The 107,561-nt window shown below is 41.4% G+C and overlaps 1 protein-coding gene across 5 annotated transcripts; it reads right to left on the bottom strand.

Annotated features, from left to right (window-relative positions):
- Nucleotides 1-5,950: 5,950 nt before the first annotated feature.
- On the bottom strand, nt 5,951-79,481 carry LOC119807015 (ankyrin repeat domain-containing protein 26-like). 5 transcript variants are annotated; one of them, XM_038319151.1, is made up of 34 exons: nt 79,051-79,481; nt 74,029-74,143; nt 73,699-73,872; nt 70,591-70,697; nt 67,411-67,472; nt 65,547-65,580; nt 61,213-61,285; nt 57,916-57,976; nt 57,672-57,823; nt 56,980-57,181; nt 56,424-56,485; nt 54,261-54,354; nt 47,892-47,990; nt 47,293-47,321; nt 47,099-47,171; nt 43,597-43,652; nt 41,681-41,835; nt 39,373-39,540; nt 37,072-37,105; nt 36,652-36,793; nt 34,438-34,651; nt 32,875-33,058; nt 31,839-31,976; nt 29,744-30,700; nt 27,289-27,441; nt 22,804-22,874; nt 22,279-22,372; nt 19,905-20,017; nt 16,524-16,653; nt 14,196-14,486; nt 13,423-13,637; nt 11,822-12,050; nt 10,551-10,596; nt 5,951-7,629 (listed from the first exon to the last, which is right to left on the bottom strand). In XM_038319151.1, the coding sequence occupies exons 1-34, from the start codon at nt 79,293-79,295 to the stop codon at nt 7,496-7,498; spliced, it is 5,106 nt and encodes a 1,701-aa protein (XP_038175079.1). In that variant the 5' UTR covers nt 79,296-79,481; the 3' UTR covers nt 5,951-7,495. The 5 variants fall into 5 exon arrangements, with proteins under 5 accessions (XP_038175079.1, XP_038175080.1, XP_038175082.1 ...); XM_038319152.1 differs by having other exon boundaries at nt 67,411-67,466; XM_038319154.1 differs by having other exon boundaries at nt 79,177-79,481.
- Between the last annotated feature and the right edge of the window lie 28,080 nt (nt 79,482-107,561).

The raw sequence follows: 107,561 nt of genomic DNA, 5'->3' as shown, positions 1-107,561 counted from the left end.
CCTTTAATCTCAGAATTTAGGAGGCAGGGGTAGGTGAATCTCTGAGTTTGAGGCCAGCCTGGTCTACAGAGTGAGTTCCAGGACAGCCAAAACAGCCAAGGCTACACAGAAAAGCCCTGATTTGGGGATTTGGGGGGGGGGAAGAACATCAAAACACAAAATCCTAATGAATCTAAAGCCTGTGGGAAAATTATTCCTCAACATTAAACGTGAGAAAATTCTTACTAGAGAGAAAAGTGAAGTTTTAAAAATAAGGCTACAAGCAATGTTCATGAAACTCCCATTCAACATGAAAAGGTCTGGGCTACAGAACAGATGTTTTAATACAATGTATGTCTGGATGCCATTCTGGGGGAAAAAAAGATGAGTAAGTCACAAAATAGGGAGAGCACAGAGCACACGTGCTGTGAATCCAGTAAACACGAGAGACTGTACTGTGCCGACCCATCCCTTTTGTTCCTCAGACAGCTGTCCCTGAAGATAATCATTTGTGTATGAAGTCCACTGCTTCCAAATGCGATGATATGCATTTGAAACACTGTGACCCTAATAAAGTTGAAAAAAACTTTTAGGAGTAAATTTTCTCTCACAACTTCAGAAAACTTGTAAAAATGAAAAATACAAAACAAAATTGGTCATATCAATCCATGCTAAACAGGCATTTGATGATATTCCATACTCACACTTTGAAAAAAACCTCTCAGGCAACAGGTCTACAGCAAAGGAGCTTCAGTACAGTAAAGAATTGCTACACTACAGCTAGCATCATGCTTTCAAAAAGATATTCTCTCTCTCTCTCTCTCTCTCTCTCTCCTTCTATGTCTCTCTCTCTCTCTCTCTCCATCTCTGTCTCTCTCTGTCTCTCTCTCTTTCTCTCTCTGTATACATGCTACAAAGGTACATGCCGGTGCCTGCAGAAGGCAGATGAGGCAAATCTTCGGGATGCTATGACTCAGCATAGCCGTCAAGGCATGAAGGTCAACTTGTCCTGTAGCTGGACTTCCTATTCAAGTATCATCCCCCCTGAAGCTCGAGTTACAAGCAATTGTGAGCTGCCCAGTATAGGTGCTGAGAACCAAACTCCAGTCCTTTGAAAGAGCAGCAAGAACTCTTAACCGCTGAGCTGTCTCTCCAGCCCCTGACCACCATACTCACTGACTTACACAGAGATGCCTCCTCGCTCAAGTCAGGAAGGATGCAAGGATGCTCTCTCATCTCTGCTTCTCAGCAGCTTTCTCAAAGTCCCACTAAAGGGAATAAAACACAGAGCTCTAAAAGGCACATCCGTTTTGAAGGCTTGAAGGGTTCTTACCAGCCCATCCAGCTGCCAGTTGAGAGACAAAGTATTGAGGCAAGAAGGTAGAGAACTATTCTAAAACTTGGCTACAGGAGCTGAGGGCTCTCCTCATAAAGCTCTTCTTACCCAGAAGCTGATGGGAGTGGTCTGGTGGGAGTGGCCAGCGGTGATTGGCACAGCAGATATGACGGGTGATGCTCTTTTAATATATATTATGTAGGCCTGAGAGGTTTCTGATGACTTTTTGCAAGTTCTGGGAGGACGGATCGTCATTTGTTCAAGCAATGTCTGTCACCAGTTTGCATGTATTGTGCTACGGACAGGCCGGAGTAAAGCATGTGGCTGCCTGAGTGCCTCCTGCTGTTATGTAAGTGTGAACCATCACACTGCAGACACGCCCATTTTGTGGGGTGTGAAACTGTTTCACTTGGCCAGAGTCTCCCACTGTTAGAGGTCAAGGTTCTACAGTCTGAGGGGTTCCTGTCAGTCCTTCTGACCTGATTATTTACTACTCAATGGGGAACCCACAAGGGGAAAAGGGGACAATGGAGAGGGAGAAGCCGACCTGATGGGAGCTGAATATAGGCCTGTCTTCTAAAACTTATGTGATTTAGTAGTTAAAGAATTTAAAGGCAAAGTAAATGAGTACCCTCTAAATAATACTTCTTAATTAAGAAATAATTGGAATAAGCTGGAATTTTAGTTCCCAGTCCATACCCCATGCTTACTCAGGTCCAACACGGGGAATTAAAGCCCCATATGGTGAAACCAACTCATCTTAAACCACATCATATTCCAAACAATCTGAGAAGGCGTCAAGTCCAAAGACATTCCTGGGCCAACTTAGTACTGTCTGCTTCCAGACGAGGGTTGCTGATCAAATTGGGTGCCCAGATTAATCTACATACTGTTTCTGTTCTCAAGAATACCTTGTCTGATGTACTGAAGCGAATCCCTGCCTCCCGCAAACACTATTCTATGGAGGAGAATAACAGAACTAGGCTGGGGAAAAGAGATGCTGTAGGAACATGAGGACCTGATCCCGGACTCCAAGCACCCATGTAAACAGCCAGGCACAATGCACAACTACAACCTCAGAGCTTGCTCTTGATGTTTCTATTGCTCTGATAAAACACCCCAGCCAAAAGCATCGTTAGGAGGAAAGGGTTTGTTTTGTCTTCCGGTTTATAGTCTTTTATGAAGGGAAAAAGTCAGGGCAGGAACCCAAGGCGGGAACTTAGAGGCAAGAACTGAAGCAGTAGTCATGAAGAACCATGTTTACTGGTTTGCCTTTACTATACCTCGCAGGACCAGCTGCCCAGGGGTGGCATCACCCACAGTGGGCTGGGCCCTCTCATATTAATCATTGATAAAGAAAATGCTCTATATAGACTTGCTTACAGACCAATCTGATTTGCCCAATTGAGGTTCCCTCTTCTCAGGTGACTCTGGCTTGTGTCAAATTGGGGCGAGGGGGGACTAATTTACACAGCATTAGAGGCCAGAAAGAGTCCTCAGAACTCACTGGGGAGTGGGTCTAGCTAAAGCAGCTCCAGGTTTACTGTGTGGTCCTAGCTCAAAAAATAAAAGGGAGGAGGCAACTGAGGAAGACGACCCTGCATCAACCTCTGATCTTCATAGACAAATACACACATGTGAAAGAGGGACCAGCTCTCTCTAGTTACCAGGAAGAGCAATCATTTTCCCAATAGAAAAACAGTGTCCTGTACTTGAAAGGGTATTTGAGAATTTGAAATCCTCCTACATTGTTTGTGAGAATGTAAAATGGGAAGTTAGTTTATAGAACAATTTGGCAGTTGAATGTTGATTTGCCATTTAGCCCAGCAATTCTCCAGCAATATTCTCAATAAAATGTATTATCCAAACATAAACATTTGTACAGCAGTATTCCTAGTATTACTTGTACTGGCTGGATTGTGTGACAACTTGACACAAGATAGAGTCAGAGGAAGGAGCCTCAGTTGGGGAAATGGCCTCGGTGAGCTCCAGGTACAAGGCATTTTCTCAGTTAGTGATCAATAGGGGAGAGCCCGTGGTGGGTGGTGCCATCTCTGGGCTATTGGTCCAGGGTTCTATAAGAAGGTGGATTGAACAGGCTAAGTGAAGTAAGCCAGTAAGCAGCTCTCCTCCATGGCCTCTCCATCAGCTCCTGCCTCCATGATCCTGCTGTGTTTGAGTTCCTGCCCTGATTTCCTTCAGTAATGAACAGCAACACTCAAGTATAAGCAAAATAAATCCTTTCCTTCCCACCTCACCTTTCGGTCATGGTGTTTCATTGCAGCAATAGAAACCCTAAGACGTCATTCATAAAAAGTTCAAAGGAAACAGCCCAAATAGCTACCAAGAGATAAACAGGTGAAGTGTAGTATACATATACAATAAAGCATCATTGTGCCACAAAAAGGAATGAAGTACAACTATGTGTTACAGCATGGAACATTCTAGAAAACACACAAAGTGAAAGAGGCCAGGCAGAAGAGTACAGCTGTTTTGTTTTATTTTCAAGATAGGGTTTCTCAATAAATCTGTTGCAAAAAGGGCAGAACTCAAGAATGGTATGTATGTGATCAAGCATCACAATGGAAGATTATTAAAAATTATTAAAGCTGAGCACAGTGGCACTCAGAAGTAGAAGGGTCAAGAGTTCAAGGAGATCCTTGACTACACCAGGAATTTGATGCCAGTCTGTTACACACAATAGCCAGGAAATGGAAGCAGCATAGCTGTCCATCAATGGATAATGGAAATGTGGTAATTTACACAACAGAATGTTATGCAGCTGTCAAAATGGAATTATGAAGTTTGCAAGTTAAAGGATGAAGTTAGAAATAATCATTTCGAAAGAGGTAACTTAGACACAGGAAGACAAAATTCCATGCTTTGTCTCATTAGTGGATGTTAGTTTTGAATCTTCTGATACATGTGTCCCATTTGGAATACCCACAAAGGCTAAGAATTTAGTAAACAGTCAGTGATAGGTAGGGGCCTTCAAGGAATAAGAGTTAAAACAGTGTTAGAAATGGGAATAATGGAATAGGAAGTGTTAAATTAGGGCAGGGGTGTGTAGAACAGGGTAGAGGATGGAATATGGGAGGGGTAGCTAACCTCAAGTTCTTTTGAAAAAGTCGTGCTTAAGCCCACTATGTCAGAGCTACCTAAAATCATGCTAGTAAATAAGAGCTCCAGTACCAGTAAGGGTTACCTCTTTTTGAGCTGCTGACCAATGGGTCACATAGACCAACTGGGTAAGCATTACAGGCTTCTGCCAATACTCTTGGCTGTCCTCAAGAACTTGAAGATCGTAGGGCGGTGGTGGCGCACGCCTTTAATCCCAGCACTTGGGAGGCAGAGGCAGGCAGATCTCTGTGAGTTTTACAAGAGCTAGTTCTGGTCTACAAGAGCTAGTTCCAGGGCAGGCTCCAAAAAAACCCGGTCTCAAAAAACCAAACCCAAACCAAACCAAAACCAAAACCAAAACAAAAAACTTGATGATCTTGTTACTGAAGACAGCACATATTTGAAGCACTGGAAGCGAGGAAATCAAGTTGGTGCTTACCTGCAAGCTTCATCCTTGATGACTAGAAGCTGCTACATATTCTACTAGAGAAGCGTAACTACAAAGACTGGCCTGGCAAGACATGCTCACTGGTGCAATACTGGCACAAATGTTATGTGAGTAACCAACCACTTTCTGATGGGATCTAAGGCTGACTTCATGGGACAGAACCCCTACCTGGCACTGTTAGGGGGCAAAATCCCGCAACTAGGTAAGACATAGAGCTTAGAGGAGAGCCCAACCTTTCAGCCCTCACTAGAGAAGCTTCTCTGCAGTAGATAGTAATTAGCAGAGAAGCCCTCAGTTGGTCAAGGTGCAGACAATACTGGAGGTGGAGTAGGGCAGCAATCTTCATGGAAGAGGGGGCAGAAAGACTCTAAAAGTCAGAGATGGTGGCCAACACCAAAAAAAGGTGTTTTCTGGGCACAATAGGGCAGTTGAACATGTGAATTCATAGCCATTGCTCTAACCCACTACAAGACCTTTGTGAGTTCAAGCCAGACAAAATCCCGGCACAGAAAGAAGGTGGGCACAAAATTCCTTTTTGAATTTTCTGCCTATAAAACGTTATTGAGATAGTTGTTAAAATTGAAATAAATGCTGAAATTCCTGACTCTGATTATTCCACTACAGGTATGTAGGACAGCTCCTTGTTTCTAAAAGACACATACTTAGGAATAAATGTGTCATGTTTGCAACTCACAAGGGAAACATGCTCTTTTACACCCTTAAACTTCAAAATTTATTTTGAAGGAGGACGAGAAGGGGAAGCACAAAAACAATGCTTACATTTGGGAAACGAGTGGCAATAACCAAGATTTCTTTGTACTATTCTTTAAAAAATTTCTATGGTGCTCCAATTACCGAAACTGAACATTTACAAGCCCCCGAACACACATACAAAGGAATACTAACTAGACTCAATAGGGTGTGTGTGTGGTGCATTTCTATATGTGTATATGTATATAAAAACAACAAAGAGGCCATGAATTAGAGAGGGAGTTGGGAGGGACACAGGAGGAGCTGGAGGGAGAGAGGGAAGGGTGGAAATGATGGAAATATAGCACTCACGTTACGAAATTCTCAAAATTTTTATTTATCAAAATATAAAAATAATTAAAAATGTTATCAACCATTTATAACTCATTAAGTAAAATGAAGAACCATTAATCCACATGGATACTAGTAACTGAATATATTTTAAGTTTGATGAGAAACAGATATTTATAGTCACAAATTACCTCCCCACAAAACAATTATTACAAAAGTAAATATAGGGAAAAACACAGCAGATAATTGCTTTAGTGATCAAAATCAACATCATAATTATAGGGAAAGTCTAAATTAGAGATGACATAATAGGATAAAATGAGAAAAACTTCATCTGTAATACTCTTGCCAAGAAATGCATGACTTAATCATAATGAAACAGAAAATTCAATTCAAGGGCATTACATGAATTCTGCCATGAAGATTTACGGTCATGAAAAGCAAGGAAAGACTGGGCAATGTTCCAGACTGAAGGAGTCTAGGAAATGTGAGTAACTGGAATCCAGGAGTCTGAAGGGTGCTAGCAGTTTTTGTTAAAGGACACTGTAGTCAAGACGTCAAACTGGAAAAGAATCTGAGGTGTATTAAATGGCAGGTGTATTAGTGTCAGCAGGCTCATTACAAAAGTGACACCACAGTTATTCAGGTGCTGTTAATTACAAAAATACTAAAATAGTCAAGGCTCTTTCAAACGGTCGAGTGGGGTGGGCACAATTCTTTGAACTTTTGCCTAATTTTAAGACTGCTTAGGAGACCATCAAAGACGAGCAAGCAATGAACGAACAGAACAGGAGGGAAGGATCAAGAACTACAAATCAGGGCTTAAAATTGAAGCCAGGTTTGACGGTGATACCGCGGCTGTAAGACATTAAAACGTTAACAATGGTGACAGCAGCGGCAGACCGAAGTGGTAAAACCAGAAAAGTATCAACACAAAGACGGTATTTCATCCCACCAAAGTACTTAATGAGAAACAGGCTTTTAGGTGTTTTTGTATGTAAAACTTGGTAATACTGGTTTAATAATACTTGCAAAATCGGCTTAAACCACCAAAAAACCCCATGTAAACATATTAATTTTCTAATACACATGACAAAAAAGTTTTCTTCACTTCTGTTTTTAAGTCATACATTTAATAGGACAATTAAAATATATAAAGTCTAATAAATATATTATATTTTAGACCATATGTAATAATATATATTATTTGTACAAAATTGTAGGTTTCATTACGACTTTCTTTCTCTGTGTGAGACTTGTAGCCCTGGTGGCTCTTGAACTCGGGAGACCTGCCTGCCTCTGCTTCTCAAGTGCTGGGGTTGAAGCTGTGTGCCCTCACACCCACTTCACATTAACACACACACAGTGCATGCCCCTTTATCTTCTCCGGTCCTCTCTTCCTCTGCTTCTCAAGTGCTGGGGTTGAAGCTGTGTGCCCTCACACCCACTTCACATTTGAGATACACACAGTGCATGCCCCTTTATCTTCTCTGGTCCTCTCTTCCTCTGGTCCTTCTTTCAAACAGTCCCACTTCTATTGCCATACCTTTTCTTTCTTCTTTTTTTAAAATTCAGCAGATTGTGTATTTTTTCTTTAAAATGTCTATATATTCTTGCGATGCTTCTGAGAGTAGATCTTGACCTGGTTTAGTAGCAGATCCCAGGGGAGAAACTCTGCAGAACTCAGATTCAAGCTCGGCAGCAGCTGGAAAGAAAGGGTTATATATCTAAATGTCTAGCAGAGACTTCCCAGTTAGTCAAACCCATGCCTGCAGAAGAGTTGAAACTGAACTGGCAATGTGTATGTGGGACTACAGCGCACAATCATAACTAAATTTGACTGCTCACAGGTGCACACTTACTATTACTGTGAATATCGAAGTGTCTGGATGACTCATTTACTCAACAATCATGTGCAAAGCTACTGTAACAAGCATAGGAATGACAAGATGAAATGATACAGCCCACTCCCAACAACCACGTACAGATTATATCACAGAGACATAGTACTGAAAACAGCATGGCACAGCACAGTGCAGCAGAAGGCAAATGGAACCAAATCATAAGACCACATATTTATAGCTGCCTGGTATTTGACAAGATTCCAAAAATATACACTGGAGGAAAGAAAACATCTTTAACAAAAGGTGACGAGAAACTGATGTCCACAAATGGAAGGAGGAAACCAGACCTGTCTCTATCACCCTGCACAACAACTCCAAATGGGTAAAAGACTTCAACATAAAACCTGACAGCTGGAGGAAAACAGAGGTAGCACCGGACAAGATACACACGCACAGGAAAGGGCTTTCTGAATAGAATTCAGTTTGCTTAGTAACAACTGACAAACTGGGCCTCTTCCATACAGCACTGGAAACAATCAAGTAAGGAGGAAACCAGCATAGCAGGAGAGAATTTTAGTGTGTAGCTGAGAGAGGGTTACTATTCAGAATATACACATACTGGAGAGTCAAGAAAACCAATCTCATAAAAGTACTAAACCCAGGAAAGTATAAAGGAAGCACATGTTGGTGTGGGGAAGGTTGAGAGGAGAACACCAGGATACAGGGGAAATGGAATATTGGGGAGGGGCGCCAACTGGGGAGGAGGAAGAAGGTCAATACAGAAGGAGAGGGACAAACGCCAAGGTTGATTGATAAAGCCTCAAAATAGCATATTGTCTTATATTTACCAGTGTGTGTGTGTGTGTGTGTGTGTGTAAAATCTTAAAGGAAGTTATGTCACTAAGGCTGACAGTACTTCCCACAAGAACTCCAGTAACTGTCATGAGAAACTTCCTTTGGAATGGTTGGTCAGCCAATGGTTGGTTCGTCCAGGTGACTCTCAAAACAATACAGACCACTGATGTAGCCCTTGGTTACCTCTTGGGAGGTTGAAGTAAGCCCACATTGCTAAAGACACTGAAAACTGAGGACAAAGGACTAGATGAATGAAGCGGATCTGACCGGAAAGCTCCTACCTGAGGCCAGCTCTTAGTATCGGAAGGTAGTATGTAAGCTGCCAAGGGAGGAAAGTTGTCAACATCTCTACGTGGCTGGAAAACCCGAGAACCACAACAGTTGCACAGTTGGACAGGTCACAGACCTTAGAGAAGAACCCTTTAGTACCACATTATTAAAGAGATACAGTCTTTAAGGGCCTTGTAAACGTCTAACTCCTTATATCCATAGATACATGTAGCTCTCATCTGTCATCAAAGATGCCTCGTGCAGCACAAGGAGGTTATTATAGACCCACACCTGGTCAAAACGCAAACAATAAGTGACTATGTGGTACCTTATCCCCAGACAAAACATCCATCACAACTCTTACTCCCAGTGCTCAGGGAATCATGGAAGAGAAGGTGGAAGAAGGTAGAGCCTAGTGTCCTGACACCCGCTGTGACATGGCCTCTGGTCAAGAAAAGGATGCTGTGTTGGGAGCAGTGAAACCCCAGATCCTGAATTTCTTTTAATCCCCTGATCTGAGTGCCTACAGCTGCTCTGAGCATGAGACCTTCAGGAGTTCCTGATGGCAGGAGAATGGTTTCTGGTGGGTTTGGCTGGGGCGTGGCTATCTCTATATAATCTGCCCCTGAACACAATAAAGGGGCATTCTTGGGGAATTCAAGGATGACCCATGTTACTGTCTCTCTGTCTGTGTCTGTGTATTTTAACCTCCTGCCCCTTGCCCGAATCTCGCAAACTGGGTGCCAGCGCACCGAACGCAGACACGGGGGCGGTACGCGGCAATGCTGCATCCATAAACTCCCAACAACATGGTCACCTCCACAACATCTGCAAAGACTCCATCAGTTGGCATGCCTACAAGGATGAAGAAAAATCCACAAAGGCCCTGTCCTTGTTTTATTTTTTTTCCTGGTCAAATTGACACAATGTATCGGGGAAGAGGGAAGTACAATTGAGAAAATGCCCCATCATACTGCCCTATGCAAATCTATGGGGCATTTTCTTGATTATTGACTCACTGTGTGTGGTGCTACCATGGGCAAGTGGCTCTGAACTGTGTAAGAAAGAAGGACAGTCAGTAATCAGCCTTCCTCCATGGCTTCTGCTTCAGTTTCTGACTCCAGGTTCCTGACTTGCCTCATTAATGGAAGTGAAAGATGAAAAAAACCCCTTTCCTCCCCAAGCTGCCTTTGGTCATGGTCTTTACACAGCAGGAGAAACCCTCCCTAAGACAGTCCTACCCTGATGAAGAGCTAGGAACCAGTCTTTTTCAAGGACGAGAGCTCATTCTTAAGTGGTTAGTTCTAAACACAGGCAAATAAAGGCTACACTAATTGGGCCTCTAGGTTGCATATATCAGAAGAAGAGGCCATGAACTTGAGAGGCGGTGGGGAGCACGGGTGGAGTCAGAGTGCAGAGGGAGGTGGGAATGATGCCAGTACAGTGTACTTAATATGAAATTCTCAAAAATAAAAGAAACAGACATTTGCTGCATTAAACCATGAAAGGAATATCTTCACATCTTTAATTTTGTGTAAGACAATGATTAATCTAAAAAATCTATTCAATAAACAAGAAAAATGATGTAATTTAAATATTTATAATTTATTTCAGAAATTAGTCACTCTAAACTTAATTCATCAATTTCGGTACATACCTTCTTTAAGTTCTCTATTTATACTTTTTTCCAACTCCTGGTGCATCTGAAATGAGTTGAATATTTACAATGTTTAATAAAATGGAACATTTTTAACTTAGAAATTAATCTTATGGAATGCCACATTTATTTAATTAGTAAGTAGTATCTGCATCAGATTCCTTTAAATCATAAATATCCACATGTAGGTATTTGAATGTTACCCATTCTCTTGTCATTCGAATGGAAGGTTCAGGACACTGCAGAGAAACTGTCATTAGAAGGTGTATGGTCACATTTTAAGCTCTACCTGTAGTCACAGCCATATTTAATTTCCAAAACCTAATGTAAGCATTCCTTATAAGGAAATGGACTGCCTTAGCTGAAGAGTCCAAGAATAAGAATATAAAAATGTAGATTCCACAAATAAGAATGTAAAAATAAAAAAAAATATAAAGTTGTAAGCCTCGGAGAATGAGAGCAGGCTGTCAGCAGCTTTCTCAACAGCTTAAGGATTAACTGTTAACTGGGTTAACTCCGCTTTACAACCCATAGCTCTATTTACAAGGCTGAAGCAGCCTCTGAAAACTTAGGGTGGCTCTGCAAACTGAGGGTCAGCCTTTAGCTATCCCCGGCCACTCATGAGCAGCAACTGATGTGAGCGGAGTTAACTTTTAAATGACAGGACGGTCGTGACTTTTGACTTTTTGGATTGCATTTTCCCACACCCTTTCCTGCCAGGGAAAACAGTGGACTAAATACAAACACTAGTTTAACTGAAAAACTCTGTTAATGGAAGTTGCAAAGAAGGGCAATCTGTGTCTAAGTTTCACCTCAAGATTATAAAAATTCCTTTGTTATTGCCTAATGCTTGTTGCTTCTTCCTATGAAATGGGAGGGTTCGAAAACTGGCCTTTGCCGCAGCCTTACAAGTCCATCTCTGGCTGTGGTCTCAGTCAGCTGATAAGCTTTTTGTGCCCCGTGGAGATTTATTTTTTTAATTTTTTATTTTTTCCTGGAATAAAGTTTGCTTCTGGTTTATTAGATTTGGTTGTCTGTCCCCATCTTTGCGTGATCCCCGTGGGCCCAACATTAGCTGCATTCCCTGAACCAGGTAACAGTGAGCAGCTGAAATGAGAGCTCTAGGAACTTCAGTGACTTTTCTCCTTTAGCAAAGTTACGATGACTTTAGTGTGCACAGGCCAACAAAACAACTCAGGATCATGCATTAAATTAAAAGTGAGAATTTTATCAGAAACTTGAAACCAAAAGGAAAAACGAAATATACTAACCTTGGTCAGGTAGATTTCCATTCTTTTATTTGATGGCTGTAGGCTTGAGGTAGGAATCACTATGTTTTCTCTTGGAATAAGAGTTCTGTTGAATACCAAACTATTATGAAGACCTCCAACGCAAGGACACTCTACAACAGGCCTTGTACTAAGAGAGCTCAGCAGTGATCTGCTCTGCTGTTCCTCCAGGAGCAGTTTAGTGCTGGTCTCCTCCAGCCTCTCATTAGTCCTGTGAAGTCCACAAAAGGCCAGTGCTTAGTGTCTCAAGGTCCCAGATGAGTCCTGAGTAAGGGCCGTTTAAAAAGCTATCATGTGAATATATGCATTTGCACCTCAACAGGGACTTAGCATGGAAAACCTGTCAGAATATAAATACTGAGTATTACAAGTTTTAAATTATTCTAAAAAGTGCAGGTATTTCTAGAGGGACTCTTTTTTTTTTTTTTTTTTTTTTTTTTTTTGAGACAGATTTTCTCTGTAGTTTTGGCGCCTGCTCTGTAGACCAGGCTGGCCTTGAACTCACAGAATCCTCCTGCCTCTGTCTCCCGAGTGCTGAGATTAAAGGCGTGCGCCACCATCACTACCACCAGGCAAATATTTTTTTATTTTACATACCAATCCCTGTTCCCTCCCCCTTTCCTCCTTCATCACCTTTCCCCATCCACTTTTCAGAGAGGGTGAGGCCTCCCATGGGGAGTCAATAAAGTCTCCCACATCATTTGAGGCAGGACCAAGACCCTCCCCCCTGTATCTAGAGGGATATTTAACTAACAAGTAATTCCAACAAAGTAGGAGAGAGAGACACGGCTGTTGAGATGAAACCGGTACCAGCTGCCTTCTGGAAGGGCTCCGCTTCCTGGCATTCTGAGGGTCTCGTCAGAAACACCCTGTTAAGTGCTAACTGGGAGATGACTGGAGGATCGGCTTCCCTGTGTATAATTGAAACCTTTCACTCCCTGAAGAGATGAAGGGGAAACTTCCCTCACGAGACGCTAACGCATTTGCTCCCATTACCCAGGATAAACTGAGCACCTGACACCAAGGACTAACTCAGAGGAGCACCAGGAATGCGGCACTGGGCTGCTGCTTCTGTCCTGCGTTAACACTTCCCGGCATCCCGTGTAAACTCGACAGAGACTAGAAAATCTGTCAATCAGTTTGTTCACAGGAACCTCTAACAGAAACACTAAAGACAACAATCAAAGAAAACTAAAATATCAAATGCTGAAAGTGCCCAAAGGAGGAATATCAGCAGTATCCGATCCTTGGGACAAAGTTGTCTTCTTCCCAAAACAAAACACAACCAAGTCTGTGAACATTCCTATTTAAAAGAACGTGGATATGCAATTGTATAACAATATAACTGTCTTAACTATAAGGCTTCAAAAATGTCTATCTGGAAGCCCAACAGACCATATTAACTAAGACAAAAATGACAAAAAGAATATAAACTATGCCCAAGTAACATTTGAGGGCCACTGCCAACATTCCTTCTAGACATGTGTTGCTAGTTAGCCTTCCCAGTCTCCCAGTCTCACTGAAAATGTTGCTGCGAGACAGAGCAGTGAGCTGATTTCCTGAGTGCCGACGTCATGACTTACTTGTTCAGTTTACTTGACAACGATTTTCTAACTCGGAGTTCTTCTTGGTAGAGCTGCTTGTATTTTTCTAGTTCTATTTTATCGAAGTCTTCCTGACTTTTCATCCTGGAGAGCTGGGATTCTAGGTCTTTAATGCGGAGCTCCATCTGACTCCGCACTGAAGCGTTACTGCTCTCTCTCAACTGCTCCAGGTTTTCCTGAGATGCTGCCTGTGCCTGCAGCAAACCGGAAGAATATGCTTTAGGAGTGATTACAACCGGTCATCATCATTCACGTGAGAACGAGTGCTGACAGTCATCAACTGCATTCGGTGTGAACTTCAAAACACTCAATCTTCATCTTCTCTTGTTTATTTTAGTGCTGGGAGTCCAATCCAGGGCCTGGTGCGTGCTAACTGAGTATGGTACCTCTGCAGTGTATCCCCAGTTCTGTATGATAATACACAAGTAATCTGAGAATTCACGGAACAGTAGAATCAGCTCCCAAGTTTAAAGCAGGAACTAGATGACTTAACAACTCAAGAGTTGGTATCCTTTACGCATCAATTTGTTTTCCTTCTAGCAATCTGTTTTATACAAAATAGCTTTAAAAGTCAAACGATTCTCTAATGAGAGATCACGAGTTATAATAATGAAGAATACGAACACAGGACGCACATGTCCTCGTCTCTCTAGAACCCTGGGAAACAAAGCAGAGCAAACACACACCATGCGCACAGCCAGAGCGCATCTGCAGTGAGATGAACTGCGCCCGTCACAGAAACAGAAACTAACCTGCAAGAAGAGGTTGACCTGTTTTAACTTTTCCACCAAGTCCTGCCTCGCTTGCTCTTCGACCTCCCGCCTATACTGCTGCACCTGACTGCGCTCCACCATGTTCTTCTCCATATGACTTCTGAGGCTTTCTACTTCTTGCTCCAATTTCCTTTTGTTCTTCTCTAGTTTCAGACACTTCTTCTGTATAGTTTTCATCAATAGTAACTCCTGCTGAAGAACCTGATTTTTTTTACCCAGATGTAGACATTTTGAAGATGCGGTTTCCAGTTTTGATGTAAGATCATCAATCTGCAGGAATAAAGTGATACAGTTTGGTAATGAAGAAGGCTGAGAACACGGCAGCATAAAACCAGTCACAAATTTCACCTAAGCTCAGTTGTAATTAACCTGCAATGATTCTTATAATGACATTTCTTCTTTCTTTTTGGTCTCTCAAGACAGGATTTTTCTGTGTAGACCTGGCTCTCCTGGAACTCCCTCTGTAGACCAGGCTAGCTTCAAACTCAGACACCTGCCTGCCTCTGCCTCCCTAGTACTGCAATTAAAGGCATGTGGCACCATGCCCAGTTCATAACGGGGTTTCTAATACTCAGAAGATAAAGTCGGAAGGAGTAGCAGTCATAAAACACTCTTTGGGATCAGTATTTTGCTGCGCACCATAGCACTCAGGTTAGATTGTTTGCATGGGACTGTCTCCCATCTTTCCTTCTCCAAATGACTCTACTCCTTTTGGAAAATCTGCATGGTGGTCCAGTGTGGCTCTGAACTGCAATTCTCCTGCCTCGCCTTCCTTAAGCACTAGGACCAGAGGTAATAGCACAGTGCCAGGCTCCTGCATTCCGTACTGAGCCATGGAGTTTTAGTTTGTTTTCTGTGCCAAGAAAATGATGAGGTCTAGTGCTTTTCCTAAGAACCAGATACTAGGCTGAGAGAGGATTAGCTGGGACTGGTGGACTGCAGTCCCAGGGCTCAGGAGACTGAGGAGGGAGGACTTTGAGTTCAAGGCTAGCCTTGGCTACATGGCAAGCTCCTAAAAGGAAAGATGAAAGGAAGGAAAGAAACAGAAAGAATTCGAATCTGAACTCTAAAATCAGCCCCATTCCCAATGAGAAAAGCCAGAAGCTCATGCTTCTTTCTCGTTGGTAAAGGTCCTCAGGTGATCTTACAACTGCAGTAATAAAAGCCAGAGTAGTGAGTGTCAATGTGCTGAGCTGGCAGGTCCCGTGCCCGGGTTAGAGGCAGATGGAGAGAAGGGAGGCGCACTGGGAAAGAAGTCAAAAGCTTCAATTAAGAAAGAAAATGAACGAACCCCTTCTTTACAAGTCTACCTTCATTGTGTCATGGCATCGGCAAGGCAGAAAATGGGCACAGGCTTCTTCTAGACGTGAAGCAAAGTTTCCACGGGAGTGAAGCTAAAGCCCCTACTATGCTGCCGTTTGCTATTACCTAAGGTATGGAGCGATATGCAACCTGCCTGGGAAGTTCTCATTGAGAACCCACTTTGACTTGGCACTGGGCTAGGGAGACTCATGTAAAACAGCGGGGAACAAGTGCTACTAAGGCCACCCCAACAGTGCAGGTGACACAGTGCGGCCACTCGGGAAGTCTGCTGGCAGGGAAGCTGCCCAATTTAGCGGTGTCCACACGACGTCTCAGTTCGTGAGAACTCATGGAAAGTGAAAACAGATGCAGGCTACACTTGCCTCTGCGATGTTATTAGTACCGGACCAAAGTGGAAGCAAGAAATGAAAGGAGTTAAATCTAATGTGTATTCTATCATATGATAGGGCATGACTCAGCAACAAGAAGACATTATGTGCAGATGCTTGCTAGCACACAGATGGACTGTGTTAATTCAAAGGAGCCAGCACACACACTGTGATTCCATTGACACAGAACGCCAGAACAGGGAGCTACAGGATAAAGCAGACTTGGTGGATCCTTAAGGCTGGGCTGAGAAGGAGACACATGATACATAAAGGGCCTTATTTTAGGGTAGGTAGCAAGAAATGTTCTTAAGTGGTAGAGATTGCACAATTCTATGGATATAATATGGGTGGGATATGCTTACTATACCCCAATAAAGCTGCTACCAATCAATCTACCAATAAAAAAAGACTTGAGACTCATGATTTAGGATCACATAATGATGGATTGCAGCCTGGGTTAAAGATTTAAGATCAACAGTATAACTTTTTAATAGAAAATAATACAATTTTCATTAACTTCATGTTCATAAAACAAAACAATATAAAACTTCAATGTATCCAGAGATTTATATTACTTAAAATTACTTTTGGGCCCCAAAACTGATTAAAAAATTACCTTTTTTATTAGCATATTAACTGGGATATCCACTTCAAATTGACTGTTTTTTATATCTTGATGGAGATTAAGTTCTCTGTTTTCATGTTCACTTAATTCTCTTTTAGTCTTTTTTAAGAGTTCCTTAAATCTGCAAAAGTATATAGAATAAGTGAAGTCTGTAAGAGTATGTTCAACAGTTATTAAACACACACTAAGTTCTAGCATTCAACAGAGATACATTTGTAAACTGTGACCCTCTCATTTGTACAAAAGTTTATGCTATGTAGAGGAGACAGAGCTAATATAACTACAGAATACCTGTAATTATTATGTCCACTTTAGTATATTAGTATAAAGCACTCTTACATATTATTTGTAACCCAGGCATCAGTAACCAAGGAGAAGACATGAATACTCTTCGTTGCCTGTCGGCAGTCTTCTCCAAGGCAAAGCACACACAAGTCAGCACTGAGGATGTAGCAGAGAGTGAACGCTTAGCATCCAATCCCAACAAGAATCAAGGAGATTATTCAAAGTGGAGAAAGGGAGAAGGAAAAGCCAGTTTGCGCAGTTTGAGTCGAGGGGAAAACAAAAATAGAGTGTCAAAAGAAATGAAAGAGGAAAATAGCATATGAAGGCTCAGAGAGATGAGAAGAAATCTAGAAGTCTTGGTCAGGAATATCAACAAAATCCAAGAGATGCCAAACTACATACAGAGAGAGCACAGGGCTGCACACGACACTCAGTGATGGAACTCTAGTGCAGTGTATGCAAGGCCCTGGGGTCCCTCCCTAGCACCCCATCCTTCCATATAACTGAAGCACACAAGACAGTTAAATAAGAAAAAAGCACTGATTAGAATCAGAGAGAAAACTCAAAATCTAAGTAACGAACAGAAAAGCAGCCATGTTGGGGGCTGTGAAGACTGGGAAATACTCCACTGTAGAAGACTGGGAAATACTCCACTGTAGAAGACTGGGAAATACTCCACTGTAGAAGACTGGGAAATACTCCACTGTGGAAGACTGGGAAATACTCCACTGTGGAAGACTGGGAAATACTCCACTGTGGAAGACTGGGAAATACTCCACTGTGGAAGACTGGGAAATACTCCACTGTGGAAGACTGGGAAATACTCCACTGTGGAAGACTGGGAAATACTCCAATGTGGAAGACTAGTGACGTGAGAACCAAGCAGGAAGCCAGGGCCTGCATGGTCTGCACCAGGCCCTCCGAGTAAATACTACAGCTTTCAGTTTAATATTTTCATGGGACTCCTGAGTGTGTGAAAGACTGGGTCTCTGATTCTTGTGCCTTCTCTTGGGCTCTTTCCAACTTTGATGTGATGGTATTTGTTTTATCTTACTATATTTTATTTTGTTATGCACTGCTGTTATTTCTTAGAAGCCTGTTCTTTTCTAACGACAGACAAAAGGGAATGGATCGGATTGGGAGGGGAAGATGGGGAGGAATTGGGAGGAGTAAAGGGAGGGGAAACTGTAATCAGGATATAGGATATGAGAAAAGACTCTATTTTCAATAAAGGGGGTTGGTAACAGAAACACAAATGTTTTACTATATTTAAGTCATTTATATACGGCTGTAAGCATGAGACCTACAGTCAGCTCTCTGTACTTGTGGGTTCCACATCTAAATAACTTTGCCTTAAAAATACTGAAAAAGGAAAAACTACACTTACACCGAACACACACAAATCCTTTTCCTTTTCCTTATTCCCCAAACAACATAGTATAACAATTGTTTAATTAACACTTACACTTTATTTGGAATTTGAAGTGATTTAGAGAAGAAAACGGTATATTGGAGGTTGAGAATAGGTTACAGGCAAGTAGTACACTATTTAAGGGTCTGAGAATCCATGGGTTCTGCCATTTGAAGGGAGTCCTAGATTCAATCTCCTGCACTTACCATAGCAGAGACTTATTGGTTGTACTGAAAACGGTGGATGCCCAATGGGAAACTTAAAGCACATACAAGTGTGGCCTTTGTTCTTAATCCCCTTTTCAACCCCGAAATGTGTATCATATTCTTGTTCAAATCCGAGGACATGCTAGTCATTTAAGTAGAGTTTACCTACAGCTAGCTGGTAATCCTCCTTCTTTAAGACTAAAGACACAAAGACATGAGTAATAAGATATTTCTACGATGTTCAGGGACAAGACAATCAGCAGACTGTCAAATGTCAATGTTTATAGTGTCACATTCCAGGCCCCTGACGTGACACCTGAAATCATTTCTCTGAACCCCTGAATCCATCTTCCCTTGCAGACTTGATCTCTTCTCTGATTCACCTGTGACTTCTGATTCTCTGCAGTGACCCTGGATTCTAGGATAGCAGACATTATCTAGAAACACCTGAGGCAACAGTTAAAGCTTTTTCTAGACAGCATCCACTTTACTGATAAGATTCTGTAAGGACTCCTTAGAAGATGAGCAACTGGGCTCCACTCTGACGGGTGCACGTTCTTCTCACCCAACCCTTCTCTAAAACAATCCGGGCTGGTGCTCTTCTCAGTGCCCTGACTGCAGGGTACCCCAACTTTCCCCAGGATTAGTATTCCAAACAAACTCATGCCCTGTGGTCACTGATGTATTTTTAACCTTTTAGTCAACTGGAAAGAGGAGCTAATCTGGCCTCTTGGGGACCCTAAGTGTCAGGCCTGTCTGGATTCTGGTAGCAGTACCAAGGGATGACTATATAGTATGTACATATGTACATATGGATTTAAAGTTGCTTAAATAGAAGTTCAATAACATATTAGAGATGCCCATGGAACAACAATTTGTCTCCATGATAAATTTTTGTAATTAAAAAGAGAAAGAAAATGTTATATAAAGATAGTTTCTGATCTAGTTAAAGAAAAACACAAATAGGTTTTTAAAATATCAAAATGCCTAAATGGTTAAGGGAAGGACACTACAAAGGAAGGAAAAAGATCAAAAGCATATTCAAAAATGAAACTTCAGCTGGTCGGTGGTGGTACAGGCCTTTAATCCCATCACTCAGAAGGCAGAGGCATCTTGTGAGTTCAAGGCTAGCCTGGTCTACAGAGTGACATCCAGGACAGCCAGAGCTACACACAGAAAAACTCTGCCTCAGAATACTAAAAATAAAATAAATAAAAATAAAAAAAGAAAGAAACTTCAAGGTTGAAGAGTTCAGTTGACGTTATATGCCAAAGGTATTTACCATTGTCTTAAGAAACTTTAAAGAGTAATTGCAATATTTTAGCAATCAAAAAATTTTCATCTTTACCAATACGTTTCTGAAGTAAATTTTAAAGCAATAATGAAAATGCAGATAGGAAATGCATTTGTATTTAGGCTTTAGTTAAAGCCATAGAGAATGGCCGAGGAGACTGAAATATCAAACCTTACTCTCTCAGTTCTTCCTCTAATGCATAGTTTCTCTTCTGTTCCTGCTCCAAAGTACACTCCAGAGATTCCTTCACCTCAGCAAGTTTCTTCAGTTTTTCTTTGTCCTCTTCAGACTTTGAAAATAATTAGTAAAGGATTATTTCTTTTGTCTGTCTGTTGGGGGTGGTGTGTGTGTGTGTGTGTGTGTGTGTCCCACCATGTGGGTCCCAGGGAACCCCTCAGGTTGTCTGACTACCTGGACAAGTGCCTTTTTCTGATGAGCCATCTCACTGGTCCCAAGAAAATAATTTTAAAATCTAAAGCCCAATTCTTTAAAAAAGTATATTATCCTACAGGAGTTCATGCATATTGTGTTTATATAGATGTATAAACCTGATACCAATGTGTACTACATTGGTTAATTTTGACTGTCAACTTGACTGCATAAAGAACTAACCAGGGATTACTGAATCTGAGTGTATCTGTGATGACCTGCCAGAGACAATCAACTCAAACTATGACAGCTACATCAGGCGGTGATAAGAAGGGAGAAGAGGGTCAGGACAGGTATGTCTCGGAGGTCCTATCTCGCCATGACCTCTTCTTGTCTGCTCTTTGCTCTGTGTTCACTTGCTCTGACTGTCATGATGTTCTGCTTACAACTGGCCCAGAAACACGGGGTCAAATGGCCACAGGCTGCGCTCTCTGAAACGGAGTCAAGAGTCATTCCACTCTTTCAAGCTGTTTGTGCAAGCCAAGCATCTGGTCACGGAAGGCATAAAAGGAACCCAAGGACAGACATCTGAGGCAGCTCCAACCAAGTTATGCTTTCACCATTATCCTCTCTGGGATTTCAGCTGCCAACTATTGTAAATAAGTTTACACCTAAGTGTACCACGAGTAACTAGAGAAATTAGAAGCTCTGATTGAATTGGCTAAAAGTTGTCTCTCAGCAATTTTTGTTTATATTTATTTATTTGGTGTGTGTGTGTGTGTGTGTGTGTGTGTGTGTGTGTGTGTGTGTGTACAGCTTTCAGGAGATAGTTCTCTCCTTTTACCATACAGAGATTCCAGGGAGCAAACTCAGGCCAGACTTGGAGCCCAGGCTTTTACCTGCCGAGTTCATCATGCAATTCTTTGTTTGTTTGTTTGTTTGTTGTTGGTTTGCGTTATTTTGCTTTGTCTTAAAGTTTTTCAGAGAGATCAACAGTTATCCCAGGTTAGCTTGAAACTGACTAAGCAGCCCAAGCTGGCTTTAAACTTTTGGCAAACCTCCACCTTCAGTCTCCAAAATGCTGGGATTACATGTCTTTCCCTCCATCAAAGAAAATAAAGAAAACATAAACTAGGCATAATGGTGCACACCTTTAATCCCAGCACCTGAGAGACAGAGACAGGTAGAGCTCTGAGTTTAAGGCCAGCCTGGTCTACAGAAGTAGTCAGTTCCAAGAAAGCCAGGACTGTTACACAGAGAAAACCTGTCTCAAATCAATTAATCAATCAATCAATCAAAAACCAAAAAGAACCCCATAAAACATAAATTTAAATTTGTATTCTTAATACATTTCTTCACAGCTCCTCTATAGCAGGATTTCTTTCAACAGTTTCGTTTACAGTAGATTCCCCATCAACATACTATCATGTTAGGAAATATCAAATTAGGAAATAAAATTGTATAGTTTATATGAAATCTAGATAGAAACTACTCTTTGATGTTTCTTTGACCCCAGAAAAAAAGAATCAACATAAACAATCAAGACTACCTGGCCCACGGCCCTTGGGATGGACCGCAGTGTTGACGTCAGTAGTGAGAGCGACTCGGATTTGGTGTCCAATGCATCTACCTTGTGAGCTTTTCTAGCATTAACTCTGCTTTGTTTTGGTTTTGTTTCGTTTTAATTCAAAGTGGAAAATAGTGCAGTGGGGGCGGGGGACGGAACACTTGTTTCATGATTTAGTATCCATTTTTGATTAATACAAATTATAAGTGATTCATTTTCAAAATCTCAATGAAAGTCTTTGATTACTAAAAAAAAATTAGAAGCCTAGATCAAATCACTTAAATTTCTTAGAATTTAAAAATTACTGTAAAGTACTAGTGAGGCAACATTGTCCAGTGTCCACAGCAACATTACATCCATCAACGGATGGGTGCGTAAGCAAGATGTGGTATGCATAAAGCATTAGTACTGAAATCATTAACTCACGAACTCAAGAAGGACTTGTATGTGAGGGGCAAACAGTGTGCAGAGAACACAACATGGAGACTTTGTACACTGCCCACTGTGTTCAGTATCACTACAGAGGACAGCCCTCTATGTTCCCATGGGGCAACTACAGGGCAGACAGACCATCCCCTCTTAGTATTAGAGAATCCAGAAAGACGATCACTTACCAAATTCACACTTGACAGGTTTTCCTGAAGTTGCTCAATTTTCTCTGACTGGTTTTTTATTGTAATTTTAAAGTTGGAGTTTTCAAGTTCAAGCCTAAAATTGTATTTTAAAATAATTATATTTATGAAGCAATTTTTAAAAAATCACATATTTTTTGAAAATCAATTGAGTCACTATATAAATTCTTAACGGTCTGAAGCGCAAATGATTGGGTAACTATAACTTCTCTAGGTGTGGATCAGGAGTCAAACCCAGATCCTCATGCACGGGCTACACCCCTAACTGCATCCCTATTCAAAGGTGTGCACTCCAAGGAACCTAGAGGTGAGACTGGCCTGGTCAGAGACTGCTATCAGAACTGACACATCTGCCACAATGCACTGGAGTCACAGCTGCCACTCTGCATTGCTTATTTGTTATATAAACACTGAGTCACAGCTGCCACACTGCACTGGAGTCACAGCTGCCACACTGCACTGCTTATTTGCTGTATAAACACTGGAGTCATGCTGTTTAAACTGTACTTTTGTAGGTGGTCTTGCATCTTCTCAGCATGCTGTACAGCCTCTCTGTGTTGATCCTGTGCTTCTTGCAACTGGAATAAAGAATAAAACAAATCTTTACTAATAATCTATTATAAATCTGCACACCTCATTCCCTGATCTACAGTGTTCATGTGCACTTCTCTGCAGTGAAAGCAAATTTAACAGAGCTGCGGCAACAGGGATCTTAAGGCTTTCAAAAACTAAAGTATTACCTGGTCCTTTACAGAAAAGTTTACCAACATCTGCTCTGTGACTGACAGTCTGTTGTAAAACATATGCCTGGAGAGATTAGCCAGCAAAGTCTTCAACTGTATTCTACCGGATATGCAAACTGACCACATGGGTGAAAGCAAGAAGAGAGGGAATTTCTGGTAGTTCTTATGCATAGGTGTTATGTATCCACATATCTATAAACTGCCACAGCTCTGCCAGTTGTGATGGACAACTGACAGCTGATAGTCTTATGAAAGTTTCAGTGGAGGTATATCCAGAAAGCCAGAACACTGTTGCAGGACATTATTTACTAGAAAAACCTCTTTCTAGTTGTGCTGTGGCTCAGCCCTAGAACACACCTTTAATCCAAGAGTTTTCTGCTTGAATACTGTAAACAGGATTAAATCAAGTCAACCATAGGTCAAGAGGCAGAGCAAGCAACAGGAAGTGAAGATAGGAGTATGAAGAAAAACAATAGAGAGGAAGAGGGACCAGGAGGAGGAGGAGGAGGGGGAGGAGGAGGAGGAGAGAGAGAGAGAGAGAGGAGAGAGAGAGAGAGAGAGAGAGAGAGAGAGAGAGAGAGGGACACTGACATCAGAAGAGAAGTGGGTCTTCTTCGGGGATGCTGGCTGAGGAGGAAGGCCAACTGGATGCTTTCTCTGACTTTGAGCTTTCACCCCAGCATCTGGCTTTACTTTATTGATAAAACTGATTGATTGAGAATTTGATAAAAACAATGGAATGCTTGGGTCCAAAGCCCCTGCTCACCAGCTGCTAGATGTATAGATTCTGAGCAAGTGAACTTCCATATCAATGGACTACTGAAAAGATTAGTTAGGGAATATAAATGAAGCACTTGAACTGAACATGGCAGTGAGTCAGATTTTAGGCGGGTGCTATGGCAACCATGGAAGAGGTCATTTAGGCACACTGCACTGGCTCACTCCTTGTGTAACCGATTGTGGCAGGAAGTGGAGAGTGAGAACCATACTACATCTCTAGTACTTCCTGCAACTTCCAGAAATATCGCTCGCCACCAGCAACTGCGCATGTGGAATACTTTTTAGCTTCTTTTTATTCCACACTGCTCAGCTGGCAAGGATCATACAGTGCGGTGCAGACAGTGTTTCCTGGTGTAGGCAGTAATGGCCTGACAGTCAGGCTGAAAATATGGGGCTCTATTGGTAAACTGAGGTTCCTAAGTTCACTCCTCCCGAGCACGTTGGGCTGCTTTATCCAGTACTCTAATGACACATGAAGGTTTTGCGGTACAGAATACCAGAAAAGTTGTGGGCAGAGCTTTGCAGTTGGTTAGCTCCTACAGACTGTAGATCCTGACCCTGTCTACAGAATAAAAGAAGACAAATGCAGTTATTTTTCCTCAGAATGAGAATAAATGTTTGATAGAACATTTCACCTCTATTAAATTATGTGCTTTCTACTTCATATGCAATTCCTTAAAATATACTTACAATAAGAGCCTTATTATAGAGGCTAGGTATATAACTCAGTTGGTAAAGTGCCTGCCTGGTATGCATGAAGCCCGGGTTAGAGCCTCAGCAATACATAAACCAGGCATGGTGGCATTTGTCTATGTACAACTGTAGCACTTGAGAGGTGGAGGTAGGAGGATCCCAAGTTCAAAGCTATCCTCAGCTATGTAACAGTTTGAAGCCATGCCAGGATACCAGGCCACATCTAAAAAAAGGAAGAAAAAGAAAAGACTGGGTGGAGGTGGTGCACGCCTTTAATCCCAGCACTCGGGAGGCAGAGGCAGGCAGATCTCTGTGAGTTCGAGGCCAGCCTGGTCTACAAGAGCTAGTTGCTAGGACTGTTACACAAGGAAAGCCTGTCTTGAAAAACCAAAAAAAAAAAAAAAAAAGTCATCACCTTAATGCCTCAAAAGAAGTAATTACTGGAATGGTACGAAATACTTAATGACTACTAAGCAAAAATATTTTCAATTTATTCGATATATGCATATCAGCTCTCAACCCTTTAAGTTAATTTATATCCCAATAAGATGACAGCTCATACAAATAACAAAAATAAAGGAAACCAAGCAAAGAAGCCAAAGCCTGTGAAGAGTAATGGGAAATCAGGATGTCAGAGTGGAATGAATGGAGTCAGAGTCAGGGAACGCTTCATGAAGATGTCAATTGCGAGTCAGCTCTAAATTGAATGAGGCAAAAAGAATAAAAACTGAGAGGATTAAAAACGGCAGGCTGGGTGAGGATGTACAGCTGCTGCGGCCTCGTGAGCTAAGATGCTAACCCACGGCAACCCAATACACGGGAGGTGCCCTGCTAGTGCCAGTTCAGTACTCGACAGCAGGAGAATATGAAGGGCTGACAACATCATGCTGAGAAACAGAGCCATTCAAAAGGACTAAACACCACATGAAATGCTCAGAAAAAAAGAAATTATATCTAGACAGAGAGATAGACTGGTAGGTCTGGGGAAGATGGAAGGATCAGGGTGACAAGAAGCTCATGGTTTATTTAAGATGATGAAAACATTCTAATTGACTGTGATGACTATGTAAATCTGTCAATACCCAAAGAGATGCCAATTTTTTTTTTTTTACTTTAAGTAGTGAGCTATGCATTATATATTCATTATAGCTCAATAATGCTCTTCTGTTTGAAAAAATCCGATGGCATGTCAGGTGTACTGGGCCTGCTTATAACCTCAGCACTCAAGGGGAGGAGGCAGGGGAAGGCTATAAACTGAGAAGAGCCTGCTCTGTGCAGCTACTTCTAGACCAGCTGGAGCTGCAGGAAGATTCTAAAACAAACACACACACACAGACAGACAGCAGAATCTAGACACTGGTTTTCATTCTGTTTGGGAAAGGACTACTATATATGATCTGAGTATTTCCATGTGGTTTTATTTCTAAATGAAAGAAATGCCTAGCTTTGGGGACAGGTTTTAGAACACCCTCAGACATTTGCTTTCTTGTTTCCGGCACAGCGGATAGAGCATAAGGACTCGCACATTCGAGGCAAACACTCCGCCTCTGAGCATACTCCTCAGCCCTTTTTTTTTTTTAAAGCAATGTTTCCTTTTTTATTATTACCTTTTTTTTGATTCTTTGGAAATTTCACATCAAACAGCCCAATCCCTGCCATCTCCCAGTCCCTCTGTATCTGCCTTTGTCCCTTGAAGAAGCCTCCCCCCAGAAAACTTAAAGAGAAATAATAAAAATAAAATTACAATTAAAAATAAAAATAAGAATATTAACTAAAAAAAAGCAAAATAACAGAAGCAGATGAATAAATTAAAAGTGTTGGGGCAGCTGGCCAATCCCTGCTTTTCAGGGGCGTGGCTGCTCCAGGGGAGAAAGGTACCTTTAAAAAGAACCAGGTTGGGGATAGATGCTCCTGTATTCCCCCCCCCCCTTGACTCTCTGCTTCGCTGGAGCTTTGGCTTTGTAAATGTGTCCCACTTTCTCCTTTTATTAAAACTGATTTATTCTAAAAGGACTATTTTTGGTTATTTCCAAATTCCTCCGACCGCCGCTACATAAAAGTTTTCCAGGCTGGCCTCAAGTTCTTGCCTTGCTCTCCCAAGCAGCTTAGATTACAGGTGTATTATCACACCTGGCTAACATCTGCCTTTTGAGCAACATATATAACCTTTCTGTCCAAATTATCCTGATATCCATTAAATAACTATCAAAGATGCTGTATCCACTCACAAAAATGAGGATAAGAAAGAAGCCAATTTTCTGGAACTTTCCATAAACACCATCTCTGGTTTAACCTACTTTGCCTCATCTGCAATAGAATTATCTCTGAGGAAAGATATATAGTTCTCAATTTTTCCAAGAATAAAAATTTTTAAAGGTTTACAAAAATTGTAAGAAAAAAATGAGGCCAGTGAGATAGTTCTGGGAGTCTGAAGGCACTGGCAGTCAATCTGAGGATCTCAGCAGGGTCTCCAGGGGCCATGTGGAGGAAGGAGGGCAAATACCCTCCCTATCCACATGCAAACTGACCTCTGACCTTCACTGGGATGAGGCAGCATGTTTGGCCTGTTCCCCCACACGAAATAAGTATTTTTTTTTAAGTCAAAGAAAAAATAAATAGCAGAATAAAACCGGAGTTTAAGACAATAAGTTCATTATAAAGGTGACGGTGAATTACAGTGAAAACGTGAAGGGAAGCTATCTTCCGGAATTATCCCAAAACTCTATCATTTAATAGGCTGTACAGGAGCAGTTGACACATTAAATTTCATACGTACCTGACTTCTGAGCTGACCTAATTTCTTCTTTAAATCTCGTGCCTCGTCTTCTAAATTACTGCGGTAGCGTGAGGAGACCTCGAGGGAAGCCTCTGACATCGACTGCTTTTTGAGGGTATCAGCCAGTTCCTGCTGGAGCTGCCTCACCACCACCTGGTGAGATATTCGTTACAGATTTTATAAATCATTTTACAACATTTAGTAACACCATTTAGCTCTTCTCTATGATCTGAAGAAAATCTGCGTATTTGGTAGTGTGTGTATCAGTAAGGCTGGCAGGAATGAATTCCACATTGTGGAACTGTTTTACATATTTTATTTTAATTTACTCATATCTTAAATTTTCATTTTTTAACTGATATGTAAAAACATAAACTTGTACATGTTAGCAAGGTATTACATGATATTTTGATACATGTACCCTTAAAACAGGTTAGACACAATTATGGCTATTAACATTGATCGTTTCTTTATGCTGAAATCCTTTCTTCTAGTAGTCTGAAATATACAGCATATTATTGTTCAGTAGCTCCACACTTCCTGCTCTTAACTGTAACCCAGCACCCGCTGACCACAGCCTCCATCACTGTAACCCAGCACCCGCTGATGACTGGCTCACATTACTCCTCCCTCTTCTCAACCCAATCTCTGAGAACCACTATTGTATAGCGGAGCTTTGAAGAAATCACTTTTTAAGGTTCTATACTGTAAGTAAGATCATGAGCTCCCTGTGCTCCTGCGCTGGTCTTCAGTTATCAGCCTTTGGTCAAGCACTACAGGATTTTGATATGGATGGACTACTTCACTCCCCTGTAGCACCCGAGGTCACCAAAGTACTAAGGCCCACACAGATATGTGCTGTTGCTAATTCAAAGCTCAACAGTGACCTCAGTATGAGATAATGTTCATGAAGCTTGACCCTTGGCCACTTGGGCTGTGTGTGACACAGCCCCAAAGGCCCATGTCCCAGGGTGACCTAGGACCAAACAGGCATCCATCCCTACATACAAGTCTCTGCCTCTTGCCAGGGCAATATCCAAGCCCCGCCTTGCTAGGTATCAAGGTGTAAGTCTATGTAGCTTAAACAACCTCAAATTTGAAGTGTCCTGCTCCCGCCTCCTGACTGTAGGATTTACAGTTGTGCATCGCCATGCATGCACACAGAAGTTCAAGAAGCCAACTTTCTCCTAATTCACCCCCTTCTCAAACCCTTCCAACAGTCCTCCTTCAGAATAAAGGCAAGGCCCTTGGTAAGCTGACGCCAGCTCGCACAACCCTCTTCCCCTGACCACTGCATCTCTGCTGTACGTGAATCCCCACACTCTTTATTTTTCATTAGTTTGGACGTGCAGATTTAATGATAATTAATAAACCACCAGTAACTACATTTATTTTACTGAACAAAGCTGCATCCTCTAAGATCACGACCGAGCCCTAAGATGAAAACAGGTGCCTGCTACTCATTAAAATGGAAAACTACAAATGCTGACATGAGAGATTAACATATTTTTGACTTTGTTAAAGTTCACACATCTGTCCCAATTTAGGATTTAATGGAAAGCAGATGTTTTTGGAGTTATGGTCATAAGAATACATAATTTGGGACAAGCATTAAATTCAAGTAACATTAGACAATATTATACCAACAGGAATACATACAAAGCTACTGAAAGGAAAAGAAACACTACAAAATACAGCATCTCTGTTTTAGTTCCCTGATGAAATCCAGAATGAACAAGCAAAGCCTCCTGGCCTGTGGAATCATAACTGCAAACTCTGCATTTTAGTCAGGAAAGTTCCCATTTAACCTGCCTCATCATGGTCCTAAAACTTGGCAAGAAAAAAAAGCATTAAAATTATTTCAAGACTGGGCTGTGTAGGTACAGTGTATGTTCAGCATGCCAAGGCCTAGGGTTCAGTTCCCAGCACCAAAAATCACAATTTAAAAGCTCATGCCCTCCTAATTATTATTTCAGCAGCATGAAACCACATTATTAATACCAGTATATAACTACAATTTACCACATCAAATGTGGATTATCTTTGTTTTGGGAATAAGATCTAAATTGTATTTGCTGATGCAGATTTGTTTCTAAGGTAATATAACAAATACGATCAACAGGTTTTTATAGGCAACTAGATTCAACACTTAGTATTAATGAATAGTATTTTGAATATCCCCGTGGGATATTTTAAAAATGTTAATCTTTCTTGAAGTTAGAGAGATGGCTCAGCGGTTAAAAGCAATGACTGCTCTTCCAGAGGACCTGGAATTCCTAGCACCTACATGGTAGCTCACAACCATCTATAACCCCATTCCAGGGGATCTGATGCCCTCATCTGGCCTCTGTAAGCACTAGGCACGCATGTGGTGTGCAGACAGACATGCAGACACACCCACTCATGTAAGACAGAAACAGAAGTTGAGAATCTCCTCCTCTTCACTGATACTCACTTCCCTTTCCGCTTTCTCATTTTCATACTGGCACAGTCTCTCTTTGAAGTGACTGCACTCGCTGACTAACTCCTTGTTTCTGTCTTCCAGCATCAGCCTGTGCTTCTGGCCCTCCGCTTGGAGTCTGCCTAGCATATCATGGAACTGGTCTTGGATATTAACTATGGTCTTGTCTTTGCTGTCGGCTTTGTTGGAAGCATCGTCCAGCTGCTGTCGGAGCAGCATGTTCTCGCTCTGCAGCTGAGACAGCCGCTCCTCTATGGATTCTTGCTTTCCCATGTATTTGTTCACCTTCCCTTGCTCATCTTGATACAGATGCTCAACCTCCTTCATCTGGCACTGTGTCTGGTTGAGGTCTCTTTGTACATGCTTCAAAGCCAAAGTCTTTTCTCTAAGCGCATCTTTTGTATGATGAAACTCAATTTCTAGGCTATTCAGTTTTTTCTCAGTTTTAGAAAGCTGTTGGGAGAGAATCTCATTGTTATCTCTGAGGTTAGACAGATCAAAGTTCATCTTGTCTTGCAAACGAAGCCACTCATCTCTTGCCCTCTGGAAAGCAACTTCTAGGTCTCTTTTTGAGGCCTGAATTTCAGCGTGGTCGTGCATGGCAGAAGCCAGTCTAGAGCGGAATGATTCGACGTCCGTTTCCAGTCTTTCTTTATTTTGTTTTTCACTCTCCAGCTTAGAACTCAGCATTGTATTCTCAGCCGTAAGATTATTAAGTTGCCCGTTATACTGGAATATTGTTTTTGTGAATGTTTCTTCATTCAGCTTTATCGTTCTTTGAAGCTTATCACTCTTTTCATTTGCAGTCTTAATATCCTCAAGATACTTCTTTTCCTTTTCCTGGTTATGGCTTTTTACTGTGTCCATCTCCAGTCTTAGCATGGCAATTTCATCCTGCAACCTCTGGTTCTTATGCAACAGATCTTTTTCTTTTTCATGACTGACAGAAACCTAGGAAAGGAAACAAACATTTAGCTCTCACAATTCCTTATGGAATTCAGGAACAGCATGTGAAGTCTACAATCTAAGAACTGAAATACATACATGCAACTAAAAACATCTAATTTCTGAGCTTAGAGAAGCCTAAGTTCCCAAAAGTTCATAAATGTAACGGAAGACAATGACTTTATGAAATTAAGGGAGAAACGAGACTTTCTGAGAAACTCAGCACTGGGAAAGCCGTTCTCTGGAGGACAATAAGCTTAAGGCACAAAGCAAAGATTATTAGATTGGCTCACATTTCTCATTAGGAGATGGCTTAATGCAAGCGTGAGGATCAGAATATGGCTCCCCAGCACCCATGTCAATGCAGGGGTGTGTGGCAACCCACTGGCAGTCCCGACACCTGGGAAGCAGAGAGGGGAGGTCCCGGGGGCAAGCTGGACTAGCAAAGACGGTTCTGTGAGAGGGCCTACATCAACACCTGAAGTGAAGATGATCAAAAAGACACCTAGCATCAACCCCCGGCCTCTACATGCATGCACATACATGTGCTCCCAAACAGACATGAACATATGGTTACATTACGCACACACATACGCACACATACACACACACAGACACACACAGACATACACAGACATACACACACACACAAAATTAGGCTTACACTTTAATATCTAACATATACAGCTGGTCCAAAGTAAGAACCTTAGTTCTCTCATTTGGACAGAAAAAAATTCCCAAAGTTCTTTTAATTCCTTTTTTTTCCAGAAAGTTTTTCTAACCCCTTTTTAGTCTGTTGTGGCAACTACATTTGTTGATAAATGCTTAAAGTAAGCATTATACAAATAAGTATGCTTGCACAAGGGTGAACTAGTCACCACCATTCTGAAAAGGAAAGACTGAAAATGTAATAAGCTGCAGAATTCCCAGGTTCCCTTAGCAGGCTGCTAGCGCTCCTTCACCAAAGCACTTGCTCCATATGTTAGACAGTGGGGGAAAGCTTCTGCCATCTACCCCTAAGACAAATATTATGTATACATTCATATGGTTCAAAATCCTCTAGATTTCCCACGGTGCGTGAGGTTGGCTCTGAAAATATGTAAATACATAAATGCACACATATTTAGAAAACTAAAGAAAGCACCTCAGAAGTCATTCTCTTCTGCGCCATTTCGATCTCCTTTTGCTTGCAAAGGTGATTTGCAAGAATCCCATCTTGTAACATCCTGGCATTCTGTTCTTGGGAAAGCTGCCTCTGAATCTCATTCCGCTCCTCTAGAACCTAGAGACACATTCACGAAGTTTTCAGTCCCATACGATTGCGCTGCTGTGGACAGGGCATCTAAGAGCTCAGTTACGAATAGAACAATGAAAACAAACTGGACGCAGCCTATGAAAACAAGTGATTCTGCTCCATACAAAACACAGTAGAATATGTACTGCATATTATAGTTAAATTCTTAGAAAACAGAAACAGTTCTTACAGGCAGAAAGAGTATTGCAAACTAGTTTGTTACAAACAGCCAGTTTTAACACAGTTTCAAAGAGAGCCTGCATTTAAGAGGGCTAGACTAGCACTTATTCTCCATGGAAAACGTATCTTCCATTACCTCACTTAGAAAGGATGTCTGTAGTACCTATTAGTTTCCAAGAGTCATAACAAATAATTGTTATGACTATCTGTATTAAAATTTATTCTTAGCATGAGGCACCACCGGTCAACAATGGATTGAATATATCCTGGTGACCCCATACAATTACAACAACTAGGGATAAGGCTGATCTCCGACATGATCAGGAAGTTTGCACAATAATAATGAAACCAACAGATATTTTCATTAATGAGACATGGGATATATATATATATATAATGTGTGTGTGGTATGTGCATATATAAATATAATATGTAATTAAAGTGACATTAAAAGTACAACAAATAAAGGTAGGATTAAGAAATTTTTATCAGTCAGGAACACCTTACTCCTAGCACTTGGGAGACAGAGGCAGGCGGATTTCTGAACTCAAGGCCAGCCTGGTCTAGAGAGTAAGGCCAGGACAGCTAAGGTTATGCTGAGAAACCCTGTTTCAACCCTGCCCCGCTCAAACAAACAAACAAACACAAAAAAACCTAACCAAACAAAAAAAAACCCAAAAGAAATTTTTCTAGAGTATTAACGTACCTGGTTCAAATGACTTCTTACTGTCTTCAGCTCCATATCCAGTGTTCTGAGAGAGACTTCAAGCTGCTGCTTCCCTTCAACCTCGCTCTGATACTGCTCCTCTTTTCTCCTAAGCTGCTCCATAGTTTTCTCAGAAAGCAGATCTGCACTTCTCCGCTTCTCTTCCTCTTGTTTCAGTGCAAATCTGAAATTAAATGTGTTTACCGTAAAACTAACCTGTTAATAGAAAATGAAGTTCGCTTTGTGACCTGAACCACACGATGGTGACGTGCTGTCCTAATAAAATCTCTCTGTTGTTAAATAATTGTTTCTCTTTTTGACTCCTGAGTTTAATGCCTCACTTCAATCTCTTCTAAAGGCCATATGCTCTTGATGATAACAAGGATGAATAAAAACTTTAACTGGCAATAAGTCTGGTAAATATTATTGAAAAGAAAATTTGAACTTATTCAGTAAAGTTACAGGTTAATAATTATCTTTTATAGGGATAGAGAGATGGCTCAGTAGTTAGAGCACTGGCTGCTCCTCCAGAGAACCCAGGTTCAGTTTCCAGTGCCCACAGGATGGCTCACAACCATTTATAACAACAGTTCTAGTGGTCCTGATGCCCTTCTCTGCCCTCAGCAGGCACTGCACACATGCAGTGCACACATACATGTGGACAAAACTCTTATATGCATAAAATAAAATTAAGTAAATTAAAAAAAACGGAACTATTTGGGGAGCAAGTGCACACTCTGTAGTGGATGGAGACTTTGTGAGAACTGGGCCTTAAGGCCCACGTGGTTGTGGGCTCTTGTCCAGTGGGGGGGTGTTTCACATAGGTATGGAGTGAGACAGCAGTTATGCTGGCTAATGTAGCAGAGTTTTTAAAGTAGACAATTACATAGAAAAAAAACCTAACATTTAATATAAAACAAATTTTAAAACTTATTTTATCAGCTGGGCAGTGGCGGTGCACACCAGCAGCTGGGAGGCAAAGACGGGTGGATCTCTGCAAGTTCGAGATCAGCCTGGTCTACACAGTGAGTTCCAGGACAGATGGGGCAATACAGAGAAACCCTGTCTTTGAAAAAAAAAAAAAAGGTTATCTGATTAATAAATAAAAGTGTTTTTTATGGCTGTTTTTATGTAGCCACTAAAACATGATTTTAGTGGAATCTATGGTAAAATATCTGTTTAATTCTTAGAATAATTCATAGTTAAATTCACTATATTATTTACAAGAATTTCACATTTCGGAAAACTAAGAATTTTTCTCTCTTGTAAACTCCATGACATGCAACAAAGGCTAAAACTCAAGAACATCTCTGTATCATAAACAGTGAAAACATTTATTTAAAGCTAGGCTATCATGGCTGGGTAAATGGCTCAGTGGGTAGCAGAGCCTGCTCTAAGCACAGCTACTTGAGCTGGATCTTGGGGACCCACATGGCAGGAGGCTGACTTTCCCAAGTCAGCACCCAACTCAACACACATGCCAAGACATGTGCTCAATATGAGCACACTCGCATAGCATGAACGTCACCGGACAGTAAACACTGATCAACCAAGACGGCACACCTCAGACTGGAGAGCTCCTGTGCCCACTCCGCCTTTTCATGCTCCAGCAGTGATCTTACTTCTTTAGTTTCTGATACTTCCTTCTGCAATTCCTTAAACTTATTTTCCATTCTTTTAAGTTTTCCTGTAAGTAGTTCACAATGGCTTCTTTTAAATTCTATTAATCTTTTATAGGAATAAACTGCGTCCCGGATTTTCAGAAGACCAACAATATCTGAAGCAGGGGGAAAAGAAGAGACAAATAAAATGAGCAAGCATATTAAAAGACTGCATTTCTATGTTCCTTCGCTTACACACCGATGGTACCGAGAGTGTGAAACACATTACATAAGCTCTGCAGATAACACAGGTGAGACCCTTGCTCTTTTTCAGCTTAAAAGAGAATATGGAATTATACATCTAGTGTTTTTTCATATGAAACTGGATAAAACTGAGATCTTCATGTTAAGCAAATTAAGCTAAACTCAGTCAAATCTTCCATGTTAGATTTAAGACAGAAAGCACAAAGCATTTAATGAGTCTCTCTTTCTGTCTACTTTTAGCCAAGTTGAAATAACAGCTATGGAGCCATGTTTCCACTTGAAACAACCCAGATGAACACAGTTAAAGTATCTCAAACAATAATTCTCAGGACAATGATCCTTAGCAGACAGGGAGTAAATGGACTCTACAAATGTCCCAGGTCTCTGACTCTTCTTGCACTAAGAGAAAGTACTGAGGTAGAGCTCCCTAGACTTCATTGTCTGATGAGCCAAGACAGCATAAGAGCACAGGACAGAGCAGAGAGGAAAGAGCACCACAGAGGAATGCCCTGCAGGTCTGTGGAGGTCCCCTGGAATACTTCGCCAAGCACTGAACAAGGGGTGTATAGGAAGAAACTACATGAACCAAGGATAAAAACACCTGAAAAGGTTACATGAAATCTCACCGTTGCTCCCACAGGACCAAGAAGAATATTTACTCTGCTTAGTCAGACTGGACAAACCCAAGATGATGGATACAGATCAGAAAGGAGTTCGTCATAGCAAAGGAAAATAAGCACATAGAAAATGTTCAACATTTATCAGCACTGTAAGGCACTTTAAGACCATGATGATATACATATCATACACCTATAAGAATAGCTAAAACTTAAAACACTGACAAGCAGTGTTTGTGAAGACAGAGCCCTGGATCTCTCCTATCCTGTGGACTAGAAAACAGGAGCATGGAAGAAGAGCAGAGGCTTTTGTGACAGATTGGCTAACTATCTTGATTATGGTGTTTATTAAGTATGTGTTTAATAAACATGTTGAAACTAACCAAATAGCCCTTTATATATCAATATGCCTTGCTGACTCTGTGTAAAACAAAATAGTTTACTGCAAGAGCAAACTTCTAAGACAGCAACTAGGACACAGAAAAGGCAGGAGAAAACTAAAGAACTGAGAAACCTAACCTTGTAGCAAAGGGTTGATGCGATCAGGTTGGAATCTTTGCAACTACGAGAGGAGGGAGGGAAGGAGGGAGGGAGGGAGGGAGAGAGGGAGGGAGGGAGGGAGGGAAGGAGGGAGGGAGAGAGAGAGAGAGGGAGAGAGAGAGAGAGAGCGCAAAGCAACTTGGGGAGAAAAGGGTTTATTTGGTTTATGCTTCCACATCACCGTTCATCATCAAAGGAGTCAGGACAGGAACGTAAGTAGGGTAGAATCCTTGAGGAAAGAACTGATACGGTGTCCATAGAGGGGTGCTGCTTACTGGCTTGCTCCTCATGACTTGCTTAGCACAGAGTACTGGCCCAGTGTGGTACTACCCGTAGTAATTTGGACCCTCCTGCATCAATCACTAATTAAGAAAAATGTCCTATAGGTTTGCCTATGGCCGAATCTTATAGAGGCAGTTTCTCAATTGAGGCTCCCTCCTCTCCCATGACTCCAGCTTGTGTCAAGTTGACATATAACTTATCATATAACCAGCACACCAGGTAACCTCATCCAGTGACAGTAAGGCACAGAAGAAGAGCAAGATCAACGGAAAGACTGGATGTGCCAGTCCTACGAAGGAAAGCCCAGTGGGCATGACTATAGTGCTTTGGCTGAGGGTATAAATGAACAGGTCACATACTACTGTAACATGAAGTCTATTTCTACATGCAAGCGGTGTTCTGGGTCAACGCGAAGCGAAGTGTGCATGCATTACCATGTGCAGGAAGGCTACCCATTCACACAAGCGTCATACCTCTACACTCCACCCTGAGATGCTCGAGTTCACACAAAACGCTCTCATAATCAGGGCACTGGAGCTGGTAGTCCTCGGAGGCTGTTTCAGATGACTCGTTTAAGTCATCGAGGTCGTCCATAGCAGCTACTTGGTTTCTGATCTACAAAATAAACACTATTTTAAACTGTTTCCCTAATATTTACATTATATATGAAATAATGCTTTATACAAGAAACAGACGCTTCTTAGAAGAGCTGACAGTTGGCAGAAGGATGCCTTTATTTACGGCTACTATTTCTTCCTTTTAAAGGCCAATGTCTTTCCATAACAAGATCCTTGATTTTTTCACTTTATCGTTCTCATCTTTTAACTTATATATTACTACCTTTCATAATTTATTTTAAAACAAAATACCAGTTTTTATTATTTTTACATTACCTTGTTATTTTTAATAGATGTTTTCTTTGTGGGCCTAAAACAAAAAAAAAACCCATAAAAATCCTTTAAGACTAATAGTATGTGAAATACAAAGAATATCTAAGATTATTGACTTTTATACAAAGCCTCTACATTTGAAATTCATTTTTCTCACTAATAAAGTTTACAAGCTATTTAATATAAAATATTTTTCTATAAGGGAATTTGATTACAAACGGAGAGTAAAAATAATTATTAATATCGTAAGAAGGAATTAAAACATATACACACATATTTTTTATTTAGGTGAGGACAACCTTGAGCCTCCTCCCCTGACCACCAGTGCTGGGGATTTAAGTGTGTGCCACCAATGCCCACAGTGGGCTGCTGGCAATCAAATAAGGGTTTGTATATTCTAGGTAAGCACTCTACCAACCGAGCCATATACTCAGGACTGAAAGAATTAAACTTAGATTAAAGCTCTGGTTCTAAAAGTAAAGGAAAAACACGCTATTTACTTTTTTGATAGAAATATACAGACAGCTGAACCAAGCTTATGGGAACTCACGAAATCGACACTGACAGCTGTGGAGTCCGCGTGGGATGGAACTGGGTCTTCTGCATGTGGGAGACAGTTGTGTAGCTTGGTCTACCTGAAGGGTCCATAGTAGGGGACCAGGATCTACCCCTGGAGCGTGAACTGGCTTTTGGGAGCCCATTCCCTACGGTGGGATGCCCTGTTCAGCCTTGATGCAGGGGGGAGGGGTTGGTCTCACCTCAACTTAATGTGCCAGGCTTTGCTGACTCCCCATGGGAGGCCTTACCCTTTGGGAGGAGTGGATGGGGCGTGGGCTGGGGGGAAGAGGAGGTGGGAGGAAGAATGGGAGGAAAACTCTGGTTGGAATGTAAGATGAATAAAATATAAATAAACAAACAAAAGAAAGAAACCCTTAGAGGAGAAAAAAGAAGAACCTAGAAAAGCTGGTTTGGGGTTACAAGTCATGAATACATACAGATTTCTTTGCTTATATACGAATTAATTATATAATGATTGTTTTTACAGTTAGAATAAGGGGGAGGGGAGAAAAGCTTTTTACATTTCTTTTTACTGTACGTGTATGCATGTGCATGTGTTTACACATATGTGTTATAGGTCAGAGAACAACATGTATGAGCTGGCTCTCCCCATCAAATTCAGGTCATCGGGCTTGGTGGCAAATGCTGTCCTCTATGCTACACTGCTGGCTACTGTCTGCTGCTGTTCCTGTATCTGCAATAAAAATAGCTCTATGTTTACAACCTATGTGGGAAGTGCTTCTCCAGTCCTTACATTAGGAAACCTTTTTTGGTTTTGTTTTGTTTTAAAGATAAGGTCTAACTCTGTAGCCTAGGCAAGCCTGGAATTCAGTGAGTGGTCCGGGCTGGCCTTGAACTCATGATGCACTAATTGCCTCAGTCTTCCTAGTGTTGAATTACCAGCATAACCCAGGAACAAGATATACAGTGTGAAGAAAAATCCTATCTATCTTCAAGTGTTTTTCAGTAATACAGTAGTAAATGAATCCACATTATTATTCTACTTTTAGTTGTAATCATTAATAATTTCTGAATCTTATTTCTGAATCAAATATTCTCTAAATAAAAATACTTATGCCTCAATAATTTTGGGAAATTGCTTTGTATGAAAATGTAATTTGCATTACGTTCGGAAATACTGAGCACATGATATATATAATGACATTTGCTACAAGGAATTATTTCTATACTTTTTTATTTTGCTGAATTTCTATGCTAGTTTAACTTTCAGGACATCATTTTCATGTTTAACCCATATCAGTATATTCCATTTCCCAACTTATTTAGAGAAATCTTAACACCAGAATGAATCTTAAAAAGATTTTGACTAGAAATTCTGAGGACAATTAATAATAACTCTTCAGGAAAATGTCGTTTAATACCTTAGACGCACACCCCGAATCGCACTGAGTAGGCATACACTTCTCTGCTGGTTCCGACATCATGCAAACATATTCTAAACGCCTCCTTTAAAGACAATTCATAAACCACACATCTTCCTCCAGCTGTTGCCTACTTTTCTATTATCATTCCCAGCATAAAGATCTGAGGCGCTGTCTACACTTCCGTACCGCAGTCAGACAGCTGTGGTGACCCTTTACTGAAACCGCGCTTGCCCTGTCCCCCCTCAGTGACACTGATACAGGTTGGCTCTTTGTCTGGAGACTTCCATGTTGTATTTTATTTCCACAACTGACTAGTCACAGCTAATGTTCCTTCACAGGGAATAAAGAGCTCAGACCTTACCTCGTCTCACTTTGGTCTGTGTCACTTAGACTGGAGCCATCCTGCAGGTGTAGTGAGCCACCGGGTGGTGAGCCAGCCTTCTCAGTCACTGGCATCGTGACAGATTCTCTGGATACCCACTTTTCATTTTCCTTTTTCTTCATTTCCTTCATAAGCAAGGGAGGACCTCTAAAACAATCCATTAAAAAAGCTGGTGTCTTACAAATAATTCTACTGACAAAGATTCAAGAAAAGTAATTTTGGGGAAATTCTGATTTTTTCCACCTTAATTTACTAAAAACAAAAAAAAAAGGCAATTAAACACTAGCTAATAGCAAATGCATAAATATACAATAAGGGTACATGTAATGTATCGGAGTTACTATATGAGAAGTTTTATCTGAGGATAAGAAAAGCTTTTCTGAAGAGGTCAAAGTGAACCTGTTTTCACCCTGGAAGTGTTTCCAGATAGGGCCTGCCCCTCCTAACTGCACAGGCCACCTGACTACACAGCCAGCTTCCCACGATCTCCTCCCACAACGCTCACCACCCAGAGTTTACTCGAGGCAGAGCAACCACACTTGGTGAGCCACACTAGAAGGAAACAGAAGAAAACCAGCAAGGGAGTGATGTTGGATAAAGTCTGTTCATGAAAACAGTAGCCAATGTCAAACCTGCAAGGCATCAATAAAAGTTCCACAAAACAAACCAAGTCTCAACTCTCTTACAGCTTAATCCTCTCCTGAACATTGTACATGCTTACACTGAAAGAAGGTGAGTTGAACAAGTTTCAATACAGAAATAAACATAAAAAACCCAGACATGTGCCCCCCAATCTACTAGTTCCACAGCAACAAATACCAATGAGAGCAACCCAGAAGATCAATACAGAAATAAACATAAAAAACCCAGACATGTGCCCCCCAATCTACTAGTTCCACAGCAACAAATACCAATGAGAGCAACCCAGAAGATCATATAGAAAAAAAAAAGATTATAACTATGCTGAAACAACTGAGGATCTGAATATACCCCAAGAAAACAAAAGAAGACCTGAAGGAAATATAAATGTTAATCAAAGATATGAAAGTGGAATTAAGTAAAGAGATAGAATTGCGAGAGAAAAGCCAGACTGAGGTGGTGCTGGAAATGAAACACTCGGTGAGCCAATCAAACTCCTCAGCGGGAAGGCTCTGACAGATGAGTCCTGGGGACAAGGAGGAGAGCCGGACCACTCAGTAAAGGTCAATCAGAATTTTTAGAAAAAAAAAAAAAAAAAAAGGAATAGAGCATGTGTACATTTGGGGACACCATGAAAAGAACTAACCTTCAAATACGGGCATCTATAGAAGAAGAAAAATAATACCACAGTGAAGGTGTAAAAGAAAACTCCCCAAATCTAGAGAAAGAGATGTCCATTTAAATACAAGAAGCCTACAGAACTTAAAACAGACCGGATTAGAAAAGAAACTCTCTACAACACACTATAGTCAAAACATTAAAAACACAATAAAGAAATCTGAGAGAGCCGGGCGGTGGTGGCGCACGCCTTTAATCCCAGCACTCGGGAGGCAGAGGCAGGCGGATCCTGTGAGTTCGAGGCTAGCCTGGTCTACAAGAGCTAGTTCCAGGACAGGCTCTAGATACTACAGGGAAACCCTGTCTCGAAAAACCAAAAAAAAAAAGGAAAAAAAAAAAAAGAAATCTGAGAGAAAGGTCAAGTCATATACAAAGGTTGGTCAATCAGAATAACCTGATGATTGACAGAATACTTAATACTTTCCTTTTTAAGAAGCATTTAGATTACCTCCAACTTTAAGATATATTAAAATACATATTCTTAAAATATGCATACATGTAACATTTTTAGGTAAATATGCAAAACATATATAACATATCCTTAACATACATTGTTAGTTACCAATCATGTGTAACACAATATACGAATATTGTATATGAATGCATGTGCGTTTGTAAGTCACGTTCTCCTGTTTCAGAGGATTTGATCCCAGAATAATGCTTCAGGCCACTAGTAGGGTGCATGTTAAACTATGATACATGCTGCTGAACTAACTGCAAAGTACTTACCGGTCCACTTGTTAGCAGTCAGGAGAATGCCTCCACTATTGCCAATTCTAGTTATTTTTTTAAAATATCAATTAATGTAAGTAGAAAGAACATGTCCTTTTATGTTTTTCTGATAATCATGTACGGCTGAATATATCTAATATATGCATAACATTATTTAATAGTGAGTAGTCCAAATTAGAACTGGTTTTATAGAACAGTAACAACTACGTATACACCGCTAAACATTGCATAATCTTACCTCTCATGTTCTTTATTTCCCTTCACAGAAAGCTGTTGCTCATCAGTTTTTCCACTCTGCTGATTTACTCCATTCTCAACACTGTCAGCAGCACCGCTGTATACATTTCCTGATAATTTTGCTTCGTTATCTTTGTACTTTTTTTTTTCTTCAGCCTTTAATGAAAAGTGTAGCAGAGGTCGGAGGAATTTGGAAATAACCAAAAATAGTCCTTTTAGAATAAATCAGCTTTAATAAAAGGAGAAAGAGGGACACACTTACAAAGCCAAAGCTCCAGCGAAGCAGAGAGTCAAGCGGGATGGGGGGGAAGGGGGGGGAAACAGGGGCGTCTATCCCCAACCCGGTTCTTTTTAAAGGTACCTTTCTCCCCTGGGGCGGCCACGCCCCTGAACGCAGGGATTGGGCCAGCTGCCCCAACAGAAAAGTTGACAGCAAGGATAACTTACTTTTCAAAAGACTTTTTCTGTGAGGGCACTGAAGAAATGGCTCCATGGTTAAGAGTAGATTTGGTTCAGAGCACTCACACGGCAGCTGACAACTATCCCCAGGGATCCAGCGCCCTCCTCTGCCCTCTGCCGGCACCAAGCATGCACACAGCACACATATATACATACAGGCCAGACACACCCACATGCAAAATAAAAGCCATTATTCAATGGAAGAGGAATTATTCTTTTTAAAAGTCCTTAGTTTTCACTGATTTTTACCACTTGACAGTTTATCCATGACTTAGATTTGAAGTGAGACTTACCTCATTCTAGAGCAGGATGTTATGAAGCAGCAGACTGAACGTGTCTATTGTTTATCTGCACTATACTTACATGCTACCCTTACAAAAAACAAGTTAGAGGCGGGTTTTGTTTCAGCATTCCAAGGCCTACCTCATCATTTATTAAAGAGTACACTGGCCCTTTTTCTAAAGATCACTAAGTGGGGAGGAGGTACACTATTAAGTGCCAAAGTCAATAAATAGCAATGAGACAGAAGAGCAACACCAATTTCCACTATAAACTATGATGGTGTATTCATTGATATTAAGTCCAGTTCTAATAGTCTCTGTTCGATAAACATGGTGGATGAAACCATTTAAAATATCTACCAGTTTCTAACAATGAAATAAAATTTGAAAGTTAATGCATTTACCCCAATACCTCAGGTCTCACTCCAGTATGAACTCTCTTAACAGGTGACTGAGGTTATTTTATGTGCTGGCTGGAGAATAGTTTAGCTATTTTGAAGGCACTGAGGGCGGAGTGAAGGATGGATGCATGTGAACACACCTGTGTGTACATGAGTGTGGATGTGTGTGCGTCCTGAGGCCAGACGGAAATGTTGGTGTCTGCTTTAATACTCTGCCTTACTCTACTGACACACAGCCTTTTACTGAAGCTGAAGCTTTTCATTTTGGTGCTGGCTACTGAGCTCCCAGAATCAGCTATCACTGCCCCCAGTGCTGGGGTTACCAACACACATGCCCATGTTAGACTTTTTGTACATGAGTGTTGGGGATTTGAACTCAGGTCTAGAGCACTCCTATCCAAGAAGAATCTCCCTAGCCCTAATTTAAATTTGATAACTAGTTATAATGTTTTTAAAATGAAGTATTAGGGACTGGAGAAATGGTTCAGTGGTTAAGAGCACATAATCTTGCAGAAGGCTGAGTTTGGGTCTCAGGACACTGTTAAGCTAATATCTGTGCATAATTCTAGCTCCAAGGGATCCTATACCCTCTTCTGCCCTCTGCAGGTACCTGCACACATATGCACTTGCCCCTACCAGCCACATAATAAAATTTTTTTAAATTAAATATTAAATTATAATACACTGATCCTAAAAGGCTAGTCTGGATGATACTCATCCAACAGGCCATACCACAGAGTCACGAGCACTGAGACCCAGGACCGGCTTTCACGCACCTTCCGCTGGCCGCCTTCACCGCCACTGGGCCTTTTCTGCTCTTCTAAGTCTGGTTCTGCAGACAAAGGCATATTCGGATAAAGTAAACTTAGCTAGATAGTCTTTATAAACATAGAAAAATAAATAAAATTTTTTTTCCATCTAAGAGTTTAAGTTTAATCATTAGCTACAAAGCTAAATATTTACTACCTTAGGAAATACTTTCAATTATTCAAAACTTCAACAAACCATTCAGAGACACTACCTGGAACCAATTCACTGCATATAAAATCTCAAGGATTCATGCACAAATTCCCTCAACATAAATACATCCTGGGGAGAGACACTAAAAATACCTGAGACCCATAACCTCACAGTGCACACCATTCCACCTCCTACAGTGACTCTGCCTTCTGGAATCACTGCCACTTCTCACACCTCTACCGCTGAACACTGCTACACCTGAAACGTTTCCACCACTATGCTGATGGAGTGCTGCCATTTCAAGACTCGAGTCGACTCTGTGAAGCTCCGAGTGTCTGCACACACACATGCACATACATACATACATACACACACACACACATACATAGGAGGCACAATGTGCCCGTCTACAATCTGACTGATTTAAGATCATCAATATGATACCGCCAAGGTAAAATGAGTTAAAGTACAAACACTGCTGATGTTAAGAAACAAAGCTCGATTCTCAGCAAGCATCAGCATCCTCGTAAGCATCTTTTTCAGAAGACAGCAACTCACGAGGCTGCCGAGGCCAGTCCCAACCTCCAGGGTTCAAGGGATCCTCACTACATCTTCCTGAGATGTTAGGTCCATAGGTATGCAGCACTGTGCCCAACTCTCCAGCAAGCATTTTCAAAGTTTGGGAGGCTAAAAAAAACCCTTACAATCTCATAATTAACCTTTATGAATCCCCAGAACGTATCAGGATTCTGAACCGTAAACAAGTTTCTGAAATATTACAGTAAGGACATCTGAGTTGAAGCTTGCATTTTAAAAAAATCGTTTTTACAGCCTGGTATTGGCATAAGAACAGACAGGAGGACCAATGGAACTGAATAGGAGACCCAGGTATCAATCCACACATCTTCGAACACCTGATCTTTGATAAAGAAGCAAAAAATATCAAATGGAAAAAAGAAAACATATTTAACAAGTGGTGCTGGCATAACTGGATATAAACATGTAGAATGAAAATAGACCCATATCTATCACCATGTACAAAACTCAAGTCCAAATGGATCAAAGACCTCAACATAAAGCCAGCCACATTGAACCTTATAGAAGAGAAAGTGGGAAGTACACTTGAATGCACTGGCACAGGGAACCACTTCCTAAATATATCCCAGCAGCACAGACACTGAGAGAAACAATCAATAAATGGGACCCCCTGAAACTGAAAAGCTTCTGTAAAGCAAAGGACATGGTCAACAAGACAAAACGACAGCCTATAGAATGGGAAAAGATCTTCACTAACCCCACATCACACAGTTGTCTGATCTCCAAAATATACAAAGAACTCAAGAAATTGGACACCAAAAGATCACATAATCTAATAAAAAAAATGGAGTATAGACCTAAACAGAGAACTCTCAACAGAGGAACCTAAAATGGCTGAAAGACACTCAAGAAATATTCAACATCCTTAGCCATCAGAGAAATGCAAATCAAAACAACTCTGAGACTCCATCTTACACCTGTAAGAATGGCCAAGATTAAAAACACTGATGACAACTTATGCTGGAGAGGATGTGGGGTAAAGAGAACACTTCTGCATTGCTGGTGGAAATGCAAGCTGGTACAACCTTTTTGGATGTCAGTGTGGCAATTTCTCAGAAAATTAGGAAACAACCTTCCTCAAGACCAAGTAATACCACTTTTGGGTATATATCCCAAGGATGTTCAATCGTGCCACACAAGGACATGTGCTCAACTATGTTCATAGCAGCTTTGTTTGTTATAGCCAGAATCTGGAAACAACCTAAATGCCCCTTTACCGAAGAATGGATAAGGAAAATGTGGTACATTTACTAATGGAGTACTACACAGCAGAAAAAATAATGACAGCTTGAATTTTGCAGGAAAATGGATGGAGCTAGAAAAGATTATTTTGAGTGAGGTAACCCAGACACAGAAAGACAATTATCACATGTATTCACTCATAGGTGGTTTTTAAACATAAAGCAAAGAAAACCAGCCTGCAAAACACAATCCCAGAGAACTTAGACAACAATGAAGACACTAAGAGAGACTTACATAAATCTAATCTACACGGGAAGTAGAAAGTAGAAAAAGCCAAAATCTCCTGAGTAAATTGGGAGCATGGGGACCTTGAAGCAGGGTTGAGGGGGGATGGGAGAGGCAGAGAGGGGAGTAGAGAAAAATGTAGAGCTCAATAAATATCAACAAAAAAGACTTAAAGTTCTTTTCAAACAAAAAAAAATCCTTTTTATCCTTGTAAGTACACTTAAAAACAAATAGTGACAATTATGGAGACAAAAGAAAGGAGCCACCGCCACAGCATCTGGTTATGTCCCTAATCAGCTGGGAAGCAAGGAGTCAAGCGCAATTACTACTAGATTTTGAGCAGTGGTTCTCAACCTAGGGTTGAGACCCTCTGTTTTAGGGGTCTCAGATCAGATATCCTGCATTACCAGAGAGTTACATTAAGTAGCATCGAAATCATTTTATGGTTGAGGGTCAGCACAGCATGAGGAACTGTATTAAAACATTAGGAAGGATGAAGACCACTGCATTAGAGACTTCTCTTTTCTCAGCTGTAAACCTACAGTTTTCTAGGTGTCTCACCAGAAACCCTGTTTACACTAAATGATATAGCCCCCTTGCATGGCTCTTATTTATCCTTAAAATTCCATTCAAGGGATCTTGGGAGTCACCTTATGATCTCATTATCAAAACGAGAGACAAGTAGAAGAAAAATAAAGGTTTCTAAAAGCCCTTTGCAATGGATGTAACTTGAGAGCCACTGTCTGGCTAACGATTAAACAGCACAGTCTCCTGAGAAGCCCACATCCACACTTGTGCATGTCTTCCTCTTTCCTTGAGAGTCTTTCTTTTGACTCCTCTGCTTAGGAGCTACACTCAAAAAGTCTTTTAGTAAATTACGGCTCAACGAGACGTGCATACCCATGCTTAGCTGTGCTTTCATTCATTTCCTGAATGTCTTCTACTTTTAGTAAAAACCTCAATTCTGCTTCATCTTGGCTAGCCCTAAAACTTTTTTTTGTATGTGTGTGTCAAAGCCACAAACTCAGAGTTTGACTGAATTGAAGTCCCTAAGTGATTCCGGGAACTCCTCCGACCTCCAAGGGTGACAGTGGGGAACCGTGTTCCTGTCTCCTTACCACTGACGGATACCGATAATAATGTTCTATTATTTATTTCAAATCCTTGAGCAATGGGAGTAAAAAATGTCTAGGAATCAGAAGACTGAGCATTTCCAATACTTAGTGTACTTCCCTACAGTATTACACAACTTACCTGATTTGAGCATTTGTACATCCTTCATTCCTGCTGTTTTGTTCAGAACAGGATCCGGCTTTTTGATGGTAGGCTGGATGGGTTTGGAAACAGTTAAACTGTTAAAAGTAATTTCTTAAATTGCTAAATATACATTTAAGAATTATATATTTCATAACATGTAGTTAAAATTTAAGATGAAAATATTATTATACCTCTATGACTGGATACTTCCTGAGGGTCTCTAAAAAGCAAAAGGGAAATTATATGTAATTAAAAATTTGGTATACCAACTGTCTATTATGCAGTTACTATGGAGCCGAACCCTCATGCTACATTTGAAAATGATCAACCCTGCCACCCTCCTCTGCTTAGACCAGCAACATGTCAGAAATATATTCAATAAGGAACAAGAGGGTAAGTTTGACAAAACATGCAGGAAGGACTCAAAGTGAGGAGTTTCCAATGATTGTAACTAAAACAGAACCAGGTATTTGCCAATGTTAACATGCTGATGAGTAGACAGAAATGTGATCGTTAGTTAGAGGACCAAGTTACAATTGCAACGATTATTTCAGAGACGATGGCAAAAGCGTGTCTTAATGCAGCACACCAGGATGGCTCATTAGATTATACTACAAGCATTTATCACGTTCTCCAACTCACCCTGTAATTTAGAAAGTACAAAGATGGAATAATAGTTCAGTTGAAAGTACAATTCACTTCTCAACAGGGAAAATTTTCTAAATTGACTAGGTTGGATATATACTTGTAGAATAATAGTTAATAAAAATACCAGTTTTTTTTTCCATACCCTTGTGGGCTACTGGAATGCCTACATTTCTTGATTCCTCTAGTTTAGCCATCTTAAAGTTTCTTGATCCACTCATGCAAGAAGGTATATAAGTCACATCTAAGAAATAATGTACGTGTTTTTAATATTAAATGATTATCAAAAGGAAAAAGTAAACTGAGTTGTCAGATATTAGCATCATAGATATTAATAAACTTTTATTTCAAAATTGGTTTAATATTTAAATTAGCAATTAAGAGATGAACCATATTGGCGCACACCTTTAATCCCAGCACTCGGGAGGCAGAAGCAAGCAGAGCTCTGTGAGTTCAAGGCCAGCCTAGTTTACAGATCGAGTTCCAGTATAGGCTACACAGAGAAACACTGTCTCAAATACAAAAAAAAAAAAAAAAAAAGAATTGAACCATAATTCTGTGCTTTAAAACCCATTTGCTTTGGCTGTTAACTTTGTTAGTCTTTAACAGATTTTCATGAAACATCTATTTCATCAGAAATTAGCTATCTGGAAAGACAGCAAAGGCTTCCATATTTAATTACTCTAATCTAACTAATGTATTAGTGAGACCTGACGCTTGCTAGGTATTCAGAGGGCAGCTGGGTGGCTGCGGTAAATCAAATGCTAACACCACTTTCTACCTCCAGCAACATCCGAAGCACAATAACCTAACGTGACTGCCAACGTACTGACGCCGCCACAAGTTCCCTAGCATTCCCTCTTCATCAGCTCCAACATAGATGCGCTCCTTCCTCCAGCTCCAGGGGATCCCACACCCTCACACAGACATACATGCAGGCAAAACACCAGTGACCATAAAATAAAAATTCCTAAGGTCAAAATTCAGTTTGTTGATAAAACATGGGACCTGGTTCTCTGGTATTAAAATATGGCATTCTAAAAACACTCATCTACTCTTTGTAACATTCACAGAAAACTGGCCTACATTTCCTGAATGAGTCATTTGGGACTCAGTGACTCAATTTGATCCAAATGTTAAATCTGGCTGCTTTCTCACTGGATAAGGTGACCAACATAAAAAAGTAGGAAAATTTCTATTAAGAAGGATTCCCTCGTTCTGTGGGCTATCTGCTTGCTCTGGTAATAGGTTTCTTTTGCTATGCAGAAACTTGACCCCATGCAGCCCCTCTAGTGGTATCCGGGGCTTCCCCTGTGCTACTGAAGTCCTATTCAAACTTCTTACTCAATTCAAAAGTATTCCCTGTGTTTTCTGTCTTTGCTTGGACAGCTTTTGTTTTTGCTTTTTCTAAAGAGGACCTCACTGAGTAGTCCTGTCCTGGAACTCACCATGTACATCAGGCTGGCCTCGAACTCTCAGAGATCTGTCTGCCTCTGCCTCTGAGTACTGGGGCTAAAGGCATCGGCCACCATGCCTGATTTCCCTTGTGTTTCCTTTTAGAAATCTTAGAATTTAAGGGTTTGTTTTAAGGCCTTTGATGCTCATCTCAAACCGATTCTGTACAGGGAGAGGCATGAATCTAATCTCACTCTTCTGCAGGCAGACATCTAGTTCTGTCAACACCGTTTGTTAAAAGGCTTCTTTTCCCATTGCACGTTTTAGACTTTGTCGAGGATTAGATGCGGCCATAGTCTGCTGGTCTACCTCTGGGTCTTCTAGCCTGCTCAACTGCTCACACGCATGTTTTTATGCCAGGAGGTCTGCCTTGAGCATTCTAGCTCTAGAGTATAATTTGAGATCAGATATTGTGATACCTCCAGCTGCATTACAATTCCTTAGGGTTGTTTTGGTTATTTGTGGTACTTTATCATTCTTTATAGGTTCTTACATTTTTTTCTTTGTAGGTGAAATATGACATGGGAGTTTTGATGGTTATTGCACTAAATCTGTAGGTTAATTTTGGTCACATTGTCATTTTCATGATATTAATACTGCCAGTCCAGGAGCATGGAAGTTCTTTCCATCATCTGGCATCTTCTTGGGTTTCGTTTGTCAAAGTCTTGACATTCCCATTGGAATCTTCGGTTAGGTAGTATATCTCATGTATACTTAATTCTTCTAAGCTATTATAAATGGGATATTTTTCTTAATTTCTTTTTCTGAGAGTATACTGCTGGTGTATATGAAGGTTACTTTACCAACTACTTCAAAAAGAGGGCCAATATATAGAATTTACAAAGAACTGCAGAAGTTAAATACCAAAGAAACAAAACTACCAACCAACAAATGGGCTAATAAAATGGATAGCTTTAAAAAGAAATACAAATAGCTAATTACTCGTTAAAAGTCTTGAATATCCCTAGTCATCAGGGAAATACAAATTAAGTTACTCTGAGATTCCACTTCATCCCATTCAGCATGACTTCCATCAAGAAACTGGAGAAGCTGGGCAGTGGTGGCGCACGCCTTTAATTCCAGCACTTGGGAGGCAGAGGCAGGCAGATCTCTGTGAGTTTGAGACCAGCCTGGCCTACAAGAGCTAGTTCCAGGACAAGTTCAAAAAAAAAAAGAAAGAGAGAGAGAGAGAGAGAGAGAGAGAGAGAGGAGAAAAAAGAAAGAAATCAGAGAGGATGAGTGTACTGCTGAACCCTCAGCAAGAAGCTTCTTTGTGCGGAAGACAGGAATTAGCACAGAGACCTAGAGCTGGACAATGTGCAGAGTGAGAGATTTTGGAGCACTCAGCCCTAAATGGGATGTATTTATCAAGTCCTTACTCTCAAGGCTCAGAAATCTGTGCAGAAGAGGAGGTGGAATGATTCTAAAAGCCAGAGGTGGTGGATGACTCTAAGGAAAACAACGTCTTCCAGACACAATAGGGTTGGCAGACATATGAACCCACAGAAACCTTGAGAACACGCACAAAACATGCAATGTTCAAGTAAGACAAGGTCCAAGAACAAAGAAGGAGAAGGGGACACAAAATCCCACCCCTAACCAAGCTGTTTGCAATCGATGCCTGCTGGGAGAGAGAAATCAGTTTTCTCCAATGGGGTGTCACCGGTACAGCAACCACACTCCAGGGCAGGCTCTATGCTCAGGAATAGTTGGCCGACACAAAACAGATTCCATGGTTTTTGTACTTTTGTTTGTCTTTGTGTTTGCTGGCTTTTTTTTTTGTTTGTTTTATTTTTGAAGAACATGAAGTTGAGTGGCTAAAAAGGGAGGGAAAGGATATGATCAAAAACTATAGCATATGAAAAAAATTTAAGCCACTAAATAAGATGACTATCCTTAAATTACACTAGGAGATATCATATGCATAAAAAAGACTCTCAAAGAATTAAAAAGTATTTAAAAATAAAAAATGAAAGAAATATAGACACAATTATTAAGAGACTTTTAAACATGGTAATTAAAAACTCAGAATTGATTATCATCTTTCCAAAGTGAGCTCCAGGGGAGAAGAAACTGGTAGAATGAGAGCTTAAAAAAAAGCGGCTCCATCAATTGGGAAAGACGTTATCCAGTTTAGAAAGGGAGGACTCCACAAGACACTGGTACCCACCTCCTGCACTCAACCATGAGATAAACTCTTATCTCACCTCTGACTTGTGCCGCCCTGGAAGAGCACATCCAGAGGACTTCAGCTGGGTGACACTCATCTTCGGCTACACTGACAACTGTCTACTTCGAGTAACTGACTCAAAACCCTTGTAACAAAAATTCTCTCACTTTTTATGCTTCTTAAATAGTTTATTATTTAGGTATTAATTTTATTGATATATTCATAAATGACAAAAATGTTAGTTTTGGCTTTAGTAAGGTCACACTGAAGACATGATGTCCTTCCTTTAATCATGATTTTGCAATGTCTGTCTACTTACTCAGACATACTAAACTACTTAAAGAAAGTCTTACATGTTTAAAGACTCCACTTTCATCACTATCTTTTAACAATAACTCTTGCACTGTTTACTATAATTTATACTTTTAGAATTAAATAATATTCCTATTTCACCAATGAGAGGAAAGTGGACATTACCAAGTGACTCCTATTGATATACCATTTATTTCCCTTCCTACTTATAAAATAAGAAGATTTGGCTCTACCTATAAAACCTATGAAATCTTAATGTATGAGTTCTTCTGACTCTGTCTCTAATATCTGGTATACAAAAATAAACAATTTTGGTAGAGGGAAATTAAAAGTCAAACTATATTGTTATTTGCTTTCTTTTATAATGTGACTTTCCACTTAATTACTCAAACTAAAATGTAGTACAATACCTAGATAATCGAACAGATGAAGTAATTATCCCCAAATAATTTTATGAGGCAGGAGATGACGTAGCAGTTAAGAGCACTTACTCCTCTTACAGAGGACCTCGTTTTGGTTTTTAGCACCCACATGGAAGCTCGCAATCACTGGCACTACAAGTCCAGGGGATCTAATGTTTTTTTCTGGCCTCCATGTGAACTCCAGTCTACACGGGTGCACATAATCCCTCACAGGCAAATTCATATACATAAGCTAAATAAATCTTTAAAGAAAGAAGTAGTGATCAGATTTAGACCAATCTTTTCTAAAATTAGAACTAACTAATCCACATGAAGTTAGGTCTCTGGGTTCAAACTGGCAAGAAGAAAAGACAAAATAATAAATCATTTCAAATACTATGAACTTCAAATGAAACAGTTCACAGAGTACAAATGACTACGTACACAAGAGGGAAATACAGTCAAGCTGGTCAGAGGGTGATTTGTTTTAATCAGTTAAGAAGGCATGTTTCCTTTACTTCAGAATTTACTTTTATTTCCCTTTTTAACTTTAGGGATAATATTCCTGCTATACTTATACGTCACATGGACACATTTTGTAAGATATAGAAAGACAATTAATAAATAAAACTCAGATCCTAATGGCTTAGACATGATATGATTCAGGATTTCCCCTCCTAAGGCTCTACCCATTCTTCTTCTAGAGATGCTTTTCTGCTACTCATCCTCATCTTTAGAAGATTCTAGAAGTGCATCTTCCCAGGACCACAGGACATCAAAGCATAATTGACTTTCTATGGAGAAATTGAGATGCTTGGCCAACTAGGAGAACTGTCAACTAGTGTTCTCAGGGGAAAAAGTCACATTTCTGTTAAAGATTCCAGTGACTGAAAGCCACAACTCCTGACATCACAGGTCCAGAACCAAATCATCTCGGGTTACCCTTAGCACTCTCAGTGGCCATTCCAACCTCACCTCAGGATCTGACCTGAGTTCTTGGTCAACATGGGAAAGTATGAACTCATGTTACAGAAAGAAGCCACGCTGTGTTAAACCCTCCACAAGGCTGACCGAAGTGCAATAATTATAGAGAACTGGAATGATGCAGGTCTAGAGCAAAGCATTTCGAGCCCCCAGACAGTCAGCTGTTTACCATCCATCTCTGTCTCTGGCCCATCAACCCTGTGACTACCAAGGACACTCCTTTTTGAAATGTACAGACCCATAGATTCCACCAAATCAAAGGTTGAGAATGTTATTAAATATCATCTGATGCCTGGAACAGAGACTTTCTATAACCCATTCCCCTGATATCTCTACCCATGTACTATGGTGGGTGGATGTGTGTGTGTGTGTACGGTGGGTGGGTGTGTGGTGGAGAGGGAGGGAAGAGAGGACTGAGTACACGTGTCTGCAGGAACACATAGAGGCCATGGCTGTTCAGATGCTGTCCACTGTTTTTTTGTTTGTTTGTTTGTTTGTTTGGTTTTTTTTTTTGTGGAAGTAGTTCTTGGTGTTTTTGAGACAGAATCTCTCATTGACTTGGTACTTTCTGAGCAGGCTAGGCTGGCTAGTCAGCAAACCCTACAGATGTGCCTGTCTTTGCCTTCCCAGTCCAGAATTACAAGCAAATGACACTTTTTATTTGAGGTGGGGATTATTTTATTAATATGTGTTGTGGGGTTTAAATGTAGGTCCTCAAGCTTGCACTGCAAACACAGAAGCAGAGTCAGTTTCAGCAGAGTCAGCTTCCTACAGGGTTTCTCTGTCAGGACAGCCCTGGCTGTCCTGGAGCTAGCTCTTGCAGACCAGGCAGGCCTTGAACTCACAGAGATCTGCCTCTGCTGGGATTAAAGGCATGCACCCCCCCCCCCCCAACACACACACACGGCAAACGCTGTTCTCAGCTACAGGCTTACTGTACTTCCCCACCCATCAAGAAGCACGCATCTCTGTCCTCTGCACCCACTGCTGTCCTTGTCTGTAGTGCCCTTTCCCTCAAGCTTGGGCACAGCTTCCAGTGAACTAAGGGTGCGGGGCAGCTCTTAGCAACACTCCCAGTACTCTGCTGCTGGACCTGGGGAATTCACACTCAACTTACCACTGCTTCCTTCTAGCTGACAACATCTGATACTCTAGAGACCCGACAAATGGCTTTAAGTAAAGCAGTTCTTACCTTCTACCTGTCCGTGTACTCTTGTCTCTCCTGTCTGATCTGCAGCACCATAGAAACGACCTACACCTTTCAGTGAAACACTGTCAGAGATACTCTGTGGAAGCAGAAATCAAAATGAGTTACATACGGATTTCTTAATCGTTTTCTAAAATAGTCCAATTTCCTGTTTAAACAGTTAGAAAAATAAGACAAGCACGCCCTGATAAGAAACATGCCAATAAAAGAAACTCTCTAAATTTGCTCTCTAGATCAAACCTAACTTTTCTCTGCATCTATGAAGGAAAGCATGAAAGATCAGAAGAACATATTCATAAAAATATTAATTTATTTACATGTTTCAGTGAGCAACTAAGCTCAGAATACTTAACATTACTTCTTATTCTCCATGTAATGTAAGGGGACAATTTAAGAAAACAGACATTTTAAGACAGTATGAAACACTTAAAATGTACCCAATAGTACAAGTTTAAAGTCAAAATAAGAAACCTGGCACACATGGTAAACTTCAGAGTGTGCCACACTGGTTACACACAGAGCACGGTAGAAGCTCCTATATTTAGGTAAATGGAAGCTTAGAAAAATCTAAGAATTTTTGTGTAAAATTTTTACGGCCAACAAAAGACTGAATAAAAACAATAAAGAAAACCTTTTGATTGTATAAAAGCCAAAAAAAAAAAAAATCAGATGTAGAATGTGACCCCTTCTCCATCAAAAAGGAACTTCTAAAATATGCAGTAAGCTTTGATAAGAAAGGATATAAAAATATTTAAGTGTTTAAAATGAGCTAGGGAATAATTTTGTATATAGTATATTGTGTGTGTGTGTGTGTGTGTGAATATCAGACTTCAGACTTTGTGCTTCAGAATCATCTCAGGACATTTAGAGCAAATGATGAACAGATGTGATTCACTGTTCTTTGGAACGTTCTGGTCTCTCATGGGCTGGCTGCTGCTTTCATTCTCTAGGTGGGAGTCTAAATGTCATTCTCAGAAAGCACCCTAGTAGGGCCACCTCCACTCCATCTGAAATCCAAACTCCCTCCTACTTCTTTATACGAAGCAGTTAGACTGACTTACAATATGTCGTTTGGTCCTCTGTTCTTTCGTTACTTGAGCACTGAGCCCTCATTTGCAATATTCAGCATCTAACTTCCTCAGACATAATGATAACTCAGCCACTGAAATTTTCAGGGGCGAAGCATTCAAGTTCTCGTTAGAAAGACCGCATGCTCAGAATCACTAGATTCTTCTCGGTTATCTCAACTAATGGTTTACTGAGACTTACCATTTCCAGACTGGAAATGTGCCTGCTCCTTCTACCCTCCCATTTTTTTCTTGACACTACTTCTCCACTGCCCTCTAGTAGGAAACTGGCCCTCAGTGTCCATCTCGTTTTGAAGAGCACTCGGATCTTGCTGCTACACATCTGCAGACACCTGTTACAGCTCACAGATGTTTATCTCCTCACCACACCTGTGCACCACACGTCTTTACGGCACACCAAAGTCACTGATGTTCAGAGAGGCTAATTTCCCCACCCCCAAATTCTATAAATATTAAATGCCAGAACTGTGTGTGAACACGTCTTTTGGCTGTGGTGATTCCAGTATGTAGTCACTACACTTCCAAGCTGGCCCCAACTCGTTCTATGGTGGTGTCATTAAAACTGGCAATCATTATTGATATTTATGTTACTTCAAGCATGGATGCTACACTGAACTCAATGCATTTCACTTCTGAAAATGATTTAAATATATTAAAGAAGACGTTAAATTAAGACAACTTTAAACGAAATCGCTGTAACCCCACAGTTACGTTCATTCTCTCCCTTCTCCTGACTTAGAGTTTCCAGTCTCCTTTGCTAATCGTAACTTGGAGCTCAGGCTCCCTTATGGATCCCATGGCACTTACACCCCCCATATCTATCACAGCACCTTGTAGGTCACAGGTTAAAATGATTTTTTAAAATTTTAACTTAAACTTAATGCAAAGTTGTTCCTTCTGACTTCTACATTATTAAACGAGTCACACAAACTAGCAGAACTGTACTATGAGCCGCACTCGGTAGCTAGCTGTTATCTATAGGCTGAGCACGGGAGGAAACAGCCCTTAAAGGCGTCATGTAGATGAGCAAGCACCTTCACTTATCTTTCCTTGTCAGTACCTCAGAATCCCAAGGTGACTCTTCATCTTCATCTTCTCCTAATCCTAATGCAGACATCATTTCTGTAAAACGTGGTTATACATACATTAATGACAATATTTATCACTAATTTCTATTTTTTTCTTTCTTTTTTTTTTTTTTTTTTTTTTTTTTTTTGGTTTTTCAAGACGGTTTTTCTGTGTAGCCCAGGCTGTCCATCCTGGAACTCACTTTGTAGACCAGGCTGGTCTTGAACTCACAGAGATCCACCTGCCTCTGCCTCCTGAGTGCTGGGACTAAAGGTGTGTGCCACCACTGCCCAGCTTATCACTGAATTCTAAACAGATACATATTTACCTACATTCATAAAATTACAGTAAAGATAATAGCAAAAAGGAATTTCAGTGGGTTGAAGCAGTTACAGAAAGAACTGGTAGTAGCAAAGAAAAAAAGAAAGGAAAAAAAGAGCAAGAGAAAAACTATTTAGAAGAAACAGATACTATTTCTGGATGTAGAACTTTAGCTTTTTATAGCAGTATTAAAGTATGGAAAGTGTTTTAAGTATTCACCAACTCACCACTTTTATTACTTTTGTGCCAACCACTGGCATAGGCCAAATTGCTATGGTTTGGTTGTTCTCGTGAAGCCCTTTCAACAATATCAGCACTGTTCTTGTGTGAAGCCCTTTCAACAATATCAGCACTGTTTTCGTGTGAAGCACTTTCAACAATATCAGTACCATTTTCTTCTCTTCCAATTGCAGGCTCAGTTGCTCCTTCCTGTGGGGAAAACATCCAACACCAGTATTTCAGTGCAATTTACAGGGGGCCTATTTACTGCTTAGTGAAAATGGCAGACAGTAGATCACAGTAAGATAAAGGTTGGTGCCTTCAGTCTGAGCTGTAACAAATGAAGTGTACAGTACATGGCCGGCAGACCCGGAGTGCTTTAAGAGCAGCATATGGGGCTGGAGAGAAGGCTCCGCAGGTAAGAGCATCTGCGGTGTTTTAGAGGGCACAGCTATAACTCCCAACACCCTCATGGTAGCTCAGAACCATTTATGTAAGTCCAGGTACAGGACTTACATCCTGTACTGTAGGATTCTGGCTTATATCCACCCATACATGTGACAAAAATGCTCATATAAATAAATCTTAGAGAAAAGAATATGAACCAATAATGATATGAAGAGAGAAAGGATCCCTCCCCCCCAAATCCCATCTAATCAAAAGGGATTCCTGAGCTTTAAAGATAAAAGAATGTACATACCACTGGGTCAGGTGAAGGACAGGACAGAGAAGAGGTCCGGACTCTGGCTGATGTCCCAGGACCAATTTCAACTGCATCTTCATCTTCACTGTTGGAATTACTATTGTCAAACAGGGTACTATTTCCTAGGTTCTCAACGCCACATTTGGTTTCTATTACAGAAAAAAAGAAAAAAGAATACATGAAAATATTTACCTTTAAATGAATGAATAGCACAAGAATAGGCCATCTTCAAATGACTTACGGTTTTTCTTGGACTGCTGAGCAGCTGCCCATAGTTCTGTTAAGTTAATTTTGGGAACATTCTAGAAAAACAAAAATAATTTCAAAAATAACATATAATAAAAATAAAACAATTATGATATTCACTCTTACTATCTGGCTTACTACGAAGAATGTATTTCTGAATCCTTCAGATAGATTTAAATATTAATTCTGCCATTTACTAACCTAGAAACCTCTACTGCATAAAGATCATGGGATAGGAATATAACCAAAATTTTAATTTCCTTAAACCTTAGTATTACATAATTTTTGATAATCTTTAGTGTATTAATGACATGAAAATAACATAGAAAAAAATTTATTCACAATTTAGAGTACTTCTGAAAACATTATCATTTAAAAAATTTAAAATACTTTGAACACACCGCCATGACTTATATTTACATGATTACTCCTAGAGGAAAAACTATGAAGGCTTATTTTTCTGCAGTTCATGGGCAAACAGTGTAAAGTTATTCTACCCTGTGTGCCAAGAAGCAAAATGCAAATTATTATATATATTTAGCTCTTTCTAAGAGAGAAGGGAAAAAAGAAAAATATTTTTTATTGAGAGGCAAAGACTGACAGAGCCACACATAGCAACTAAAGAGACAGATGTGACTAAATATGCCAACAATAAAGAAAGAAGACACTGAAGACATGTGACATGTATTCTGAAGGAAGAGCTTATGCTGGGAATAAGTCATATTAAAAGGGTAAGGGAGGCTGGGCGGTGGTGACACACACCTTTCATCTCAGCACTCAGGGCAGAGGCAGGCAGCTCTCTGTGAGTTCAAGGTCAGCCTGGTCTACAGAGCACAGAGCAAGTTCCAGGACAGGCTCCAAAGGTACAACAGAGAAACCCTGTCTCAAAAACAAAACAAACACCCCACCACCACCAACAAGGTAAGGGAGGGACAGAAAGAGTAAATGAGGGAGGAAAACATAGAATGAGTTTTGATGAAGAAAAGAGAAAAACTTGTCTTAACTAGGGAACTGTTGTTGTGACAGAACACCACGACCAAAGCCAGTTGGGGAGGAAAGGGTTTATTTGGCTTTCCCTTCCAGATCTGTTCATTAAGAAGGAAGTCAGGAGAGAAGCACAGATAGGGTGGAGACTAGAAGGCGGCGCTGATGCACAGGCCGTGGAGGGTGCTGCCTACTGGCTGGCTCCTCATGGCTTTCTCAGACTGCTTTCTTATAGAACCCAGGGATGGCCCCACCTACAATCGACTGGGGCCTCCCCCATTAATCACTAATTTAAAAAATGCTTTATATCCTGATTTTATGGAGGCATTTTCTCAATTGAGGTTTGCTGTGGGACAATGGTCTGTACCCTGTCCACTGTACTTTAATAAAACACTGATTGGCCAGTAGCCAGGCAGGAAGTATAGGTGGGGTGACCAGGCAGGAAGAAGAGCTGGGGCAACGAGAATTCTGGGAAGAGGGAAGTTTCAATCTGCAGTTGTCACAGGGATAGAGAGGAAGCCAGACACAGAGCAAGCAAGATGTGACTGCCCGGCCAAAAAAGGTACCAAGCTACATGGCTAACAGAGACAAGAATTATGGGCTAATATAAGTTATAAGAATTAATTAATAAGAAGCCTGAGCTACTAGGACAACCAGTTTATAATTAATGTAGACCTCTGTGTATTTCTTTGGGACTGAACGGCTGCAGGACTGGGTGGGACAGTAACCTCTGTCAACAGAAATCTCTATCAACAGAGGTTTTCTCCTTTCAGATAACACTGGCCTGTATCAAGTTGACATGAAACTATCCAGCACAACATAAGCCTAAGATTTGTAAAGAAGTATGAGAGCCTTGATTCATAGTACATCCCTACTAAATGATTTGTAATTACATTTTGTAGACATTACTATAAGGAAAAGTTTAATTCTGTTATAAAATAATGTTTATTAGTTAATCATGGTTGTCTAACATCACCTGAGAAATGTAACATCATTATAAGATAAAGTAAATACTGCAAAAAACAATGCCCCATTAATGTCCTACTTGAAGAAAGATTTGCTAATCAAAGTTCAAGGGTAATATATAGCTTCAAAAATATATTTAATCCAATATGGGTAGGCCTCAAAATAAGCTTAGGATATTTTAATCATCTCATTCATAATCGAAATCCACAGTTTCAGGAAGGCAGACATATACTGATGCCTTCTTTCTTTCTCTGATACTTCTTTAATCTGTTTTTGGTTTTGTTTTGTTTTTTTTTTACATGACATTTCCTCAGTGTAGCTCACAAGAATTTATATGTAAATATCAAATGGAAACATGAAGGTGAGCATGTTTTTAGAAATTCAATAGACTTTGTTTTTAATATATGACAGTTCCTCAATACAATGCCCCTGAATTTACACTAAAAGGGAATATAAAGGTAAGCCATATTTCTAGAAATTCAATAGACTTTATTTGGGGTAGAACGTCTACTCCTCAAGTATACAGATAAAAATCGGAGTGAAAAAAGTGAGACAACTCTTTCAACATAGACTGTAATAAACAGATTTAAATTAGTGTATTTTTACAATTTCTGGTATTAGGTAATTTATATGCAGATTAAGAATAGAAAAAGAAAAAAAGATCACCTAAAATCTATATCATATAGCAAGGCAGTGATTGTGCACACCTCTAATCATAGCACTAAGGAAGCAAAGACAGGAGGATCTCTGTGAGTTCGAGACCAGTCTGGTCTACAGACAGAGTTTCAGGATATCCAAGCCTACACAAAGAAACCCTGTCTTGAAAAACAAACAAACCAACAAAAACCAAAAACTCTTATCAAACTAAGAGGTGTCCAAGGAAAAAGAGAAACAGAAACTTCATGCTGTGTGTTTACAGTTTTGAATGTAAAGGTGCCACGGATGGTCCATGATTTACTATACTATCTGGGCCCATCAGAGACTAATTTGGGTATCTTATAAAAGTCACAGTCATATTAATTTACAAATTATATTAAGGTACATTTATGAAAGTAATTTTTATTCAATCTCATGTTTTCTGTACTGCAGGAAGTTTCCCATGATGGAATTTTCCTGTCACTGTGGATTTTCCAGCTCATTCACTTTTCCAGTCTCTACCTCCCGAAGGAGCAGTCTTTGATATTCATCACAATTAAAAAAAATAGCAATTCAATTAGTCATTGTTCAATGAAATGGTTTTCTCTGATTAGTACTCCATATAAAACAGTGATCGATCACCACTAAATTTAAGAGCAAATACTGAACAAAACCAAACCATTATTTTCACAAAACTGCATTTTACCTTGTTATCCAAACTGTAGTCATCCTCATCTGATGAAGGCCAGGAATCAGCAGGATCGGGTATGTGAGAAGACCTTAGGACAATATTCAACAAAAATTCTAAGTTGAGTTTTTAAAAGAAATCTAGGAACAAATCAGTGGCATCATCGGTGTCTGACGTCACTGTTGTCTCCACAGCAGAAGAGAATCTAACAACCCAAAGCATGGATAAACCCCGCCCTCCCTGCTCAAACACTCCGTGTGGAACAAGGAATGGCGGACTTGTACTCAGCCTGGAAGCCTTCACACCAGGTCTGACGGCACAAGCCTACAATCACAAAGCGCATCAGACTGCCACAAGCTGAAGACCAGTCTGGTTTACACGGGAGAGCTGCAGGCTGAGGAGGACCCTAGAGCTTCCAGGACCTTAAAACAGTATAGGGAATCCCAAGAAATACTTAAAGGGTTAAGTACAAACTAATATTGTTGGCAATATATATATTCTAGAGATGAAAACACTAAAAACTATAAAAATCCAATTGTTTTTCCTAAATGGGCCACGTCTTACTTGATTAAGCACACAGAAACTATCAATCCCTTGAAAACCATCATAGGTACTGACATATTGTACCTTTTACTTCCTTATGAAAAACCTACATATCTTTATTCCAACAGGTTTCCTCTCCCAGGTCCCTTTTCTGCAACGCTCAATGGCAATTTTCAACCTTTAAACCTTCGCCTTGCCATCTCCCCTTACCCGCATCCCACCCCGCCCCCAAGTTCCCAATTTTTGCCTGGCAATCTTGACTACTTCCAATATCCAGGAGGATAACTATCTGTTTTGCTTTGGGTTCACCTTCTTATTTATCTTCTCTAGGATCACGAATTATAGGCTCGATGTCCTTTATTTATGGCTAGAAACCAATTATGAGTAAGTACATCCCATGTTCATCTTTTTGGGTCTGGGTTACCTCACTCAGAATAGTGTTTTCTTTCTTTTCTTTTTTTTTTTTTTTTTGGTTTTTCGAGACAGGGTTTCCCTGTAGTTTCTAGAGCCTGTCCTGGAGCTAGCTCTTGTAGACCAGGCTGGCCTCGAACTCAGAGATCCGCCTGCCTCTGCCTCCCGAGTGCTGGGATTAAAGGCGTGCGCCACCACCGCCCGGCCCAGAATAGTGTTTTCTATTTCCATCCATTTGCATGCAAAATTCAAGATGTCATTGTTTTTTATCCCTGAGTAGTACTCTACTATGTATATATTCCACAGTTTCTTCATCCATTCTTCCACTGAAGGGCATCTAGGTTGTTTCTAGGTTCTGGCTATTACAAATAGTGCTGCTATGAACATAGTTGAACAAATGCTTTTGTAATATGATAGGGCATCTCTTGGGTATATTCCCAAGAGTGGAATTGCTGGGTCATGGGGTAGGTTGATCCCAAATTTCCTGAGAAACCGCCACACTGCTTTCCAAAGTGGTTGCACAAGTTTGCATTCCCACCAGCAATGAATGAGTGTACCCCTTACTCCACAACCTCTCCAGCAAAGGCTATCATTGGTGTTTTTGATTTTAGCCAATCTGACAGGTGTAAGATGGTATCTCAAAGTTGTTTTGATTTGCATTTCCCTGATCGCTAAGGAGGAGAGAAAAGTGTGAAGGAGAGGATGGGGAGAGCTTGGGTGAACGGAATGGTTGGGATATAGGAAGGGTGGATATGGGAGCAGGGAAGTATACATCTTAATTAAGGGAGCCATTTTCGGGTTGGCAAGAGACTTGACTCTAGAGGGGTTCCCAGGTATCCAGGGAGATGCCCCCAGCTAGTTCCTTGGGCAGCTGAGGAGAGGGAGTCGGAAAAGGCCAGATCCTATAGCCATACTGATGAATATCTTGCATATCACCATAGAACCTTCATCTGGCGATGGATGGAGATAGAGACAGAGCCACACATTGGTGCACCGGACTGAGCTCTTAAGATCCAAATGAGGAGCAGAAGGAGGGAGAACATGAGCAAGGAAGTCAGGACTGCGAGGGGTGCTCCCACCCACCGAGATGGTGGGGCTGATCTATTCGGAGCTCACCAAGGCCAGCTGGACTGGGACTGAAAAAGCACGGGATAAAACCAGACTCCCTGAACATGGCGGACAATGAAGGCTGCTGAGAAGCCAAGGACAATGACACTGGATTTGGATCCTACTACGCATACTGGCTTTGGGGGGGCCTAGCCTGTTTGGATGCTCACCTTCCTAGACCTGGACTTCCCACATGGCAGGGAACCCTTACTGCTCTTTGGACAGGAGAGGGAGGGGGAATGGAGGGGGGAGGGGGAGGTAAATGGGAGGCGGGGGGGCGGAAATTTTTAATAAAAAAAAAGAAAAAAGAAAGTATGATAAGTATTTTTTAAAAAAAACTTCGCCTTGCGAAGGCACAGATCCTAAAACAAGGAAGGGCTCAAATGCAACAAGCAGCAACTCTGTCTCCCTACGAATAACATCGCTATCACCTGCCACCAACCCGGAAAGAGCTCATGACTGACTGTGCTTCTGGTTAATTCTGCGGTGGCCCACCTATAAGGCCATCAGTGAGCCGGGAAGAGGCACAGAGGAGGGGACACATGCACTTCCAGGCTGCTGGTACTGAGGGGCCCTGTATTACCTTCTGTGAGTGGGGGTGATGGCAGATGTGGAGCCACATTCCTGCCTGCTGAAGGAAGGACTACCCAGGAGCTCAAACTAGGTCTAACAATTTTCAGCAGAAACGTTCTAAGTTTCCTTAAGATGAAATTCTAGAGGTTTTTACTTTGTCTGAAGAGTGTCAGGAATAGTTAGCTGACAAAAAGAAAATGGGAAAGAAGAATTTATTTTATTTGAGAAAAATTAGTTATGAAAATTAAATACAAGTTAAAAACAGTTAAAGAAATAAGAGATGAACTAGGAGATGATACAGCAGTTAAAAGCGTTCAGCTATGCAAGTGTAACGACCAGAACCAGGATCTCCAGAAATCCACATAAATGCCAGAGGGGCATAGCGGCCCATCTGTAACTACAGCCTCAGAAAGTAGAAACAGGATCCCGAAAGCAACTCGGCTTACAGGACCAGACATAATGGCGAGTTCAGGTTTAAATCTGAGACCCCGCTTCAATGAATACAGTTGAAGAGCAATCAAGGACAATTCCCATTATCAACCTCAAGCCTTCTCAATATATCCCACCCCTAAAATCATGTCTCTGTGTCTGTCTCTCTCTCGCTCAGAAATCTGTAAGTTGAAAATCAATTTAAAGCATTGTCTAGGACTGACATTTAGAGAGGGCTCATCTAGGATGCACAGAGCCCTGCATTCATACTCCAGTATGGTATAAAACTGGTCATGGTGGTTCATACCTATAATCCAAACACTCAGGAGATGGGGGCAGGAAGATCAGAAGTTGAAGGACATCCTTGACTATATAGCAAGTTTGAGGACAACCTGGACTATATGCGACTCATTTCAAATAAATAAAACAGTATTTTTATAACCCTGCAAATAGATCCAAATGTAATTAATACAACGTAGTCTGCATACTATTCTTCCTTCCAGTCTGAGTTCCTCTCCAGAGCTTGCCTGGTTTGGAATGTCTGTGGTCCTACAGTCATAGCTGGATAAGAGCTATCCTAAAATCTCTGAAGGTTGAAAACAAGGCATAGCTTGCCACTCCAACTGTCAAAATGATTAGGGCAAACTCTAGGAATATAACTACTTCTAAGGAAGACTTTTGACCAAAGTTAACATAACCGAATTTGACTTTCTAAACTAACTTGTCCAGTGTTGTACAGGCCCCTATCAATCTACGCAGAGGGGCAGCAGACTGTATTTGGGAGTTGAAGAGATGGCTCAGCAATTAAGAACACTGGAAGCTTCTCCAAAGGAGCCAAGTTTGGTTTCCAGCACTCACATGGCAGCTCACAACCACCTGTGACCCCAGTTCCAGGGAATCTGATCCCCTCTTCTGGTCTCCATGGATACCAAGCACACACATGGGGCACAGACCTACATGCAGGTAAAACACTCATAAACATAAAGTAATAATTTTAAAAACAGCATAAATAAATAAACTTTTTTTAAAAAAGACAGACAACTAAATCATAGGTAAGGTACCAATAAACCATGAGATCATAGGCTAAGTAACCCTTCTGAGTGACTGCTGCCTAATGAGTCAGAAGGAAAGCAGAATGTGGGTATGGGGGTTAACAACAGCAGATACTGTGCAAAACTCTTGCGACTACTGTAAGAAATAAGCGTTAATCACACCATACAATATACTTATCTGCTCACAGCAGAACACTTAACAAATCTTAGTTTCTAATGTTATATATTCCTACCTACCTGCTTAAAGATTCATCTTCAGAACCATTATCCACTGTTGAAGAAAAATAAAAAGTACATTTTAAATTAACAATAGAAAAATCTAAATTAATAGTTGTTAACAATATTAAGCTTTCTCTTTGGTACCACACCTAGAGGCTATCCTACAATGAATACTAATACTACTACTGATTAGGTAATTAATTCATTAAGAATGCTTGTCCCTCCTTTGTATTCATAAAATCCAAGAAAGAACAGAATGTATACAAATCCGATACCGAAAGGAAAACTGCCAGGATATGCCCACAGTCCTAACTGAACACTACCAGAGTGTCAGCAGATGGCACAATTAGCAGGATCCACATCACATGCAGGGCTTCTCTGGACAAACAGCACTGGGAACAATTGCAGGAGCACAGTTATTTTGTTGTGATGTAGTACGGCTTTCCCAGGTTTTTAGTCAATTCTGCAGTTGAGGATAAAAGATCGTGGTACGAAGAAGCACAATCTAGGAGTGCTGTGCAATTTCCAGTAAGCATCTGATCTTTTTTTAATGTATAAAAATAAGGCTATTAACTCAAGCTTTCAGAATGTGACAATTGTCTTTCCCTGGTAAAAAGAAAAATAAATCTCATCCCGTGCAAAGTATAAATTAAACAAAATAATCAGCGTCTTGGCATTTCCCATGATACTACACATGCCAAGTCTGACGCTTTGTTCAGTGGTAGAGCACCTGCCCTACAAAACAGAACAAGATGGGCCTGGTGGTGTGGTGGAAGCAAGGGTACCTTAAATGACTATATTCAATCACCTTAATACCGAACTTAATGTTTCAAACACCAGGAAACTCATTCACTGTATTATTCCAACCATACAACTATGCAGAAAAAAGTATAATTATGAAGACAGTAAAAAGAGCAGTGGCTGCCAGGGGGTGGATGCTGGGAGAGAGAAACAGTAGCAGTGCAGGGAATATTTAGGACAATGGAATTATTCTGATTGTGATGCTACAGTGGTGATTACACATCATACACTGGCCTACAGCCATAGGATGCACAAGACTAAGAGTGAAGTCTCGTTTACACTAGACACGCTGGAGTAGCAATGATGTGCCAGTGAGGGCTAGCAGTTCCAGCAGGTGTGCCCACTACTCAGGTAGTGACAACGCGAGCGAGAGGCTATGTATGCGTGGGAGTCACAGGCTACAGGGAATTCTGTTCCTTCCTGTTAATTTTGCTGTGAACCTAAAAGTTCCTCAAACTAAAGGTTCCATTCTTAGCACAAGCGCATGCACACACATACAAATGCACATACACGGGGGAAAAAAGTAGTTATTTATCATTTAAAAAAAAATAGCAAGCCTACTACGAAAAGAAGGAATACCGGTATCCTCTTCTAAACTGAAGACTCTGAAAACACCCAGAACAATTTTAATTCCACACCGAGCGGAGAAATTGGTAAAAATCAGTGAAAACATAGTGTACCTACTTCTAGTTGTCATACTTTATTAGTGACTCCAACAACTAGATAACATTCTCTTAATAAGTGCAAGCTATTTGCTATACAATCCATTCTGATGCTAAGTGCAACCTGCCGCAATGTGGGTGGGGGAAAGACCAGCATAATAATTGAAAATCATTTTCCCAGTGGATTTCAGGGACCAACACTAAATGATCTAATTTTTCAGGAATAGTTTTAGCCTGCAAATTTCCTTTAACTAATTTCTTAAATAATCCTCACTTCTAGACTGAGAATAAAGGAAAAAGTACAAAGGTCACTTACATGATTTTTTGTTTAGACTGCTCTTCTGGGGTCTAAACTCTCTGAACTGCACATGTTCACCCAGGGAAGGCCACAAAGAGAGACTCTGCGTGAGGAATCTTACCTGGATTGCTATTTTCAGAATTTTTTTGTCTCTTCCCATCATATTCAAATATTTGTCTGTTGCTACATTAAAAAAATGACAAAAATTACTACTTTAATCCTGAAAAGCACAATTACTAAATATATTAATTAAATTCATAATGTTATTACAAACAAAATCAGAGCTAATGTCAAAACCATATCCCAAATGTTGAAGTTCTTCAAGCTTTTGAGTGTGCTTCCAATAAAAAAAAAAAAAAAAAAAAAAAAAAAAAAACAGGTGAAATGGTGAAGAACTGAAGGCAGAATGTATAGTGATGTTTTATTTATGTTTTAATAACTGAAGCTTGCCTAAAGATCAGAAGGGCAAAGCTAAACCATTAGGGGTCAGGCAGTGGTGGCACACACATTTAATCCCAGGATTTGGGAGATCAGAGGCAGAAGGATCTCTGAGTTCAAGGCTACCCGGGCTACACAAGATCAATGTAGAAACAAATCCAGGTGGTGGTACCTCACACCTTTACTTCCAATACTAAGGGTTTAATCCCAGCACTAGAGGGAAAATAAAATGAGAGGAGAGAGAGGCTTAGTCTACTTAGTCTGAGGTCGCCCAGCCTTGGTGGAGGTAAGACTTCTCCAGTGACTTGGCTGCCTTGCTTTTCTGGTTTTCAGGTTGAAACCCAGTATCTGTCCCTGGGATTTTATTATTCGTGCTACAAGGATGGAAAGTACTCTCAGCACAGAGTCCCAGCTCCCAGCCCTGGAGGCAACAGTTAACTCTTAGGCAGCACATTCTCTTAGGCTCAATGCCCCCTTTCAAATATTATGGAATGTAGTACTTTTGGTTACTAAGTTCCTCTGAAGATCCATAGAGAAAATATAAATACATGCTAAGCTATTCTGGAGTTCTAAGCAGAATCTAAATGAGTATGTGTGTGTGTGTGTGTGTGTGTGTGTGTGTGTGTGTTCACAGGTTCTAATACAAAATACTAAGGTTTACCTTGATCATTAGCACTTCAGTTCTTTGTGGCTGTTTGTGCCAAGTCAGCTACACAGTAAATTGAACTAAATGTACTAGCAAACATCTCATTAAATTAGGTAAATGCTTCCTGTGACTGAACTAATAAATCACACCAAGGACAGAAAACATAAAAATTAAGACTTGGTTTGGGCACTATTCCCTGTCTGTCTACGCCAACTCTGAACCAGTAGTTCTCTCTTAAACAATGCTTAATTTCTACATTTATCTCTAACAGGTGTGGAAGACAAACTGTTATATGTGGTTGGGCATGAGGAGGACCTGGGTCCTGGAGGAGTGTAATCTTCCTCAATTTAGAGATGTCTGCTGAAAAGCTTCCTTTTTATCCATCTTTGAAACACTTTGAAAAGCTAAGGCAGATCCGGGAGCTTTCTGGCCAGCCGGCCTGGTCCAAAAGGTGAGCTTCTGGTTTATCACTCTCCACACTACTCCTTTAAAACAGGCTCTTTCACCAAAACAGAAGTGCTTTTGGCTCGTTAGCCAAAGCCCTTTAGGCTAGGCAGGCTGGCCAGGAAGGCCCTAGGATCTGCCTGCCTCTACCTGTCTAAGCTAGGGTTACAGACACACACAGCCTCGCCTGGCCATTTACACAGGGGCTGGAGATCCTAACTACGATGCTCCTGCTGGCACAGCAGGCACTCTTCCCCACCGGGCCATCTCCTCGGCCCTGGTATAATCCAAAGGGTGCATTATCCTCCGTTCCATATGACAAAGCTAGGAGTTAAGCTTAGTAATATGTGAATCTAAAACTATCTGCACATGTATGTATCATTCCCATTATTACCCACCAATGACTTATTTTCACTAAAGAAAAAGATTAACCATTTCAGGTTCTCCCTTTCCCTCTGCTTGAGCTAATTAAAAAATGTTAGCCTATTAGAAACAAAAGAGGAAAAAATGAACAGCGTGTAATGACGATCAGACACTTGGCAGCCTAACGTCAACATTCTCCACAAAAGTAAGTGAAGACAAAAAAATGCAAAGAAGCCAGGTGGTGGTGGCGCATGCCTTTAATCCCAGCACTTGGGAGGCAGAGGCAGGCGGATCTCTGTGAGTTCGAGACCAGCCTGGTCTACAAGAGCTAGTTCCAGGACAGGCTCTAAAGCTGCAGAGAAACCCTGTCTCGAAAAACCAAAAAAAAAAAAAAGCAAAGAAGGAATAATCTGCAACTTCTACTTAGACTCAGCTTCTACTTAAAAGGAATATATAAGTAATTAAGAATTCGGTGCTGACTCTGAAAGCAAACTAAAGGTTTGCAGAACTAACAATTGTGAAATTGGTATAGCTAATATCAGATTGGGTTATCCCACTAACAACTGCTTGTTTACCTAACTAATGTGGGTATTGATGTTTTCAACATCTTAATAATTAAGTTAATCTTCTTAATTTGTATTTGAATGGTTGTTAACATGCCACAACATCAATTTTTGCTTGTTTGTTTAGTGTGTGTGGTATATGCATACATGTGTGTCGTGTGTGGGGTATGGTGTATGTGCGCATGTATGTGATGTATGCACATGTGTGTATGGTGTGCGGTGTATCAATACATGTGTGGGTGGTATATGGTGTGTGCATACACGTGTGTGGTATATGCACGTGTGTGCATGTGTGATATGTGGTGTATGTGTATGTGCGTGTGGCATATGCAAACATGTGTGTGTAGTGTATGTTGTGTGTATATGTGTGTGGTGCATGGTGCATGAGTACATGTGTATTGTGTGTGATGTATGGTGTATGTGTACGTGTATTTGGTGTATGCATGTGTATGTGTGGTGTATGAGTACATGTGTGTGTGGTATATGGTGTATTTGCACACATATGTGGTGTATGCACATGTGTGTGTGGTGAATTAGTACATGTGGTTATAGTATATGCGTACATGTGTGTATGGTATGTGGTGCATATGTACATGTGCAGGTGTGCACACATGCAAAGACCAGAGGAGGATATTAGATGTCTTCCTCTATCATGCTCCACACTGAATATGAACTCCCCGAATCCGCCTTGGCTGGCACGCTTTTCTCCACTCCCCATCATTTGGGTTCTAAGCATGCATGGCCATGCCTGGTTTTCCATGAGTGTTAGGGATTTAGACACAGAGCAAGCACTCTCAAAAGTCATTCCCCAGCCCCAACTGCTTCTTGAAAGAACAAACTACTGTACCTTCCCAGCTGATCAACTGCATGACAACTGGTTTTTTTCTTTACTAAAAATTCCACAATATGCTGTTTATTTTCCTTTACAGCAAGTAACAGAGGTGTGAGGTCATCCTGCAAGACATTAAGAGCAATGTGTAATTCACAAAGTGCTGACTTTTCAACCGCACAGTGCTTAGGAATCATGTGAGTGCAATCCAGCTAAGCCCGCATCTCTTGAGGGCAAGTGATGCTGTCTCTTCTGTGCTCTAAAAGGACTACAACTTTTAAATCTCACTGAATTACAGAGCAAAATGACTATTTAATAAACTGCACAGCAGTGTGGGACATGCTAGTAGTGAAGGAAATCTCCAACTTTGTTCGGTCATTATTTGAAAATATTTTCCTTGTGGCAAACAATAACACTGAAGGAGGAAGTCAGGGAAGTGGGCTCAAAAGCTTTGCAAGACGGTGAAGTTCCCACTAGGCCAGCAGCGCTCACCCTGTGGGTTGTGACCCCTTTGGGGTTGCATATCAGAGAGACATTTATATGATGATTCATCACAGTGGCAAAATTATAGTAGCAATGAAATAATTTATGGCTGGGTCACCACAACATGAGAAACTGTATTACAGGATGGGAATCACTGCCCTGGGCTATGCAAACTTGCTGCTTCTCATCTGTTTATCATGCCAGGATCCTAGAATCCAATGTCTGATGTTCCTGCTCCAGGGAGTCACAAAGGAAATGGCAGAGACGCAAATGAACATTCATTGCGTATGAAGACATGATCTGTGGGTTTTCTCTTATCACCTGAAGGAATGCTGTTCCCGTTAGACAGCGCAGGAGGGAGGGTCTTGCCTTGGAAGATCCTGGACACCTGCTCACATCCACTGGCTTTCATTTGTTTTCACTCTGGTGTCATTTTAATTGAGACTCATGTTTTTTATTTCTGCTTTTAATTTTAGGCAAAATATAAATCAACAGTAGAAATAGAACGCTTATGAACCAGTGGAGTGGACAAAGATGCTAAAATGAACACTAACGGCAAGAATAATCTGTTCAATGAAATTATAGCAACAAAAATCCTAAGTCTAAAAAAAGAAGAGTCCAAAAACAAAAGGCATCAATGACATGACAAGAGAAGACCTGCCCCATGACCTATAACAGTCAAGATATCAAAACACGAAGAAAACAAACAATATGAAAAGTCGTATGGGAAAAACACCAACTGACTTCCAAAAGGAAACATGTCAGATCTCTCATCAATAGTCTTCAAGCCAGGAGAGCAGTATGCATATCAGGAACGATTATTTCAAGCCCTGGAAGTAAGGAACTGCTAACTAGACTGCTCTATCCAGCAAGGCTGTCATTTATAATAGACAGAGAAATAAGAACACTTCAGGACAAGCACACACTAGGCAATCCACAACAAGCAAGCCACCACTGTAAAACTTTCTTATAAGAGGCTGGCAAGGTGGCTCAGTGGGTAAAAGTACTTGCCATGCACGCCTGGAGACCTGATCCCACTGTGGGAAGAGAAAATGGACTCCCACAATTCCTTGAGAGGAACAGACGGACAGGAGAACTATCACAGCCAAAACAGCAGAACAGAAGACTCGTAAGATTAACAGTGACAGATAACAGAACAAGCAGCAATCTGATCATAGAAAAACTAACAGAATTACAACAGACATAAAATGTCAGATTTTGACAACAATAATAGTGGGTGACTTTAACACCCTGCTCTAATCTTTTTTTTTTTTTTTTTTTTTTTTTTTGGTTTTTCGAGACAGGGTTTCTCTGCAGCTTTTTTTAGAGCCTGTCCTGGAACTAGCTCTTGTAGACCAGGCTGGTCTCGAACTCACAGAGATCCGCCTGCCTCTGCCTCCCGAGTGCTGGGATTAAAGGCGTGCGCCACCACCGCCCGGCCCCTGCTCTAATCTTTAGATAGATCATTTTCACTAAAAATCACAAAGGAAACTTCAGAGTTAAAGTACACCATGGCTCAAATGCACTTAACGCATCTCCGCAGACGATTTCCCACAACTGATATGGAATACGCATTCTTCACGCAGCCTATGCAAACTTCTCTAAAACAGACCACATTCTAGACCAAATCAAGTCTAACAATAAAAAAGATAATTTCTTGTATGGTCACAGTGAAATAAAACAGAAATCAAAAGCAAGGAAACTACACAAATATCTGGAGACTGGAGAAACTGGCAGGTGGGGGGCGGTGGATTGGGAAACTGGCAGGTGGGGGGGGGGGGGATTAAGTTCCTAGAATCAAATGTAAAAGGAAACCAAATTCACCAACCCTTTGGGACACTGAAGGAAGTTCCAAGAGGAGCACTAACAGCTTTGAGGGCTTACGTTGAAAATCAGAGCGCTCTCAAACAAATAACCTAGCAATGCACTTCACAGTCTTAGAAAAGCAAGAACACTCTAGACAAGGATAAGAGGCGTTGGGTCCCTGGAACAGGAGTTATGGGTGTGAGCCACCGTGTGGTGTGGGAGCAGAGCTTGGGTCCTTCGTAAGGCAATGACTGCACTTCATCTCTGAGCCATCTCTCCACCCCTAAAACATCTGATTTTTCGAAAGGTTAAAAATGCAGTTGTCTGAGTGGGGGTGGGGGGGATGGGTCAGCAGGTAAAGGCTCTTATTGCCAAGTCTGTCAATCCAAGTTCAACCCTGAGACCCACAAGGTAGAAGGAGAAAAGTAACTCCCTAAAGTTGTCCTCTGATCTCCACAAGCCTGCTGTGGCACACACACACACACACACACACACACACACACACACACACACACCTCCTACACCCACAAATAAATAAATAAAATAAGAAGAAAATGAGGAAATGGTTTAATTAGTGATTAAATACTGATACTGATTGAGGGCTCTTTTCATCACAATGAAAGTACCCTTAAGGGGGCAATTATATTCAAACTTAGATTCCACCACCGGTTTAAAACACTGATTAGATCTAGAGTCCTCATGCTCTAATCATTTCTATAAATATCCTCACAAAAATACACAGAAGAGTGTTTTCTCAATCTATCTGATCATAGTGATATCACAATATGTCACTGGTAAACGTACTTTGATGATTAGGAAATAAAATCAGTATTATACCTTGTTTTTGGCTTCCATATTTGCATCGTGTGCAAGCAGTTTGGCTACTATGGATGTGTTCTCGCTGAGGACGGCATAGTGGAGGGCCGTGTTGCCGCTGCCATCCATCACATCCGGATTGGCACCGTGCTCCAGCAGGATAGTGGCACATTCTTCTTCTTGGCACTGTACGGCCTGTTGTTATTGCATCAAGAAACAGATAGTTTAGGAGTTCAAAATAAGCACGTTCTAGGTTTTACTTATTGCTGTATTCAAATGAAATTGATTTCTCTTTGTCCGAAGCACTTAAACCAAATCCCTCTCAGTCTGACCCGCTGGTCGCTATGTCACCTTAATGAGCGCCGTGCTGCTCTCGCCGTCACAGGCGTCAATCTCACATTTCCTCTCTACTAAGAGAGTCACCACTTCTGGATGGCCGTAAGCACAGGCAAGATGTAGCGCCGTTCTGTGAAAACGGGAGCAATTTATAGTAAATTACAGAGCACGGTCTAAAAGCGTATCCCCCGTAATGTGATGCCTCCTCTTTCCAAGCGAACAATTCTCTTCTGGGAGCAGCCCGTTCACAGACAACCTACTGGATTTGTGTGTGTGGCTGCAGGGAAGCCCCAAGTCTCATGCTAAGTAAACAATTACTGAGCGAGGTTCCTAGCCCAGAGCAGCCAATGTGCAAAGAAGTACAGCCTTTGGATTGAGCTTGACTTGGGTACCAATACTCTTTAAGGTCTGCTATTTATCAGCCATCACTTAGCCTTTCTCTACCTCAATTTTCCCACCCGTGAAATGGGCAAAGGCATTTGACACAGCTTCATGACCCAAGTCCACTCCCTAAATCCCAAGTTAAAAGGAGAACTGATGCCTGAAAGTTGTCACCTGGCCTCCACATGCACAGCACGTGTGCACACACGCAAACACCCCCCACATTAATATCAAATTAAATAAAACCTTAAAAATAGTAAGTTGTCTCACGGGATGCCATTGTGATATTTAAACAAGAATCTATACAGAGTGTCTAAAATGCTTTCTAACTCGTGCACCGTAATAACAGTTATTTTAACTATTTCTATTATTTTACAAAGACAACATTGCAATAACACAAAATAACACAATGACACCTGTTGGGGCAGCTGGCCCAATCCCTGCGTTCAGGGGCGTGGCTGCTCCAGCAGGGTAGCATTCCCCTTAAATAGGATTGGGGAGCCGGAAGGTGCCCGTTCGTTTGCGCTGCCCTGCGCTCACCTTCGGCTTCACTGGACCCTTGGTTCTGTAAGTTCCCTTATCTCCCCTTATATTAAAATTGAATAATTATAAAAGGACTATTTTTGGTTATTTCCAATCTTCGCCGCATCAGACACCTACTTAGACAAAATGTTTAATCCCAGCACTTAGGAGGCAGCGGCAGGTAGATCTCTAAGTTTGAGGCCTGCCTGGTCTACAGAGTGAGTTCTAGGACAACCACGGCCACACGGAGAAACCCTGTCTAGAAAAACCGAAAAGCATATGATTCTCTGTAGTTAAGGCTTGTGCTGGTCTCCTAGCAGACCTGAGTTTAGTTCTACACCTACGTTAGGCTGTTCACAACAACCTGTAACTCTAGCTCCGGGTATCTGGCACCCTTTCTGCCCCTGCAGGTACTAGTACACATGTGATGCACACACACACACACACACACACACACACACTTGCACATGCCACACACACAGAATATTTAAAAAGAAAAACAGGATGACAGTCCTGGCCATGGGGCAAGCCCACAGTTCATGTCTGTTTCAAATCTGTGTGGGAGTGGGGAGTGAGGAGTGGGGTATGGCAGTGATTGCTCCAGGGAGACAGGCCAGCACTGAAGAAAAAAAAAATCTATCTTGTTGCCTCCCATTTCTTTGAGTGATACAACCAGGTTCCATCTTGAGCGTGGGCCGATTGTTTGAGACTGGGCTACTCTGGTTATCTGAAAACAAGAAGCAGTTACAAACCAGGGAGCCTGAGGTCATGAAGCCACAGGGTCTGGGTAGTAGACAGTCACAGGATAGGCAGAGATAGAAGGTAAATAAATCCCTATTGCTAAAGACACCATGTACTTCAGACATAGGGTCCAGAGGCCCCTGAGCTGGAACTGACCTGAATACCTCCTCCCCAAGGACTAGCTTTTATGGTCCCAGGAGGAGCCACGTCAGCTTCCAAAGGAGAGAAGCAACCAACAGTCCTACCCAGTTCTGATGGCTGTGAAGCACAGCATGGAACTAGACCCCTAAGTGTGCAGCAGTGGCATGCACACCTTGACAGTAACCAAGAGCTCACTAATCGGATTTCAGGCCCATTCAACAAGAGGGAAACCACGCCTGGTACTGGAAATCTCGCCAACTAGATTTAGTTTACTAGTGATTCTGGTAGTGATCATGGATCCTGAGTGACGTCATGGATCCTGGAGAAGACCCTACAACCACTGCTTTGCTAAACCAGCACAATCCCTAACCACATTCGAGATATTCGTCCTTAAACCCACAGGTAAGTGTAGGCCTCACCTCTCATCAAGAATTCTCTTTGGAACAGACCACTATATAAAACAACAACCAGCCAAAATGCAGAGTTGTGGAGTCCAGTCCCAATGCATACCTCTACAAAAGAACTGTTTCATCGCAGAGGAGGGGTAAAAAAAGATTTTAAGAGCCAAAGGAACAGGGAGCTTTGTTATGGTTTAGATTAAAATGGCGCCGTTCCCCAAGGGGCCTGCAGGCCACAAGGGGCAGCAAGTCCCAGGCAGGTAGCTGAGCGGAGGTGAGAACCACTTAGCAGGTAAGAGACAGAGATGTGCCATGCAGAGAAAGTGGGTATTTTTTTAGTGAGTTATGGAGGGGAAAGGAAAAGAGGGGAAGGGGAGAAGGGAAAAGAGCAGAAAGAGAGGCAGAGAGAGAAAGAGAAAGGGGGGCGAGGGAGGAGAAGAGAGGCAGAAACTGCCTCTTCAGGAGAAAGATGGAAAAGGAGCTCAGGCTGCAAGCAGAAGGAAGGTGTGTGTGTGTGTGTGTGTGTGTAAGGGGGGGGCTTGTCTCCCAGAAATGTCAGAAGCTATCTGCACCCATAGAGTCTCACCAATATGTCTGGCCAAATGAGAACTGAACAAGGGCAACACCGATGGACATGTCAAAGCGGATGGGGAAGAGCCTGTGGGCTTTCAACCCTACACAAAGAACTACAGGCAACTGAGGAAAGCTGGGAGCAGGAGGCGGGGGGGGGGGGGGATCTTCCCCAAGGAAGAGCACACAGATTTGTTATCCAATACTAAATGGTCAGCCCCAAATACATACATATGAATAACATCATACAGACTGAGCAGGCTATACTTAGGAATACATATGTATACATATACAAATATGCATGTAACAACAATTAATGAAAAGACAAGGCCACGAATTTGAAGTAGAGCAAGTGAGGTTATATGGGAGCATTTGGATGGAGGAAAGGGAAGTGGGAAATGATGTGATTATAATTGAAAAAATCAGTAACTTTTATTCTTTATCATATTTTAAATATATTGTGGTTAAGACAGAGCATACCTTATGTGTGTATATGTATAATCAAACTGACATCTTCTTACTTGATGTGCCATCTTCCCATGTTAATCCGTATCTACATCTACACTACCTTCAGGGGTCATATATTCCTAATGGATGCATTGCAATTTACTTATGAAATACATTTTCCAGCTTCTTCTTAATACATTGCTATTTCAAGCAGTGCCAAGAAAGAGAAATTGCCTCCTTATTTTCCAAATATACTTTAGGGACAGAAACATGTTTAAAGTGGAGCAGACTGTTTACTGCCAGTTTGCCTGTTTGAAAAGTCTTAAGCAGAAGTTGCACCGTCCTTCACTCTCATCCAGTGAGCCCCTGAAAAGTGACATTTCATTTCTCTCTTGACTTACTTTCCTGCTCTTACCACGGACGCAGAATATTTTTCTAATGTCCATAGATTACTTATGGATCTACAAAAAGAAAAAAAAAGGAAGGAGGGAAGGAAAGAAAGAAAGAAAGAAAGAAAGAAAGAAAGAAAGAAAGAAAGAAAACTCCAACAACTTTATGTAAATTAAATTAAGAGTTCAGGGGCTAGGAATCCAGCTCAATTCCAGAGAACTTGCCTGACATTTGCAAGGCCATGTGTTTGATCCCCAGCAAAAATACACAAATTACTAAATTTTTAAAACAAGAGTTCAAATTTTTCCTAACTGAGTTAAAAAAATTATAAGATGAATATGATTTTCATGTCATATTCTCATACACACACACACACACACACACACACACACACTGTGAATGCTTTGCAAGTATACAGTTGCTTTATCCTCGCTGTGTTTAGTCAGTTCTTGAGAATGCTCCATTTCAGGCTTTTACAGAGCTCAATGGTAGACTGTATCCTGAGCATACACCACGACCTGCATTCAGTCCCCAACACACACAGACACAGGCAAACATACGTGACGCAGTGGTTTTGTAGTCATTCTTAGTCTTACTTGTTTTGGTACTTTTCTCATTATGTTTTATTAACGTTTAAATTATAATCTATCAGGAATTTATTTTAGTGACATAAAGCTGTAGCTAGTTTTCTCCAAACAAGTTAACAAGCATTTTATTCATGAACGACATTTCCTACTAATAGGGGTGTTGCCAGAATCAATTTCTAAATTCTTACAGATATTCAGTTGGGTACTTCTAGGTTTTCTATTCTGCTCTATTCACTGACGTGTCTCTTGGCTGCCAGTAAATGACCGATGTGTGAACTAATGCTAGGTTTTGATACTTGAGAAAGGTTTTTTTTCCTAGTCTCATAACAAAATCAAAAGCAGCATGAGAAACTCAAAATTGTTAAAACGATGATATTCTTATTTGGCTTATGTAAAATTGATAAGGATACGGAGTTCACATTCTGGGAACAATTTTCCCACTTCAAAATGCAGCAAAAAAACATAGTCACACAGGTATGTGTTGATATGTTATTGGATATTACTGGAAGAGTCAACAGAAACATTTCTCCTATTATGTATTTTTTACAATGTAAAACATTTTTAAATGTGCGCAAAAAATTAAATTGTTTCGTTAACGCACTTTACACAGCTAATAAAGGGTACTGTAAGTGGATCAGAAGCCAGCTAGAGTGTTTTCTATTGTAGTCTTTGCTGCTCATACAGGGGCAGGTCCCAGACCCCACAGAGGCTCGGGCATCCAAATGCAAGGTAAGAAGAGTCAAGCTTCCTTAGTGACAGCCAGCAGCCTCTGTCCCTGCCTTCGAGCCCCCAGCCAGACAAGGTGCGTGCTCCGCCACCAGCCACGTCCCGCCCCACTAGCTAGGGGCCCTATTTATTACCTGTCCTTCTTGTCTCTATCGTTCACGCCACTTTTCCCAAGGATAAGGATATGCTGTACTTTGGCTACATCACCCACGCTTGCAGCCTTGTGGATCTTGCCCATATCCTTGTCGTGAATGTGGTACCTGGGCATGTGGGCGCCACGAGCACTCTCACGCCCAAAGCCCACGGAGTTGTTCCGCGGGCGAGCAGGGGGGCCCAACGGCGACGGGCCCTTACTTCTGAAGCCAAAAATCTTCTTCATGGCAAAGGGGTACGCCCCTCACAGGCACCTTCTCCGCGCGGGACTTCGGCTGCCTCCACAACGCAGCCCTAGCGTCTACTGAAAAGCCAGCCAAGTTTCAAGGAGTCCCAGCAGGAAAGTCATGGCTCGGCAGGGTTTTAAAGCACGATAATCGCCAAGCAAAGCAGCAAACTAGCAACCCGCGCCGTCTAGTCCCCGCGCACGCGCATACTGGCCCGGCCCGGCCTGTGCCCAGCACGCACGCGCAGAGCCAGGCCCCGCCCTCTGTTCTTCCCGGAGGTCAAGCCCCTGCCTAGTGGGTTCTCTAGCCTTGGGCTTTCGCAAGAAGTTGGCGGCGACTTCCGGAGCAGCGCAGGTCTACTCTCAGCTAGTGGGGCGAGCCGGCCAGCCTAGGCTTCGGGATCGCCGCAGGGCGCCAACAGGGATCGGAGCGAGGACCCAGCACTCTGGGCTTCCTGGGTGTCTGCAGAAGAGCCCAGAGGATCGGAGCGAGGACCCAGCACTCTGGGCTTCCTGGGTGTCTGCAGAAGAGCCCAGAACCTTCTTGACCCGCTGGAGGCCTGCTTCCCTGCTTAGCTTTGTTTGGCCGTGTGTTTCAGTGGCAGTTATAAGGTCCTTGGGGGGGGGGGGGGGGGGGGGGGGGGGGGCAGGCAGGCGACTCTTTTAACTGAACCTGGGCAGTAACCCAAAAGTGGACCAAACTACAGGCAGCATGGATGGAATTATGGCATGAGAGACGAAGGAAAGAGGTTTTTTTTTTGTTTGTTTTTTTTTGTTTGTTTGTTTTTTGTCAAGCTAATCCGCTAAATATTTGGGAATTAGTGAAATAATGGTTGTGTTTCATAGTCAATGTATGAATTATACAAACTGATAGCAGGTAAAGATGTTTGCATTTGGGGCCTGAATGTGACCTTAGTTTTTGGTTTTGGACTTGGAAAAAATAATTCATAGTAAACAGTTTTCCCAATGGAAATATCTGCTTTGACATTTTAAAGTCCTAATAATTTTGTCAATCTAGAAACACAGCTCATCTCAAAAGATGTGGTAGCTAGTCTTGGGTCAACTTGACACACAAACTAGAGTCATCGAAGAGGACTGTCTGTCTACTCCACCTATTTTAAATTCTGCCCTATCAAAAAGCCAAGGCATTTTCTTTATTAACCAATGAAAGTAACAAATAGACAGAAGACCCACCTACTTCAGAATTCTAATTTTAAGCCATGGTGATCCGATAAGATATATGGAGTTATTTCAATTTTTTGTTATCTGTCGAGGTTTACTTTGTTACATAGTATGTGGTCAATTATAGAAATGGTTCCATGAGGTGCTGAGAAGGTATATAAGAGAAACATTACTGCAACGGTCTGTCCTGTCTCTTTAAGAGACAGCCATGCCTCCAATGCCCCTCAAACCCCCCCTCCCCCCACGCTGATCTGCCTATCTCCCTGGCCAGGACCAGCCGCCTTCAGAGACCAGCAGCATGGTCTCTGTCTCTCCTGTGGCCTGCTGCAGCCACTTGGGGAACTGCGCAGTCCCTGCTTGGGAATGGCTGCTCTTGGGACCTGCTGCCTGGTGCCTCATGGCCCATTGCCACTGCTCTTGGGACCTGCTGCCTGCTGTCACCCCTTGGTGACCTGCAGCATTTCTGCCACTGCAGACCCTGGGGATCCTGCAGCAAATTTAATTAATCCATTACACATTACTCTTTACAATAGCCATAAATAACATGAAATGTCTTGGAGTAACTCTAACCAAATAAGTGGAAGACATGTATGACAAAACCTTTAAATCTTTGAAGAAAGAGATTGAAGAAGACACCACAAAATGGAAGAATTTCCCATGCTCTTGGGTAGGTAGAATTAACATAGTAAAAATGACAATCTTATCAAAAGCAATCTACAGATTCAATGCAATGCCCATCAAAATCCCAGCAAAATTCTTCACAGACCTCGAAAGAACAGTACTCAACTTCATATGGAAAAGCAATAAACCCAGGATAGCCAAAACAATCCTGTACAATAAAGGAACTTCTGGAGGCATCACAATCCCTGACTTCAAACTCTACTACAGAGCTACAGTACTGAAAACAGCCTGGTATTGGCATAAAAACAGACAGAAGAACCAATGGAATCTAATTGAAGACCTGGATATCAATCCACACACCTACGAACACCTGATTTTTGACAAAGAAGCAAAAAATATAAGATGGAAAAAAAAAGAAAGCATATTCAACAAATAGTGTTGGTTTAACTGGATATCGACATGTAGAAGAATGATATTTTCATTCTATATCTATTGCCATGCACAAAACTCAAATCCAAGTGGGTCAAAGACCTCAACATAAAACCAACCACGCTGAACCTCATAGCAGAGAAAGTGGGAAGTACACTTGAACACATTGGCACAGGAGATCACTTCCTAAATATAACCCCAGTAGCACAAACACTGAGAGAATCAAATAATAAATGGGACCTTCTGAAACTGAGAAGCTTCTGTAAAGCAAAGGACTCGGTCAATAAGACAAAATGGTAGCCTACAGAATGGGAAAAGATCTTCACCAACCCCACATCAGACAGAGGGCTGACCTTCAAAATATACAAAGAACTCAAGAAATTGGTCATCAAAAAAAACCAAATAATTCAATAAAAAATGGGGTGCAGACCTAAACAGGGAACTCTTACCAGAGGAATCTAAAATGCTTGAAAGACAGCTAAGGAAATGTTCAACATCCTTAGCCATCAGAGAAATGCAAATCAAAACAACTCTAGATTCCATCTTAACACCTGTAAGAATGGCCAAGATCAAAAACACTGATACAACTTCTGCTGGAGAGGATGTGGGGTAAAGGGAACACTCCTGCATCGCTGGTGGAAATGCAAGCTGGTACAGCCACTTTGGATTTCAGTATGGCGATTTCTCAGAAAATTAAGAAACAACCTTCCTCAAGAACCAGTAATACCATGATGTAGGTGTGTCTTCTATCTATCTGATGATTTCATTGGTTAATTAATAAAGAAACTGCTTGGCCTGATAGGTCAGAACATAGGTGGGTGGAGTAGACAGAACAGGATGCTGGGAGTGAGGTAGATGCCTCGGGCAATTGTCATGCCTCTCCTCTCTGGGTCAGATGCGATGAAGCTCCAGCCCAAGATGGACGTATGCTAGAATCTTTCCTGTAAGCCACCACCTCGTGGTGCTACATAGATTGTTAGATATGGGTTAAAGCAAGAGATATGAGAATTAGCTAGTAGGAGGCTGAAACTAATGGGCCAGGTAGTGTTTAAATGAATACAGTTTGTGTGTTGTTATTTTGGGGCATAAGCTAGCCAGGCGGCCGGGAGCTGGGCGGCAGGAACACAGCCCGCCACTCCACACTACAATACCAATTTGGGTATATACCCAAAGGATGCTCAATCATACCACAAGGACATGTACTCAACTATGTTCATAGCAGCATTATTTATCATAGCCAGAACCTGGAAACAACCTAAATGCCCCTTTACTGAAGAATGGACAAGGAAAATGTGGTACATTTACAAATGGAGTACTACACAGCTGAAAAAAATGACATCTTGAAATTTGCGGTCAAATGGATGTCTATAATAAACATCATAATGAGTGAGGTAACCCAGAGCCAGAAATATCAGGTGTACTCACTCATAAATGGCTTTTTAGAAATAAAGCAAAGAAAAACCAGCATACAATTCACAATCCCAGAGAACCTAGACAACAAAGATGACCCTAAGAGAGACATACAGGGATCTAATGGGAAGTAGAAAAAGACAAGATCTTCTGAGTAAATTGGGAGCATGGGGACCATGGAAGAGGGTAGAAGGGGAGGGGAGAGGAAGTAGGGGAGCAGAGAAAAATACATAGCTCAATAAAAACAATTAAAAAACCATCCATACACATAATAAAAATAAATCTCAATTATACAATGAAATTATGTTAGAAATAATACTAGCTAAGGAAAATGGCAGTAGAGACCATAGGGTGCCCAACCCCCAAATGAGGCATCTAGAATAAAGCCTATACCTAGGTCTCAAAGAACAGCTTGGAAGAGGGTGTGGAATGATTGTCAGGACAAGAGGAGCAGCACCCCTGCTGCTCATGTCCTCGGTATGTGAGAGGGAATCTGCACCCACAAAATCTCATCAAGGCATAGACAAGAACTGCATGATAACACCACCAATTGGTATGCCAATGGGGTAGGGGAAATCCCATAAGGCCCCACCCCTAGATGAACTGCTACAGGCAGTTAATGGCTGCTGAGACCTGGAGGATTGGTCTCTCTCAGGGACTAGCCCTGATAATTTATCTAATCTCAAGTGGTTAACCCTAAACACAAGCAGCACCAAAAGAACTCAGCAAGATATATGAGATTTCATGAATTTGAAGGAGAGTGAGGGGGTATGGGAGAAATTGGAGGGAGGGGGATGAGGTAGAAATGATGTAATAAAATACAGTATGGAGTTCTCAAAAAATGATTTAAGAAATTAGACTAGTTTGCTACTCATTAAATTTATATTGAAGTACAGTTTTCACTTTTTGTTGTTGTTAGATAAAGTTTTCTACCCCCAGTCTGGCTTTTTAACTAGGTCTGTAACTGAAAAAGATAATGAAATTGTGATCCTCCTGCCTGTACTTTCCTAGTGCCAGGACCATAGGCATGCATTACTGTGCCTGGTTCATCTTATACTGGGGTGGGGTTAGCACTTGGCAGGCTTTCTGAGGGGGAGGGGCCACTACTTAGTGGGAGGGGGCACAGGGTCTGGGGAAAGAGAGGGGGAGTTGGTGCTTCCACCTAATCATTTACTACCAGTATTGCATGGCTCTCAGAACTCACACAGATAAAAGACATCTCTATCCTTGATCTGTATACTCTCATGAGAAATTGAGGACGTGTCTGCTTTTCTTTAAAAACCGCAGCTTTCTCTTTAATTTATCAAATTTTAAATAAAGCTATGAGAATAAGGTAAGAACTTCCATTTGTGGAAGAGGGCATAGATCATGATGGCAAGTTTAGAGAGAATTTCCTTCAGGGTATGGTCAACCTGCTTCTATCCAATTTGGACGAATGGATTTCATGGAGGACTTTAAAATTAGCTATGTACATGGATATCATAAAATTCTTTGTTTATGTGCACTGATGTTTTGACTATATATATATACATACATACAACATACAGCTATATTTGTGTGTGTGTGTGTGTGTGTGTCAGGTCCTTTGGAACTGGAGTTACAAACAGTTATGAGCAGCCATCATATCATAAAATTCTTGGGTTAATCCCCTTGATCGAGAAGAAGACCGCTACCACAGTTTAAAGTCAAATTTAAAACAAGCTTTAATTAAACACTGGCCAGGTGGATGGGCTCTGGCGAGGTCCATACCCAGGTTCCTGGGAAATGGGCCAGGATCAAGTATGGCAAGGGCTTAAGAAGGAAATGCAGTGCATTTCCCATCTGTTTCAATCAGGAACTTGCAGACACGCTGAAGTACCTCCAGCCTGTGAACCTCCGGCCCACATGTGATCCAGCACAACCGGTGTGTGGGTCAAACAAACTTGTTTGGGGGAATGAAAAATACAAGGCTTGTTGTCTTCCATAAACAATAGCCTCCAACATTTCAGGAACTCTATGTCCTTGGGCAAGGGGTTTGCAGAACAGAAACATTTTTGTTTCAAGGATCTCTTAGGCATAGTAATTAAAACTTAAAATGTAACTTTTGGCTTTCAAGATTATTTTTTAATCTTTTGATTAGTAGTCATCTGCATTTATTTTTTACAAGGAAAGGAAAAACATTATATGCTCAGTGAGGAAATTGGAGATATATATATATATATATATATATATATATATATATATATATATATATGTTTTACACACACACACACACACACACACATATATATATATGTATGTATATATATATATATATACACACACACACACCTTAACCCCAGCAGTTTCCTGAGCCTATATCAGAGTTCAATTTTAATCTGCAAGATTCTTTTCCCCCTTCATATTTTCACAAGTGTTGATACTAAGAAAGCAACCACAGACTCCTAAAAGCTGTGGATGTTCCTTTATCTGTGTGCCTTTTAACAACTGGCTTGAGAGAGCCTGCTAGGCCTTCCTGGGAATGGGGCCTGGACGCCACATTCCCCTTTCTAAACATCCAGAGTCCTACCTCACACGCCTTGGAAACTCTAGCATCTTATCCCCGCAGAGTAAAAGACTACTGAACCCAAGTGTCAGGCACAGCTAGCTGCATATTTTATGACCTGGAATCTCTAGTCAGTGCTCCATATAAACAAGTTTGCTGTGATATAGGGCTACCTCCCACTGTCATTGGTCTTACTCCTGAAGAATCATGCCCACATTCCTTATGTTTCTGCCAATACATATTTTAAAAAGTCTTACGATAATTCTGATTAAATTTTCCCTCCTGGGCCAATAGGTGCTCCTGAGGTTTTGAAGTACACTGAGGTTTGATTTAAGCTGCAGGTTAGGGCAACAGAAAGTATTTAGGGGAGCCTCTTTTCTTAGGCTTCAGACCTTGACATTATCAGAGCAGGCTTCCCAATACCAAGTTGTATCAGGGTCTCATTGTTTCCCAATCAAGACCCCCATCTTGCATCTGTATGAAAAACTTGCAAAGGTCATGAATTCAATTGCTACCTAATCCAGCCAATTGCACGGTTGCTTTTGTGTTTGATTTTCAACACCAGTGGCCTTGTGGTTACTAGAAATGAAATTCTATTAGGGCTGCCATGGAGCCCTCTGATTCTCATACTATAAACCGAGTGTTTCTTTTTATTTCTTGAAGGGCTACACTGCACTCAGCACATTCAATTACACGCTGCAGGCTTGTTGCGGCACCATTACCATGGCAACCAAGCAGTCCTTGGGCTCCCCAGGGAGTTGCTTCATTTTAGCATTTTATCAAAACCAGGCACAGGTGGTGATTTAATTACTTAGAGTGGAATGTGTGTCATGCCAACATGTAGTTCCACTGGTAACAACTTTAGCAGTGCCCTTAAACCTGAACACATGGTTGAGTACTCCTAAATCCCAGTGATGAAAGTCCCTCTCCATAGACCACTCCTATTGCCCGTTCTATATCAGGGACTAAACTGGAAACAAACAGACAAAAAATATGCTAGAAATTTGAATAGGAAGTTTTTTAATGCCCAGAATTGTAACATGGAAAGTCTTAACTCTCCAATCAGAAGTAGTGAATGCAAAATTCAGCTATTGTCTTTGGGCCACGGTGACTTCAGACAGAAACTGGAGTTGTAAAAGACCCTTCACACAGCCTGCCGGGGGTTGGGGGCACTGCCTGGGAGCACACCCCAATGCTAGGTGGAAGAGGGGTGCTGAAACACTGCAGGCTGGAACTGATCAACTGGAGCGACTGAACTGAGCATAACTGTGAGGCTGACCCTGGAGAACCAGAACAACCCAATGCTTTCATAGAGACCCAATGAAAGGACAAAGGGAACTTCAATTCTATGCCCTTGTTCAGACAGGAATGGACTTGCCAAGGTTATGTAGCATGAATAATAAAAACCCAGAGACAAAATATTGGCATTCTGAAGACCAGAAAAGTAAAGCAGCCAAGCCACTAGAGAGCCCTTACTTCTATGAAATCTTCAGACTGAAAGAGAACAAGTTCCCGCCTCATCTTGCCTTATATACCTTTCTAGTACTGGGATTAAAAGTGTACCACCAACGCCAGGCCTGTATGGCTAACTAGTGTGGCTGCTGGGATTAAAGGTGTGTGCCACCACCGCCTGGCCTGTATTGATGGAGGAGTGTCTATGTGTTACTTTTATTAATAAAAAACTGCCTTGGCCCTTTAAGAGAACAGAAAATTAGGTAGGCGGAGTAGACAGAACAGAATGCTGGGTAGCAGGCAGTGGGGAGACGCTTCAGGCAGTCGCCATAAGCAGTCGCCATGCTTCTCCTCTCAGAGATGGACGCAGGTTAAGATCTCTCCTGGTAAGCGACCCCTCGTGGTGCTATATAGATTACTAAATATGGGTTAAAGCAAGATATGAGAATCAACCAATAAGAAGCTACAGATAACGGGCCAGGGGCCAGGCAGTATTTAAATGAATACAGTTTCCGTGTAATTATTTTGGGTAAAGCTAGCCAGGTGGTGGGACACAGCCCTGCCGCTCCTTCCACACTGTATGGTTGACTAGTGTGGTTGTTTTGCATTCTAGTCTTCAGGCAAGATTTATTTATTAAAATACAAATAAGATATCACTACATTTCCCCTTCTGTCTAAAATAAAAAAGGCTATAACTAATGTAAGAAAAACTATATACAATAAGTACAATAACTATATACAATATATACAGGCAATAAATACATCAACAATGTCTAGTTCATTTGCATTTGACAAATGAAGAGAAAATACTCCATATCTATCCTATCTTGGTGAGTCCAAAATCTTGTACCTAATTTACTTTCTATTATAACTTGCTTTCTGCATCTGGTAAACAAGGAAAACTATAACTATCTAGTCTTCAACTCCCTCAGAGATCCAAGAACTACTCTGAGTAAGCAGAAAGTAAAGCAAGTGACTTCCAAAAAATGTGAGAAATGAAAGAAACAGGTGGCTATCTGGACATTCACCCAAAATTTCTCTGCAATGTTGGGGCATCTATCTCCAGCCTACAGGCCAAACTTATTCAGCAGACTTTTCCGTGAAGCAGGATATTCTGAAAGGCTGTTCCACCTTGTCTTGACAATATTTGGCAGTCACACTCTTTTGTGTTCTGCCTGTCCAGTGTACTGTCAGCAATTGAGGCAAGAGCATTTTCTTGTCCAGTGTCTTACTTTTGCCCCAAAGAAAGTAAACTCCATGTAGAGTAACTCTGATGCTCATTTATCTTCTCTGAAGTAGATTGATGCTGCTAAGAGGACATGATCCATTGTCTTATTCTGTAGATCTCTCTGAGGTGTTTGAAGATGACATGCCTACCTTATTTATTTGTTTGGCCTTGAAAAACATACCTAATGTGAATACAAGTTCGAATGTAATAGGTGACTAGTTGCTATACTGCATTTCCTTATTATTCTAAATAGCTGGTAACGATAATTTTCAAGGACTAGAAATTTGCACTACATTGTTGATTGAGTTGTATAGGTATAATACCTTGAGCAAGAGTAGAAATGTATATACAGTATGTTCTAACAAAATTAATCTTAAATTTGTATTAATACACAAAATTTGTATACAACATACAAAAGTCTGATTCAATGTAAAACATTTAAAACTAGTAGTTGCTTTTTAAAAGTAGATTCAATAACCTAACTTTTTATCTTATATCTATATCTTGCCTTTTTCCTTTTCAGAGTAGATTTAATAATCTATCCTTTAATCCTATCATATTTGTATCCTCCCTTTCCCCCCCAAACAAGAACTTTGTATCTGATCTCCTTCATTCAACTTTCCTCCTGACCATTACAACTTATAACCAATCCCTCTGACTAACGACAAATATCCATAACCCATTGAATGACCAAAAACTACCCATCCCACCTCTTGGGAATGTGGGTGTCATTTTCTTAAATTTACTTCCTGCTGTTTGGGGGCAATGACATCTTTAAGAGATCCTGAAAAGAAAAATTTGGGTTAATTTTCAAGTCCTGGGAGACATAGCTATGTCATTTGTTGTCCAGTTTCAGCATAATGGGAAAGTGCAGGGCTTGCTGTCATGCCACCTCCTGCAGAGTCTGCGTGATCTCTCACCTAAGATGCAGCACAAGCTTCAAGGAAGAGTGCCTGCAGAGAAGGTGTGTGTGCTATGCTTCCTGTATTAGAGCTCTTGCACTTTTGGCATTACCTGCTTATATTCTAAGGAACACAGTCTGGTTTCTTCTGGAAGGGAAGATAGTGTGTTTAAGTTTCCAGAGTCTACTGATGAGCCATTGCCATATACAGGAGGATATAATGCTAACGGAGAAAGATGGGTTAACATTCAAGAGAAAAAGTTTTTCAGGTTTAATGTGGTGTTTAGAAAATAAAGAACAAAAGGCAAACTTAATTAAGCAATTAAGACAGATTCAGCAAAAATGGGATACGGATAGAAGAGAGAGATAAATGCCTGTAACTTATTGAGCTTGGTTTTGGGGAAGGTTTGAAAAGGAGTTAGAAATATGGAGAAGGAGAAGGAAAGAAGAAGTTCATCTGCATATAAAATATAAGACTGTAGGGTGTGTGACTGCTAACCACAACTGCTTGCCCTTAGCTCAAAATGCCATGAACTCATAGCCTAGATAAAGATTTATGTCAAAACTAATGTCAAGCCATGTCTAGCATGACCAACCGCAGACTCACACCAGGGACATCTGTCTGATGAAATTCTATTCTCATGTATCTGATATAATGGTTCTAAGTGTAATCTATACCACATGAAAAGTAATACATGCTGTTAAGCAATCTTTTTTGTATAAAGGATGAGCCGCATGCCTAGTAAAGATGCATTCAGATGCAATTCTTTTGAGTCTTGTGTCTGTTTGTCATTCGTCGACACCTTACCCACCTATTCCTGAGACCCTGTCCCAGTGCCCCGACTGAGCTGGTCCATTGCAGCCTGCCCCAAGTCCTGGCTAGAGTAGTCTGTTAGGCTGGATCATCTCAGCTAACCACCTAGAAATTGTTCTGAGCAGTTTGTAGTCCATAGCTGTTTTTAGTTGGTATTTTTCAGCTTAGTGGTATTATCATAGTCCTGGAGGAATTGTCACTATGGGGCCCCATTCCCATCTTTTGCAGACTTCATAGGTCACTGTTAGGTGTGTTCATGCTTTACTGCGGAAAACTGATAGAGACTCAAACCTGAAATCATGTACAAGAAGGTAGATGTAACCTTTTTCTAGAATTAGGTAGTATTCTATATGACCATTAATATCATGACAAAAAGTTTAATATAGCTGTCCCTTCCCAGCTTGCACCCAGAATCCTCCCCCCCTCCCCCTGCCTCATCCTCCCGTCTTTGGGGCCACAAAATCCCACAGCTCAGCCTGTTTGGGCTCTGGGGACCTGGAATTGAGTGCACCCAGGCCGGTGGGAGGTCCCCTCCTTCATTTGACTGCCCGGAGCAAGGTAGGCCTTTGTCTGAGAGCTGCTTGGCCTGCAAGGGGACCTGAAAGTCTGCAGGAGGATCCATCGTTCTTTGGGGTGAGTGAGGAGTGAGTGCCCGAACCGCGGCAGCTGCCCGGAGAGGGACCACCGACTCTCCACAACTCCCTCTGCCACCAGCACACTTCCTGCTCTTCCTGCAGGGGTTATTCTCCCCGGATACCGCCTCTCTCTCCCTGTCCCTTCCCAGCTTGCACCCAGAATCCTCCCCCCCTCCCCCTGCCTCATCCTCCCGTCTTTGGGGCCACAAAACCCCACAGCTCAGCCTGTTTGGGCTCTGGGGACCTGGAATTGAGTGCACCCAGGCCGGTGGGAGGTCCCCTCCTTCATTTGACTGCCCGGAGCAAGGTAGGCCTTTGTCTGAGAGCTGCTTGGCCTGCAAGGGGACCTGAAAGTCTGCAGGAGGATCCATCGTTCTTTGGGGTGAGTGAGGAGTGAGTGCCCGAACCGCGGCAGCTGCCCGGAGAGGGACCACCGACTCTCCACAACTCCCTCTGCCACCAGCACACTTCCTGCTCTTCCTGCAGGGGTTATTCTCCCCGGATACCGCCTCTCTCTCCCTGTCCCTTCCCAGCTTGCACCCAGAATCCTCCCCCCCTCCCCCTGCCTCATCCTCCCGTCTTTGGGGCCACAAAATCCCACAGCTCAGCCTGTTTGGGCTCTGGGGACCTGGAATTGAGTGCACCCAGGCCGGTGGGAGGTCCCCTCCTTCATTTGACTGCCCGGAGCAAGGTAGGCCTTTGTCTGAGAGCTGCTTGGCCTGCAAGGGGACCTGAAAGTCTGCAGGAGGATCCATCGTTCTTTGGGGTGAGTGAGGAGTGAGTGCCCGAACCGCGGCAGCTGCCCGGAGAGGGACCACCGACTCTCCACAACTCCCCCTGCCACCAGCACACTTCCTGCTCTTCCTGCAGGGGTTATTCTCCCCGGATACTGCCTCTCTCTTCCTGTCCCTTCCCAGCTTGCACCCAGAATCCTCCCCCCTCCCCCTGCCTCATCCTCCCGTCTTTGGGGCCACAAAATCCCACAGCTCAGCCTGTTTGGGCTCTGGGGACCTGGAATTCAGTGCACCCAGGCCGGTGGGAGGTCCCCTCCTTCATTTGACTGCCCGGAGCAAGGTAGGCCTTTGTCTGAGAGCTGCTTGGCCTGCAAGGGGACCTGAAAGTCTGCAGGAGGATCCATCGTTCTTTGGGGTGAGTGAGGAGTGAGTGCCCGAACCGCGGCAGCTGCCCGGAGAGGGACCACCGACTCTCCACAACTCCCTCTGCCACCAGCACACTTCCTGCTCTTCCTGCAGGGGTTATTCTCCCCGGATACCGCCTCTCTCTCCCTGTCCCTTCCCAGCTTGCACCCAGAATCCTCCCCCCCTCCCCCTGCCTCATCCTCCCGTCTTTGGGGCCACAAAATCCCACAGCTCAGCCTGTTTGGGCTCTGGGGACCTGGAATTGAGTGCACCCAGGCCGGTGGGAGGTCCCCTCCTTCATTTGACTGCCCGGAGCAAGGTAGGCCTTTGTCTGAGAGCTGCTTGGCCTGCAAGGGGACCTGAAAGTCTGCAGGAGGATCCATCGTTCTTTGGGGTGAGTGAGGAGTGAGTGCCCGAACCGCGGCAGCTGCCCGGAGAGGGACCACCGACTCTCCACAACTCCCTCTGCCACCAGCACACTTCCTGCTCTTCCTGCAGGGGTTATTCTCCCCGGATACCGCCTCTCTCTCCCTGTCCCTTCCCAGCTTGCACCCAGAATCCTCCCCCCCTCCCCCTGCCTCATCCTCCCGTCTTTGGGGCCACAAAATCCCACAGCTCAGCCTGTTTGGGCTCTGGGGACCTGGAATTGAGTGCACCCAGGCCGGTGGGAGGTCCCCTCCTTCATTTGACTGCCCGGAGCAAGGTAGGCCTTTGTCTGAGAGCTGCTTGGCCTGCAAGGGGACCTGAAAGTCTGCAGGAGGATCCATCGTTCTTTGGGGTGAGTGAGGAGTGAGTGCCCGAACCGCGGCAGCTGCCCGGAGAGGGACCACCGACTCTCCACAACTCCCCCTGCCACCAGCACACTTCCTGCTCTTCCTGCAGGGGTTATTCTCCCCGGATACTGCCTCTCTCTTCCTGTCCCTTCCCAGCTTGCACCCAGAATCCTCCCCCCCTCCCCCTGCCTCATCCTCCCGTCTTTGGGGCCACAAAATCCCACAGCTCAGCCTGTTTGGGCTCTGGGGACCTGGAATTGAGTGCACCCAGGCCGGTGGGAGGTCCCCTCCTTCATTTGACTGCCCGGAGCAAGGTAGGCCTTTGTCTGAGAGCTGCTTGGCCTGCAAGGGGACCTGAAAGTCTGCAGGAGGATCCATCGTTCTTTGGGGAAGAGATGGGCAGGCGCCAATGCAGGAGCTCCTCCAACAACATGAAAGGCAACATGACATCACCACAAGCCAGACATCCCGAAACAACAAGAATTGAACACCCTACCCCAGAAGATATAGAAGATACCGACATTAAACAGTACTTTATAAAAATAATAGAGGACCTTAAACAGGAGGTAAAAAACTGCCATAAAGAAATGGAGATGACAAACAAAAAGGTAGACGAAATAAATAAATCTCTCAAAGATACCCAAGAAAAACAAGAAAAACAAGAAAAAGCAATCAAACAGGTAAGGGAAACAGTACAAGACCTGATAAATGAAATGGAGGTATTGAAGAAAACACAATCTGAGGGACGACTGGAAATGGAAACTCTGAGTAAACGAACAGAAACTTCAGAGACAAGTATTTCCAACCGAATACAAGAGATGGAAGAAAGAATCTCGGACTCTGAAGATACTATAGAGGAAATAAACTCACAGATTAAAGAACTAAACAAATCTAACAAATTCTTAACACAAAACATTCAGGAAATCTGGGACACCATGAAAAGACCAAACCTAAGAATAATTGGGGTAGAAGAAGGAGAAGAATTACAACTCAAAGGCCCAGAAAACATATTCAACAAAATTATAGAAGAAAACTTCCCCAACCTAAAGAAGGATGTTCCTATGAAGGTACAAGAAGCCTACAGAACACCAAATAGACTGGATCAAAAGAAAGCATCCCCACGCCATATAATAATCAAAACACAAAACATACAGAATAAAGAACAGATATTAAGAGCTGCAAAGGAAAAAGGTCAAGTAACATATAAAGGGAAACCTATCAGAATTACACCTGATTTCTCAATGGAAACCATGAAAGCCAGAAGAGCTTGGATAGATGTGCTACAGACACTTAGGGAGCATGGATGCAAGCCTAGACTATTATACCCAGCAAAGCTTGCATTCACCATTGATGGAGAAAACAAGATATTCCAGGACAAAAACAGATTTAAACAATACGCAGCCACAAATCCAGCCTTGCAGAAAGTAATAGAAGGAAAATCACAAACCAAGGAGTCCAACAATGCCGACAATAACTCAGGCATCTAGCGACCCTTCACCAGCACAACTAAAAGAAGGGAAACACACAAACTCTACTACTAAAAATGACTGAAGTTAACAACCACTGGTCATTAATATCACTTAATATCAATGGACTCAATTCACCTATAAAAAGGCACAGGCTAAGAGACTGGATACGAAAACAGAATCCAACATTTTGCTGTTTACAAGAAACACACCTCAACCACAAAGACAGGCACCTACTCAGAGTAAAGGGTTGGGAAAAGGTTTATCAAGCAAATGGCCCTAAGAAACAAGCGGGTGTGGCCATACTAATTTCCAACAAAGTTGACTTCAAACTAAAATCAATCAGAAGAGATGGAAAGGGACACTTTATACTCATAACAGGAAAAATCCTTCAGAATGAAGTCTCAATCCTGAATATCTATGCCCCTAATATAAAAGCTCCCACTTATGTAAAAGAAACACTTCTAGAACTCAAGGCAGCCATCAAACCACACACACTAATAGTTGGAGACTTCAACACTCCTCTCTCACCAATGGACAGGTCAATCAGACAGAAACCTAACAGAGAATTGAAAGACTTAATGGAGGTAATGAACCAAATGGACTTAACAGACATCTATAGAACATTCCACCCAAATAGGAAAGAATATACCTTCTTCTCTGCGGCTCATGGAACCTTTTCGAAAATTGACCATATACTTGGTAACAAAGCAAACTTCCACAGTTACAAAAAAATATTAGTAACCACCTGTGTCTTATCGGATCACCATGGATTAAAATTAGAATTCAACAACAATGCTACCCCCAGAAGGCCCACAAACTCATGGAAACTGAACAGTCAACTACTGACCCACACCTGGGTCAAGGAAGAAATAAAGAAAGAAATTAAAGTCTTTCTTGAATTTAATGAAAACAAAGACACAACATACTCAAACCTATGGGACACAATGAAAGCAGTGCTAAGAGGAAAGTTCATAGCACTAAGTGCCCACTTAAAGAAAACGGAGAAAGCACTCATTGGTGACTTAACAGCACACCTGAAAGCTCTGGAAAAAAAAGAAGCAGACTCACCTAGGAGAAGTAGAAGACTGGAAATAATCAAACTGAGGGCAGAAATCAACAAAATAGAAACACAGAAAACAATCCAAAGAATCAATGAAACAAGAAGCTGGTTCTTGGAGAAAATCAACAAGATTGACAAACCCTTAGCCAAACTAATCAAACGGCAGAGGGAGAACACGCAAATTAACAAGATCAGAAATGAAAAGGGGGACATAACCACAGACACAGAGGAAATTCAGAAAATCATTAGATCTTACTACAAAAGCCTGTATGCCACAAAATTGGAAAATGTAAAAGAAATGGACAGTGTTTTAGATAAATACCATATACCAAAGTTAAACCAGGACCAGGTAAATGCTCTAAATCGTCCTGTTAGTCGCGAAGAATTAGAAACTGTTATCAGAAACCTCCCTACCAAAAAGAGCCCAGGACCAGATGGTTTCAATGCGGAATTCTACCAGAACTTCCAAGAAGACCTAATACCTATACTCCTTAAGGTATTTCATAATATAGAAACACAAGAGTCACTGCCAAATTCCTTCTATGAAGCTACAGTTACCCTGATACCTAAACCACACAAAGACTCAACCAAGAAAGAGAATTACAGGCCAATCTCACTCATGAACATGGACGCAAAAATTCTCAATAAAATACTGGCAAACCGAATCCAAGAACACATTAGAAAAATTATCCATTACGATCAAGTAGGCTTCATCCCAGAGATGCAGGGCTGGTTCAACATACGAAAATCTATTAATGTAATCCATCATATAAACAAACTGAAGGAAAAAAACCATATGGTCATCTCATTAGATGCTGAAAAAGCATTTGACAAAATTCAGCACCCTTTTATGATAAAGGTCTTGGAGAGATTAGGGATACAAGGGTCATTCCTAAATATAATAAAAGCTATTTACAGCAAGCCGACAGCTAACATCAAATTAAACGGAGAGAAACTCAAGGCTATCCCACTAAATTCAGGAACACGACAAGGCTGTCCACTCTCTCCTTATCTCTTCAATATAGTGCTTGAAGTTCTAGCAATAGCAATAAGACAACATAAGGGAATCAAGGGGATCCAATTTGGAAAGGAAGAAGTTAAACTTTCATTATTTGCAGATGATATGATAGTATACATAAGCGACCCCAAAAACTCCACCAAAGAACTCCTACAGCTGATAAACTCCTTCAGTAACGTGGCAGGATACAAGATCAACTCCAAAAAATCAGTCGCCCTCCTATACACAAAGGATAAGGAAGCAGAGAGGGAAATCAGAGAAGTATCACCTTTCACAATAGCCACAAATAGCATAAGATATCTGGGAGTATCGCTAACCAAGGAAGTGAAGGATTTATTTGACAAGAACTTTAAGTCTTTGAAGAAAGAAATTGAAGAGGATACCAGAAAATGGAAGGATCTCCCCTGCTCGTGGATTGGGAGGATCAACATAGTAAAAATGGCAATTCTACCAAAAGCAATCTATAGATTCAATGCAATCCCAATCAAGGTCCCATTAAAATTCTTCACAGAGATTGAGAGGACAATAATCAACTTTATATGGAAAAACAAGAAACCCAGGATAGCCAAAAAAATCCTATACAATAAAGGTACTTCTGGAGGCATTACCATCCCTGACTTCAAACTCTATTACAGAGCTACAGTATTGAAAACGGCTTGGTATTGGCATAAGAACAGAGAAGTTGACCAATGGAATCGTATAGAAGACCCGGATCTTAAACCACAAACCTATGAACACCTGATTTTTGATAAAGGAGCCAAAAGTACACAATGGAAAAAAGAGGGCATCTTCAACAAATGGTGCTGGCATAACTGGATGTCAACCTGTAGAAGAATGAAAGTAGATCCATATCTATCACCATGCACAAAACTCAAGTCCAAATGGATTAAAGACCTCAATATTAATTTGAACACATTGAGATTGATAGAGGAGAAAGTGGGAAGTACTCTACAACAAATGGGCACAGGGAACCGTTTCCTATGCATAACCCCAGCTGCACAGACTTTAAGGGCAACATTGAATAAATGGGACCTCCTGAAGTTGAGCAGCTTCTGTAAAGCAAAGGACATTGTCACTAAGACACAAAGGCAGCCTACTGACTGGGAAAAGATCTTCACCAACCCTGCAACTGACAAAGGTCTGATCTCTAAAATATATAAGGAACTCAAGAGACTAGACGGTAAAATGCCAATTAACCCAATTAAAAAATGGGGCGATGAACTGAACAGAGAATTCTCAACAGAAGAAGTTCGAATGGCCAAAAGACACTTAAGGTCATGCTCAACCTCCCTAGCTATCAGGGAAATGCAAATCAAAACAACTTTGAGATATCATCTTACACCTGTCAGATTGGCTAAAATCCAAAACACCAATAATAACCTTTGCTGGAGAGGTTGTGGGGTAAGGGGCACACTCATCCATTGCTGGTGGGAATGCAAACTTGTGCAACCACTTTGGAAAGCAGTGTGGCGGTTTCTCAGGAAATTCGGGATCAACCTACCCCAGGACCCAGCAATTCCACTATTGGGAATCTACCCAAGAGATGCCCAATCATACAACAAAAGCATATGCTCATCTATGTTCATAGCAGCATTATTTGTAATAGCCAGATCCTGGAGACAGCCTAGATGCCCTTCAGTGGAAGAATGGATGAAGAAACTGTGGAATATATACATGCTAGAATACTACTCAGCGGTAAAAAAACAATGACATCTTGAATTTTGCAGGCAAATGGATGGAAATAGAAAACACTATTCTGAGTGAGGTAACCCAGACCCATAAAGATGAACATGGGATGTACTCACTCATATTCGGTTTCTAGCCATGATTAAAGGACATCGAGCCTATAAGTTTGGGATCCTTGAGAAGATAATAAGAAGGTGAACTCCCAAAAAAGATATAGTAATCCTCCTGGATATTGGAAGTAGACACGATCGCCAGGCAAAATTGGGAACTTGAGGGTTGGGCAAGACTGGGCCAAGGGAAGATGGGGAGAGAAAAGTGTGAAGGGGAGAGCGGGGGGAGCTCGGAGGAATGGGGTGCTTGGGATATAGGAAGGGTGGATATGAGAGCAGGGAAGCATATATCTGAATTTAAGGAGCTACCTGAGGGTTGTCAAGAGACTTGACCCTAGAGGGGTTCCCAGGTTTCCAGGGAGACGCCCCCAGTTAGTTCCTTGGGCAGCTGAGGAGAGGGAGCCTGAAAAGGCCAGTTCCTATAGCCATACTGATGAATTTCTTGCATATCACCATAGAACCTCCACCTGACGATAGATGAAGAAAATGACAGAGCCCCACCTTGGAGCACCGGACTGAGCTCCCAAGGTCCTGATGAGGAGCAGAAGGAGAGAGAACATGAGAAAGAAAGTCAGGACCGTGAGGGAACCTCCAGCTGGCGACAGATGGGGAAGGTGACTGAGCCCCACATTGGAGCACTGGACTGAGCTCCCAAGGTCCCGATGAGGAGCAGAAGGAGCGAGAACATGAGGGAGAAAGTCAGGAACGAGAGGGGTGCATTCACTCATGGAGACGGTGGGACAGAACTAATGGGAGATCACCAACTCCAGTTGGAATGGGACTGATGGATCATGCGACCAAACCCGTCTCTCTGAGTGTGGCCAACAGCGGGGGCTGACTGAGAAGCAAAGGACAATGGCTCTGGGCTCCGATTGTTCTTCATGGACGGGCTCTGTGGGAGCCTTCTCAGCTTGGTCGATCACCTTCCTGGACCTGGGGGGAGTTGGGAGGACCTTGGTCTTAGCATAGAGTGGGGAACCCTGATGGCTCCTTGGCCTTGAGAGGGAGGGAGGGGAGGTATGGGTGGAGGGGAGGGGAGGGAAGGGGGAGAAGGAGGGGAGAGAAAGGGGAGAAGGAGGGGAGGGAGGGGGGAGGAGGAGGGAAGGAGATGGAAATTTTTAAATATAAAAAAAAATAAACCATGAGGGAAAAAAAATAAAATAAAATAGCCTATGACTTGGCAGACAAAATGGAAAAAAAAAAAAGTTTAATATATATGTAATATATTAATCTTAAAAATTTTGTACCTTAAGAAGAGTTGTTAAAGAGTCAATATTAAAACCAAAGAATTATGAGATTAGTGGCAATAAAATAGTCCTTAAATATTTATTTTTCTTCTGTGCCATGTCAGGTGACTCTTCTAACATGAGACAGAGATTTTTGGATTTCACTTTAATAAGCATGCTTGTGTTTAGAGATCCTGTAAACTATAGTATATGGCAATGATGCTTGAGATACTTTGGCTATGTTATGAAAATGATGGCAAGTACCTGAATATAGCACTGCTTGGAGAAGCACATGGGATAAGGCGAAGAGGAAGGCCCAAAAGTGCTGGATAGACAACATAAAGGAAGACCGTGGAGCTTTGGGTATGGCAATAACACAAATCTCTAGGACTGCCCAGGGTAAGAACAACTGGAGAACCATCATAAATGGACTTTCCATGTATGCTTAAGCATTGCTGGGACATACATAATGATGATGAAATGCATTTAGAGAAGGAGAGAGCCACACTCCAACTCCAAAAGGCAGCTTTGATTTTAATTAGATTGGGACTATAAAAAGACTATTTGCATTATATGTCTGTAGAAAACAGCAAAAAAAACATTTGGGAAGGTTTATGAAATTATATCCTGTTGGAAATATGATATACCAATAGGCCAATTTACTCTTTTGGGTGGGGGGATATTTTCTCTGGATGATGTCCTTTTTATTCAGATGTCTCATTTGTCCAGAGGTCTTCAGATTCCTCAGCTGAATGTCCTCATTCTCCTGAAAAGATAAAAACAAAACCCTTCCTTCCCCAACCCTAATTTTGGGGAGATTCTCTTTTGGCAAGTTATATCTGATCAAATGAAAATCATTTGCTAGTTTTATAAGTTAGTTTGGATTAAATGCCCAAGCTGTTTGATGAACTATCAGCTCTTCTAATTAAGAGTATCTCTTGTTCAAATCGAATCTTTATCAATTTTGATGGTATCCATAGTTTTTCTTCTATGGAAATGAAAGCAAAACCCCTTTCCCAACGTAGCACAAGTCCTGGTTTTCATTCTGGGGTCAGTACATCGGCTGATTTAATTCAGTAGTTTTTTTTCAACTATCCAGTGTCTCTTTATAGCTGTTGTTCCTTTCTCATTAGTATTTAAAAAAGTAAAAGTTAGTAAAGCATTATGCACTCTATTTCTGGGGGTATTTAATCATCCCTTTCTGATTATTTAATATATCCTTTAGAGTTCGATTTACTCTTTCTGTAACTGCCTGCTGTGGGAGCTCCTTCAGCCAATAGCCTTTAAGAGTTTCCTCTGAGTTCTCCGTCCAGAACAGCCTCAAGACTGCTGGCTGAGATGATCAAGCCTCACAGAATATTCCAGTCAGGACTTGACCATAATCTTAAATTTTCTTTAGGTCCCCATAAGATTATCAGTGCCCCAATCAGTAGGAAGTAGCCTAGAAAACTACACCCACATTCCCCCAAAAAAGTTATTGTGGATGTTTGTCTTTTTTTAGAGTGTTGATTACAAGTTGTTATGGATAATGGGCAGGAAAAAAACTAACCAAAGGAAATTAGATTTAGAGTTCCTGTTTTGAAAATAAAAAGGGGGATTACTGTGGGACAATGATCTTGTACCCTGTAAAGATTTGTCACTTGTATTGTTTTAGTAAAACACTGTTTGGCCAGCAGCCAGGCAGAAAGCATAGGTGGGGCAACCAGAACAGGAGAACTCTGGGAAGAGGAAAGGGTGAGTCTGCAGTTGTCACCCAGATGAAGAGGAAGCAAGATGAGAATGCCTCCCTGATAAAAGGTGCCAAGCCACATGGCTGACACAGACAAGAATTGTGGGTTAATGAAAGATATGAGTTAATAAGAAGCCTGTCCCAATAGGCCAACCAGTTAATAATTAATGTAGACCTCTGTGTGCACTAATAAAAGACTGCTTTTTTGGGTACCAGCTGCTGAAATGGTGCATCTTCTCATGACATTCTGGCCAGAACTCCAAATAATAACTTTGAAAAAGAAAGAGAGAGAGAGAGAGAGAGAGAGAGAGAGAGAGAGAGAGAGAGAGAGAGAGAGAGAGAGAAAACCCTATGGACTGCTCAGAAATTGTTTGCAACTATACTAGACAGTTATTTTGAAATTTAACCATCACTTTACTTTTGCAGAGGCCCCCTATCCCAAAAAAGTTTGTCCTTAGGGTTGGGAACACTGTTTAAGAGTTGTTGATTATTGCTTGTACTAGATAGAGGGTTGGGGTAAAAACTATGTTCAAAAGAAAAAAGAAAAAATGGCTAATAATAGTGGGTAATAGAGTGAAAACTTGTGAGCTATTATTTATGGATAATTTACATTGGTATAGTTTTTGTATATTGATACAAGTTCAAATTATATTTGTTATTTCTGTTTACAATATTTGTACACCTATGTAAAGTCATAATTATGTTTCCTTATATTTGATTCTACAATATTTTATCATTTTAGATCTCACATTTATGCCCTTGATTTAGTTTTTGTATGCTGTATTAGATAAGGATATAACTTCATTCTTTTCCACATGGACATCTGACTTTCTAAGATCTATCATCTGAAAACTGTTGTGTGATATTTTAGTCTTTTGGCTTTTGGGGGGTGATCCCCCACCCAGCTTCTAAATAAATCACACATGGAGATTTATTCATAGTTATGAATACCTAGCCTTAGCTTGACTTTTTTTCTTGCCAGTTTTTCTTAACCTAAATTATCCCAGCTACCTTTTGCCTCTGGGCTTTTATCTTTATTTCTGTATACCTTTTTTTTTGACTTCTTTCTCTGTGGCTTTCTGTGTAGCTGGGTAACTGGCCCCTGATGTCCTCTTCTCCTTGTTCTCTTGCTCCTCATTCTCTTCAGTTCTCCTTCTATTTATACTCTCTGCCTGCCAGCCCTGCCTAACCTTGCTCTTGCATCTAAGAGATGTACTGGCCATTCATCTCTTAGGACCATCACATGCTTTAGACAGGCATAGTAACAGCTTCACAGAGTTAAACAAATGTAGCATAAACAAAGTCACACACCTGAAAATAATGTTCCCCAATATTTCCCCCTTTTTTCTTTCTAAATAAAAATGGAAAGTTTTAACTTAAACATAGTTAAGACTGTATACAATAAGAACAATTACCAAGTAAAGATTACATTCACAATGTCTGAATTCCAATTCATGTCTGGTAAATTTAAAAACGATACTCCATAATCTATATTATCTTAGTAAATTGTCGGGGACCGTGCTTCCACAAAGATATCATTTACCAGGGTGGGGCATGAGGATTAGAAAAATAAGTAAAGAGTACAAAGACACGAGTGAAAATAATAAAACAGAAACACAGGATAGTAAAATAATAAAACAGAAACATAGGATAGTAAGATAATAAAACAGAAACATAGGATAGTAAGATAATAAAACAGAAACATAGGATAGTAAGATAATAAAACAGAAACATAGGATAGTAAGATAATAAAACAGAAACATAGGATAGTAAGATAATAAAACAGAAACATAGGCTAGTAATGAGTAGTAATGAGAGGGAGTTCCAATGAATACTGAAATTTCACTGCATTTAATTTTCCACACATTTTTATACCCCAATACCACAGGGGAAAGAAGACAAAAGACTGCTTTAACATAATACAAAGAACAACTAGAACAGTTATTTGCTTCAATACTTTGAGACATCAAATCATTAGCATTTTGTTGTTTAGACAGTAAACCTACCTTAGACCAAGTATTGTGAAGGCAGCTACTCTTAAGGTCAAACCTCCTATGTCAAAAGAAGGAGTAGCTGGGCGGTGGTGGCGCACGCCTTTAATCCCAGCACTTGGGAGGCAGAGGCAGGCGGATCTCTGTGAGTTCGAGACCAGCCTAGTCTACAAGAGCTAGTTCCAGGACAGACTCCAAAGCCACAGAGAAACCCTGTCTCGAAAAACCAAAAAAAAAAAAAAAAAAAAAAAAGAAGGAGTAGAAGTACCCTTGAATATCCTGACCATTGGTCAGGGTGGAGTGGATTTACCTATATGGGCCATCTTAATGTCAAAACCACAAAGTAATCACACCCTAGGTCAGGAAGTGTGACAACACATCTTGTCAACAACTTTGAACAAGTTAAAACTCTGTGACCTTCAGACAAGGTGGAAGTAGGCTCACTCACATCTTTGGGCCTCCACAGTAAATCCAAAAATTTTATACCTAACTTACTTTCTATCATATCTAAGGAGAACTGTAACTATAAATTTCTAGTCTTCAACTCCATCAAAGGCACCAGAAGGATAATGTTATTTAAATAAACAAAAAGTACACTGTAAATGACTTTAAAATCTCTAGAAACGCCGGGCGATGGTGGTGCATGCCTTTAATCCCAGCACTTGGGAGGCAGTGGTTGGGTGGCTGGCCCCTGATATCCTCTTCTTCTTGTTCTTGCTCCTCCCAGATTTCTCCTTCTTTTTATACTCTCTGCTAGCCAGCCCCATCTATCCTTGCTCTTACTTCGCTATTGGCCATTCATCTCTTTATTAGACCATCAGGGATTTGACGCAGGCACAGTAACACAGCTTCACAGAGTTAAACAAATGCAGCATAAACAAAAGTCACACACCTGAAAATATTCTCCAACAGAAAACATTGACCTTCCCTACAATGAATGGCCTCAGTCCTCCTCAAAGATGACTTATTGGGGCTGGAGAGATGGCTCAGTGGTTAAGAGCACTGGCTGCTCTTCCAGAGGTCCTGAGTTCAATTCCCAGCAACCACATGGTGGCTCACAACCATCTGTAATGAGATCTGGTGCCCTCTTCTGGCATGTGGGTATACATGGAGGCAGAATGTTGTATACATAATAAATAAATAAATCTTAAAAAAAGATGACTTATCATGTGTATGAGGGTTATTTCTGTGATCTCTATATCATCCCAATTGGCCCATGTTTTAGGGTTTCTATTGCTGCAACAAAACACCATGACCAAAAAGCAAGTTGGGGAGGAAAGAGTTTATTTGGCTTACTTGCCCATATTGCTGTTTGTCACTGAAGGAAGTCAAGACAGGAACTTAAGCAGGGCTGGGTCGTGGAGGCAGAAACTGATGCAGAGGCCATGGAGGAGAGCTGTTTACTGGCTTACATCCCATGCCTTTCTCTTCTTATAGAACCCAGGACCAGCAGCCCAGGGATGACGCCACTCATCACAGACTGGGCCCTCCTCCATTGATCACTAATTTAGAAAATGCCTTACAGCTGGATCTCATAGAGGCATTTCCTCAACTGTGACTCCTTCCTCTAACGACTCTAGCTTGTGTCAAGCTGACACACAAAACCAGGCAGTACAATTTTTATGTCTGTGTTTAACCTAGTATTCTACAACCTTACTGTTCTCTAGGTTTTGAAATAAGAAAGCATAGGGCTACAGCTTTGCTCTTATTTTTCAGGATTGTTTTAAATATTTGGATTCCTTTGTAGATTCCTATGAATTTTAGAGTGGATTTTCTATTTTGGTAGACAGTATGATTGACAGTTTGATAGGAACTGCATGGAGTTTTATGACTGCTTTGAGTCGTTTTGACATCTATGAATATGAAACATTTCTTCTTAGTTTGCCTTTTCATTTGGAAATACTTTGTAATTCTCTTGTGTAAGTTTATTTTTTTACCTCCTTGGTCAAATTAATTCCTAACTATTTCTATCTTTTTGATACTGTCATAGATGGAACTGTTTTCATAATTTTATTACCATATTGTTCATTGTTAGTGTATGGAATACAGCAAATGTGGGGATGTGGTTCCGTGGTCCAGCACTTGCCTGGTATGTATAAAACTGTGGGTCTTCTCCTCCCAACACAAAGAAATGCAACTGAGTTTTGTGGGTTTTGCTTTCTGCTGTTTTGCTAGACTCATTTATTAGTCCAGCTCTCTTTGTGTGTGAGATTGTCAAGGGTTCCTCCATATCCCATGAGTGAAAAGAGATAGGTTTTACATCATGCTTTTCTACTAGATGCTTTGTGTTTTCCCCGCTTGCTCTGTCTAGAATTTGCAGTACTGTTTTGAATAGACATGGCAAAAGTGGTCATCCTTGCCTGGCTCCTGATCTTAGAGGATTCGTCTTTCGCCATCGAGTGTGCGATGTTCACTATCGGCTTTTTCTGCAAGGCTTTTTATTATATCAAGGTAGTTTGTTTTAATAATGTAGTATTTTTAATAAGTCTTTGAGAATTTCATATATTCACACGATGGGTTTTGATCAGATTTGCCCTCATCCCTCCCCATAACTCTTCCCAGTTTATGAAGTTAAGTTATTAAATTTCATTGATGTTCTCAAAGAAACATAGTTTGGCTTGATTTATCTTTTCTTTTCTATCTTTCCTTCCCCTTTTTTTTGAGATGGGATTGTACTAGGTAGCTCTGGTTGTCCTGGAACTCACTATGTAGACCAGGCTGGCCTCCTACTCAACAGAGATATGTATGCTTTTGCCTCCTGAGTGCTGGGATTAGAGGTGTGCAGCACCATGCCCAGCTTGAATTTTTAAAATTAGTACACACGATTGTAGGCTTCATTTGTTTCCGGTGATTCTCCCATCACATCGTCTTTCCCACCCCTTTGCTCTGCCTTGATCATACATCCCCATTAGCCTCCATTCTGCTTTTGGGCCACGCATTTTCTGTTGCACACTCTCTCCATGTCCTCTTTTTTTTTTATCTTGCATGTTTTCCTTACTGGTTTCATAGCCTATTCCTGCATTCAACCCTCTTACACACATATAATAGACATTAGAGGCTAGGACAGTAGTTCTCAACCTGGGGTCGAATGATCCTTTCACAGGCGGTCACCCAAGACCATTGCAAAACACAGATATTTGCATTACAGTTCATAACAGCAGCAAATTAACAGTTATAAAGTAGCAATGAAAATAATTTTATGGTTGAGATCACCACAACATGAGGAACTGTATCAAAGGGTTACAGTATTAGGAAGGTTGAGAACCACTGGGCTAGGATCTGCATAGACATACATGTGGGCTTGTTTTGTTGTTGTTGGTTTTTTTTTTGTCTTTTCAAGTAATTAATATAAGACTTTCCAGATCATCCATTTCATTGAAATTTTCATAATTTCATTTTTTTACAGATGAATAAAATTCCATGTGTGTGTGTGTGTGTGTGTGTGTGTGTGTGTGTGTGTGTGTGACATTTTCATTATCTACTCATCTGTAGATGGGCATTTAGGCTGACTTCATTTCCTCTTCTATTGTAAACAGTGGAACAATAAACATGGATGTGCAAGTATCTGTACTGTAGGACAGACTCATTCTGATATGTGCCCAGAAGTGGTACAGTTGGATCACATGGAAGTCTGCTTTTAATTATTTGAGAAACTTCCATATTGGGAGGCCCTGCTGGTCAGAGGCTGCAGTCTACCGTGGCCTGGCAGCTTTCTCCAAGCTTCACAACATGGAGGACTTCCTTCCCAGTGAGGCTTCCTGCCCTTATTTAGAGGATGTCTTTAGGTCTGGATGCCTGACTAATCTCAAGGGTGACCCTTGACATGGTTCCCTGCAAACACTCCTCCCCTGATGCCCGCATGATGATTGGGCCAATGCTATAGCCATTCTGATAAGGCCATGTTTCCACTAATCCAGCTACATGATAGGAGCATGCCACTCACTGCAACGTAGGGTTTGTCCCCAGCCTTCCCATCCTATATGTTTCCTATACTCTGGAATTAAGTTGAGTTGTCCCACGGAGGTCATTTCCCGGAGGGCTATCTCAGTCACATCCACAGCCGTCAGAACCGTGTTTCCCTCCTCTGCTCCCTCCTCCCACATAGACCAGGTGGTCAACAATCTTGAGGAAGAAGAAGAACCACACCGCCATAATGACTGCATCAGTCTACACTCCCACCAGCGAGATTAAGTGGTCACCTGTGCCCACATTCAAATCAGCACGTTTTTTCTTGCTGGGGATGAGGGTGGAATCCCAGTGTAATTTAATTTGTGTTTCCTGGATGGCTAAAGATGCTGTACTCTTTAAAAATATCTATCTGCAACAAGTGTAGTGACTTACACCTTTATTCCCAGTAGAAGGTACAGGAGGCAAAGGTGGGCTGAGCACTGTAAGTTTCATGCCAGCCAGGATTGTATAGATCCAGTTACAAAACCAAAAAGGGAAACAAAATAAAACGCCAACCCAAATCTTTTTTTGCAAGCAAAATCTTATCTGTCCTTTGCATTTCTGCATTAGAGAACTGTCTGCTCACTCCATTCGTGTATTTATTGATGGACAGCTTTGTATTTTGTGGGTGTTTAATTTTTGATATTCTTTGTATATTCTAAATATTAACCGCCTGTCTGAAAAAGATTTCCTCTCACTCTGTGGACTATCTATCCAGTCTGCTGGTAGTTTCCTTAGCTATGCAGAAACTTTTTATTTCATATGATTCCAATTGTCAGTGCTTGGGGCTATTTTCCTATGCAAAATCTTTTTCAGAAAATTCTTGCTTATATCTATTTTTGGAGTGTATTATCTATTTTCAATTAAAATTTCAATTAAAATTAAATTTTTTGTGAAGGGATCCGACTTCATTTTTCTGCA

The sequence above is a fragment of the Arvicola amphibius genome, chromosome 2 (assembly GCF_903992535.2).
Source record: "Arvicola amphibius chromosome 2, mArvAmp1.2, whole genome shotgun sequence".
NCBI classification, from domain to species: domain Eukaryota; kingdom Metazoa; phylum Chordata; class Mammalia; order Rodentia; family Cricetidae; genus Arvicola; species Arvicola amphibius.
This window is presented reverse-complemented; position numbering and strand designations above follow the sequence as displayed.

Coding starts and splice junctions, on each gene's coding strand:
- LOC119807015 (XM_038319151.1), bottom strand. CDS start 79,295: ATGAAGAAGATTTTTGGCTTCAGAAGTAAGGGCCCGTCGCCGTTGGGC. Junction 43,653..47,098: donor TGTACAAATGCTCAAATCAG/GTAAGTTGTGTA, acceptor CTTTGTCTGCAG/AACCAGACTTAGAAGAGCAG. Junction 37,106..39,372: donor ACAGACCAAAGTGAGACGAG/GTAAGGTCTGAG, acceptor TTTTTGTTTTAG/GCCCACAAAGAAAACATCTA.